The sequence below is a fragment of the Neovison vison genome, chromosome 4, assembly GCF_020171115.1.
Source record: "Neovison vison isolate M4711 chromosome 4, ASM_NN_V1, whole genome shotgun sequence".
Lineage (NCBI taxonomy): Eukaryota > Metazoa > Chordata > Mammalia > Carnivora > Mustelidae > Neogale > Neogale vison.
Window position 1 is genome coordinate 77,983,857 of NC_058094.1, and position 144,179 is coordinate 78,128,035.

Below are 144,179 nucleotides of genomic sequence, written 5' to 3' on the forward strand. Positions count from 1 at the left end.
AAATACCATATGATCTTATTTATATGTGAACATAAGAAACAAAGAAGCAATCAAAAACAAAAATCAAATCCACAGATACTGAGAATAGATTGGTGGTTGCCAGAGGCAGGAGTAGGGAGTGGGCAAAATGGATGAAGTAGTCAAAAGGTACAAACTTCCAGCTATGAAATAAACAAGTCCTGTGGATGCCATGAGCAGCATGTGACTAAGTTAACAAAACTCTATTGTATATTTGAAAGTTGCTAAGAGAGTAGAACTTGCAAGGTCACATCACAAGAAAAAAAATTCTTAACTATGTATGATGATGGATTTTTTTTTAAAGATTTTTTTTTTTATTTGACAGAGATTATAAGTAGGCAGAGAGGCAGGCAGAGAGAGAGGGGGGAAGAAGCAGGCTCCCTGCTGAGCAGAGAGCCCAACTCGGGACTCGATCCCAGGACCCTGAGATCATGACCTGAGCCGAAGGCAGTGGCTCAACCCACTGAGCCACCCAAGCACCCTGATGATGGACGTTAATAAGACTGGCTGTGATCAGTTTGAGATATTTACATGTACTGAATAATTATCTCATACACCTGAAACTAATATAATGTTATAGGTTAATTATATGTCAGTAAAAAAAGAAAATACTTCTGGAATAAAACCGACAAATTCAATTAAACCTTACACTTCATCTGTAGAAGGACTTCTAAAATTTTGCCTTCATAAGTCACATGGTTTGTTTTTACATATGGAAAGTTACATATCAAGTCACAAACATCCCATGTGAGGAAATAATTAGTGAAAAATTCTGTTAGAATAAATGGATTTTCATATTTATAGAGGTGACAAAAGAAATAGCATCTGAAGAATACAGTGGTTTAAAATGGAGAAGCTAAAAAATAATAAAAATAAAATAAATAAAATAAAAAATAAATAAAAATAAAATGGAGCAGCTAGGAACACCTAGGTGGCTCAGTCAGTTAAGCGGGGTCCCTGTTCAGTGAGGAGACTCCTTCTCCCTTGCCCTCTCCTTTTGCAGCTCCCCCTGCTTGTGCTCTCTTAAACAAACAAACAAACAAACAGATAAATAAAATTTAAAAATGGAAACACTGTTCACTCTGCTGAGCAAGAAAGGTGCTCTCTGACCCTTCTTCCTCCCCTGAAACCCTAACCTGCTCTTCTTTCCAAACACTGGTCCCTCACCACCACCCACCTGATCTGTCTCAATAGCCACACATACAAACATACATGCTTCTCCTCTGTGGCAAGTGAGGTCTCAGCTAGGATTCAACTAAGATAGAGGGGGCAGTCTCTCCAGTAGATTATTTTCATCCACTGCTAAGATGTACCACTAAGGAGGAAAGGAGAACCCTGTCCAAAGCCAGGAGCTGGTGCCAGAGAAAAATTATTTTTAAGTATAGCACGTAATTTTTTGCTAAGTTTCTCAACTGCCCAGCTTCCTCAAACACCTGGATTGCAGTGAAAAGCGAGATTGCTATAAAAAGCTGAAGAGAAATCTCTGTAGGACATTGAGAACAAAGGGAAGCCTTGTTTCCTAAATCAGATAACCATTGGGAGTGAGGAGTTCTCCCCACTTGAGGATACAGCTGCCTTAGTGGCAAGCAAGTCCTGCCCATGTTGGCGCCTCTGACTGGCAGCAGCAGCCTTGTCTGTTGCTCAGCACCTGTGCCAAGTTCTGCAGCATCTGCTTACTCACCTGGCGGCACCAGAGGCAGGAAGAATTTGAAAGCACTGCAGGTTGTAGAACAGTTGATGAGGAGGACAAAAACATATCTATTATTTTGTTATTGTTGTTTTCATCCCATTTTTTTTTCCTGGGCTGGTATATTCTAGGGAACTATGGATTATAAAACTTCAGACGCCATCCCTTCTATTTCTTTCTCCATGTCACTGCTCAAGACTTCTTGAGCTGTCATTTGGACTATTGCAGTAGCGTCCCAACTGGTCTGCCTGCCTCCCCCATTTCTAACCCACCAAATGCACCTTCACCAGATTGTCTTCCTGACAAATCAGTGTCGCCATGTCACCACATGATCAGATTGAGTACAAACAGCTCCCTGTCTCCCTGGTAATTTGGTTGCAGCCCATCTCTCCACCTTGAGCTCTGAATAAACAGCCTCTTTGCCAGTATCCTACCCCTAAGTCTCTGCCTCTTCCTCATCTGGGTGCATTATGATCCTGCCACTTCTTCAAGATTTGTCTCAAAGAGCACCTTCTCCGTGGAGCTCTTCCCGACTCCCAGCATTGCTCTGTTCTCACCCGCTTGCGTCCCCACAGCACATTGTTCACACCTCTCCTCTGTCAGTGAGGATTTACAGAGCATCCCCTCTGTGCCAGGCAAGATTACATAGGGATGACCTCGAGGAGGTTGTGTCTAGAAAAGGAGACAGACACTGCAACAGACGTTATATATAATGATCTGGTAACTGATGCATCAGAACTGAAACACACTTTTTTTCTTTTTTAAAGATTTTATTTGTTTGTTTGTCAGAGAGAAAGAGAGAGAGAGAGAGAGAGCAGCTTGGCAAGGAGCCTGAGGCAGGACTCAATTGCAGGACCCCAGGATCACAACCTGAGCTGAAGGCAGATGCCCAACTGACTGAGCCACCCAGGCACCCCTGAAACAAACTTTTATCAACACCTGATAATACTTTCAGATAAATGGTAAATTTAGTCTGGTACTGAGTTATCTGTATATCTCCCACACCTCCCATCACCAATTGATTGCACTTTGCCTAAGAAGGTATCTTACTCTGTCTAGATCCAAAGAAGTAATTCATACACTCCTGGCATACAGACACTTTTTTTTTTCATCCAAATGAATTTCAGTTTGAAAGTAGAAGCAGAAAGTCTTGTTCATCTCCAGTCCACATCCTTCTGTCATCCTCAGTGGATCAGGCCTGGGACACCTACATTCACCTTACTCTCCCAGCACGAGAAACAATAGAGTTTGACCATTTACAGGGGTACTGAGTAGCCACAACCCCCAACTACATCCCTGCCTAAATTTGAAAAGCCATTATCAAAATCTTCCCTGGAAACTATTTTCCCCAGTCTCCAATATCTTCAAGGTCCTTGAAATAGGAACAAGAAGCAAAACATTAAACATGGCAAACAAGAAACAAAACTAAATAATTACATCAGAGACAAAACATAACCTATTTAAATTCTAGTGCTGGCATTGAGTAAAATAAGAGGATTATAAAAAAAGAATTAAAATAGTTAAGGTCATGGGAGCAAAAAATTTTGGTAGCTAGGGATGGGAGGATGGAGAAATAGAGAATTGCTAATCAATGGATATAAAAGTTCAGTTACACAAGGTAAGTAAATTCTAGATATCTGTTGTACAACATTGTGTCTATCAGTAACAACACTGTGTTGTGTACTTTAAAATATGTTAAGAAGGTTGATCTCATGTTAAGTGCTTTCACTATAATTTAAAGAAATTACCAAGTGCTACATTATGAAATTAATGAATGAAAGGGAAAGTGTGAAACAAAGGCAGATTCTGATAATTAAATTCTGGCAGAATGAAAGAAAGTCAAAGTATGGCTGATAATCTCACAGCAGCATTCAAATTATACACTCATGTACACATTCACACAGTGTACAGTTGAAAAGGGTACTGGACTCCATGTCAGAAGATGTGGATTCCAATTCCTGTTTGTCCCTCTTTCTTGATCTTGAGCAAGTAATCTGACCTCTGGGACTTAGATACCCTTCTGTATAAAGGTTTAGACTAAAATGAGCTTAGAAGTCCCCTTCAGCTTTGAAATTCTAGAATTCTTGGATTATATTGAAAAGAAATCATTTTCCCATGATTCTACATGGATGTGATGCTAATTTCCAGCTATGGCTATAAACCATAACTAGTAGAAATGATGTTACACTTCACAATCACTAGAGGACTTTCTGTTTAACTTTTTTTTTTTTTAAGATTTTATTTATTTATTTGACAGAGAGAAATCACAAGTAGATGGAGAGGCAGGCAGAGAGAGAGAGGGAAGCAGGCTCCCTGCTGAGCAGAGAGCCCGATGCGGGACTCGATCCCAGGACCCTGAGATCATGACCTGAGCCGAAGGCAGCGGCTTAACCACTGAGCCACCCAGGCGCCCCCTGTTTAACTTTTTTAGAAGATTTTATTTATTTATTTGACAGAGAGATCATAAGTAGGCAGAGAGGCAGGTGGGGGACGGGGAGCAGGCTCCCCACCAAGCAGAGAGCCAGACTTGGGGACTCAATCCCAGGACCCTGGGATCATGACCTGAACCCAAGGTAGAGGCTTAACCCACTGAGCCACCCAGGAACCCCTTTCTGTTGTTTTAATTCAGACTAGGGATCTGAGAATATTGGCATGACAAGTTTAGAGAAGTATGAGGATTTTTACTTTAAAGTGGCTACAGCAAAAACTCTAGTAACATTCCATAACACAAAGTTTTTTGTTCGAAAGGAGTGCTACAAAATAGTAACTGCTAACTCATTTTTCATTTTTAAATAAATGCACGCAGCACTGCAAATCCAAGGAAATATGCAAAACTATAAACGTAATAAGGAGTCAGTGTGAAGAGAAAAAGGGATTATTATAAACTGATCTCCTGCCCTCTATTGTCTTTTATGATATGACTGTGGCTGTAGGTAAGGTTACCCATATATCATAGTTTGTCTGGGACAGTCCTGGTTTATGTTTTTGTTCTTATGTAATTCAGGGTATTTCTCCCTTTTACTCTTGAAAAAGTCCCAGTTTGGATGCTAAGTTGTAAGGTCACCGTATTGTTAGTAGATTCATTTCTGCTTTGCTTAATTCCTGAAACCACTTCAAAGATATTCTTCATCTGGTTCTCAAATGTTTCTTCAGATGGGCCTTATGAAAACTGATTGCAGCCAGAAGAGTTGGTTTTCCCCTTTCCCTTTCATTTCCTCACTGCAGCATTATGAAGAGCCACATTTGTCACAGTGATTTAAATTGCTGATGTTAGAATGATTTCTCTCTGACATATAAAGAGCTCAGAAGTCATTGCTCCTTGTCTTATGACAAGAAAAAGCTGGGCAAACTAAAAATCAAAGAATTTTCTTGTACCCGTCAGAGAACTGAGGTCACAGGGCAAACCACCTCCCCTAAATCTGGAAAGTCATTAACAGCCAGAAAGATACCTGGAGCAGGAGCTGCCAGATGCCAATCTGGTCAGAATATTAAATAATAATTTTGGCAAATTTACTGGAGGCTGAGAATAGACTAGCAAGGCAGTGAAAAAACTCCTGGGGCTACAGTCATGGAGTGGGGCCCACACACTCACAGGCCTCCCCTCCAAGGACCCCACCAGGTTCTCACAAACAGGATTCTAAAAAGCTCCCCAAGTGAATTATTAGGAGTGGAAAAACAGTTGCCACAACGAAACCCTCTAGAGTCTTCTCCTTGACAAAAGACTGACCTCCAAGGGAAGGACTGAAAAGAATTCTGAAACCTTATCTTCACTGAAGAAGGAAACAAGCCACTCCCACCTACTGCAGCCTTCCCGTCTCACCTAAGGAAAAACAGGCACAAAAACCCATAGTCAACAGGGCAGAGGATTTCATGGAAAGTACCTAGAGATGCTGAAGTCAAGAAAAGAACAGGGGGCAAAGAAGGGGGAGAGCTCTGCTTGGGAGAAAGGAAAGAAACACTACTGAGTTGCTCCTGAGATGAGACAACTAAAACATGGAGACTTAATTACAAAATTAGAGAATGCCCTCTCCCCCACAGCCTTTTATGATGTTAACAGCAATAGTAACTGTAGTCATAATGGATAGGAGCTTCAGGACACAGCAGGTCAAAAGAAACCCCCAAAAGCAAGAAGGGAGAAAAAGACAAACCCACGACCAGAATGTGAAGCCTCTAGTGTTTATAGTTGAAACAAACACCAAACCCAGTCCACATCCTAGCCAGAGTAAGATAGATTTTTACCAAAATAGCCTTTACCCCAGATAAAACAAATTTCAAAAAAAAATTTTGAGGGTGTGCCAAAAGACAAGAAAAACAGGTATAGAGACAAAGCAAGTATCAGAAGCAGACTCATATAGGACCAATTTTCATAAGGGTAAATAAAAATAATTATGATGAATATGTGAAATGCTCAATAGAAAAAGTAGATAACATGTATGAATGGATGGGTAATGTAAACAGAGAGATGGAAACTCTAACGAAAAATCAAAAGGAGGTGCCAAAAGTCAAAACCACAGAAACATAAATAAAGAAGGTCTTTGATGGGCTCATAAGTGGACTAGATACAGCTGAGGGAAGAATCAGTGACATTGCAGGTAGGTCAATGAATAGTTCTTGAGCTGAAATTCAAAGAGAAAAAAAAAAAAAGAATGAAAAAATCGGGCAGAACATCCAAGAACCATGGGGAAATTATAAAAGGTGTAAATAACATGCATAATTGGAATATCAGAGATAAAATTAAAGAGTGGAGTAGAAGAGATATTTGAGGGAATGTCTGACAATTTTCCAAAATTATTGACAGACACCAAACCACAAATCCAATAATTTCAGGAGACACCATGTCAGTTAAATACCAAGAAATCTACAGAGAGACATTATCATATTCAAACTGCAGAAAACGAAAAACAAAGAGAAAACTGGAAGACATCATAGTAAGGATAAATGTTTTGTCTCTGGAAGAATAAACATAAGAATGACAGCTGAGGGACACCTGTGTGGCTCAGTCAGTTAAGCATCTGCTGTGGCTCAGGTCATGATCCCAAGGTCCTAGGATTGGGCCCCACTTCAGGCTCCCTGCTCAGCAGGGAGTCTGCTTCTCCCTTTCCCTCTGCAGCTTCCCCTGCTTGTGCTCTCTCTCTCTCTCTGTCCAATAAATAAATAGAATCTTTTAAAAAATTAAAGAAAAAAAAAGAATGACAACTGACTTCTCCTCAGAAACCATGCAAGCAAGAAGAGAGTGGAGCAGAATCTTTAAAGTGCTGAAGATTGAATTCTATATCCTGAATATGCCAGAATTCTATATCTAGTAAAATTAGTTTTCAAAAATGAAGGAGAAATAACGACTTTTGAAGATGAAGAAAAACTGAGGGAACTCACTGCCAACAGGCCTATCCTGTAAAGTTTTCAGGCAGAAGGAAAATGATCTAAGTCAGAAACTCAGATCTACAAAAGAAAGGAAGAATATTAGAAAAGGTATAAGGGGGCGCCTGGGTGGCTCAGGGGATTAAAGCCTCTGCCTTCGGCTTGGGTCATGATCCAGGGTCCTGGGATCGAGCCCTGCATCAGGCTCTCTGCTCAGCGGGAAGCCTGCTTCCTCCTCTCTTTCTGCCTGTGTCTGCCTACTTGTGATCTCTGTCTGTCAAATAAATAAATAAAATATAAAGAAAAAGTAAAGAAAAGGTATAAGTAAAGGTAAATAAATCTTTACTTTTTCTTATTTTTAACTGGTCTAAAAAGGAACTGTTTAAAGGAGTTAAAACAACAAGGTATTGGTTGTTTATAACATATAGATAAATAAGATGAATGCTGGTGATGTCATAGGGATGGAGAAAGGACTTGGAATATTCTAATATAAGGTAACCACATTACATGAGTCGATAGAGTATAATATGAGGGTGGACTTAGAGTAATTGTGGGGTATGTTGCAAAGTCTAGAACAACCACTAAAATGTGTTTAAAAGAGGTATAAATGATATAAGAGATAAAATGGGATCAAATAAAATGTTCAATTAAAACCAGAAAAGGTAAAAAGTGAAAGGGAGAAAAAAAGTAAAAATGCAGCAAATAGAAAATGTTTACAAAGATGGAAGATTTTTATCCAGCCAAGTATTGACAATCAATTTAAATGGGACTGGCCTAAACATACCAGTTAAAAACCAGAGATTGTCAGATTGGATTAAAAAATAAAAAGATCCAACTCAGTTTAAAAATTAGGACTCGGTATATTAACCACGTCTCTAGCTTCAGTAAACTCTGTGTTTTAACATCTGTTCTACATATATATGTTGACATGTCTTTTTCTAGGCAACCCAGTAATACACCTTAGTTCCTTTCCTTGACTTCCTGCCTCCCACATTGCCCTCTCCCCAGTGGAGTGTGCTTTTCTTTCTTTTATTTTTTTTTAAGATTTTTTTTATTTATTTGAGAGAAACACACACACACACACAGAGAGAGAGAGAGAGCACACACACAAGCAGGAGAAAGGGGGAAGCAGACTCGAGTCTGATGTGGGGCTTAGTGCCAGAATCTTGGGATCATGACCTGAGCCAAAGGCAGATGCTTAACCAACTGAGTGACCCAGGCATCCCTGGAGTGTGCTTTTCAAATACAAGCTAATCAATCCAGAGTCTATACTCCCAACCACACTGAGTAATTATCCTCTGGCTCGAACTACCAGAGCTGGGTGCTCCTATGCCTGGGAGCCCACTGGAATTACACAAACTAGCCAACCCTAAGCCTGCTTGTCTTTCCTTTTCCATCCTGAAGAAATCACAATAAAGACTCTTGCCAACAATTGCCCTCTCTCTCTGCCTCTTGACTGACCCTGGTGCTTCCCCGTGTGGCCCTCTGTGGCATGGTGTGTCTTCACCTCTTAGGAACTCTGAATAATAAACTTTTTAACGACAATCATCTCCTGATTACTGACCTTACTATATCTCAGGTTTTCTATCAATGCATTATACCTGAAACAATCAGATACATAAAAAGTAAAAAGATGGAGAAAGGTATATCATGCTAACACTAATTTTGAAAAAGCTGGAATTCCTATAGGAATTTTAGACAAATTGTAGTTACCTTGTGATACAATGACGTTTTCCTAAGCCATTGCACAAGTACCACAACATGGCAAGATTTCTGTAATCCCTTGTTATTAAAACATACACACACACATACACACACACACAAACAAAAAAACCCAAACTTTGTCATTTAAGGTGTCTGTCACCAGCATAAGGCATTAGGTTGAAAAGATAATGTGACTCTATTTTGCATTTGGATCTGACATATGTGCCACACACAGAAGTGTTAAGGGTAAGTGAAGACAGAGACGTTTTGTGGACTTGCTCAGAGACTAATGGGCTCTGGAGGACTAATGATGAGAAAGAACAACGGCTGGAGAAAGGTGGGCACCCAACAAATGGATGGCCTGCTGGGCTGGATGGGAACAAACTTACTTTCATGTGGAAATAGCTGGTAAAAGCAATCCCCACCTCACGACTTCCACAAACAATGATACAGATATAGAAACAGGATGGGGATCAGCACCATCATTTCTGTACTGTTTTATTGTCCTGAAATGCTATTTAACATCAGGCAGGAATCTGAGCCAGGTTAAGAGGATGTCAAAGAAGAAATATTCTCTTCTGGTGGAAGCTACATATAGAGGAAAGTTTTATGACTTAGAAGCCAGGAGTTCCGAATCCTTTATAGAAGATCTGTATCTTTGTGTGCCTGGGTGGCTCAGTCACTAGGCATCTGCCTTTAGCTCAGGTCATGGTCCCAGGGTGCTGGGATCAAGCCCCGAATCAGGCTCCCTGCTCAGCAGGAAGTCTGCTTCTCCCTCTCCCACTCTCCCTGCTTGTATTCCCTTACTTACTCTCTCTCTCTCTCTCTCTCTCTCTCTTTCTGTCAAATAAAATATAAAATCTTCAAAAAAACTATAGAAGGTCTGTATCCTCTGGACCGGTCCACAAATAACCATGCCATTTGTGATACATTCCAGTGAGAATAAGAAACTAAACATTTTATATAATGTGTTGTCAAAAAGAAGATTATGTATGTTATGTACAAGGACACCAGCTGTTGCAATTAATTATTATTCCCATGAAAAATGAGTATTAACCAATGTCTTGACTCCTTACTCCTTTCCCCTTGCATGTGAAGACCCTCAGCCTTCTCAGATCTCTCTTTTCTTGACTTGTTTGGCTTTCTCTGCCTCTCTCTTTGAGTGACAATGACTAGCTCGGCTACTCTTCGACACTGTTTCTATTTTTTTTTTCTACAATTACCCTGAGAAAAGCTCAACCTTCCTTGAATTGGATCTAAAAATTCTATCATTCATCAGTGGATCCTACTGAATTAATTTGCCCAACACATAGAGGAGCATCAGCACATACTTGCCCTGATAATCTGTAAACTTTACACATGTATAAACACGTAGCATTTTTCATGCTCTTCTTACTCTTTTGTTACTTTTCTTTAAAAGATCCCTTTTCTTTTCATTCCCATGTCAGCTTCTCCCTTCTCAAAAAAGACTGGAAAAAAGTTTATAATTTGTTCTTTCCTTTTCATGAGAACATGGATCTAAAGCACTTAACATGGTGCCTGACACTGAATGGATAGACAAGAAACACCGACTTTCATGTCCTTCCCTAGGAAAGATTCAAACAAACACCCTCTTGCTTTCTGGCTTTCTTTATTGATGCCTTTTTGGAAGAAGATGCGTCTGTAGGAGTCTGGATGATCTGATTTTATCAAGGGAAACTTCTCTCTCCCTTTTTTTTAGGCCTTCATGTAGTTCCTTACCTCCAGCCCCCAGGTTGAACCCGTCTCAGCCCAGGGATGTTTTGTTCTTTTCTGAGGACCCAACCAGTGGTGCTGAGTATAGGGCCTGCGCTGGCTGAGTCTGAAGAAATACTCTTGTTCAGATGACATCACTTTTCTCCTCTCCCCCAGTATCCCTTCACAGACTTAGCCCTAAGGAAGAATTTTCCTTCCACTCTTTTGGTCCAGGACAAGTCTTTGAAAAAGTGTATTATTTGAAGGAAATTCAAGCTGACATGGGATTTGGGGGAAAACAAACAAATAAACCCAATTTATGTAGTGGGATTTTATTCTTTCCCCTACCACACACACACACCACAATCTCAACCTTATCATGGCTTTCAGTGTTTCTTCCCACCAGTGGGAAATACTTGTGTCAGGACTCTCCCTCCTCATGCTTGGTTGGAAAGGGAGACCTTTAAAAGGCATGATGAAGAAATGTCCAAGTTATGCTATGATAGTCCTAGAAACTCTTCTAGTTGCTTCCTTCTGACAAATATGCAAGACCCCCGTCTACTTTCTGGTGCACAGTAAGGGTCCATTACTGACCTTGCAAGATGGTCAGCTGTCAACCTGACCAGAAGGCTTTTGCAGCCACATAGTTGGAGTTGCCAGAAACCCAGTGACTACTGAGGGCAAAAGGGAACCAGGGAAGGACAGTTAGCCCACAAGGTAATTCATCTTCTGAAAGCAAAGCAAAAAGTCTTTATGCCACATGATTCCATTTATATGAGATGGTAGAAAGGGTGAACCTATGGTGACAGAAGGTACATTGACAGTTGACTGGTACAGTGGTAGGCGCTGAGGTGCAAAGGAACATGAGGGAACTTTCTGAGATGATAGACATGTTCTACATATTGGTTGTGGTTGTAGTTAGATGACATGTCAAAGCTCATTGAAGTGTACCTTTGAAATTACACTGCAATAAGAAGCTAATAAAAAAAATATTGTAAGATACCCTCATTTAAAATGGGTGAGAAGGCCAAAGGTACAAGCTAAACTAGTCCCCTCCATTCCTTTCTTCCCCGTATCTCCCAGGGGACCTCCTCCATTGGAGATTTATGGTCTGGATGTCCTGATTATTGTCTTGTAGAGAAGGGGCCCCACCAAGTGGTACAGATTACCTTACTTATTTTCTCTTTCTCATTCTCCTTGAGGCTCCAAGGGTACTGTGGTGGATGATGGCAGTACATTGTGATAATGAAATAAATCTGGAGTCATGTTCAAAACTCTTCCCCTCCTAACTGGACCTTCTTGAGAACCCAGGATAATCATGCCTAAATCCCCAGCTTCTATTTCTTCATTTCCATCTCAACAGAGGTGCTATAGCATTCCTTCTTTGCCATTATGCTGGGACTGAAGAATATGGCGTTTCCTCTGATACTGCCTGATCCTTTGTAGAAAGTGGTACCATTAGACCAGCCCTCAGGACCCTCTTCAGCCTCTAATGCCCAGCTCTTTTCTTTAAGAATGTCTTTTCAGTTCCTCAGGAAGTTCCAGAACTCACAGCATAATATATTTCTATATGGTTTTATTAATCCCAGGGACTCAGGATTAGGCTGAAATTTATAAGAGAAATTTTAAATCATTGCACAATTTAATTGAAACTTTGAAGAGATTCCCGAGGGACATTTATTTTAACTTTTACTTGAAAATTTAATGAAATAACCCCTTGGTCATTAATCTGCCTGGGTAGTTTGTGGGAAATGTGTTCACACCTGCAGTGACATATACTCCAGACTTCACTCAATTATAAATCCCTGTGACCTTTCACTGAAAGTCATTAAAATACTTTAAATCCACTCAAGCCCAAGGAATATCTTTCTAATTACAGTTATGTATACAATTTTGTGAAGTAGGTGAACAATTCTGAAGTCGATATCCAACAAACATTAAAATGGAGAAGAGGTGCATTAAAACTGAAATCCTATTTCCTTCAACCAACAAGGAAATGCATTTGTTGCCTATAACTTTTCTTTTTAAACAAATTTATAACCATTATGAAAAGACATTTCTCTAAGAAAATCCTACCAAATCCAGCATCTTTTTTGATATTGCGGGTGGGCATGGTTATTCACCGAAACCTCACTCCCTCAGAAGAAACTGAAGGGAGAGCAGGATCCCATTGGGGCTTCTATTTGTTGAGTCAGGCTCTGGATGTAGAGGACCAGGTGCCACTATGGCTAGACTTTGTGACTTCTTATCTCATAACGTGTGTTTCTCTCTGAAAAACTCTTAAAGTGGAAGGGGCTTTTATTCATCTTTGAAGAGAGCAAGAAAGCGAGAACTGAAGAGAATCCTGTTTTGGAGACAAAAATCCCAATAGATAGGGCCAGCGGTTGTCACCATTGAGAGGAAAGCATCCTTGGGACCCTCAGCAAAGAAGAAAGGAGTGTATGGGAGCTGGCTTGCCTCTAAGGTAACAGAAATAGAAAGTGACCCCCACGCCATGGCCTGAGGGCTCCTGGTTGTCCCATGGGGGAGTGGGGGAAGTCTTATGTCACTTGGTGGTAGCCCCACACAATACTTGGAATATGCCTATCGAATGCCCAGCATTTCTTTCCTTTTTTTTTTTTTTGTAAGATTTTATTTATTTGGCAGAGACAGAGAGAGATCACAGGTAGGCAGAGAGGAAGGCGGTGGGAAGTAGGCTCCCTGCTGAGCAGAGAGCCCGATTCGGGGCTCGATCCCAGGACCCTGAGATCATGACCTGAGCTGAAGGCAGAGGCTTAACCCACTGAGCCACCCAGGTGCCCTGAATGCGAGCATTTCTAAATTGCAAGTATTCTTAATATTATTTTTGAGATATGAAAAATAAAATCTGTGTCAGACACTGTGGTAAACATCTTCATGCATATCGACTCATTGATTCCTAAACATAGCCTCGTGAAGCAGATGGTGTTACCCTCAGTTTACAGACGGTGTTTGACTAATGAAGTCCAGTAGGAACAACTGTCATTTTGCCTTCCATTGACAGCAGAGGGAGAGTCCACAGAGACTGCAGGTCACTGCAGCTGAGCCCCCTTCCACTAGGGGCTTGTTCCCATGACTCATCCTGATGGGACAGCTCTCCTGGCTCTTTGTGGGTGCTCATCTGCTGTCTAGGGGATGAATTCTGTCTTCCTCAGCCAAGGACATATTAATGTTCATGAGAACATATCAGCACGGAAGAAAGCTATTGCTTCCCAGCACCACTAGATTCCACCCCCTCCTCATAAGTTTCTGGCTAGTGATTAGTTTTTGTTTTCAATTTTTGTTGGAGTTAGTGGTGGCATATCACTTCTCCTCACGGTGCTTTGTCTCTGGTAAAACTGTCTCTCCTTGGAGGCTAGTTGCCTGTTCTCCTCTCCAAGTACCAATACATTGTGCTAAGAGATCTGAAGATAAAGCTCTGAATCTGTGAAAACTATCACAGTACAGAACATTTATGATACAGACTTGTAAAGAAACGTACCATGTCCCAAGCTTTTTAGACTGATAATAATAATTCCATTCTTTGTCATGTCCTCGATTTTGAGAGGAAAAAAAGCAACATTTGCAGAATCATAAAACCTTCCTGCCGTAAAATAAAAATCTGTCTGTCTTTGGTCATCGTAAAATGCAGGCTTTTCTTCTTCCAGAGCACAGAGGGTCATGTAAGTGATCTCTTGAAACACAGGCTAGTTTCTGTCTATGCTGAACATTTGCTCTAGTTGGTCCTTGCTCTGTTTCAGCTCATGAAGGAAAGCAACGTGATAATTATCCTAGTAAGCTCATGTTGTGAAAGGGAAATATTTTTGTATCTGACATAATTGTGCCCAGTATATGTTGGCAGGAGGAAGACCCTAGCCAATTGTCCTGAGGACCTCTCCAACCTTGTGCCTGACCTCTCTATTGTAGGTCATCTACTTCTTGTGCACATCTTTTACAGAAGTTTCCTTATTGCTTAGAGCCTCTGTTTAGAGCCTTGAGGGCAAAGGCTTATGAACTGCTGCTTCTTATTCCTGAAGATTCCTAGCACAGATGAGAGCCGCTGTCGGATGACTGTTGACTCTGTCCCAAACTCTTATTTTCTGTTCCAGTGTCATCGTTTCCTTAGATGATTTCTGTTTGTTTTTATCACCAGAAAAAGTACTTGGTTTTTTCTTGCTGTACCGGGGCAAACCAATTCTGTTTTATCTCCTAAGCGACACTATTGGTAAGAGGCGACCTGGGAACAACAAAGCGTGGCTGAGCCAGGACTGCTGGACGATGGAAAGGCACCTGGCTTATGCCTCTTTGCAGCCATGATTCCAGGTTAAAGCTGCACAGGGTAGGTGTAGTGGTGAATGTGGGGAGGGAGTAACTTGCTCCAGGGAAGAAGGGGTAACCATTTCTGGTTACCACAATGTTTATTGTCAGAGTCAATTTTTTCCAAATTCTTGTGCTGTGGTTTATTACCACATAGTTTTCTTGAGGCTAACACTTGTAGGAGAAAATACTCTACACCTCTCTGTTTTATGTCTTACATTTCAGACATTTTCTATTTTCTAGCTGTTGCTGTTTTGTTTTATAGCTGGGCAGTTTGGTATTTCCAGAGCAAAGGCATCAACCAATAAAATGGGGCAAATCCTCTGTAGGCACATCGTAACTCAGATATCATCATTGAAGTTGGGTAATAATTTGCTTGTTTTCAGGAAAACTTTGAAGGCCCAAACCCAAGAGAAGTTCTTATGTGAAAAAGCAAACCAAAGCACTAGAAAAAAATTCTCACCTAGCTAAGTTGTTATCAGTGCTTTATGCTCTCTACTAACTATGAAGTCTGAAAAACAAAACCCAGAACCAATCTTACCTGAGAGGTGACTTCTTCTTACAAGGACACACTTCTTAATTCAAGGGATGTTGGAGATAATTGCTTTTGGGGCCTATCTTAATATATTTCCATGGCTAGAAGAGAATAAGAAGCGTCATTCAAATTAATAACTTGAGTGGGATTTTGCCCCCCACCTATCCTATATGCCAAGCACAGAGGAAATTAGGGGTGGAAAGTAAATTTTTGCCATTTATATAATAGACAAACTACCTCTTAGGTTATTTGCAATTAGAAGGTGCCAGTTATTTCAGCTGTGTTCCTTTCTTTTTGTGACACATTTTGAAAAATCATTCAGGCTCAAAAACAATATATACTAACTAATCATTTGAGTCATTTCACTGTAGACATTTAAGACCTTAATTGATCCCATTTTTCCTTTTTTATTGCTTATTCTTAATTAAGACATAAACTTATGAAAAACAGTCTCGTTAAAGCAGGCTATATTTTAGGACTTATTAAGCAAGGGGACTTGATGTAAGGGTTGGATTAAAGTTAACACAATAGAAATTTGTCACAGCTTTGCAGTTTTTAGAACTAACAGCTGGAAAGGAGATCTGTTGTTTTATAAGGCATAAGTCATTTTATAACTTTGAAACAGTGACTACATTATTGGACACTTTCATTAGTTTGTACTTCTGATAAAATCTCTTTCATACACATTATTTTTGGACTGTCTGGAAATAGCTTGTACACATTTTATAAACCGAAAGATTCAAGGCTGAAGTTGTAAATGTAACCAGGTTATTTCAGTTGAATTACTCAGGTCATTTGAGCTTATGAGCACTCTCTGAGGGTGTGTGTGGGGTAGAAATATATTTCCAGTTCATTGTTCCTTTCAGCTTTGAAATAAGACTTAAGGTTAATGTATAGCCTCCCACAGAGAAAGGACCAGAACGACGATTGGTTCATTTATATAACTAAACACTAGATGGCGCTGTCCTCCGAAGGAATTAACTGGAATAGTAATTTTTTTTAAAGTCTACACTATTAGGGGTTGGTTTGTTATTTTGTTTTCCAGAAGTCAGATAAAAATATTCCCTTTCCTTTTTGTTCTTAATGAAGCTTTAACTATATGAATAAGTATCTACACTTGAAAAAAAATGGACTTCTTGAGCAATGGAACTCTAAGTAAGGTGTCAGGTATAGGTAAATGACAGCATGGTAACTCTTACAGCTTCACGGCACCAACAACACACTCAAGGAACTTACTTATCTTTCTGTTGCTGTTATTAACAAACTTTTTAAAAAAATTAAAAATTTTGTTTACTTGAGAGAGAGCATGAGCGGGGTGAGGGGCAGAGGGAAAAGCAGAATCTCCTCTGAGTGGGGAACCAGATGTGGAGCTCTATCTCAGGACCCTTGAATCACGACCTGAGACCAAGGCAGAGGCACAACTGACTGAGCCACCCAGACAACCCACAAATTTCATTTGTAGAACAGTTTTAGATTTACAGAAAAATTTCGTAGTTAGTACAACAATGGGTTCCCATATTCCTTGCATCTAGTTTCCCCTACTATGGTACATTAGTTACAACTAATGAATTGATACTGACACATTATTATTAAGCTGAGTCCTCACTTTATTCAGATTTCCTTCGTTTTTACGTAATGTCCTTTTTCTTCTCCAGGATCCCATTCAGGATACCATGTTAGATTTAGACCTCATGTCTCCGTAGGCTCCTTGGCTGTGACAGTTTATCCGGCTGTCTTCATTTTTGATGACCATGAAATTGTTACTGGTTGGGTATCTTATAAGATGTCCCTGCATTGGAATGTGCCCGGTGTTTCCTAAAGATTAGTTTGGGGTGATATGTGGGAGAGGAAGACCACAGATGTTAACTGCCATTTTATCCTATGAAGGATACATACTATCAAAGAGACTAATCACTGTTGCTAATGTTGACTTTATCACCTGGCTGAGGCAGTCTTTGTCAGGTTTCTTCACTCTCAAATTACCTTTTCCCTCTCCTTCTATACTGTCCTCCTTGGAAGGAAGTTGTTTTGTACAGTGGCCATTTAAAGAGTGAGGTGCGATGCCTCACCTCTTTGAAGGTGAAATATTTACATAAATTATTTGGAATTCTTCTGCATGGAAAATTATTCTCTTTTCCACTTACTTGTTGAATTGTTTATTTATCCCAGTGTAGACTCATGAAGTTTTACTTTACCTTCTGGTTTATAATCCAATATTTCTTGATTTATTTGGTTACTCAAATTGTTCCAGCTTCGATCCCTAGGAGCTCTTTCAGTTGGCTCCTGTGTCCCTTTAACATGTCCCCATTCCTGTGGGTTTTGTTTTGTTTTGTTTTTAAGCAATCTGTTTGCTTTTTAATAGATTTTGTTTGGTCTACAAATAGTATTTAGCTCCATTATTCTTTGAGCATTTCTCTCTCCATTATTAAAATGATAGATGATAATGAAAATTGAGAGGTAAAAGAAAAATCAAAGCACAATTCAATCTTTATTACTTAAGTGTGTTCTCCTGAAGAGCCTTCTTTTCCTTCTTTCTTACTTTACATAACTTTCACCATTTCTTTTATTAAAAATAGGTCTAATCGTTCTTTGTAAATAATTCATCCTTAGGTTATTTCTAGTTGACCATACATTATGAATATTTTCCTGTCTTATTAATATATATCACTTAAAGTGTTCTACATAGATCAATTAATCATTCCTTTTAATTGATTAAAATTGGCCCATAAATATCCTCAGTGTATTGCATAATTCTGGATACATAGCAGGTCTTTAATACATGGGGACTGAATAAATTAGCTCTTTAGAGAGTTTCGATACTTTTGAACTATAAATAGTGCTGAAAGGAGTGTGTTTGAGTCTGCGAGTTACTTAAGTACTTTTACATATTTAAGATTTCTCCAAGTGGAGCTTAGTCCAATCATAGCATCAATATTTTTGAAGCTCTTAATTCATGATTAGATTTTGCAAATTGGGCAAATTGCATAAGGCTAATCATTGAAAGAAAGGGAAAAATATTGTCAAGACTATCCCAATAAACAAGGGGTCACTGGTTGAGAATCTCAACATAATGGGCTGACTAATGAGACAGAAGACTTAGCATGTCTATGATGTCTAATTCAGAGTCCGAGAGCTGCCATTTTCTACACATATTCTCATTGCTATGCTGAAACTCAGGGAAGTTGTGTAATCAGGTTTTTTTTTTTTCCAACTTTCAACAGAAGGCAGTAGGAGAGGAATCCATATCCTGGGCAGCACTGGCCACATAACCCTCTCAGCACCCTCGTAAGTGGGCAGACCACTGAGAATTTGTATTTCTCCTTAAGGTCTCTGCTTAGACACTACGGTGCTACCCACAGTGTTCATTAAGAAGTTAACACAGTAGCCTGAAAACCCCAGAAAATACCAGAAGCCACACTCTTACATTTGATCCATTAAAAGAATGAAACGAGATTTCCTTCTGTCCTTTTAAAAAAGTTTTACAATTATTATTTTTATTCCCACAGGACAGAGTTCAGTCCTTGTTTTGCATCACTGGGTACACGGGAGTTTCTTTGTGGGGTTGCACGTTCAGTTTTTTCTTTTTAAGACCTTTTTTATTTATTTGAGAGAGAGAGACAGAGAGACTAGGGAGGAGCAGAGGGAGAGGGACAAGCTGACTCTCCACTGAGCGCAGAGCCCAATGTAGGGCTTGATTCCAGAAGCCTGAGATCATGACCTGAGCTGAAAACCAGAGTCGGACACTTCACTGACTGAGTCACCCTGATGCCCCTGCACACTCAGATTTTAAACCTCATGCCTATTGTTGAATGTTGGTTTGGGGATATGTGTCTGGTGCGGATTTCGCCATTTTCAAATTCTGCTCTGTGAGGAGCCTGAGGTGCTCTCACATCTTCCTTTGCCGCGAGTTCAGTCTTCTGGACAGAGAACGTTATTTTCTAATCCACAGCACGCCTCCCAGAGGCTTGCGTATGGGGGAATTCTCTCCTTAAAGGGACTCTTTGTTACATTATTCATAAAGACGGAAAGTCTTTCTTTCTTTTTTTAAGATTTTATTTATCCATTTGACAGAGATCACAAGTAGGCAGAGAGGCAGGCAGAGAGAGAGGAGGAAGCAGGCTCCCCGCTGAGCAAAGAGCCCAATGTAGGGCTCGTACTGAGGACCCTGGGATCATGACCTGAGCCTAAGGCAGAGGCTTTAACCCACTGAGCCACCCAGACAACCCAAGTCTTTCTTTTTTATCTGACTCTTTGGAGTTGGAAGTTTTAAGCTGATTCTTAAGTTTTTCATTCTCTTCTTTTCTTCATCTCCTCCCACAGCCTGAGCAGCTCTCTGCAATATGGTTTGGCTATTTTTAAAGCTGTTGACAGATGGGAAGCTGCTGTTGAGAGAGATAAGTGATAACAGAATCACTCTGGGGTGTGTGTGTGTGTGTGTGTGCGCGCGCGTGTGTGTGTGCAATGGGGGTGAGGTGTGTGTCTAGGTGTTCTTTAATATGAACTACACTCTAGCTAGTCCAGCACCTAGCATGGCCCGTGATCGATAATATTAGTGGTTGGAATACATGGGTGAACAGCTGGTATCTTATCGTTACACATTTCCCATAGTTGAGATCAACTCCTCTTTCTTATCCGCAAGTTCTGGTTTCTTTAGGGATAAACGTCATTTAAAATGACATTGACAACAAAATACCACAACCGTTGAAGATTCTGGCAAGTAATAATAGGAAAGCATTCTGTCTCTGAAATAATTTTATGTTTAAAAAAATCAAAGCTTGGCACACGTACATGTCCCTTGGAATAAAGATGCGGTGGAAGATGATCGCCACTGATGATGATTACCGCCTGTGCGCGCATGCGTGTGCCTGCCCCGGACTGCGGCTGCAATCTCACTGCCCAACACGTTTTCCCATCCTAAGAATCAGATTACTCTGGCCTGCTGCTGCTCCAGAGCTCTCCATCCAGTGCAATTCCCCCTCTGGTGCAGCCTTCAGAAGCTTGGGGTGGGGGGGTTGAGAGGAGGGAGTTGGTCCAAAGGACAGGTTCAACAAGGCCATTGCTCTATGTGCCCGGTGGGGCGCTCCTTTGCAGCCCTGACAAGTCACTGAAGCACGGCAGCTTTTCACTGCTGATGCTCCAATTCTCGCCTCTCCTTTTACTCTCTAGCTCCCACTGTCCTTTTAAGCACCACCCAGCCACCATTTGGAAACCACACCCTGCACCTCATGTCTCAGTAAACTCAGCTTCCAGCACGAAGTCTGTTTCTGCACAAGGCAGCCTTCCCCACCTCCCAGCCCGGCTCATCTGCTGCAGACCGGGAGGCACTTCCAAATAGTTTTCTTCCCTGAATACTTAACCACCCTGCGCACGGCACTGAGCACAGGAGGCTTGAGCAAACTAAGGCTGGGGAGGTTCAAAGGGTCTTAGGGTGGGGCAAGCCAAGGCATGGGCCAGGGAGTGGGGCCCCTGTCTGGAGCCCTGAGGCTGCAAGAAGGGGCCGGAAGCAGTGTGTGGGCTTTGATGCGTTCTATAAGGGAACAGGGACATCATAACTGCTCTCCGCCCTTGATGCAGCTTGATGTCATCTGGTTACCTCTTTACTTCATATTCTCCACGAACAGACTAAGTGTTGCAGTTGAATTGTGTCCCCCTCAAAGTACATTGACTATAAACTCCAGTAACTCAAAACCGGAGTGTTATTGGAGAGAAGGTCTTTACCGAAGAAATTAAGGTATGATGAGCTCATGAGGTGGGCCCTATTCCAATATAACTAGTATCTTTATAAGAAAAGGAGATTAGGTCACAGACACATGCAGAGGAAAGACTGCTTAAGGACACAGGCAGAAGGCGGGCATCTGCAAGCCAAGGAGAGGGGCTTCAGAAGGAACCAGGCCTACCAACGCCTTGATCTTGGATGTTTAGCCTCCAGAATGGTGAGCCATAAATTTCTGTTGCTCAAGCCCCCAGTTGGTGATGCTTTGTGATGGCAGCTCTCTCAGACTCATGCATACAGCTTTAACAACAGTCCTCGGTTGCTTTGCATTCTTTAGACCAGAAGCATCCCTTGAGCTGGAGCAGGAGCTCTGTCCTGGAGGTGGAGCAGAGCACAGCAGCCAGACTCCGAGGGGCAGGTGGCTCAGAGCACTGCGGGGCCTTCTCCCGGGTGAGCCAGGATGCATGGCGGCTCTGTAGGGCAGGACATCCTCTTGGCCCTCTCCTCCTTTGCACTCACCTCAGCTCTTCTGAACCCTGCTTACTGTCTTCACCGCTCACCTGCATCAGCCAGGACATTGCACTGCTGCCTCTTCAGCTGGATTAACCAAGCCATGAGCTGGGGCCCCACCACATGCCCAGCCACTTCGCCCTCTGTCTCCGTCCCTGTTATCTCATGGGGAACATCCTTTCGCTCTAACTGTTTGCAATCCTTTCTCCCCCACCACTTTCCAGAGGCAGCTGGAGTTTAAAAGGGCTCTTCTGGGCACTCAGGATGGGGTACCAGTGGGGCACGAGTCTTGCACTCAGGGAGCTTCTGCTCCTATTGAGACAAAAGGTCTACCTACTCTGCCCTGTTTTTTTTTTTTTTTTTTAAATCTTCCTCCTTTTTTTTTTTAAGATATATTTATTTATTTGAGAGAGAGAACGAGAGTGTGAGTATGTGTGAGTTGGGGGAGGGGCAGGGAGAAGAATCTCAAGCAGATTCTGCACTGAATGAGGAGCCCGACACGGGGCTCGATCTCACATCCCTGAGCAGAAACCCAGAGTTGACACTCAACCAACTGAGCCCCCCACCCCAACTATCTTTTCAATGGCAATTGTCTCCTCATCTGTTGGCCTCACTACACTGGAGTACACTAAGTAAAAAACCTACATTTTGCAACACACTGCTGCTGGGTTTCTGGACTCTGGACGACATACCAGGTTAGCTCTCCTACTTGCTGCCTGCAGACACTTCTTTGTCTGGGTTGTTGGCCTAGCTCTCCTCTCCCTGACTGCAGATTCTCCCTATTTGTGTTTTCCGCAGTTTTCCCTTTTATCAGCCACTCTTACAACTTCACAAGACTGATACATTAATTTTCTAGGGTTGTGGTAACAAGGTGCCACAGACTGGGTTTCGACAAGAGAAATGTATCACCTCCCAGTGCTGGAGGTCAGAATTCTGAGATTAAGGTGTTGGCAGGTGGGTTCCTTCAGACAGTGTGAGGGGAGGAGCTGTTCCAGGCCTCTCTCCTGGGCTTCTGGATGGTCTTCTCCCCCAGGCTGCTGACATAATCCTCCCTCTATGTGTGATCTATTTCTTCCCGGGATGTTCTTTTTATAAGGATGACTATTCTATTGATTTAGGGACCTACCAATAAAGCCCTCTTGGCTTGACTAACTACGTCTGTAACAACCCTATTTTTGAATCAGGTCGGGTTTGAGGTACTGGAAGTTAGGACTTCGACATACCAGTTTGGAAGGACACAATTCGACCCGTAACGGTTACCACCTCTAAAATCCAACTCCTTACTTGAGGTGATCAAGGTTATAATTTGAATACTGAAATCAGATCTCACAGGTGAGGGAGGTTGTTAAAAAACAAGAGACACATGAACAGATCTCTGAACCCCATTCCACATCAGAAACCCAGTCTCGGGGTGCCAGGCAAGGCTCTCAGAGGGTCTGCATCTGCATTATCTTCCAAAGCACACCAGTCATAGCCAGCGAGCTTTATTCCCCACCACTGGGACAGCCATACCAGCCTCCTCGTTGGTTTCCCATCCACCCGTCCCCCACTGGATTTCATGCTCTGCTTTTCTGACATTGCATTTTATTTAACATCTTTTTTTTAAAAAAAAAGTATTATTTATTTGAGAGAGAGAGCAGAGCAAGCAAGAGAGAACAGGAGTGCAGGGGAGGGGTAGAGGGAGAGGGACAAGCAGACTCCCTGCAGAGCAGGGAGCCTGATGAAGACGTGGGACTCGATCCCAGGACTCAGGGATCATGACCTGAGCTAAAGGCAGACACTTAACCGACTGAGCCACCCAGGCGCCCCTTTATTTAACGTCTTGATCACCAACCATCTTGATTTCATATTGTATTTTCACAAACATATCAGCCTGACTCGGTGCCTCATTCATAAAGAAATGTTACATCATTTATTCCCCATAACAACCCTACACAATAAACAGAGCTGGGCTAGGAAGCCAGGCAATGTGGCTCCGCAGTCTCTGGGCCAGCGGCTCCGTGCTGCTCTGCCTCCCATGAGGCTCCCCCAGATGTGTAGGGCAGCCACAAGCATGCTCAAATAAAAGCCATACCCCTCACCTGGGATTCGGTATGTTCTCCACATTGTGGCCTCGTCCTGATTCATCAGGTTCCCCAGCAGCTGAGAACCTGCATTTCCAGTGGGACTCAAAGAGTGGTCCAGACCCAGGTAGAACAGCTGCTGTTCTTGGGTCCCTCCCCGGACCTACGTAGACCCCAGAATCAGAAACCCAGGGTGGAGGGCAGTGATCTGTTATGGGGAACCTTCCAGGTGACTCTGATGCAATCTCAAGTTTGAGTATCAGCTCCCTACAGTTACCAGTCTGGGGGGCTCTGTCCTTCGCTGCTTCCCACGCTGCTGTAGCCTTGCTGCACCCTCTTTCTGAAACTTCTCGCTGCAGACTCCTTTCCACCTGCTAACACCCTGCAGCACTCCCCACAAATCCCCTCTCGGAGGCTTCTTTTCTTTACCTCCATGCGTATTCCTGTAACCAGCTTTGCCATCTCTCCTCAGAATGATCCTCTTCCTATTCTGAACCTATTTTTCCCCCCTTATGATGGTTTTCTTGCACTCCCTGTATTATCCCTGTACTTGCCCCCTTAAAGCAGTCAATCTGAGACTAACAGTCTGTGTCCTTTGCACGTCTACTACCTTCTCTGTCCTCGGGGAAGTGTTCAGTAAAGCGCTGTATTGAATGGCTACTATTAACCCACAGAACACCTTATTTAAAGTGAAGTATGTTGACAAAAAAGAGATGAGGAGTGATGAGCCCCTTTCAAAATGTCTTACAAAGTAGGATTCAAAATATAATTCTTGGACAGAGCAAATGTTTTAAAATGATTCCATTTCTCTCTCCCATCAAAACATCTGTGCTGTGGCTTCCCCTCCCCCGACTGCCCACAGACTTCCACACTTGACATGCTCCCAGTTCTTTCACGCATACCCCTTCGCCCACATCAAAGTGACTTTTCCAGAGCAGTGAGGATCTGAGAATTTGCCATCAGGCGTTCAGAATATGTAATGCTTCCACATGGTCTCAGTTGTGTGTGATGAAGAAAGAACATCTTTCTTCTTTGGTTGTTGTTTGGAGCCCTTTTTGAGCTCCTAACAGAACTCCCTCCTGCACTCCTTAACTAGTTTAGCCACCACACCACCTTTGGTAACTCTTGTGGTCAACTAAAACCACTAGGTATTTTTCCTCACTGGAACTGCTAAGTGTCAGACCTCCCTGAGGTGAATTGGAGCAGAGATTATTTTCATGACTGTGTTGTTTCAAAGAGACTCAAAACTATGCTGCATCTTGGAACACGGCTGCATGAAATGGGCTCTGAGGACCCACAGTCCCAAAGTCCTCCATCCAAATGGGACACACCACTGATACTCAAAGGTCCTGTGGTCTTACACATTCTTCAAGATCTCAGAGTACAGGACTATCCCCTACCTATAATTCCAAAGCCTAAAAAACTCTGAAAACCAAATTGGTTCTTTTTTTTTTTGTTTTATTTTCTTAAGAAATCATTTGATGGCAGAACTTGACCTGAAGCTATTTACAGGCTATATTCTTCCCACCTAGTGTGAGTTCAGGCATTTTTCTGCAGAAATGTTTTATTTGACTAATAAATATTTGAAGGTTTACTGCCAAATATTTAATCTGTTTATTGCAGTAAACTTTTTAAAAAAGATTTTATTTATTTGAGAGAGAGAGCATGAGAGAGAGAGAGAGAGATATCTTGAGCGGGGGGTGGGTGGGTAGAGAGAGAAGCAGACTCCCCACCGAGCAGGGAGCCCAATGTGGTACTCAACCCCAGGACTCCTGGTTCATGATCTGTGCTAAGGCAGATGCTTAACTGACTGAGCCACCTAGGTGTCCCATTGCATTAACCTTTTAAATAAAAAACAAGATCAAATCTGAAATCAGAAACACATCTTACCTTAAGGGTAGCGGATGAGAGATTAAGGACTTTTGTCCAAGCCCTACGTAAGTGTGAAAAAAAACAATTTGGGTATTGTTTTTCTGTTTTGTGACATGGTATCTACTTTGAGTGCTGTAAATAAAGCCACCTTTGATTGGAGAAGTCTTGTGTTAACATTGAACACTGCCAATCCCGATTATTTCTGACTAATCTTTCCAATGACCCAGCGACGGAGGCCACCAAGAGTGCCCCTATTATTTCCACATGTAAGTGAAATCGCCAAGATCACGTCAAGGCCATCTTGGGAACCTGGTGACGCTTCTGGCACTCACTTCCACCTGAAGTATTTAGATTCATAAAAACACAGGAAATTAAATTGGAAGGCTTTCCTCTTATACATGTGTCACATTAGAACTTTCCGGAATAAAATTTTCACCCGTTTAATACAACTTCATGTTATAAAATGAAGCATAAATGGTATCAAAGTCTTTTTATTCTAAAGTGTAGTTCAGGGGGCCTGGCTGGTTCAGATGGTACAGCATGCAATCTTGATCTCAGGGTCATGAGATTGAGCTCCACACTGGGCACAGAGATTACTTAAAAAAAAGAAAAGAAAAGAAAAGAAAAGAGGAAAAAAGATATAGTCTCTATTCATTGTCTTTTTATTTTTTATTTTTAAATTATTTGACAGAGTGAGAGAGAGGGAGAGAGAGAGTGCAGGAGCACACAAGCGGGGCAAAGAGAGAGGGAGAAGCAGACTCACCACTGAGCAGGGAGCCCAAGGTGGGGCTTGATCCCAGGACTCTGGGGTCATGACCTGAGCTGAAAGGAGATGCTGAACCGATTGAGCCACCCAGGGGGCCCTATACATTGTCTTTTTTAAAATGTGTGAGTGGGGGCGCCTGGGTGGCTCAGTGGGTTAAGCCGCTACCTTCGGCTCAGGTCATGATCTCAGGGTCCTGGGATCGAGTCCGGCATCGGGCTCTCTGCTCAGCAGGGAGCCTGCTTCCCTCTCTCTCTCTCTCTCTGCCTGCCTCTCCATCTACTTGTGATTTCTGTCAAAATAAATAAATAAATAAATAAATAAATAAATAAAACGTGTGAGTGGTGAGTTGAATTCTTGCTTGACTTTTTTTCCAAAATTAAAATTATATCTGATTTTTCAGCCATGAAATAGTCGTAGCACTGTTCATACCTTCAAGGGTTGTGATGTGCATTACAGTTTCAGGTTTTTTTAAGGTTTTTTTTTTTGTTTGTTTGTTTCTTGATTTGACAGAGAGAGAGAGATCACAAGTAGGCAGAGAGGCAGGCAGAGAGGGAGGGGGAAGCAGGCTCCCTGCTGAGCAGAGAGCCCGATGAGGGCCTCAACTCCAGGACCCTGAGATCATGACCTGAGCGGAAGGCAGACGCTTAACCCACTGAGCCACCTGGCGCCCCTACAGGTTGTTTATATTATAAAGTGCGGAAGTGCAAAAGAGCACTGAGCAAACGGTGGGTGTATAGTTGGCTTTATGTATTTATAACCACCAGTTCCATCAGGAAAAATGGCAAGGCTCTTCCCTTAACCTAGTAACTTCAGGTAGTCAAAATGTAGTTAATAGAGAACTGGAACCTCCATTCAACCAGGCAGAAGTAGAAAACAAAGACACGGAGAGGAGAGGTGGGTGAGGTGATCCCCTCTGAGTGTCTTTGGACATGGAGGGACTCATGCAGGGTTGCCGTTCTGATGGTGAAGGCTGCCTGAGCTCGACGAGGGGAGGAGCATCTGCTTGACTTCCATCCAGAGTACCAGATGCTGGTGTTTCAGGGCTGACTGCTTTTCCAGAGGCTACTTCTCCAAGAGGCAGTTCCAGCAAAGGGAAAGATAAAAGGAGAGCCATCATCACAGGCAACACTGGAAAAGAGTTTATACTTAGATTTCAGTGCCCTTAATCTGTCCCACTGTGTAAGTAAATAAATACGGTCCCTTCTTCTATTGACCTCTTTTACGTCTTGGGGACAGGAATTGAGGTTTCTGCAGTATAGTATCTTCCAGAGGAGAAGGCCTGGACTTTCCCGGCGTCATTCTGACAGAACCCAGTGAGGTCTGCATAGAGGGGCTGTGGAGTGTCCCTCCTACTGAGGACACCTTGTCAAGCCTATGAGTTTTACCTCAGATTTAGTGAGCTTCATGGTTCTAAGAAAGGAAAAAGGCAACTTTTCTCCTTTTCCTTCCTCCTGGATTCTTCCACCTTCCAGTGGCAACCAAACCATCTGAGGAAAGAGAGGACTGGCCTTCCCTTGAGCAGTTAACTTTGCAATGTTGGGTCAAAGCGAGGGAGTGACTCTCAAGCCTGGGCACACAGTATATCCATGGGAAAACTTTTCGAGTAGTGACACAAACACCTCACAGCAGAACCACAAAGGCAGGGTCTGAGATGGTAGAGGAGCAGTCATTCTACCTTTCAACTCCCCCATAACAATCAGGGATGTGACGATATCAAGCATTCTGTACTCCACCGGAGACCCTATTGTGACACAAACACCTACCCAGCCTCTCATTCTGCCCACCAGTCATGAGGATGCTGGAATCCTCCTGATGAGGAAAGAGACTGAGCTTGCTGTTCCTTGGGTATGACGTGGCTGGAGCACATCCTGGGAGTGACGAGGCCCAAGGTCATGGAGGAAAGGCTCATAGACTTGAGAGGAAAAGCTGAATTAAAATGGCAAAAGAAAGCAGAATTGAGAGGAGAAAAACAAGGTGAAGATAAACTTACTAATTTTCTAGAGACTTCTTTTTGCCTTAGGGATTCTTTACACTCTCTCTCCACATAACATGCTGGGTCATATGCGTGATTCTGAAATGAAATGTGAGCAGGTGGGTGTGTGCAGAAGACTGACCATTGTCAATCAAGTTAGCAGCTGTGCAGACATCATATGGTGATAATATTCCATCTTTGTGAGCATGGCATTTGTGAATCAAGAACTTCAGAATATTTTAAGGAAGGGCATTTTAAAAAATGCACAGGAAAATATGTGAAAATTTAGGGAATAGTAGAATATTTTATCCCTTCCTCTAGGTACCCACAGCTAGGCAACACACATAAAATGAAATCCTAATGACGCCTGCTAAGCCTATTTGAAAACAAATCCTATTTGGCTCTATTAAGGGATATTCAGGCTATCAACTCCTGGTTTTCACTTTTTTTCTTTTCTTTTCTTTTTTTTTTTTTTTTTGATCAAAGGATGGAGGCAGAACTTATACAAGTTCTTTAAACAGTGTAACTATATGGAATCCCCTCCCATTTCCCCCCAAATGATACTCATTTTTATGATGATGATAACTGAAAATGTTAAACACAAGGAAAAAGCTCAAGATGTTATTGGGCCAGGTGTATTAAAATAAAATCAAAAAATAGAAATATTAGGCATATACATAAGAGCATAAGTGAAACATGAGGTGACATAGCATTTTCTATTCAAAACTTACAGTAGAAAACTTTAGTAAACAGAACCTCTCGTATCCTGTGTTACGGGGGCTCTTTCCAGCCTCATTAGTCACTTATTCTGCTTTCATATCTTTGTATAAATAATCTCACACATGCCTTACACAATTTAGAAAAGATTGCTGAATCACAAAAATAGACCCAAAGATCGCATTTTTACTTTTCTCAGGTACAACTAAAATTAACATTTCATCATTAAAATAACATTCAAATCATTGGAAGCAATAAAGAAAATTCTTACATTTTTAAGGACCCAAGAGGCCCTGAAGAGATTAGAATCTTATTACTCTCCCAAAGTAAACTGTCAAGAAAGTGTCTATATAAGAAATTGTGGAATTGAAAAGGTGGACTGTTAAAGATATTCCTTCTTAGGGTAGAGCCATTCCCGAGGCCCTGGTCCCTGTCCTGAGAGATCTGGGCCAGCCCTGGCGGTCGGCAGGGTCCACGCTGGGACACACAGCAGCTCTGCATGCTCACAAGGGACATTTCTACAGGGACAGACCAGAAAGAGCATTGTGGCTGTTCTGCTTCATGTGTGGGGGTCCTGAGCAGTCTCCACGGAAGGAAAATGTTTAACAGTCTCAGATTTCAGGGGAAGGGGATCTCACCGAAATCTCGGAGAGACCATTATAAGGTTCGGACTTCTCCTGCAAAATGTAACAGATTGGATTAGTAATTTTTTTTTAACAGATAAGCCAAAGCACAGAGAAAATGCAAAGATGGGTCTTGATTTGCATCTGGTTATTTTACTTTTATAAATGAGTTTAAGTCTGTTACTATTTGAGATTCACTGCAATGGCCTCTGAACCTTGGAGTCACACATTGAGCTGTAAACAAGAGGCCAGAGTGGGTGCATTTTGGACAGAACAAGTGTTTTCTTCTCAGAAGGCTGTCTGCAGATGTTGGTCGAGAAAAGCAAGATTGCCAGCTGGGACGGGGCCAAGTGGCAATCAGTGGGCATCAGCCAATGAGAACGAGAATACTTTTCTTCCATGTGGAGAGTGTCCTTCCTGAGTAACCTAGCCTCACTTTCAGGAAGCAGGGACGGTGGATGGTCCTAGTGCGTGAGATCCTAGCGCAACCAGGGATTGTCCCGTTTTCTTTTTGTAGGAGGCAGCCGTCCCAATGAATGGCCTTGAGTCTTCCTGTGCTTTAAGGCTGCTGCTGATACTGCCCTTCTGTGGCGGTGTAGAAATCATCCAGGACGCTCTGCAAGTAATCGAATGTCGGCCTCTCTTCTGCCTTTTCCTTCCAGCACATTTTCATGATGTCATAGAGCTCGTCTGGGCAGTTCTCCATGCGGGGCATCCTGTAGCCCTGGGACAGGGCGGTCATCACATCGGCATTAGTTCTCCCTAAAGCAAAAGAAATGTACCATTGAGAAATCTGACCCAGGGTCAGAGCGCTGCAGTGGGCTTTCTGATCCTCACATTCCGAATTCTTTTTTTTTTTTTTTAATTTTACTTATTTGAGAGAGAGAGGGAGAGCGAGCACAGAAGGAGAAGCAGACTCCCTGATGAGGGACTCAATCTCAGGACCTTGAGATCAGGGCCAAAGCTGACAGCAGATGCTTAACCAACTAAGCCACCCAGACACCCCATCTGGCATCCATTCTTGAAGCAAGCTTTAGAGGTAGTTATGGGCTGAATTGTGCCCCGCACCCCATAAATTCATATGTCGGAGTCCTCGGAACCGTGAACTCCTCAGTCCTCAGCCTTGGAGCATGACTGCCTGTAGAGATAGGGTTTTTAAAGAGGTAATCAAGTTAAAATGAGGCCTTGAGGGTGGACCCTAACCCAATCTGACGGATGTCCATAGAAGAAGAGATTAGGACACAGAGACCTGGGATGTGTGGGCATTGTGTGGGCACCAAGGAAATGCCCGTGTGAAGACACAGACAGAAGGTGGCCATCTATAGGCCAACAAGGAGCCTCAGGAAAAGCCAAACTTGCCAACACCTTGTTGCAGATGTCTGGCCTCCAAAACTGTGAGAAAATTAATTTGAACTTTTCAGTCTGTGGTATTTTGTTATGATAGCCCTCACAAATGGATAGGGAGGCTAAGGAGACATCTGTGAGCAACTAAATAATGTAAATTTTAGTATGAAGGGAATCAAGACAGTATTGTTTGTCTGAGTGAGAACAAGCCAAATGGGAAGTAGAAGACAGAGCAAGTTCGTAATAACAGAGGCACAATGGACTTCACGGACTCTTAAATGAACTACTCAAACCCAATCCTAATCCTCAGTCTCAATTCCTTTTGTAGTATTGTTTCCAGCTTCTACCTGCAATACATATACCAAAAAATCATCTACACATACGTTATCTCATACCAATATATATATTTTTTAAATCAGCTTCTCCCTGTAAGTTTACTAGAAGAAGTCAAAATCTTTAAATCAGCTAGTCCAATGGATTATGTCCCAATCATTAAATTGTCCCCTACAAAGTCTTCAATACAGGCCAGAGTCAGAGCTCACACTGATTTTGGATATGCATGTTCTCAACACCCAGTGAGGGAAGTGGGGTGTTCATTATTCTTACTGAGCTCTACCAGAGGACTGGTCATGAAGGGCAGCTTTTAATATGGCCAAATGACTCAGGGTAGTTCAGAAGCTGAAATGTCCACCTTTGATATCAAGAACAGGTTTAAGGGAAAAAAAGATCATTTTCCTCCATGATTAAAATGGGACAGAGGAATATGCTCATTTAGTGGTTCAGCAGGACCTATCCACATCTGCATGTTTTGTATGTTTTGTGGATACCTCGTTCTGTAGGGAAAAAGGTATTACATGCAGCGTATTTTCAGGCAGAATATGTCTGATGCCTGGCACATGGAGAATTCCATTTATCGCAATCAATTTCCTTTCCACAGCCATAGATTTTTACCACTGGTGGTCACTGGGACGATTCTAAAAGAGAGCTATTTTACTAGATTTGAAACAGAGTCTTCTTTTGAATTTATCCTCTAATCTGTGTTTCTCAAATTGTGGGTCACTACCCATTTGAGATCAACAAATTGATTTTTTAGGCAGCTACCAGTATTCTTAAAAATAAAACAAAATGAAATAGCAAAGAGCAGAATGCACTGAACATAGTGAGAGTTAGTGAGATTTTGTGAAACTTTTATTCTATTTGTGGAGTGGGTTTCTGTTTATTTCTTAACCATGGGGCATGATCAGTGACCTTTGAACTCCTCTGCCCTTAACTAAGCTCTCTTTTTCTAAGAACAGTGACTGAAGGCCCTGACTAGATTTAAACCCTTGAAAGAAGACCTGATTACTTCTGTCTTGGAAGAGTCCTTCTTTTTTGAAATGGAAAGTTCCAAGCAAACTTGATAAATGCGGAGATCTCTTGAAAGTTGTTTACATGGTGAATTAATTTTGCTGAAGTCTTCTGAACCACAATCTTTAGATATTTGTGTAACTGGAATATTCTAATGAAAAGACTTCAATTTATTCTCATTGCTTGAAGCCAAGAGACTGATTTGCAGCCCTTTCTTCATTTGGGGTTCCAGTCTCCAGAAAGTATCTGGTTTCAGCATAGCTCTGGCTCTTGCCACGAACCCTGCTCACTTGGATAAATGTCAAGTGAAATCCCTCTATATGCTTTTACATGGGCACTGGGTGAAGCTCTAGGATCCTGGGAGAAGGACTAACATTCAAGATGACAGAAAACGGCAGCTTGATGGCCAACTTCTGGAATATCTCTTTCACTTTCCACCTGGAGAACCCCCAGCTGAGATGATTTTTCTAGCCCCACCCAGGCCTTGTCCTACTGCAGATTTCTCCTTCCTCATTCTCATATGTTTTCCCAAGTCTGCAGGACTCTCCATGGTGCAGATCAAGGCCAGGTGTGCTCCATCCTGTCTGGGGGAATCTGACTTGGTAAGAGGACTAGAAGGAAAGAAATCTGAATGCCTGAGTAAATAAGGCTATTAAGTGACAAGTCTTATGGAAGAAAGAAAGAGAAGGGGAGGGAGACCTCAACCAAACCCTAAGATTAAACCTGATACTTGGTCATTGCTCTGTTGCTAGATTAAAGAAAGCCAACACCCACTGGCCGATAATCGGAAAAGCAAGCAGTTTCATATTCCAGCCCCCATTCTCTCCACAAGCATTTCCTGAGCGCTTACCCTGGGACACAGGCTAACACTAAGTTCTGACAGATACAAAGACTATTAAGACTGAGCGAAGTCCACAAATGGCTCACAGGCCAATGGGGGAGATACCCCAGAAAAGGGAGGTGGGTGGGGAGCAGGAAGTGAAATCTGGAGTGGGTAGGAATTAGCAGAGACTAGAAGTTGGTGATGGAGCACAGGGAGGAGAAAAGTGCAGTATGGCAGAGAAGAGAAAAGAAATAGAGAGTGAGCAACCCTCCTCTGGATGGGAATCCAGCAGCTCCAGAAACAAAGTCTTTAGAGACAAGGGGGCTGCCATGAGACATAGTCTCCCACCCGGTAGTACTTCCAAAAAGGCGAGTTTTTCAATGTTGTTTTGAGCACTGTCTGTGATCAAAGTAAGCATTTACAGAAGATTGAGTTCTCTGATTCCAATTTACACGTGTTACTAAGATGCTGAACATGTGTGGGAAGAAACAGCCAGAGAAGACATGAAGCTTCAGAAAATTTTGTCACTTTCAAGCTTCCTTTTTCTCTGTAAGAGCAAAGCAAAACAAACCCCCAACCACAAAGATCCCCTCTATTTTCCTCAGAAAATTCATATATGGACATTATCATAGCTTGCTTTTAAGCTAGTGAGGTAAGGATCTTTGGCCTCCCCTCCTTTCCCCCCTTTAATTCATCCTAAAACAACAAGAACAAAAACCAAAAACTTAAACTCCCATCTTTGGTGTCATGCAGAGGTAGAAGCAGGTTGAGCCAAGAAGAGGAACATGAAACTGAAGTGCCATCAAGAGAGGAACCCCAGCAACAGGCAGGATGCTTCACCCCACCCTGGGAAGGGTCCCCATGAAGCCACACCATGGAGTGAAGGGAGAGGTTGGTGGCTGCAGACAGACTGTACCCAGAACCCACCTGGCAGGTGCCCCAGGTTAATGCTGGGGAACCTGCAGGAGAAGAACCACCCCCCCCAACTCAGGAATGCCAGTGGAGGTGGAGTCAAGTGGGGGATGGAAAAAAGTCAAGTGTGGGATGGAGAAAGGCAGAACATGGAAAAAATGAGGCCCTTCTAACACATCCCACAACCTGAATGAACCTTGAAGACACCACCTTCAGGGACAGAAATCAGACACAAAAGGACAAATACTGTATGATTCCACTCAGAGGAACTGCCTAGAGTTGTCAAATTCACAGACACAAAAAATAAAATAGAAGTTACCAGGGGCTGGAGGGTAGAGGAATGGCGAGTAATTAATTTATGGCTCTAGTTTAAGGTTGTGATGATGAGAAAGTTGGGGAACCTAGGGGTGAGAATGGTTGTGTGCCAATGTGAGTATGTTTACTGCTACTGAACGATACACCTGAATGATGGTACATTTTACTCTGTGTATATTTTACAATAAAAAAAATACAATGACAACAACTAAAGACACTGATGCCCCCTCCCTAGTGCACCTCCAGAATGCTGACAGCCAGGCTCATCCCCCAAAGGCAGGACCTGGAAGACGCTGACCCAGGAGGGTGCTAACAAGGATGCCAGGGACCACCACAGACCCTCATTCCTATAAAACATCTCATCAAAGGAAGGGTGAGGAGATAAGCCTTCGAGCAGAACTGAGGGCAGAGTGAGAGAAACAGAAGAGCAGACAGGAGACTCAGAGCGGCTTCCACCTTCCAGCATGGAACTCAGAGAACAGAAAATGGAGACGAGGATATTTTCAAACTTCCCAGAATTCATGGCTACAGGTTTCCAAATAGAAGGGACAAAACAAGTACCCAGCCTAACATAACAACAACCAGTGAAAGTTCAGTCATAAAGAGAGATGCTGAGTTCTTCCACAGAAGAAACAGGATCTGAGACATAGGACAGGATTCAGAAGCCATCTGCTTTGGCCCAGCTGCACAAGAAGCCAGATCCAGGGCAGGAATTTGTTTAAAATTCTAGGCGAAAGGTTGGTGTACTAGTATTCACAACATAAGCAAAATTGATAATGATACCTACTTAGCAATTTAATTCTATCTAGGTCGTGAGTCTCTCAAGAAAAAGTCCTATTTGGGCGAAGTCCCAAGTATGAATTAGAAGTAGAATACTAACTTTGATGCCTCAAATTTTCATGAAGACCAACTCCGAAGTCAAGTACAGCAGCAACCATGATGAACTGTCTTTACTTATTCTGTTCTCACTTACCAATGAGAACAAGAGAAGCCTTAAGAATAGGATTCCTCAGGGCGCCTGGGTGGCTCAGTGGGTTAAGCCGCTGCCTTCGGCTCAGGTCATGATCTCAGGGTCCTGGGATCGAGTCCTGCATCGGGCTCTCTGCTCAGCAGGGAGCCTGCTTCCCTCTCTCTCTCTCTCTGCCTGCCTCTCCATCTACTTGTGATTTCTCTCTGTCAAATAAATAAATAAAATCTTAAAAAAAAAAAAAGAATAGGATTCCTCATAGTTTTGAGCCTGGGTGGGGGGGAAACTAAAGATTTTAAAACTCAACAGAAAATTACTGAAATGGACTAACAGTAGTTGAAAACAAAGGGTTTGGGGCATTTGCCAAAATTATGATTGATAGGTACAGGCCTCTTTCTTAAAAAATGTGTTACGAAAAAGACTTCTCCTGAATTACATTTGGTGTGCACAGAAGCTCAGGATATTAGATGTACCTGTCTGACTAATCTCTTTCAACACAGAGGACTGCAAATGGGAAATGACATTCCTACCCTCTACTGTCCCATATTTAGTATTTGACTACTAGGATTTTGACAGGTAACTTTTACTGACAAAATTGTGTACTTTACTCTCTTATTCCCAGAAGTTTGCTCTCCATTGGAGGTATCAGTTTTGGCAACCAGCCAACATTTGGTATACCTCTAATTGTGCCTCCATGGATATTTCTAGAATATTTCTGTTCAATTTGCCATAAAGTGATAATAATGGTTCCAATGGGGGCAAGGGGCGGAGGGGTGACTAGATATGAGGAATAAAAGGCACACCACTTCCACCATACATTTCTTTGTATCTCTTGAATTAGAACCATGGGATCATACTCTTAATGATACGTAAAATCGGAAAATTTTTTACTTAAGAGATAACAGTATAATGTTTTAAATTCTGAGCAACAAATATTAAAACAAATAACTAAAATTCCTGAAAGTAAATGCCTTTGAGGAGCATGAAGCCAGGGAGGCAATTTTTCATCAAAAGTCATTTCGTACTATCTGATTTTTTGGAAGCATGTATATTATTACTTAAAGATGAACTGAAATATTCAATAAAGATGTATCTTTTTAAAAATTAGAAAAAAATTAAAACTGGAAACTTCAGAAGCTTATCAAAAAGAAAATTAATAAAACCTATCATTTTATTGCCCAAGGATAGTAACATCTTGGTATATTTCACCTTTTAGTCTTTTATTTCCTTTAAAAAAGGAATGTTCACTTTATATTTGCTTTCCTTATTTCCTCTTTGTTTTGTCCCCTCTCTTATTTCCATTATTTTGCAAAGCTAGGCGTATGGTTTCTAAACCACTTAAAAAAAAAAAACCCAGGGGCGCCTGGGTGGCTCAGTGGGTTAAAGCCTCTGCCTTCGGCTCAGGTCATGATCCCAGGGTCCTGGGATCGAGCCCCGCATCGGGCTCTCTGCTCAGCAGGGAGCCTGCTTCCTCCTCTCTCTCTGCCTGCCTCTCTGCCTACTTGTGATCTCTGTCTGTCAAATAAATAAATAAAATCTTTAAAAAAAAAAAAAACCCAAACTTAACAAATCCAGCACTCTTCTGGGTAAAGAAAATATGCCCAGATAACTCAGTTATCAGTGAGGTCTCTCCCACTTGCGGCTTTCTAACTGATGGGCATAGCCTGTGTTGGCATCATTCACCAAATTCTGTGGTACCTGTGAATCGAATCCTTTGATATTTATGTAAGTAGGATTGTTCAGTTCTGTTTGCATCTCCTCATGCTAGAGGCTCTTCTCATGACTAGAATACATCACCAATCTAGAGCTCCCGATGGTATCTTAAAGGACAAGCTACCAGGGTAGCTAGTAGATTGTATTACTTATTATGTTATTTTAGTCACCATACAGTACATCATTAGTTTTTTTTTTTAAAGATTTTATTTATTTATTTGACAGAGAGAGATATCACGAGTAGGCAGAGAGGCAGGCAGACAGAGAGAGGGGGAAGCAGGTTTCCCGCTGAGCAGAGAGCCTGATATGGGGCTCAAGCCCAGGACCCTGAGATCATGACCTGAGCCGAAGGCAGCGGCTTAACCCACTGAGCCACCCAGGTGTCTCCATCATTAGTTTTTGATGTAGTGTACCATGATTCATTGTTTACTTATAAGGCCCAGTGTTCCACGCAATACGTGCCCTTCTTAATACCCATCACTAGGCTCACTCACCCCCCCACCCTCCAAAACCCTCAGTTTGTTTCTCAGAGTCCATCGTCTCTCATGCTTCATCTCCCCCTCCGATCTCCCTCCCTTCACTTTTCCCTTCCTTCTCCTAATTGTCCTCCATGTTATTCCTTATGTTCCACAAGGAAGTGAAACCATATGATAACTGACTTTCTCTGCTTGATTTATTTCACTCAGCATAATCTCCTCCAGTCCCGTCCATGTTGATGCAAAAGTTGGGTAGTCATCCTTTCTGATGCCTGAATAATCTTCCATTGTATATATGGACCACATCTTCTTTACCCATTTTATTTTATTTTATTTTTTACCATTTTTCTACTGCTTTTTTCCTTTTTTAAACAATTTTTTTTTACCCTAAACATTTTAAAATCCTGGACATTGAGCACAGTGGATGAGAATAAGGTTTTTGGGAGGCACAAGGGCCTGGGGTTCAGAAGCAGCTCTGCCAGGAGCTAGTGGTTTTCAGTTCTGGGCAACAGTCTCCTTCTCTGAGCCTCATGGGTATCATTTGTGTGTCATTCTGGAGCATGTCAGAAATATCACAGATCATTTGATGAAGTTAAATGCTTATCTGATCCAATATCGGATTATATATGTAATCTGAACAGACAATCATTGTAGACAGATATAGGTCATAGACATAGATGCATAATATCAGGCATCAGGACTGATCAAGAAATATTTTCCCTATTTTATAGATAGAGATTATAGATATAGATATATAATGTCAGATTCATCAGGACTGATCAAGAAAGTATTTCTTTTTCCTGGTTTTCCCTATTTTCCAGTAATGTTTCCATTCATTTCAGCATCCAGAGCAGAGTGGCAGTCAGATTATGAAGTGTTGGCACAGGGGGATTTCAAGGCACAGTTGACCAGCTGTGTAGGTGCCACCCAAAGGCTCTCCCCTCCCTGCTGGCCCCTGGTCCTCGACTTCCCTATGGCTCCTCCCCAAACAGCACTGAGGGTGATCAGGGGCATGAAGGCCACACTGAGGCTCTGTCCACAAGGTTTTGTCACCCATAGCATGGTATCCGTCTAGATGTTAAATGGCTTAACCACGTCATTCATTCATCAAGCAAATTCTCATCGAGACCCAAACCACGGGGCCTCGGGATCCCATACAGTGGCTGTTTCCCCTACGGGATGCTCAGCCCCCCAGACTGCCCTGTGGTTCTCTCCTCAAACCTGCTGCTGCCAGGATCACAGCAGAAAACCAGCAACCGCCCCCCTCCTCCTCGCTAATCTTTAACCCACTCGATAGGGCGCTGTGCCATCTCACAGCCTGTCGCCTGACTGTTATCAGTCTCCTCCTACTCTTTAGGATATCAGCTCTCAAAGGCAGCAGCTGGGACTGCTGCATCGGGACCCCTTTCAGGTGCCCGGCAACCTCAGATAATTTTCGAAAGAGAGAATGAGTTGGCCATTAAAGATTTAATTTTAAATTCATCATGTCCATCAATTTAGTAAAAAGCCTAACATTGACGAGAAGACTTTGGGAGAAATCCTCCTTGCAAATTGAGGTACAGATCCCAGTGAAAGGGAGGGCTGGTGCAATCTGGCTCCAAGGGCTTTCTGTGTTCACAATCTAGAGACACTGAATGGACGTCCTCTCATTTGTTAAGTAACAGACGGGAAAAACCTTCCACTGATTAACAGAGATGGTTATTTCCCAAAGAGGCAGAGACTCCAAAGTACTTTATATAAAACTCAGTTTCAAAACTAATCCAAAAGCACTGGGAATCCTCATCTCTGTGTCTGTTTCCTCCCTTATCAGGTGCCCTGCTTTGGAGAAGCACCCGTGTCTAACCTTGAAATCCCGCCTCGTATATGCAACACCTATGATGGTGCCAGGCACCTTCTGGGCACTACGAGGTGCCTTCTGGGCATTCGTTAGGGGAGGAAAAAGAAGATGCACTCAATCAAATAAGAAGGCAGAGAAATGTCTAAGCATTTTTAGAACACCTTCCGCTCAAGATGGTCTTTTGGAACAAAGGGCTTATTACTCTTAGCTTTTGGATATGGGTTTATGTCTTTAAGCTTCCTGCCACTTTCCTTTTTTTCTCCTGCAGACCTCTTGAATGGAAATAGGTAAGAAAACAGTACCTGGGTAGGGAATTTTCCCATAGGTGACGATTTCATACAGGAGAATTCCGAAGGACCACACATCAGACTTAATCGTGAAACATCCAAAGTTGATGGCTTCTGGAGCTGTCCACTTAATGGGGAATTTGGCACCTAAGGGAGAAGACATGTCTTACTTGGGCCTCTGAGCTGAACCAAAAAAGTCATGGGCATACTTTCTTTCTTTTGGGGAAAATTTTAACTATTTCTTTTGAATAGGTAGTGCACACACATAGCACAGAACAGAGATGGCACAAAAATGCCATACTGAAAATAGCTGCCTCCCTCCCCTGCTTCCCTTTTGGGCATTCCCCCTATGAGAAGCAAAGTTTCTTGTGTATCTTCCCAGAGACATCATAACGAGCCCACTTTAAACAAAAGAATATGGCACAGAATGTAAAGGCATTTGTTCTTAGCTTGTGTATTTGTCCCTCAACAGCAGCTCCTAAAGCATGTATCTTCAGTGTTCAAATGTTCTCCAATGAGCCCTACTATGTTTATATGGAATATAAATTATCTCTTGATGCGCACATTCCTTCGGACATCTCTATAAGCCCATACCAATAGGAAATTTAGATACTACTTCACAGGTTAAGGTATCTCCTGCTTTCACTTGCTGAGCCCAAACAGTACTACTTTTAGGAATTGGGTAGCATCATGATCTGCAGAGAGAGAGAGAGAGTAACGACACCAAGATTCACACGGGAAGCTGGGCCTAAGGGACAAACCTGGCTCAGGGGTAACTTGCAGGGACACCTCGAGGAAGGGACTCAGGCACAGAATGCCATCCCTATATGCTGGAAAGGTTAGGCTTCCACCAACCATTATTAAAGATTTTAAACACACTTGCCTTTATTAGGTCTTTGCTTTAGAATTTTTTGTGGTGTTAGACCCAAACTGGAAATCTGAACAAGATCAATAAGGACAGCAGACAGCCTCCTGGACCTGCTAGGTACGGCACGTAGGGTACTCACTGTTGCACGATCTGGGGATTGACCCGGTATGCTGGGCGGCAGCAAGGGGGCAGGGTGGGGGGATGGGACAGGGTGGCTCCAGGGTGGCCCTAGCTGGCGGGGGTGTGTGTGTCACACAACTTGGTGTGAACCTAGCAGGCCACTTACTGCTGTCTCTGGGGGTTCTCGGCACCTTCATCTATAAAACGTGGAGACAGAACTTCCCTAAGGTTGGTGCCAGAGTTAAGTGGGTTTACCTGCATGCGTGGCATGCCTCAGGCTTCCTGCTCAGCAGAGAGCCTGCTTCTCCCTCTTCCTCTGTCTGCGCTCACTCTGCCTACTTGTGTTCTCTCTCTCTCTGTCAAGTAAATAAATAAAATCTTCAGAAAAAAAAGAATAGTTAAGTTATTTTTGTGAGGCACCAGGCTTCTCTAATTCAACAGAGCCAGTGGACTATGTTCCAGCTGGTGAACTTTGAGGTTACATCTCCTGGGTTTGGTTCTTGGCTCTTCCTCTTACCATCGGACCTTAGAAGCCGCTGAATCTCTCTGTGGCCTATCCTATAAGGTGGGAATGGTAATAATAATAGCAACAACAATAGGGCTTATTACATAGGGTTATTGTAAACATAAATGAGATAACATATGAAAACCACTTAGAGGGGCGCCTGGGTGGCTCAGTCAGTTAAGCATCTGACTCCTGATTTTGGCTCAAGGCATGGTTTCAGGGTCTTGGGATCGAGCCCCACGTTGGGTTCCACAATTAGTGGGCAGCCTGCTTGAGATTCTCTCTCTCCTTTTCCCTCTCCCTCTGCCCCTCTCTGCTTTGTGCTCTCTCCCTCTGTCTAAAATAAATAAATCTTTAAAATTAAAAAGAGAGAAAGAAAAGCACTTAGAATAGTGACCGCCGTACTGCAACTACTCACTACATTTTAGCTATTATTTTTCACTCCCCCTCCTCAAACTGTTTTCCTTCATCTGCCTTTTTGCTGAGAACAAGTTGTCACCCACCTAAGGGAATGCAATCTTGAGGCAGGAGGAGAACCGCCTGAAACATCATGGGCACAAGAGATGCTAAACAAATCAAAATGAGGTTCTCAAGCTGCCATCTTATTTCTTTATATTTTAGCCACTTATTTGTCAGAGACCAAGACAGAGGTCACAGGCAGAGGGAGCAGCAGGGGGAGAAGTGGACTCCCTGCTCAGCCCAACGTGGGACTCAATCTCAGGACCCTGGGATCATGACCTGAGCCGAAGGCAGACACCCAACCTACTGAGCCACCCAGGCGCCCTCTCCGTGTGTTTTAATATATGTGGAATATGGAACATGGTTAAATAAAGGAGTGCATTACATTTACTTCTCTGTATGTGATAATTTCTGAGTTTTAATTTGCAGTGAAAAGGCCAGAATACAGAATACAGAATTATTGTTGCAAATGTCTTCTCTACAGTTAGGAACAGTGTACTTCATTGTTTGGGTAAAAAGCTTGAACATACAATATAAACAAAGAATTCTGAACTTGCCAAGCCTCTTTTTGCTTTCCCTTGCTTGAGTGAAATACAAAGGACAACATCTGTAAACTTTACAAACAGTATGTGGAGTTAATCGGGAAAGTAATTTCTAAGAACAGATATAAGAACAAACCCACAAACAGCAACTATGGTCCATTGTGAACATTTTGCCAAATGAGTTCTTTTTAAGGATGACTACTCTAATTGCTTTGTAAAAAACAAATCGTAACAGACAAAAACAAAACTAAGTAACAAAACATGTAAAGACGGTAAAGACGGTGAGGACACCATACCTTCCCTTGCTGTGTACTCATTATCTTCGATCACTCGAGCAAGGCCAAAATCTGCAATTTTGCACATGAGTGACTCAGAGACCAGAACATTAGCTGCTCGTAGGTCTCGGTGAATGTAGTTCTTCCTCTCGATGTATGCCATTCCCTCTGCAATCTGAAACCAGAAAGAGGCTCTCATTTTCAGTTTAGGGTCGGCTATCACAGAGGACCATCAAGGAAAACCAAAATGTGTACGAGTTCCTGAAACCCTTCATGGATTGTTCATCCCAAGTTTTAAGCACAGTAGGTACATGGCAATTAATATTTTGAGTCCTTTTTAAAATAGCTGCCCCCACCCCAAATCTCCAATATAGGGGTCACATCTCCATGTGATTTTTAACACAGCTGCATGCCTTGACATTTTCTAACTGAGGGGGTCTTTTTAAGACCCTACTATATTCTTGCACGGAGATACACAGGTATCATGATCTCAGGGTTTCAAATGAGAAAACAGAGCTGGAGAAGGCGACATGCTAATATGATTAAGTGATTGGGGTGTCAAGAACAGGATGTCCTTGGTCAGCAGCATCCTTGCGGGCCGGTTAATCAACAGCAGCCCGCAGAACGGTTCTCTGAGTTCTCCCCGTTCCACATTCCAGAAGGAGCAGATTCACCCTGACCGCAGAGCAGGACAGCAGGAAAGCATCCAAGATTTAAATAGAACCATTTTAACGTAGGGGAGGTGAAACTCCTCCTTCATTGCATGCTAGAAAATTGGGTTTTTAAGGAAATCAAAAAGCGATGTTTAGGGAGCATATTACCCAATTATAAAGATAAAGATCTGTAAGGAAGGAAGGAAAGAACAATGTCCCCGGCTCTGGTGAGCAGTGACAAGGCAGCTCTAATTAGGATTCTGTCACAGAGGAATGAGTGTATTCATCTGGATTCTACCTCGAATTCCGGCAGTCTCAGCTTGGAGGACCTGATTTCCCCCACTGGTGCCCTCCGTTCACACCCCCTTTCAGTGAGGCCCTGCTGCTTTGCTTCCTAGGGAGCTCAGCTTTCTGGCTGTGCTTCTCCTGGACCCTCACCTCCCCTTGGCCAATCCCTACATTTACCTTCCGCCCACAAGGCCTTCCCTGAACTCCACTTGGCTGATTACTCTTCGCTCTCTGCTCACCCTCAATGGTGGATTCGTAGGAAAACCATCCGCCCCTACTGATCAGAGCCCTGTCTGTATTTTCCTGCGGTTCCACGGGCTTACCGCTGTCATGCCTGCCTCCGGGGCAGAGACCGCCCCTTGGACCTTGTCAGTCTTCACGTGTACCTATCGGAACCCTCAACCCTGTCACCAGACTGCTTCTCAGAAAGTTCTTCAGGAAATGCGCTGGGTTTTCAGTGCCACCAGAGTACTATGTTGCCAGCACACTGGCTGCAGGAATTGGGCAGATGGGATTTTCACGGCCGCAAAAGTCTGGCGTGTAATAATCAGCACACACAAGGGCAGTCTCTCAGTGTCCCTTCAGCCCGGCAGCTGGCATCTGACCGACCCCGAGGAACAGCGTTTTTAACCGAGGAAATCGTATATCAGGAAGAACAACAGAGGTCAGATCTTTTGTTTCTGCAGAATGACAATTTAATAACGTGCAGCGTTTCCAAGCAAAAGTAGCATGCGTGGCCCCAGAACAGTGCTGGTCAAGTGCAGAAGACCCAGGCTGTGTGACCCCGACCAGTGACGCTGGAGTCACCCTGCCCTTACCCTGGGCCACGGCATCCCTCGGCGAGAATACTTTAATCCTCTGTGCGAGTCCAACCAGGTCACTCTCTGCTTAAAACTAGCTTCAGGATAAGTCTGAACTTTTTTTTTTTTTTTAAACGATTTTACTTAATTATTTGTAGAGAGAGAGAGTGAGCACAAGCAGGGGAAGCTGGAGAGGGAGAAGCAGAGCAGGGAGCCCCACCTGGGGCTTGGTCCCAGGACCCTGGGATCACAACCTGAGTTAGAGAGGAGAAGGGAGTTGGGGGAAGTTGGAAGGGGAGGTGAACCATGAGAGACTATGGACTCTGAAAAACAATCTGAGGGGTCTGAAGTGGCGGGGGGGGGTGGTGGGAGGTTGGGGTACAAGGTGGTGGGTATTATAGAGGGCACGGATTGCAAGGAGCACTGGGTGTGGTGCAAAAATAATGAATACTGTTATGCCGGAAAAAAAAAAAAGGCAGACGCTTAATTGACTGAGCCACCAGGGGCCCAGCGTCGGAACTCCTTACCACTGCTCTGCAGCCCTGTGCGACCCGGCCCCTGCTCAGCCCTCCCGCCTTCTTCCCGGTGGACCAGCTCCTGTCCTGTATCCTGTAACCTGGTTCCACAGCTGCCTCTGCTTGGAACATTCAGTCTTGGCCCTTGGGCTCGGCCAACTCATTCTGTAGGCCTCAGTGGAGATGTCACTTCTTCCAGGGAGCCTTCCTGGACAGCCCTCCGCTAACCTGCCTGGTCCCAGGGCCCCCGCTCCTCCTGTTTACCTGCAGGAATGTAAATCCCTCAGAGCAGGTGTAATGCGTGCACATTCCTGTCCTTGGGCCCTTAGGTCACATATATAGCTATGTTCACATAGCTATATATAGACAGGGGCAGAAACCCCAAAGAGCCAAAGCTGGCTGCCATCTCAGGCGGGGCCTGCACCTGCATTTGGCTGTAGCTGTTAGGGACCTGTGCTGGGCCCTTCTCTAGGGATGCAGAATGACCCACACAGACGCGTGCTGGTGGCACGGACAGAGCCTCCAGGACACGGCACCAACGATCCACGTCTCACTTATTCTTGCTGGTGGATTTTAATGACCTACCTATTATATCTGTCATTCTCCTCAGAACTCTGAAGAGGCTGAAAGGAAATTTCTTTTTCAGAGTCACACCACAGGTTATTGCAGTGGTTTGAAGTCAGCCGAATTTCCCTTCTGTGCATTTAGCAGTTAAGTCTCAATCCTATGCTTTTTTTTTTTTTAAAGATTTTATTTATTTATTTGACAGACAGAGATCACAAGTAGGCAGAGAGGCAGGCAGAGAGAGAAGAAGGGAAGCAGGCTCCCTGCTGAGCAGAGAGCCTGATGCGGGACTGATCCCAGGACCCTGAGATCATGACCTGAGCCGAAGGCAGAGGCCTTAACCCTCTGAGCCACCCAGGCGCCCCCCTATGCTAGTATTTCTTAACTTTGGCTCACCTAGGCCTCACTCTCACTCAATTAAACCTGAACTATGGGAGTGGGGCCTCCCCAGGTGATTTCAACAGACAACCCAGGTGCAGAACGGCTCTAGACCCTTGTGATACGAAGTATGGCCTTCGGGCCAGGAGCAGCCTTAACATCCAGTGGGAGCTTGGCAGAAGTGTGGCATTTTCAACTTGGTCCCAGATGTGTTCATTCAGAATCCGAATTTTAACAAGATTCCTAGGTGATGTGCCTGCACATTAAGAAGTACCACACTAGATCATACGCTTTTAAACTTAAGCTATTTTATGATTCAAAGTTCTACATGGTGGGGGCGCCTGGGTGGTTCAGTTGGTTAAATATCTGCCTTTGGCTCAGGTCATGATCCCCGGGTTCTGGCATCAAACCCTGCATCAGACTCCGTGCTCAGTGGGGAGCCTGCTTCTCCCTCTCCCCTGCTCATGTTCTTTTTCGCTCTCTCTTTTAAGATCTAAAAGAAAAAAAATTCTACTTACAGTGGAAGGAGCTCTTGGTCTCAACACGTTACCTACAACCTCATAATGCCTGCGAAGGGATGCTCACACAACTCAGCTTAAGCCACAGAATGAGCAGGGTGAGCACAGATGGCAGTAAGGAGCCTGGGCTAGGAGCAAGCAGGCTAAGGTTTGGGGCCTGATGACAGAGGTGCCCTGCCTGAAGACCTAGTCCATCAACAGCTCAACATGTGTGTGCTGAGCCTCTGTGTCTCCTATCACCCAGGGAGAGACTCCTCCAATCTACGCCTTAGGGACAGGGGACCGTGGCCTCGCTCTCTCTGTATCATGCTTCTGGGGCTGGGCCATTACCTCAAGGACTTGGGAATGATTTGATCTTTTTTTTTTTTTTTAAAGATTTTATTTATTTACTCGACAGAGAGAGAGATCACAAGTAGGCAGAGAGGCAGGCAGAGAGAGAGAGAGAGGAGGAAGCAGGCTCCCCGCTGAGCAGAGAGCCCGATGCGGGACTCGATCCCAGGACCCTGAGATCATGACCTGAGCCGAAGGCAGCGGCTTAACCCACTGAGCCACCCAGGCGCCCGGGAATGATTTGATCTTTATGTTTTGAATCATATGAAGAGATCGTCTTCATCCTGGACCACAGCGGCCTCACACGGCCAGGCCCGGTGAGGTACAAACTCGAGAAGACCTCAACTCTTGTAAACTCCCTGCTGAGGCTACCAAAAGAATGAAACAAGTCTCTCATGATCATGTGCTCATTCCTAACTCTGTAGGAGAGAGTCTGCATGTGATGCTACTGGAAAGTTGGAATAAAAAGTGCCCCCCCCCCCAGCCCATTACCCAAGACGAGAACACTCGTATAAGAAGACAACGTTAGTGATGTTTTCCGACTCTGGGTTTAAAGCTGATTTACGTTTAGGTGTGCTTTGCATTTCTCAGGTCCTTCAGCTCACAGACATGGCGAATATACATTTCCTAGTTCCTCTTTTTGCCCCTTCAGTGGAATATATGATGAGGACATTTCTCCTGTGTGTGTGTGTGTGTGTGTGTGTGTGTGTGTGTGTTGTGTTCTGCCATCCTGGGAGGGCCGAGAGGAATTATTAAGATAGTGTCCCTGAGCCAGTAACCCCACATGGACTCTGGTGAACTTTTAGGCATCCCACTACCTGGTGCAAGTTCTAGGCACAGGGGCCATATTAAAAATGCTACTCCCCAAGATAAGGACAGTCTTCTTGTCAGGGGCTCCAGGAGCAGACTTCCAGGCTCATGCACTGCAAGTTTTTCAGAGGCTGTTTGGATGCTGTGTTAGAAGAAAAGGAATTGCTCATCTGGTCCCAGCAGATGTACTCTCCACGGCCCACAACAAGGTTGAGGGCGCCATGTCCTCTGGGGGTGGGGAGTGACTCAGCTGTCTTGCTGGTGGGGTAGCTGGATCAGGGGTGGATTTCAGACCCTCCTCAGCCTCTCAGAGGGCCCCTACCGGCACACTCCACACGGTAGTGTTGTTAGCATGTGTCTATTTCCTGATATATTTGTATCTACAGATGCTATTTTACACATACGCAAATACGTAGATGCATACGGCCAGATTTCAGAATGCCAACATTCTGTAAAGCACTGAGGCCTCTGCGTCCTCTGCTTATCACGTTCGACGACACAAACATGCATACACCCATCACGCCTGTGTGCACGCTGACGATGCCCATAGTGGGGACGGAACACAAAATCTAGAGTTCTATTTATTTTGCAAATACATTTCTTTCCCCAGAGTACAAGGTCAGAAATCAGACCAAAGTTTTCAGACGCATGTGAGCTGAACTAACAAATATGAATTCCTTCTCCCGCATGAATGTTCAGATGGAAGGTCTGCGTTCCTCTTCCTAAAATGAGGAGTAAACATGGCGGGCAGCTCAGCAGACCCACTTCACACATCTCTGCCTGGGCTGCTCTGAGGAAGGCAACAGGGCTCCCGCTCTCTGAGTGACGCATACCTTCCCTCGTCAAATACGTTGACTGAGAAGTGAGTTGCCAGTGGTCAATTGGGGACCTCAGTTCTGCTTGGGGCAGGAAATACCTAAGGACTCCAGCTTCTGGATAAATGCCCAATGGGCTTATTTTATGGGGAATACAACTCTAGAGGGGAAAAAAAAATCTCAGTTATGTTTTTGCATACCAAAGCGGAGCTCAAATAATTCTCCTCGCAAGTGACCTTCCTTGCTAGCAATGACCACAGAGGTCACTCATCTCTTCCTGCTTTTCTCAGAGGACCAATCCGAAGTGTGTCAAACCAGCATCTCACACAGTGCACACGATCCCGTTTCCAGCAGGCTCTCTCCCATTCAGATGCTCGGGCTCCGAGCCTTCAGTGGCCTGTCCCAAGCCTGTGCTCTGTGGATGGGCTGCTTGGCACCCACACTGGGTTGCTTTCCCCAGAGAATCTGAGTGATGACTTGGACAAATAACAAAATGTTTGTGTGGACTGCCTTGCTCTGGTGTTCTTATGATTCATCCTAATTACTATCACTTTTCTGAGAAATTGGCAAATAACAAGCTATCTTGCTGAGTGAGTTATTTATTATTTTAATGAGAAGAAGCCCACATTTGAGTCAGAGACGGAGGGAATAAAGGAATGAAAGGAACCTAATTGAGGGACTCAATGTGATCTCTCAAGCAAAGCTAAAATCTGCCCCAGGAAATTCCAGCCTAAATGAGAATCTGGAACTGAAAATACAACCTGTCTTAGAATTGGCTGGTTGGAAAACATTTGTCATCTCGACAAGCAATGAGAGAAATTAAACAAGAAAAGCGCCAAAAGGCAGGAAAGAGTAAAAATCTGGTTTAATTGCTTCACCTGTTCTAAGTAGGTATCAATAACTTTATTCTTTAGATATGTATTACCTTCCTACACTTGGGAAAAATAGAATTCAAATACTTAATCCCTTTCAAAAGTCCTAGGAAGCATGTGAAATAATGATAATGATAATATTAGTAAGCTGGAACGGAACCAATGAAAAGAAATTGGGTAAAACCTACAGTCTATGTAAAGGACCCTTTGTATCAGGGAGCCCCCTGGGGTCAGTCTGACCTAAAGACCATTTAATGACCACAGTAAAATAGAATGTAAAGACAATAGGGAACTTTCGAAAAAAAAAAAAAAAAAAAAAAAAGCCTAAGGAAGAACACATCTCCTCTGTACTACAAATACGACAGCATTTGTTTTGTAGCCCTTGATAGTTTTTGTAGAAACACTTTTCTATTTATATTCATTGATCTTTCCGTACTGGAGTCCGACGCTCTTCAATCTGTAATTTGGTAGAGGAAGGGATGGGACAGAGAGCCCATTCCTTGCTGTGTTTGGGGTGAAAATTCCTTAGAACTGTTTTAGCTTTATTTGGTTATTATGTTTTTCTTTACTCTTCTCTTTCAAGTGAAACTGCTAAGAAGCAGTGAAGTATATCACTTTAATGGGGGTGGTGACAGTGATGATTATAGCTAGCACCCTAACTCTGCCCAGGCACATGGCCAGGCATGTATAATCCCTAAAACAAGCCTATGAGGCAGGCAATATTCACAGATAAGGAAGCTGAGTCTTGGAGAAGGCTTTTTTTTTTTTTTTCCTGGATAAACTTGGATTTGAATCCAAGTTTGGCTGGTCTCACCATCTGTGTTCTTAACCATTCATCCAAACTGGCTTCTTTCTTTACAAAGAGGTACAAACAGTGGAATGGTCACAGGAAGGTACAAGGAGGGAAAAGAGAAAGTAAGAAACAGGATAATTTATAGAGTGGCCAAGTTAAAGTTTGCAGTCTGTCAGACTACCTTCAAAGCTCAGAGATGAGGGCAGTTTCCTATATGCAAACGTAGGGCTGGTGAGGTTCCTGTGACTGGTCAACATTTAATTCATGCAACGGTATGCAAGGATGTCTCAGGGGGACACCGACAGTATCAATGAATATCATATTCAAATCAGTTAAGTTTCCATGAAGGAAACTTCTTTTGCTTCTTTAGCAAAAAAGGAAAACACGTTTTTCAACTAATACCCATAGATGTTCTCTTATGGAAACTTGGAGTACTTCACACCAATGAGGATGGCTATTACAAAGACAAACAAACAAGCAAAAAACAAACAAAAAAGCAGAAAATAAGTGTTGGTGAGTATGTGGAAAAACTGGAGCCCTTGTGTAGTGCTGGTGGGAATGTAAAATGGTACAGCCATACGGAAAACAGAATGGGTATTCTTAAGAAAAATTACCATACAAACATGGAATTACCCAGTGATCCATCAATTCCACTTCTGGGTATATCCCCCCCCACCACCACCAAAATTAAAAGCATGTGTTTGTATAATATGTAACAGATATTTGTACACCTCTGTTCATAGTAACATTTTTCACAAAAGCCAAAAGGTGGAAACAGCCTAAGTGTCCACTGATGAAAGAATGGATAACCAAAATGTGATCTATATTATTTAGCTTTAAAAAGGAATATAATATTATTTAGCCTTAAAAAGAAATGGAACTTTGACACGTGCATGGATGAAAATTAAGGACATTATATTAAAGGAAATAAGCCAGTCACAAAATGGCAAATACTGTACGATCCACTCATAGTACATACTTCGAGCAATCAAATTCATAGAGACAGAAGAGAATCGTTGTCAAAGGGCAGTAGGAGGGAGAATGGGAAGGTGTTTAGTGGGTATAGAGTTTTATTTTTGCCAGATGAAGAGAATTCTGGAGATGGACGATGGTAATGATTGCACAACAGCATGAATGTACTTATTGCCATTGAACTGGGCCCCTAAAAGTGATGGAAATGGTGAACTTTATGTTCTGTATATTTTAGCCCCCCTCTGCTCTCAAACACACACACATAAAACTGTCCTGGAAGCCTCCCACTGTAGGAAAGCAGGATGAGCAGCCAGCAAAGACTCTTTGCCTTTGGCAGCTCATGGCGGCACACCAGATGGGCGCAAGCGTACACCGGGTGGGGCCAGACCAAAGTGCGAAGCAGCTGCAGCTCCTCCCATGTCACTTCTTCCCCCTTGGCAGTTCCTCAGTCCAGCCTCAGCTTAACCTGGCTACGATGAGAATGCGTAACTAGGGACTGGCAGGAAGCAGAGGGTTACCGATGATGCCACAGGAGAGTGGGACAGTTGGGATGAGGGTTCTGAAGCTTTAGAATGACTCAGGTTGGGTTTATATAAAACGGGGGTGAGTTTCTTCTTGAAGCCTCAAGCTTTCCACTCTGTAAAACGGTGCTAATAATAGTAGCAACCTGATAAAGCCCAGGTGAGAATGACAAGGAGTATGGAAAAATGCTCGATGAGAGATTATTACTCTCATGACTACTCCTGCTGCTAATCTTAATCTCAGAAAGACCCAAATCCAGATTTGGCTCATAATGGTGAACTGACAAACAGCAGAGCTGATCTTGATCTTGGAGAGCCACGGGGCCAGTGGCGGGAAGCTGCCAACACGGTACGCCAGGGCAGCCCTGAGCACGCCAGCTGGCGGTCCTCCGCCGGCCAGCTCTCTCTGGCTGAGAGGCTGCCACCAACCTTGGCAGAAGCTGACTTCCGGACTCTGCGTGACCAGCTAGCTCCCTTCTACCAAATGCCTGAGAAGGTAAAGGGATGATCTGCCAAAGATCACAACCTGCCCTGGCTGTTGCGAAAGAGACTCACCACTTCTGTACAATGGATAAATGGCACTCAGGGATTGGAAATAGCCTTTGCTTCTTGTCCCCTCTGCTGCATTAATTTTGCTGTTACTACGACAATCTAAGTGAACTATTCCTGGATCTGTGGCTAATGAACCACGCTACTACTCATCACCTTGGAAAGAGAAGGAACCACATAGTTCACGACTTCTCCCATTGAGGGAGGAAAAGAAAGAGAGAGAAAAAAAATTGCTCTGCTCTCATTTCTGAGCTTGAATGTGGATAGCCTCTGAGGTGGAATGTGAACCAACCCAGATATTTCCCCCCAAAAAACTCAAACTGAGAAACAATTCACTCCACTCACATGCCAAATTTTGCCCAGTGAAAACAAGTTGGGAATAGTAAGAGACTTACAAACATTCATGTTCTGATCTGGTTATCTGGCTACTGGGGGCAGGGGAAGGACGGGGGAAATAAAATAAGTAAAAGTTTGTCCACAGAAACAGTTTGTACTGTTATTTGTACTAGTGAGCACTGGAGACTCTTCTTATGTTATCTGTAAGGGACTGTTAAAGAAACTGCAATACAATCGCAGGAGTAGAGTAGTGTACTATAAAGATACAGACGTATTAGTGAAGGATTTTTCATAACATGAAAAATTATAATATTCAGTCCAATACATATAAAACAGCACATACAGAACAAATCGAATGTGTAATTAGAAATACTTAAAATGGATGGTGATGAGCTAACTGAAAAAATGAGCAAAAGTTTAAAGAAAAGAGTTTCCAGAAAAATGAACTGCAAAGAATAAATATAGAAAAAGCTGTCTGACCTCATCTATGTTAAATAAACACAAGTTGTAATAAAGACTGCTAAATCTGACTTATCAGACTGGATCGGAGAATGCTAACAAAACTCAGTTTGGGGAAGGGGATGAAGCTAAAGATACCCTCATGTTTTTGGAAAGACGTTCAGAGATAACTATTAAAGCTGAAAATGTATACACACTTTTGGCAGATCTACAACCTATAACTTATCATCCAAGCACACTTGCACAAGTATACAAACATGCAGAGAAAGCTCTTCCCCATATACATTTTCCTACTGTAAAAACAAAAACAAGAAAGCCCCAGAAAATAACACAAATGTCCATCAATAAGGCAACAGTTAAATAAATCATAGGACATCTAAAGAGGAACAGAAATAAATGGCTTTAAAAGAATGAGAGGGATCGTTCTACACTGATATTAAAAAAAAAAAATAGGGATGCCTGGGTGGCTCAGTGGGTTAAGCCACTGCCTTCGGCTCAGGTCATGATCCCAGGATTCTGGGATCAAGTCCCACATCAGGCTCCTTGCTCGGCAGGGAGCCTGCTTCTCCCCTGCCTCTGCCTACCTCTCTGTCTGCCTGTGCTCATTCACTCTCTCTCCCTCTGTCTCTGACAAATAAATAAATAAAATCTTAAAAAAAAATAGTTCAGATATGTTACAGAACTGCAGCATGGTACCTATGGTGGATTTCCATGGGGGAGGAATGGCCATAATCAATGCTGGTACCTGGAAAGATGCATTTGAGTTGTTAAAATTAGGACCAAGGAATTGGGGTATAAGGTTTTTAGTTTCTAAGCTATAGTATAATTCGACTTTTCTTTTTTAACCCACTATTGATATGATATTTAAGAAGTCATTGAACAAATAAAACAAAACTGAAATATAGCATAAGAACACACAAAAATGCTTTCAAGAGAATAATAAGATCTGAACTCTATTTTTTCATTTTTTTTCAATAATTCTATCATAAGTATGAATTGACTTAAAAAAAAAGATTTTATTTATTTATTTGAGAGAGGGGAAAAGTGAGAGAGATCACAGGGAGAGAGGGGAGAAGTGACTAACCACTGAGCAGAGAGCTCGATGTGGAGCTTGATCCCAGGACCCTGAGATCATGACCTGAGCAGGAGGCAGACAGATGCTTAACCTGCTGAGCCACTCAAGCACCCCTGCATTGACTTCTAAAAGGAAAAAAAAAAAAAAAAAACCTATGTAAAAAGAAAAAAAAAAAATGAGATCTGATATAGATCACATTTTCTCAGAATATCCCAGAGCATAAATACTTGTTTTGTGCTATAGGAACCTTGAAAGACCTCCAGGGTTATTCACTAAGTACATATTCATTTATATGATCATGTCATACATACAGATGCCACAAGTTGACAAGAGAGCAGCTAGGGGTGTAACTGAGTGTCTAGTCACTAGCTTCATATGACACTCTTAGTATGTTAAAAGACTGAAGATCACTGTCGTTCTGAGGCAGCGTCTTCCATTAGACAATCTTGAGGACCATCTTCCATTTACTTGCACCCTGTCCAGGCTGCCCGCTGGGAGCCTCATCCTGTTCCTCATCCTGTTCCTGTGCCATGGGCAACTGAACATAGTTCCTAATCTCGTGGAGCTGAGTTCCCAGAGGGGCCGAAAGACATACCCTATGCCCGACAGCCAAGACATACCCCATGCCCGACAGCCAAGAAAAAATATCGTCACAGGTGCCTTATTTCAACTCCAACAAAATACTTAAGAGAACTTGTGTTTCACTGGGTGGAAAGAACTCCCAGGCAAAGCCTGAGTTCTAGCTCTGAAATTAATCCCTGACTTATTTTTCCTGTGACCCATTTAAAGAAGTCCACCATGAGATCTGATAAATTCCAATATACCTGAGACAGATTTGCCATAATCTTTGTATTTCAACCCTCTTGAAATAAGTTTCTAAAATGACATGCATTTATGAACGGAGCCTGTGAAGGCTGGCTCTCGTGTCATCTTCCCTTTCCTGAGGGTATGGGAGCAGGAGGGGAAGCCAGAATGGCTGAATCTGGGGGAAAAGCACCGTCAAGTATTTTGTTTTCCAGGTAGAATTCCTCTGTGCCTAATGACTGGAGGGAAGAGTCACTTGTCTTCATGATCTCAAAGGAAGGAGAGAAATTCAATCCTCCCTACTGGCTACAGGAAAAGCAGCAGTACATTTTACCCTTGAACAGCACAGGTTCTAATTGCATGGGATCATATGTGAATTTCTGTGGATAAATACAGGGAAGTACTACAAATGTATCCTGAGTATGATTTTCTTTTTTTCTTCTTTTTAAAAAAGATTTATTTATTTAAGAGAGTGAGCACACAGAGGGAGAGGGAGTGGGGAAACAGGCCTCCCCCTTGAGCAGGGAGCCAGATGTGGGACTCTATCCCAGGACCCTGGGATCATGACTTGAGCTGAAGGGAGATGCTTAACTGACTGAGACACCCAGCTGCCTCCTCCTTATGATTTTCTTAATAACATTTTTTTTTCTCTTTAGCTTACTTTATCATAATACAGTATGTAATATGTATAACATAACAAAATATGTGTTAATCAACTTCATGTTATCAGTAAGGCTTTGATCTATTAGTTACATCTAGTGAGAGTCACAAGTTATACACAGATTTTCAGGGACCTGGGGGGTCGTCAGTGGCCATAATGTCTATGTTGTCCAAGGGTCAACTTTTCAAGATGTATGACCTCAAAAAACGATCACTCACTTAGTTCAGCAAATTTTCAAGGGCAACGCTTTCTAGACATATCCAAGCCCCCAAGACATCTACAGCTTGTCCTGGGCGCTGCTTCTTAATTACTGATCTCGAAGAGAAGGATCCAGAAACCTACAGATTTTAAACAAGGGCCCAAGGGAGTCTTCCAATAAGGCAAGTCCAAGAAGGCCTGTCACACAGATTTCCACACAAATAAAAGAATAAAACATTTATTAAATGATGGAACTTCTGAAACAGACAATGGCAAGACTACCACTGCAGGCAGATAGCCACTGTGGGGTCTTCGGCCCATTTTCCAGTGAGGCAAAGAGCAACTGGAGGCTGAGAAAAGGAGGATGTTGATCTGACTTAGGTTTTGAGGGCAGTGCTCTGGCTGCTGCATCACACGGGGGCTCTGGAGGAAGCAAGAGCTGAAGCACAAGACCAATCAGGCAGCGCCTCAGTAATTTGTTTCGAGAGCGAGCGTGGGACTTGGGTCAGAGTGACAGCGGTGGAGGAGTTAGGAATATGAATCTGTGGTGAAGGTAGAATCACCCAATTTGCAGGAGGACTGGATGTGCAACATAGGAGAAGAGGGTCAACAATGACTTCAAGTATGAGCCCTAGAAGGATGAAGTTACCTCCACAGAAGGGAAGAAAGCTCTGGATGGGAAGGTTCTGGAGGGGGAAAGACAGGTGCTCAGCTCAGGCTGTGCTGAGTTGGACATGCCTGATACACACCCATGTGGAGATGCTGAGTAAGCGCTCAGCTTGGGGAGCAGATTGAGCAAGACAGGAGCACTTCAGAGAGCTCAGAGTATAGCCAACTGTGTTGGGTCAGATAGAGTCCCCCCTCAAATTCATGACCACCTGGGCCCTCGGAACACGATTTACTTGGCAATAGAGTTTTTGTGGATTCAGTTAGTTAAGGATCTCACCATGGAGTCCCACCCTGGGTTTAGAGCAGGTCCTAAATCCAATGACTGGTGTCCAAGACCGGTGTCTACAAGGTAATGGCAGAGGGGGATTTGAGACACGGATGCAGAGGACCAGGCCTGTGAGGAAAGAGACAGACTGAAGCAATGTTGCAACAAGCCAGGGAGCGCAAGGAACCAGGAGGTGGACAGGCAAGGAAGGGTTCTCCCCTAGAACCTTCAGAGTGAGTGGAGTCGGACCGACCTCTTTATTTACAACTTCTGGTGCTCAGAACTGTGAGAGAATAAATTTCTGATGTTTTAGGCCGCCCGGTGGGGGGACTTAGTTATGGAGGCTCCAGGAAAGTAACACCACACTTTCAGTGAGATCACTTGGAAGGTCAATGTGGAGGGAAAAAAAGGTCCTAGGGCTGAGCTCTGGGACCCTCCCATGTTTAAATGTTGGGAGATGAAGAAGAAATGGCTAGGGGGAATGGCATCCCAGAAGCCAAATGAAGAGAGCATGTCTGGGAGGGAAGGACAAGCTGCACCAACCACTGCCAATGGGCCACCAGAGAAGAGGCAGAGTAATGCCCTTGAACTCAGTCTGGTGGGATTACCTACGACTTGCCAGGACCTGTTTGGTTGAACGGTGCTGAGTTCAAGAGTAGAGTGAAGGAAAAGAATTGGGGGAAATAAGGATGACCTTCCAGGGCTTTTGATCCTACAAAAAGGGAGGAGAAAAACGGAAGTGGAGCTAGCTGGGGAAAGAGATGGAGGAAAGGGAGAACTTCTTTCAATTCCCTGAGAATGGCACAGAAATGAGGTGGAAATGCTAATGCAGAATTTCTAGAACAATGTCTTGAAATGGCAAGAAGGGATGGGACCTGGTGCCTGATGCAGGGCGCTATCACACCAGGAAGGAGGAGTTGGGGGCGGCTTTCTGCTGCTGGTGAAAAAGACAGCAAGGAAATCCACTGAGGGAGGCAAGGGGTTGGAGGTAAGGCTTGGGGGTGGAGGAGAAGGTGAAGGTGAGAAACAGTTGTCTAGAAGCCCGAGGAGGCACCTCCATCACTGGCCTTGAATTACACATGTGAAAAGCCAGCATGTCACATCAGCACTGGTGACAGCTGTGACTCACGGGGCCAAAACAGGTAAAGAGTTGGACTTACAGCACATATGACAAAGGGAGAGGCCTAAGTGGGTCTACAGAAGTCAGCTCAGGACAGAAGAGAAACACGAGGTAAAATAGAGATGTGGGAAGAGTTGGAGGCTCTGACGGGCCAAGAGTGCTGGGAAGCAATTGCTGGAGGTGGAGTCCCGGGGGCGGGCAGGGCGGGGAGCGAGACAGACGGGGGCTGGTGGACCAGCTGGGACTTGAGGGGTGCAGCTTTTGGTCGTCGGCATGGAGTGGGCTGCATGGGACAGTGGAGGAGAGAGCACAGAGTCCTGGAGGAGAAAAGTCAAGAGACAGAGAGGCCTGAGTCTGAAGGCCTAGGTTCCTACAAACAATGGCAGGGTCTCCAGGGGCTAGAGCGAGAAAGTGCTAACGCATGGCAGTGACAAGTGTCCAGGGGTCCGAGGACAGCTACAATGAAGAGGGAGGGTGGACCTCAGAGCTGGGGTCCTGGCAGTGGGTGGGGGTGGTGAGGGCAGGGAGATAGAAGATCTAGATCTTCCACAGGGAGAAGGTATGAAAATGATTTTCATTAGCAAATGTGCAGTCGGTTCTGTAACATAAAGCCTCGCCTAGACAATTATGTTCTGGACACGGGAGGGAGATGTGGATAGAATGCTTAACAGGAGCTAGAAACCCTGACGTTGGAAGAAGATTCAGCCAGCTCCACTGCCACTGAATTCCAGCATACTCACCTCTGCCAGCTGCTGCAGGCACAGACACAGGGCTCTCCCCAGCCCCAGGGAAAGGCCACCAAGGACCCAAAAGGCACCTTGGGAGGAAAGCCTTACTCGGTGCTCCCCCTCCCCAAGTTAAATGCATCTGCCTCTGCCTACTGGCTTCAGTGTTCAACGTTTTGCTGATACTTTCTCATTCCTCCTGGCATTCTTCTCTATTCCACCGACAAGGAGAAACAAAGCAGCTCTTTTGTCTTTGCATCAAGGCCCAGATATTTGTATTCTACTTCCTTTTTCTTTTCTCACTTCTATTTAGGCCAACAAGGTAAGTCTTGGGCAGGAAAGTAAACATACTTGGAGGAAGAGGAAGAATAAATGTATCAGGAAAATATTTTACGTTGAAATACACCTGCATCGTGACCCAGAGCTTATAAAGCAGAGAATAAAGAGTTTATTGTCTTCAACTGATTAGAGGCAGTCCCCACTTGGGTCGATATAGTCATTCAACATGTATTACTGAGCACCTACTACTTAGTTGCACCAAGTGCTGCGGATACAAAAGGTAAACATGAACTTATCAAAACATTCAAATTGCTGTTAAGTGTTTGAAAAAAGGAACAAGAGGCCAAGATGGAGAAGAATGGAGTGAGCAGGGCTTGGGATGGAACTCTTTTAGGAGAGATGGCTGGGGAAGGTGTCCTTGAACAGGAGGTGGGGGGAGGCAGGAGCAGAAGGGGCAGCTTCTGGGAGGGGGCCTAGGAGAGGCAATAAGATAGGACAGAGCATGGTGGGTGCCCGGTGGGAGTAAGGCAAGATGCTAGGGAGCTGAGCTCATAGGCCATCAGGGCATTTTACAAATGGGATGGGAATCCATGGAAGGTGCGAAGCAGGGGTGCAAAATCATCGTACTGGTGAGACCCCTCAAATGGTCCACTGCATAGGGACAGAGAAGAAACGGGCGGGGAGAGAAGGCAATGGGGAGTCAGTGTTCAATGGGTGGGGATTTCCAGTAAAGTTCTGGGGATGGATACTGGGAGCAGGTTCCTAACAGTGTGGAAGCATTTCATGCCACTGAACTGTACACTTAAAAATGGTTAAAGTGGTAAAATCTTATGTTATGTGTATCTGACCACAAAACAAAATGCACACATATGTTTATCTAACTGGCCTTGCCTCCTCTGTGCAGCTTGGGAGGAAGAAGCCAGAAAGACCTTGAGAAGAGGTTGCCAGGTAAAATACAAAGGGAACACTGCTCCTGAAACATTGTTCCTTGCTGACCGGAAAGTCACATGTCCCCAGGAGCCCTGTATTTCTACTCACTCAGTCCAGCAACACAGTTAACAGGCAACCACCATTGTTCAGCAGAGACTTGATGGTGAGTGTGGGGGAGGGAGATACATTTCAGAAGAAGGAATGAGAGGGTTTGTTTACCAGCTGTCTATCAGGGCAGGGGGTGGAAAGAAGAGAGGCTCAGGAGTTGCCCCCAGAGTAAGGGAGGAAGAAGCCTGGCTGGGAGGCCCCTGCAGGCCCGCACCCTGGGGACTGCAACCTCGCAGCTGCTTGAGGGCAGGAGCTCTGGGGTCTGCAGGAGGGGGACAGCAAGGGGTTTCCTAGAAAGGGGTGTCCTCCTGAGGCGAGGGTGAGACCACACAGTGGCACCTGCGGCTCAGCTGCCCTCCAGAGGCCCCTTGCTTGCTGCGGCATCCCAGCCCCTCTGTTCCTGGGGCAGAAACTCAGTCCTGCTTCTGAGCTGCACCAGGGGGATCAGAAGTGCAGTTTCCTGGGTGGGAGACAGCGAATCAGGCCTCTGGTTTTGCTGGCCAGAGGCTGTGAAGCCACCACAATGAAACCGGGGAAATGCATTCCAGCTGCCAAACTGACCGTAGAATAAACTCTGAAGACACCAAACCATTCGTAAGTTGGGGAGGAGGGATGACTTTTGATGACACAATTTAAAACAATTTTTATATTTTACGAAACCCCATGAGCAATGTTAACAGTCTTAAGGTCCACATTCCAAGGATAGGGGAAGAAGGTTTTTTTGTTTTGTTTTGTTTTTTTGGTACAGTACCCTACCAAAGCATTTTTTTTAATAAAAAGATCAATCATTTAAAAATCTCTCTTTAAGTAATTTTATTTCCTCTTTTTTACCTTCATAGAAAAAAAAATCAGTAGGAACTTACATTTGAAAATAAGGACTGTCCAACTGCATTGAAGTAATGACAGAAATTGGCTGTTTCTAGAGTGTGGCTGGAGAACGGTGGGGGAGGATGGAGAGAGAAGGGAGGGAGAGTGACGAGCCAATCAAGCTGTGAGAGGAAGCTGCAGAGACAAAGAAAAGGATGCAAAGAACTGGGAGCTATGGAGGAGAGGCAGGAATAGAGAGGGATGATGAGGCCAGGAGCCTGGCTTCCACCTAAACTGTTTCACAGGGTGCAACCAAGTTCCAAGTTCTCCAAGGACTTCCTCTTTGCAAAATCCAATGGAAGTTCCCCCCCTCCCCCCTTACAGGGCTGTCTCCCAGGACGATGCTCCTGCTGTCCCTGGCTGGGCTCTGCTGTCTCCCTGGGGCTCTGCTCCCTTCACCCATTCTCCCTGGAAGTCATCAAATCCCCATTGAAAGGATGGTCTCCAGCTCCTGTCCACCCTCCAGCTCCCGGCTACAGCAAGCGCCTTGAGGACATGTGTGTAGTGGCTATGGAGGCACAAATAGATCTTTCTAGAGTCAGTCAGAAAACAGTTAACTGTGCCTCCTATGTAACTCAAGAGAGGACAGTATTTCCAGTCTCTCTCAGCTCTGTGCTCCCTCTCCCATTCTTACCACACACCCTGTTTGCACACCCTCGCGCCCCTTTTCTGTGTCCTTGTGCATCAAATTACCTCAAAGACGCCTCCCTGCATCCAATCCAGGCTAGCAGGGCCAACCCTGGCTTTTAGGGTCACCTCCTCCAGGAAGCCTACCTCTACCTGTGACCTTATCCCCTGGGTTCCATTCTGCTGCATGTGCTCTGAAAGCAGCCTGCGGCGCCCATCCCAGAAAGCCCGGACCTATTCCTTGTGCAGTGACCTGCCAGGCTGCTCTCTCTACATGCTCACGGGCGAAAAAGGGGGAGGTGTCCCAAGAGGGTGAGGGGAGCGTGCGGAAAGCAAGCCAAGGGCTTCCGACAAAGATCAACTGGAATTCACACGCTGCGGCTCCTTTCAAAGTGCTCCCATCTCCTTTTTTAAATTGTGAGCAGCTGGTCATAAACTCTGCCCTCTTCTAAGCTACTTCAATTTAATTCTGGCCTTGCAGGCTTCTGCAATGAGTCCCTAAAGAGGAAATTATTCTGTGACTTTCAGTAGCACTGACCAGAAATTGCCACTCCTGGACAAAATATTTGAGCTAAGAGGAAGATCTGGCATGCAGACCAGAAGGACCATTTACATTAGCTTAATGCTTGTCACTGCTGCTAGAAAGTCTTCCAATCAAAATTGAAGCAAGAGGGGCACCTGGGTGGCTCAGTGGGTTAAAGCCTCTGCCTTTGGTTCAGGTCATGATCCCAGGGTCCTGGGAAGCCCCACATCGGGCTTTCTGCTCAGCAGGGAGCCTGCTTCCCCCTCTCTCTCTCTGCCTGCCTCTCTGCCTACTTGTGATATCTGTCCGTCAAATAAATAAATAAAATCTTTTAAAAAAAACTGAAACAAGAGTAATGTTGTCTGCCTTCCTTGCTATTTTGAATAACCAGTCATATAGTTCCTCCATTTAAAGCCACCAAACATCCCCACCCCCACCTAGCAAAGTGGGGAAAAAAGAGAGTTCTCGTTTTATACTATTTTTAAATGACAGTTTCCCATTCTTTCAACTTTTTCAGAAGGAAACTGCATACGGTCCAGTTTTGCAATTCTCACAGGACCTCTGGTTTCATTTGCCCACTTTGCAAGTTTTCTTTTTTTTTCCCCCCCAAAGATTCTTATTTATTTATTTGATACACACACACACACAGAGAGAGAGAGAGAGAGAGAGAGAGCGTGTGCACAAATAGGAGCAGCAGGCAGAGGGAGAACAGACTTCCCCTGAGCAGGGAATCTGATTCAGGGCTCATCCCAGGACTGGGATCATGACCTGAGATGAAGGCAGACACTTAAGTGACTAAGCCACCCTGGTGTCCCTTTGCAAGTTTTCATAGTCAAAGTTTAAGTCTCAGACATAAAACTCACAATGAAAAGCATATACAGAGCATTTGCAGGCCCTCGAGTACTACATCCCTGTGATACATTCATCGTCCTTTATATACAGCCATGTCAAAAACTTACATCAGTGTCATCTGAACACACCCCAAAAATCGTTCATTTCACTTTGGGTGATGATTCACACAGAGAGTCTCCGTAGATTTTCTTAGTCGTGGAATTTTAGAGTTGGAGCATCAGGTTGTGGGAGACCTCACCTGTGCCTCTCATTTTAGAGATGAGGGCCGGGCCTATGGAATGACTGCCCCCAGGCAGCAGCAAGTTCCCTCAATGCGGTGTCACGCAGGAGAATCCCAGGATAACAAAGGAAGACCAAATACAGAGTGGAAAGGACATCTGCACGCCCCGATGCCGGGCGAACCAAGTCTGTGACCTGAGGCTTTCCCTTGCCCCTGGATCTGATTCATTATCTCCACATAATTTTTCCTCCAGTTTAAGTAAAGTAAATGGGATGACACTATCAATGAGGGGTTGATTAATAAAGGTTTGGGAAATAAAGTAGTTGCTTCCTTATATTTCATGGTAGGGGGGAGAGGGGTTGAAGGGTAGCCATGCGCTGCAGAATGAGCACATGGCTACCCTTGCGCTCAAGGAACCTATCTTTTAGGTTCTTTATGAAGAGGGAAAATGAGCAGACACATTACCTGATGGTACTGGCAAATGCTCTACAAACTTCTGCGGCAAATTCCCTCCAGACACTCATTTACCACCAACAGACGGGTGGGTCCCAAACCAGAGTTACTGCAAGGGATTCCAGTCTATGTCTTGTTTTCTCAGTCAGCAGACATTATAATGAGCAGGTACTTAAGAAGCTCTGGTGGCGAGTGGCCTTCCTTCTCAAAAAGGTTGAGATTTACACGCACAGAGATTTCCAACCTTCCTCAGTTTACCAAATTCCAACTTAAAATGTGTGTTAAATGTAATGTAGGAGGAAATATAGTTGAGCATAATTACTATGTGAAAGAAAGATCTATGTTTGGCAATAGAGATTTTTGGGAGGTGGGGGAGGAGCTAGATATCCTTAATTCTGACAAGCAAAACCCATCAAGGGGTAAAAATACGTTATCAGCACGGTGTCAGGTACAAAATGATCCTAGGAGCAACTCCAACCTTGGAATACAAGTGTGAAACAGTGCAGAGGAAAGAACAAGTTATCTGAAGTCAGAAGACCCAGGACTGAGTGCAGCAATTCCAGCCACTAGCTCTGTAAACTTAGAGAAACCCAAGGTCACCTCCTCATTTGTAAAATGTAGTAAATAAAGACGTAAATGCTTTCAAAGTAGTCAGGTTCAAATTAGATAATGGACTGAGAAGTGCTTTATCAACTGGAAGGAGTTAAAGAAAGGGTACTTGTTATCACGATTGTAATAAACAGCGACTTTTCTGTTTCTACTGCAGTTTTACTCACACACAATTGTCCATTGCATTTCTGGTAACTCTTGCCCTTCAGTGATGTTGCCACCGAAGAGCAAGAAAACGTTTTGGTTCACTTGGCAGGAATTACAAGATGATTTCTCTGACCATCCATCTTGCAACTGTGAATTTCCCTCTTCTGTCCCCTCAGTTGTACAAGTCTATGATTCCACTTCCACTTCCCTTGAAGGGAATTCCCACAGATTTCAACCCCTGGCCTTTACAAGTTCATTTTTCTTCTCCTGTAGGAGGCAAAGGCTAGGAGGGAATGAGGCCGTGTCTCTGCTCTCAAAGTATCAGACTTCCTCCACAAAGGGGTGATTTTCCAATTTTAGCACAAAGAGCACAATATCACTTCATCTCACACCAGAGGGAAAGGACTGGTAAAACTACTTTAGTTGGGATTTCTTCATCTCCACTAAATGCCCAGGAAGGTGAGTGAGCTGAGAGACAGGGTGCATAGAATGAATTACACTTGGGCTCAGAAGAGCTTTTTAGGACTCATCCTGAGACAGGAAGTGATGAAATCAGCTCTCACATGAACTGAGAGGCTGTCATGTGCACTCACCCACTTCCTGTCTCGACTGGTGTAAGAGAAGGTTGGTGAGGGGAAAGCAGAGCTTGGGGAAGTAGGTTGTGGGGAGAGGGAAGAAGAAGCTGATGAGAGGCTGTGGGAAAAGTCCCAGTGCTGTCCCTTACCCCTGTTCCCTCATCCTTCTGGGGCTGAGATAAGTAAGCTGGTTTCTTTCTCCTCTCCACCCCTTATGGTGAAAAGGAGCTAAGTTGAATTATATCCTCTTGTGCTACTGAAAATACTAACAGAAGAAAGTACAAACTATAGCCTGCTTGTTTTTTAGTTTAGAGTTCAAGTGTGAACGTTTATGAATCTTCTGCTTTACCCTAAGTCCACTCCGAAGAGTCAAGCGGAAGAAGGTATAGAAAGGCCAGATGATTCCAGTAGGCAGGCTCCAGGTTTCCTCTATCTCCCTGGGCCAACGTTATTAATATTTATTATTCTCATCTCATCCATTAGGGAGAAGTGATAGAGTTAACGGAGAGATAATTTCAGAGGAGTGTTGGTAGTACTGTCCCAAAGGGAACAGACAGTATCACAGTAGAAATGTGTACCACGTATAGTCAACAGGAAGCCGATGTGTAAGGTACATGATTTCAGGCCTGTAGGCCCTACTCATTCTTGCCAAGATTCAGGCCCTCTTCTCGTGGTATCAATATCATAACAAGAAAAGCCACAAACAAACAAAGCAGATGGTAAGCAAAGATGGGGCAACATGGGGTCTCAGGAGGTCCACCTTGAGGGAAGGATTGGGGAAGAGTCTGGGTGAGATTTGCACCGTGAACAAAGATGGACTCAAAAGGAAATTCTATTTGGTTGCAAAAAAAAATTTTGAATTTTGTGAAGAACCACGTGCTTAGTGACATCCTGGGTGATGCTGACTGCTGACCCTCCCACTGTCACTTCACCCCCCCCCATGCCCTTTGGATGTCCCACCAGTTCTACCCAGTGGCCACTGCTGGGAAAGAGACCCTGGCAGGGAAACAAGAGCTTATCCAGCAGGAGCTGGATTTGGAACACTGGTTTGGTGGCGGCCTTGATTATCCCAGGCCCCTCCCATCACTGCCAGAGGTGTGTGCTCAGCCCCACCACAACTGACAGAGGAGTCAACTGAAGCCACCTGGAACCTACAATTTGAAAGTCATGGTCAATGCCAGGCTCTGGGATAATCTTCCCGGCAAACTACAAAGTTTTAGAAAGAAACTTTTTTCCCCAACTCATTTGTAAGTTAGACACAGTTACCTTTTTTAGCACGGTAGTAAAGTAGAAAGTTAAAGAATAGATACAGAGGCCCCAAGTTGGACCTTAAAAACTTGGACTATGTCAAGATAAGGCTTTATGAGGTAAGCCACGCAAAATCAAATAAAAAATACCCATGTGACAAATTAAAGTCCTTCTCCAGGTATGGTACACACCCTGATGGGCATAATTTCCATATAACCGTACACCCTATACAACCCTATAGAATTGCGGGCACACACAGATCCGACCCTCCGCCACACTTGAGCTAGGACCACTCAGGCCTCCAGGCCACATGGCCCACTTTTCCATATTCCTATCAGCCCCCTTCCCTTTCTGAGAAGTGGATACAACCAACCTTCACTACATTCCTCAACTGTCTCATCCATGCGGGATACCTAACTTGCCGCCCCAATTGAGGGCCTTCTTGATCAATGTCAAGTGTGACAATTTCTGCTTTCTCCACTTCTGACCCCCTATCTACACAGGATCTAGAGCTGCATCCATCCAAGTAATCATCCTCTTACTATAGAGCAGTGGTTTTCAAACTATGATCTTGGAACCTTTGGAGTCTACAGATCTTCTCAGGGGCCAGTGTAGAGAGTCTGAGTAAAGTCAGGGCTGCTGGACTCTTTCCCTTCCCCCAGTTCTACCATAGCCATCTTGCTTCATTCCACATTAGAGGTTGGGGTTCCAGACCACCTTTGAATTTCTTACTCAGATAAGGAACCTCTGAAAGCTTGCCAGGTTTGGGTAGATGACCTGGGGGCTGAGCTGGGGGACTTCATCACACACCTTTACCAGAATGATAAAGGTGGGGACTGTCATCCCCAAGACTCCCTCAGCTTCCACCAAGAGGCTCTGAAGCGTTAGTGTGCATGCTGCTCTGTGATCAGATTAGACCCCCAACAACATCTCCTAAAAACAGGAATCACCATTCCAATATTTGATGTGTGAATCAACGGACTTCCTAAGTGGTTATGGCTATCGAGTCAGAGCCACGAGCCATGACACATGCCAGTTTTCGGACATTGATCCCCAACTCAGCCCACGATACGCTACTGTAGAACATGGGTTCTGATCCTCTCTTTCTTGAAGTACTTTACCGCGTACTAATTCTTTCCTTTGAGCTCATCTTCCCAAGAAGGCCTTATCAATTTCCCAACTTAGAGAGGGTCTGAGGGAAGAAATGGGAGTAAGAAATGAAGATCATAAAGGCAACCCTTTCCTGGAACTTCTGGAAATCTCTTGGGCCACTTCAGGCTTTATGGCACATGGCCTTCCCAACATGACCTGCCCATGGCCAGTATCGAGAAACAAAACAAGCAAATTACTGAAAATGACTAACAGATACAATTAGACTATTAATATTCAGTAGCTGGCATCATTCAAATGCACATTTCCTTGACACACCAGGTAAATTGCTGGGTTTCTGGGTAACTTCCCTCTGCCCTTAAATGCGCTCCAGGAAATGTGTGGTTCCAAATGAAACAAACTTGCAACTTCTAGGCTAGGACTACAAATATTATAAATGAATATTTCTTAGAACCCAAAAGACATATCCAGCAAGAAGAATAAGGAAAAGAATATAGTTCCTCTGTTTTCAAGAATATTAAGGACTTAAAAGCACCTGTACCTTAGGTTAGTAACTTACTACTGCGTGCGCATCACTTAGAATGTTCTGTGCTCAGACCGCTTGGGACCGCATCTCCAGAAAGCAGCAACAAGTGACCTCTTCCCTCGCACTGTCTCTCTAGCTGGTGCAGGTGTGAACATAAGAGGCTGCCTTGTTTTAGGGAAGGTGACACCCAAGCCAGAGCCGGACACACGCACACACACGTGCCTTCAGTGTGAAACACCCATCATTCTCTCCAAGGAAGTGCACTTTGCAAGGCCTTTTTCTGGGAACCACTACTAGGAAACAGCCAGCACAAATGCCTTCTCCCTGGAACATCGTGACTTGGAAGCACGGAGTCTCCGCGAACTTACATGCACCCTGGATTTTTAATACTTCACCTGGGCAGAGAAGTCAATTAGCTTGGGAAGCAGCACCTTGCCCCCTTCGTCACTCTTCAGGAAATCCAGCAAACTGCCTGTTGGTAGAAGAGTGACCAGTGAGTGTAGTTCAAACACACAAGACCAAAAGTTGAACAAAAGTCAGAGGATCATGACTATTAGTGAGGGAGCGCACACAATGATTGCCTTTGCGATTCTGTATGGCCATAGTGCCTTTTCCGGAAGTTGGTCAAATCCAGGCCCTTCTAACCTGTTACCTTCGACCTGATGTGAAATGTAGCGTGTGGGCCAGGTAAGAAAGGGTGATGGGGCTGGGGGGACAGTGTTTCTCTAGCTCTGTATTTCAGGGCACTTTGCACCTGCCACCACAATCCACCTAGAGCAGCTGTCTGATCTTCAGAGCTGCCCAGAGAGAGAAACCAGCAGGTCCTCCCAAGGGGCCTGCCTGGAGCGGCACTGGGTGAGGCTCTCTCCTATCGGTGTCCAGCCAAAGCACAGAAGCCAGCGACTGCAGCAGGGGGTCAATGAGTAGCTGGTGAACATACTGTACTTTGTACCTAAAAGAAAGTGTGTCGATAAACCCTCCTACTTCCTACGGCTTCATCGCTAAAACAAGCCCTGCTTTTTCTCCTAGAACTTAAAGTGTCAACCTTGGACAAGCTGCTTACCCATAATGCCTTCGTGCCTGTAAAGAGGGCATGTCCTACCAGCTATTGTCAGAGGTCTTGTGGGGACAGATCTAAAAAGCACGTGCCATGGTGCCTGGCGAGTGGTTAAGTACTCAGTAAATGTTCTGCTACTTCATTCTCAACACAGAACAATGGCACTTAGCTCTGAGACTGCTAAGAAGATTATGGGAGATCACTCAAGGAACACATCAAGAACACTCTGGTATACAGTAAGTACTCAGTAGAGGCTAAGTGATGTTATGAGGAGAAATTCATATTTACATTTATGATTCAAATACTTCCAGCCGCTTAATTCAACTAGTACTTACTGAACCACAAAGTTCAGTTTCTAGGTTATGGCAACCTAAGCCACAGGGGTAGTTTTTTTGTTTGTTTTTAAACAACTTCCTTTTTTTTTGGAAGGACTCTCAGTGACTGATACTCTGAAATATTTACATATATTAAATAAGAAAATGTTATATTCATCTTTCTAATCTACTCAGCGGAGACATCACAGTATGATCTCCATGATGCAGGATTCTTAATTTGGTACTACTGTTGTTGTTGTTGTTTCCCTTTCTTCCTTCATTCCTTCTAAAGAATTTTAAAGAACCATTTGGTAGTTTGGTAGTATGTCTACCTGATCCGGAGGAAGAAGGGTAGTAACTCACACCCTGTTATCTGAAGGTAATATCAGCCAGAGAAAACATGGTTGCTGGACACCTCTTGGTTAGTGATTCTGATTACAGAGGAATATAACCTCCAACAGTTTCAAAAATGTTCCCATCTTAAAGTGACACCCTGAACACATAGATAATATTAGAGAGGAAAATGAATGCATTTTAGGATCCTGAGAACTCCCACTTTAAAGACATAACAAAAATATTCTTATTTGAGATACATATTTTTTGGACAAATATTTATTAGGGGGCTTCTACATTTTGCGTGCGATTCTTATGGCTAATATGACTAAGAAGACAAACGCAGAGAATATAGAAAGATCTTGTATTATTTCTATAATATAGATAACACTTAACAATATTTCTGGTGAGGTGGTTTATGAAAATGGTTTGTTTCCCCATGGGTTCTGATTTTTCACTAGTGGGCATGCTGTTTTGGAATTAAAATTATTGGAATATTCTGTGAACATTTAAACTTTTTACTTTGGGACACCGGAGTGGCTAGGTCCGTTAAGCATCTGCTTTTGGCTCCGGTCAGGATCCCAAGGTCCTGGGATTGAGGCCCACATGGGGCTCTCTGCTTAGTGGGGAGTCTGCTTCTTCCTCTACTCTTCCCCTCACCCCCTGTTCGTGATCTCTCTCTCTCTCTCAAATAAATAAAGAAAAAAATAAAGGAAAAATTTAAAGAAAAAAAATAAAGAAAAATAAACGTTTTACTTTTGGAGCCTGAAGCCTTTCAAAAGCCCTGGGTTAGGGGGATGCGCTCACCCTTGGCCATGTACTCGGTGATGATGTAGATAGGCTCTTCTCTGGTAACCACGGCATAGAGCCTCACGAGCTTGTCGTGCTGAAGGGTTTTCATGAGGTTGGCTTCCTCCAGGAATGCTTGCACAGACATAGTGCCTGGTTTCAGGGTTTTCACAGCCACTTTGGTACTATTGTTATAGTAACCTAGCAAGACAGCAGAAGAGAGGGCATGTTTGATCCAACTGAAAACCAAAAAGTTCACGCAGGGTTAAAAGATAGAGAAAAAAAAACTGACACAAAACTCTAGACAGTGTTAACATGAGGGGAAGCCAAGTCAAGGGTGTATGAGAATTCTCTGTACCATCTTTATAAAAAAATCTAAAATTATTGCAAAATCAACAAGGTTTCATAAAGCATTATTTTGGAAAAATAAAACCCCACAAGCTTCTGTATGCAATCCATCATGGGGACAAAGATTTTCCTCTAATGAATAAAATATTCTTTATCCAAGAACAACAACAATAAAAAAATTGCATAGCACGGCTCTCTTACATACACACACTCACAGGTCTGGAAGAAAACACTAAAATATGCCAAGTGCCAGCCATCTCCAATGGCACAATTACAGTGACTTCATTTGTGTTCATGATACTTTTAACTACCAAATTTTCTACATTGAATATGTATTATTTTTGTAATCAGGGAAAAAAAGGTTTGCATTTTAAGAAATTGTATATACTAACTTTGAAGTATAATATACTAGAGTTAAATAAGTGCTTCCTCAAGCTTCCCAAGAGAACTGGACTTGGGTGACTCTCCATGAGCAAAGGCTTCTGTATCAAAATGTCTAGGACCTACCACTTGCCACCCTCTCCCATGCCCAGAAGCAGAGAGTCCTGCAGTAAAGAAACCTGTCAGGCCTGGCTAACCTCAGCGCTTTCCACACCTTCTTGACCACAGGACACACTGTCATGTACCTTTTCACACCCTGCGAAATGCACTTTGGGAAATACTAACTCCTTCATATAGTTTCCCCAAGGTCCCTTTTTCTGGAACCCGCCCCCAATGGTGTGCTTAATTCTGAACCTCATTTTCTCCTGGGGCCCCCTCTTCTCAGTGGTTTGACAAAGCAGAAATAGAGATAATCACATTCCCCTTTCCTTTCCTCTCTTTCTGTACTTGTCTTAGAAGTGCAAGAAAAAGGTGAGGGGGGAGTGGCAGCAGGTTCCCTGCAGGTTGTTCCACCCCTATTACAGTTTTTGTTTTGTTTAACTTGTGCTACGAAATGGTGATGTCTAGGGTCTAGTGACTGGTCTCTTTGTTAGATCATATAACTATCTGTGTCTGTACAGAACACACAATGACTGACTGGAAGCATGCTCAATAAAACATCAACAGTGATGAGATCTCTGGGTGGCAGAAATTGGGAGTGACTTTTACTTTCTTTTGTTCTGTTCCATTTTGATTCATTTTGTGAATGAGTATGTATCTTTCTTTACAAAGGGAATTTTTTTAAAGGAAATTATGTCTCTATTTCCACACTTCCAAATGTGTCAGAAAAAGTATTAGTTTACAGCTAACAGTTGACCATACTTACTTTTCTTCTGATCATTGATACTTATTACTCTGTTAAAATTTTTCCCTTGATATTTTACTTTGATTTGTATTTAATAGTCGCTTATAGTGTTGTACAGGAAAATGAAAAAATGTAATATGCGAAGTAAAGTAAGTATTAGAATTATGGATAGGCCAGTAATAGAAGGCTGACAAAATAGAAAACTGTACTAGGTTATTTTCAAAAGCCACAACCTATAAAAAATAATGGAATCATGAATCTATTAAATTGATTTTCCATTTAAATGCATAATTACACACAATATGATCTTTCTTACAGATCTTAAGTGTAAATTTAGAGTAAATGCCACCAATAAAAGTCCTTTAACATTGCATTTGAACCTAGAAAAGTCATTATCTCAAAACTACAGTAAGATTCACCTCACACTTGTCAGAATGGCTAAAATAAAAAAGAAAAAACATCAAGCATTGGCCAGGATGTGGGGAAAAGGGAACCCTATTGCACAGTTGGTGGGAATGCAAACTGGTGTAGTCACTGTGGAAAATGTTATGGGGGTTCCTCAAAAAAAAAAAAATAAATATGAAACTACCCCATGATCCAGGAATCGCACTATTGGGTATCTACCCCTAAAATATAAAAACACTAATTCAAAGGGAAACATGCACCCCTATGTCCATTGTAGCATTATTTAAACAGCCAAACAATGGAAGCAGCCCAAGTGTTCATTGATAGATTAATAGATAAAGAAGATAGGAGATATCTTCTTTATACACACACACACACACACACACACACACACAATGGAATACTATACAGTCATAAAAAAAGAATGCAATCTTGCCATCTGCAACAACATGGATGCAGCTAGAGGGTATAATGCTAACTGAAATAAGTCAGAGAGAGACAAATAGCATATGATTTCACTCATATGTGGAATTAAGGAAACAAAACAAACAAGCAAAGAAAAAAAAAAAAGAGAGAGAGAGAGACAAACCAAGAAATAGACTCTTAACTGTTGAGAACAAACTGGGGGTTACCAGAGGGGGGAGGGATGGTGGGAAGGGTGAAATAGGTGATGGGGATTAAGAGCACACTCATCATAAAAAAATTAAAAATTAAAGAAAATTAAAATAAAAAAGATTCATTATAAATTTGTGTAAAGCTTTATACACAGGTATTCAGTTACAGGAATAAATATAATAAATAAATTTAGGAAGTAAGAGGATACAAAGTTAATAAACAGAAATCTGTTGTATCTCTATATACTATTAGTGAAGTAGCAGGAAGAGTAGTTAAGGAAACAATCCCACTTAATAACTGTACCAAAGAGAATAAAATATCTAGGAATAAATTTAACCAAGGAGGTAAAAGACCTATACTCTGAATACTATAAAACACTGATGAAAAAAATTAAAGATGATATAAACCAACAGAAAGATACACTGTGCTCACGGATTAGAAGAATTAATATTGTTAAAATGAACTTACTAAAAAAAAAAATGAACTTACTATGCAAAGCAACCCACAGATTCAATGTAATCTCAATCAAAATGCCAATAACATTTTTTATAGAAGTAGAACAAATAACCTGAAAATTTGTATGGAACCACAAAAGACCCTGAAGAGCCAAAGCAATCCTGAGAAAAAACAAAGCTGGAGGCATCACAATCCCAGGTTTCAAGGTATAGCATGAAGTTATAATAATCAAAGCAGTATGGTACTGGCACAAAAACAGACATACACATCAACAGAAGAGAATAGAGAGCCCAGAAATAAACTCATACTTGTATGGTCAATTAATCTATGACAAAGAAGGCAAGAATATATACAATGGAGAAAAGATAGTTTTTATAATAAATGGAGTTAAGAGAATTGGACAGCTACAGACAAAACAATGAAACTGGAATACTTTCTTATACCATACACAAAAATAAACTCAAAATGGATTAAAGACTTAGATATAAGACCTAAAACTATAAAACTCCTAAAAGAAAATATAGCCAGTAAACACTTGGACATCAGCCTTCACAACATATTTATAAATATGTCTCCTCAGGAAAGGAAAACAAAAGCAAAACTAATCTACTGGGACTACATCAAAATAAACAGTTCTTGCATGGCAAAGGAAACCATCAACAAAATGAAAAGACAACTACTCAATGGGAGAAGATATTTGCAAGTGATATATCCAATAAGGGGTTAATATTCAAATATATAAGAAACTTCTGTAGCTCAACAGCAGAAAAACTAAATAATCTGATTAAAAATGGGTAGGGGACCTGAACAGACATTTTTTCAAAGACTTACAGACATTTGAAAAGATGCTCAACATAACTAATTAACAGGAAAATGCAAATCAAAACTACAGTGAGATCTCACTTCACATTCTGACACCTGTCAGAATGGCTAGTATCAAAAAGACAAGAAACAGTAAGTGTTGGTGAGGATGTGGAGAAAAAGGAACCCTCATGCCCTGTCGGTAGGGATGTAAATTTCTGCAGCCACTGTGGAAAACAGCATGGAGGTTTCTCAAAAAATTAAAAATAGAAATACCATATGATCCAGCAACTCCACTTTTGGGTATTTACCCAGAGAAAATGAAACACGAATTGTAAAAGACAAATGCATGCCTATGTTTCTTACAGAATTATTTACAATAGCCAAGATATGGAAGTAACCTAAGTGTCCATCAGTAGATGAATAGATTAGGAAGTGGTAGACACATGTACACACACACACACACACGTACACACACATAGGAATTTACTCAGCCATAAAAGAGATGAGATCTTGCCATCAGCGACAGCATAAATGGACCTAGAGAGCATTATGCTAAGTGAAATATGTCAGACAAAGAAAGACAAATACTATATGATTTCACTTAGATGTGGAATCTAAAAAAAAACAAAACAAATGAACAAACAAACAACAACAACAAAAAATAGGCTCAACAGAGAACAAACTGATGGTTGCCAGAGGGGAAGGGGGTGTGAGGAAGGACAAAATAAGTGTAGAGAATAAAGAGGTACAACGTTCAGTTATAAAATATGGAAGTCCACAGAGATGAAAAGGAGAGCACAGGGAATATTGTCAATAATATTGTAATTACATTACGTGGTGACAGATGGTGACTGCACTTACCAGGATGAGCAGTGAGTAATACACAGAATGGTCAAATCACTATTTTGTGCATCTAAAAGCAATATAACATTGTGTGCCAACTATCCTCCAATAATAAATACAAGAAATAAATTACATAAAATGCAAAAAAAAGAAAAAAGTTTATACATGGATCCTCAGTTACATGATTGTACCAGTGGCAAAACAGCAAGAAAATACATTCTTTGACACATGTAAATGACAAAGGACTAGTGTCCAGAATATATAAAGAATTCCTATAAATCAGTAAGAAAAATTGGAAAATAGGCAAAGGCTTGCACAGTCATTTTAAAAAGAAGTCCACTGGGTGATGGACCTTACGTAGGGCAAGTGATGTAATGGACACTGGGTGTTATATAAGACTGATGAATCATGAACTCTACCTCTGCAACTAACAACACTATGTGTTAATTAATTGAATTTAAATTAAAAAAAAAAGTCCCAATGGCTAAGAAACACGTAAAAAGAACTCAATCTTATTAGTAATCAGAGACATACAAACAAAGCCATAGGAAGACAGACCACCACCCAGATATCAACCACTGACAATGTGAGTGCTGGTGAGCACACAACCCTAGCGGGGAAACTCGGACAGCTCCCCAAGGCTGCCTTCATCTGTGCTCTTTTCTGAACATCAGTGAAATTCAGCTGGTAAGCTATCTTTACCAACATTCCCAGGGGCCCATGACGGATGTTGACAGAGCTGCCTTCTTTCAAGTGCAATTACCTTGAGTAACCACACACACACACATACACACACACACACACACACACCCCCAAAGGCTGTGCTGACCTGCGGCCCACGTCCTTCTAGATACAATTCTGTTGATCAGGAAATGGCACACTGAGATCTCTTGAACATTTTGCTGGGACAAGCACTTTGGAAACAGAGTTGGCAGTATTTAGGACAGCTGAAGATTCATACCTCCATGATCCAGCAAAAGAATTCCTGGCCACCCTAGAGAAAACCATGTACCCTCGCGCCCGTATGAAAATGTTCTTGGCAGAATTGTTCATAGAGGCTTAAAACTGGGAACATGTCCAGTTCCATCAATAAACAGTGAAATCAATGGATAAGCCATCCTACCATGTATGTACAGATATAACACAGCCCTATAGAGCAATGAAGGTAAATGAACTCTAGCGACATCCCCAAAACATGATGAACCTCATAAGGATAATGCTGAACACAAGAGGCATGACTAATACAGGAGTCCATTTGGTAGGATTCATTCACATAAAGTTTAAAAACAGGCAAAACTAAACTACATTGTTCGAGGATGCACACTCCCACATACAAAAGGAGCAGAAGTGTAAAGAAAAGGAAATTACCACGAAAGTCAGAATGGCAGCTGCCTTTGGGGGACGGCGAGGTTGGGGTTGGGAAGGGGTTGGGAAGGGGTAAGTGGGGTCTTTTGGGTGCTGGCAAGTTTCCAGCATGTTATCTCAGTCAGTATCTACTGCACCAGTTTTCCTTTTGTGATTATTTGTGATATTGAGTATTTGTGTTGTTATATACTTTCCAGTCTGCTTGTTATATTACATAGCAATAAAAGCGAAAGAAACAAAACTGTTCTCTCTCTCTCTCTCATCAAACAATGGAATTCACCGAGACTTTTGCATCATATAAAATTATGGGTAAAGGATGAAGGAAAAAATGCGTTCCAAGGGTAGGGGAAAAGTTACCAGGAAAGCACTGCTGCTAAAGATATTAAAAGTGCTGATAAGGAGTTTGAGATGAACAGTGACTAAAACAGCTGTGTCGAGCGGAGCTCAAGAATGGCAACAGCTCCCCTTTACTGGTGTCTTGGGGCTGTGGGATTTAAACAACAGGGCAGGTTTCCAACTTGCACTAAAGGTATGATTTTTATCTGGAGCTACGGATTGAGTCGTACTTTACAAAGATATTCTCCAGTAGGGTGTAGGTTCAATTAACCTAATCATGGAGATTTGGGCTGGCATTACAGACTGCAATTTTTTTTTTCAAATCATTTGTAAGTAAAGAATATCTTGAAGAGTGCCACTTTGGCACAGTTGAAGAAAGTTGGGGTGACAATTTGAGAAAGCTCTCAAATTTTCGGGGGTGACTAATTTGCTAAAGAGCACCTAAGTACCACAAAATGGAAGCTGGTTTTTAAAAAAGATGCACAGGGTTGATTTTGCAAGTTGGCTGGTGATTAATTTCAACGTAGTTGTTCAAATGACAATATATTAAGCAAAATTCAATTGAAAACAAGTTCCTTTTTTTCTATAAAGTCTCTTCATAGACCAAGTGGTAACAGGAAACATCATCCTTGGCTTCACTGACCAGTCAGTTCCCTTGGAATCCAATAATCCACAGGGGGGAAAACGTGTCACCAAGCCAGATGTCAAGAGGATCACACGAATGAGAGGAAACAGCTTGAGGGAGAAACTCCTTTCTTTTATCCCCACCCCTCCTCCCCCAGAACAGGTCACTTCCTAGTATTTTTCACTGCATTTCAGACCAAAAAAATCTGGACCATAAATGTGACTGGTGGTCTATGAACCTCAAGCTTCACAAAAACATTAATTTACTTGGTTAACAGGAATATCATTTTTAATTTGTTCTTCTTTTTCTATCATTGAGAAAAACTGTCCTGCCCATCTCTTGAGAAATAAAAACAAAATTCAGGCAGTTCTAAATGACAGACTTTGCTATTACAGCAGCCCTCACACAGCTGGATTGAGACACACAGACACGCCTAGAAGAGGGGCATCTTTGACCTCTGATGCATAATATAATGTCACCAATCATTATTCTTTTGGTTTTATTTCCGGTATTCTTCTGCTAAATGCACTCAACATATTGACGTTATTTCAAGAGCTAAGGAAGAGCTCCCTGACAGCCAAATTCCCAAAACTGTATCTACAAAAGAGCCCAGATCAAAATTTCTATTTTGTTCTTTTCTTTCTTTTCCTTTCTTCCTTCTTTCCTTCCTTCCTGCCCCACCCTGTTACTACCTCCTCTTCCTTCCTTTCTTTAATACAAGACTAGAAAGAGAAAAGCACAATTAAAAAATAATCATCAATGTCAGTGTCCTGGCTATGATATCATACTGCAGTTTTGCAAGATGTTAGTACTGGGGAAACTGGATAAAGATTACAAGGGATCTTTCTGTATCATATATATATATAAATAACATATATATGAAAGCTTTGTTGAAATATAATCCATATACCATACCATTGGCCCGTTTAAATTATATAATTCATTGGTTCCCATATATTCAGAGTTGTGAGCCCAAGAGCACAATTATTGAAACATCTGCATCACCCCCAAAAGAAACCCCATATCCACTGACAGTCATACCCCCATCCTTCCAGTCTCTCACTTGAGGCAACCACTCATTTCCTTTGTCTTTACAGATTTGCCTATTCACAACATTTCACATACATGGAATCACACAATATGTGGTCCTTTCTGTCTGTCTGGCCTCTGTCATTCAACATAGTGTTTTCAAGGGTTAGCCACATTGTAGCATGTGTCAGTACTTTATTTCTTTTTATTGCTGAATAATATTCCATGGTATGGATACATCACATTTTGTCTATCCATTCAACTGATGGACATGTGGGTTGTTTACATTTTTTTTTTTAAAGATTTTATTTACTTGACAGACAGAGATCACAAGTAGGCAGAGAGGCAGGCAGGGGGCTGGGGTGGGGAACAGGAACCCTGCTGAGCAGGGACCCCACCCCAATGTAGGGCTCGATCCCAGGGATCAGGACCTAAGCCAAAGGCAGAGGCTTAACCCACTGAGCCACCCAGACACCGCTTTTTACACTCCTTAATGATTATGAATAATAATATTCTCATAATAATATTCTCACAAATATTCATGTAAAAGTGTTTGAATGGACCTGTTTTAATTTCTGTATCATTTCTTACAATTGCATATAAATCTATAATATCTCAAAATAAAAAGTTTAATTAAAAAACCCCAAGAAACAGGGGTGCCTGTGTTGCTCAGTCAGTTAAATGTCTGACTCTTGGTTTCAGCTCAGGTTAAGATCTCTTTCGTTGTGTGATTGAGCCCTACACTGGGCTCCACACTCAGCAGGGAGTCTGCTTGAAGATTCTCTCTCACTACCCCTCCCCACACTTGTGCACACATACATGCATGTGTGAGCTCGCTCTCTCTCTCAAATAAATAAATAAATCTTTAAAAAAAAACAAGAAACTTTGTTGAGTGAGGAAATCCTGGGTAATCTTTCCTATTTCAATCTTTGCACTAATGTTACCATACTTTCTTTCTAAAAAATATCAGTATTTAATAATGACAATAGTTCTCTGAATGCTGTCAACTAAGCACTTACCTGAATCACCTCATTTGATCCTCACATGATACCTACAAAAGCTAGGTTGTACTATAAGCTTTTAGATGAGCTTCTGCTACCTTTGTCTTGTAAAACATTATTAGCAAATCAAACAACCCGACTGAAACCTGAGCAAAGGACTTGAAAAGATATTTCACCAAAGAAGATACATAAATGGCCAGTAAACACATGAAAAGATAAACACATATGCTCAACATAACTAATCACTAGGGAAATGCAAATCAAAACCACAGTAAGATACAACTAACACCCATTAGGATGGCTACCTTAGAAAAGCAAAAGAGAGAGAGAGAAGTAAAGGGTAAGTGCTGGTGAAGGTGTGGAGAGATCAGAATCCTTGTGCACTGTTGGTAGGAATGTAAAGTGTAGCCACCATGGAAAACAGTATGGCAGTTCCTCAAAAAAATTAAATACAGAATTTCCCTGTGATCCAGCGATCCCACTCCTGGGTGTATACCCCAAAGAATTGGGAGCAGGGTCTCAAAGAGACATTTGTGCATGCATAGCAGCATTATTCACAATAGCCAAAATGGTGGAATCAACCCAGTGTCTACCAGTGGATGAACGGATCAACAAAACATGGTATATACATACAATGGAATGTAAGTCAGCTTTAGAAGGGAAAGAAATTCTGTCACAGGCTACAACATGGATGAACGTGGAGGACGTGCTAAGTGAAAGAAGCCAGTCACACGAAATACATGCTTTATGATTCTGCTTATTTGAGGTACTGAGGCTGGTCATATTTATAAAAACAGAAAGTAGAATGGTGGTTGACAGGGTCTGTGAAGAGCATTAAGGGGAATTGTTGTTTAAAGAGTAAAGAAGCTCAATTTTGCAAGACAAAAAGAGCTTTGGAAATTGGCTGTCTAATGGGAATGTCCGTAACAGTACTGAAATTGTACACTTAAAAATGACTGAGATGGAAATTTTTATATTATATGCATTTTACCCACCCCCACACACAATTATTAGTAATCTATTCAAATGATGAATTTTCACCAGATATTTACCTCTTTCAAACAGTTTAAATCCAAATAACACTCTGGAGAGAACAATTATGTATTTTCCAACGCCACATTTCTACTCTCCTCTAAAGCTCAGTTTCTCCCTCCACCTGGGCACATGCTAAATAATGTTCTCTAAAATCAGAGTGAAGATTTAGCAGGTGGCCAGTGGAAGTGCAGGAACAGGAAAAGGTGAGAAACGGGCAGGAGGATGTTGTATATCTGGAATTGGACATCGAGGTTTTTCCTAATCTCAGAAGGACCAATGAGCTTGATCTGCAGGTGATGCTTGGGCCACTCAGGACAGAAATGTACTGTGAGCCGGTGACTCAGGCTTGTGCCCTCCCTCACCCCCCGTGCTATGCTAGCTCACCCCCTCGTCAGTTTCTCTGGCTGAGCTGGGCTGGCAAATGGCACCTGTGACCACCACCATGGCAAAGGTGGCAAAGAGATTACCAAAGAGATTTCTTGAGCTAGTAGTGCTCAAGGAAATTTTAAGAAGGGGCACCTGGGTGGCTCACTGGGTTAAGCATCTGTCTTCGGCTCAGGTCATGATCCCAGGGTCCCCGGGACTGAGTCCCGAGTCTGGGGTGGGGGTGAAAGTGGCGGGGGGTGGGTGGGTGGGTGGTCCTTGCTCAGCAGGGAGTCTGCTTCTCCCTCTGCCTGCCACTCGCTCTGCTTGTGCTCTCTCTCTCTGAGAAATAAATAAAGAATAAGATCTTTAATATTTAAAAAAGAAGAAAATTTTAAGAAAACACAAAAGGACTAGCATAGTCTCTTCCCCTCAAAGCAGTAAGTTCCCAGACTAGCGGTTCTTCTCCTTATCTCTCCAGTGCAAAAAGCATGTAGTTTGATGCCTTTATCCTAGCTTCACAGCTGAACATGAGGAGGCTGGAACAAAACTCCAAACCATCATTTCATATGCAGGGTTACTGTTTTATAGCAGATGAATACACCCCCTTAAGCTGCCTCTACTTTTCTCTTCAGGACAGGTATGCAATTCCTTTGCTGGCAAATATTCACAGGAAGGTCTAACTGGGTTATTCATAGTTTGAACTCATGACTGAAATTGGGGAAAATCCACTGAAATATAGCTTCCAGTGACTATGGTCAAATATAATAAAATAAAGAAAATAAAACTAGAGTGCACAGAACCATACTGTATAAGAAACACAACAGCTATATAAATCTCATTCTCTTTTCAGCAACTGAGAAGGTGGCTGCTTACCCATTTTACTGATGAGGAAAGTGATGAGGTCAAATTAATTTGTGTAAATAGCTTATTAGCAAGCAAGAAAATCCAGGTCTCCGGGATGCCAAAGCAACTGGCTTCTTCACTGCCTTGAATGACTTTGGGCGAGACACTTGTCTGAATCTAGAGTCCTTGCTCTAGATTACAAATGATTACAATAATTCCTATCTCACAGTGTTACTGTGGTGACTATGAGGGATAATCGATGAGTATGGACCTAGAAGGGGGCCAGTGAACACTGTACAGCTTCCTCTTCTCCTTCTGTCCTTCTCCCTCGTCCCCCACTTCATCACCTCCACCCACTCAAAGACATGGTAAATACAGGGAGGAAAGAGCACTCCAATGGCCGGAGGGAGAAGGCAGGTATCTGGTTCCCTCAGTGAGCCAGTGGGCGAGAGAAGACATGTTTGGGGGGAGAATGAAGAAACACAGGGGCAGCTTCTCCTTAGAGAAGTGATAGCTTCTAAGAAGAAAGAGAACTCAACATGAGCAGATAATGCTGAAACCATGTGATGAAAGTTCTTTTGGAGCAGAGGATATTTATATGATCTTAAATGATCTCCCCACAGACTATTAATTAATCATGAAAAGGAACTGAAAAGGAACTAAAAAGTAATATATACAATGGAGAAATCTGGCAGACCTCCTTAAAACCAAACAGACCATGAGCAATAATGGGACCAACTAATATTTCGTGCCTCCTGGTAGATGCCCTGAGGACAGAGCATCGCTAACTACTCAGATACTATTCATACACAAAGGCATCGCCTGAGCCAAACCATGGAGAAATCCAAACAAGGAACATTCTACAGAGCAACTGACCCATGTTCTGTAAAATGTCAGTATCATAAAGGATGAAGAAGGACTAAGGGACTGTTCCAGATTAGAGGATAGTGAAGACATGTCAACTCGATGCAAATACATGATCCTAGGAGCTCAAGGGAATTACTGGGACAACTAAAGAAATTCTAGACTCTGTACTGGTAATAGTATGTATCCATGTTAGATTGCTAAACGTGGACAATGCATCATCTAAGATAACGGTCCTGCTCTTAGGAGACACATATTTCAGTATTTAGGGGTGAAAAGTCATCACATCTGAAACTCACTCTCAAGTGCTTCAACAACAACAAGAAAAATAAAATACGTGTGTGTATGTGTGTGTATGTAGAAGAGAGAAAAAGCAAACAGAGAAAACTACTAACTGGTGGATTCAGGTGAAGGGTCTGCAATGTTCATTATACAATTCCAACCCCTCCCCTGTGGATTTGCAAGAAAAAAAAACATTAAGAAATAAATACAAATACCTCAGAGGAATAAAGAAGGTGGCTTTTTTTTTTAAATGAGCAGATAACAGCTTGATGATCCCTCAAAAATTTAATGATAGAATTACTGTCTGATTCAGCAATTTCACTTCTACAAGAACATACACACCCAAGAGAAATAAAATCATTTGTCTACACAACTTGTACATGAATATTTGCAGCAGCAGCACTATTCACAATAGCCGAAAAGGTAGAAACAACCCAAATATCCAATGGCAGATAAAAAAATAAAGTGTGGTGTAGCCATACGGTAGGACATTATTCAGCCATAAAAAAAGGATGAAACTCTGACATATGCTACAACATGGATGAGCCTCGAGGATATTCTGTTAAGTGATATAAGCGAGTCACAAGGGCAAATGAACTATGATTCCACTTACATGAGGGACCTAGACGAGTCAAGTTCATTGAGAGAGAAAGTAGAATGGTGGCTGCCAAGGTCTGGGGGGACCGGGGGAGGGAAAATGGGGAATAACTGCTTCACGGGTACAGTGCTTCCTTTTGGGGAGATGAACGTATTCTGGAACTAGATGGAGGTGGTGGTTACACAACAATGTGAATGTAGTAAATGTCACTGAATCGTTTACTTTAAAATTACTGATTTTATGTGACACAAATGTTATCTCAATTTAAAAACCAAAGGGCAGGCAGGTAAAGGGGAGGTCTGATTCTATGACCTGGGCCACAGAGTGTGAATGAGAAGCGGCCGCGTCCGGAGAGCACACTCACACCGACGAATGTGCTGACTGGGATGGAAATGGCGTGCCTGACGGGGGCTACTGACTGGTTCTGGAATATGCCAAGCAAAATTAAGACTGTCCAATTGTGTAATAATCATTTACCTGGATTCCTTAACAAGTTCACAAATGACAGTGCGGCGAGAGCTCATTCTCCTCTGGTTCAGTATCTGCCGTATTTAAAAGATGCTTCAGCTAAAGCAACAGCAACAGGACAAAGGAGGCAATACAGCAATCCCAGAGGCAAACATGTTAGAGGAGAAACCTCTCCCTCGACAGAGCCCTGGATGCAGGTGCCTGCATGGTCACAGCAGGCTGAATCTCTAGCTTCTGCTCGGCTGGGACTGCACAGGGTTAAAAGCTGCTACCCCTTCATCTCTCTGGAAATCACAGCTGCTTTTCACTCAAAGCTGGCATGGAAAAGGTGATCCAGTAAGATGTGTGCGACCCCACAGGTTATCCTTCACAAGAGCAACGGCGTTTTCAGTTAGAACCTCGAGGAGAGCATGACTTTTTTTAAAGGGGTTTTAAAAATTCTATCACAAAAGAAAAAGAAAATTCACATTCACTACAAAAACTTTAGAAAAGGCACGGGGGGATACATCCCCTGGAGAAGTCACTGCTCTAATTTCGTCATTACCTCCCGTCAGCCCGAGAAGGCAGGACTTAATGTAAAGAATGATTCATTAACGGCAGCACCTGGAGCATCTTTAGAAGCTTTCTTGGTTAGAAAGTGCAATAAATTGGAGCTTCCTCTTATGCCCACTAGTAAGGACAATCCTCACCCCGAATATCATTTTCCCTGAGATGGAAACCAATTTCTTGCCCTTAAAATATGTGTACCGAGAATCTGGTGATGAGAGAATCATGAACAAGTAGACAGAACATCAGGATAAAAACCCACTGTCCTCTTCCTTATAAACGTTCATTCTATGGCGGGGGGTAGGCAGGGAGGAGAAGTGAAGCAGGAGACAGAGAGAAAGAGATATGAACATCCAGTTATAAAACAATTAAGTTCCGAGGATGAAAAGCACAGCACGGAAGACAGAGTCAACAACACTGTAATAATGTCATATGTGACTCATATGGTGACAGGTGGCTACTACACTTCTCGGGGTGAGCAAAGCACAGCATACAGAATTGTCAAATCACTGTTATACATCTGAAACGAATATAACATTGTGTGTCAACTATAACTCACTAAAAATTTTAAAAAGTTGTTTTTTAGAAAATTTTTTTAAAAGAGGAGCGTTACAAGGAAGAGAGTCCGATCAAACCATTCTGCAGCCCTTGGTGCCATGTGGGCAGAACAAAACAGAAGAAGTGATGCTTCGGACATGGTTTAATGTTTGGCTGAGAACATGGATGGACATTAGCTTGAGCCCTTAGTTCCCTGGTTGCCTCCGCCAGAGCCGACACTCACCCATCCAGACTTCCCCGAACTGCCCAGCACCGAGCCTTTTCACCAACTTGATGGAATCCCGTGGGATCTCCCAGGCATCTTTGTCCCATGGCTTTTGTGGTTTGGGGCTAATGCATGCCTTTTCCAATCTTCTGCATAAGCCATCCGACTGCTCTAATGTGAAAGAGGGGGAAAAAAAAGTTACAAAATGTCCTACTTTGTAATTTACCAGTATGTATGAAGAAATTTTGGCTACTAGTGGGATCATATCCAGCTCAATGTAGTCTGTGAACCTAAAATTCTATGGGGGTATCTTTTGTATAATCGTGATTTTGGAAATTCTTACCTGAAAGACAATTCTGAACATACTTGATTTTATCCATTAGTACTGTTTGCAAACCTACAATGTGTATGCCTTCGGAGTGGGTGGCAGAAGTAAACAGTACCAGCAGCTACCCACCACAACCGACTTCAATCACACAGGGAATGAACCTAAAGGCCACCCATGGGTTTGGCTTCACAGGGCAAACTGAGAAGCGCTGGAGACAGAGGACCATGGACTTGTCACCTCTAAATATTTTCCTGTCATTGTTATTTCTGTTTTCTTTTACCCAGACTATAGATTACTTTTACACACATATACACACACACACATATATATAAAGACACAGATCTGCAAATCTGCATTCTGATTCCAAATATTTAAAGATGTGTTGTAAAAATATGCACTACATGAAAAGAATATTTATTTTTCTCTTCTCAGTCTTGGAACATTAACTGTCAAACAGCACGGACTGGGTGGGAAGAACTGGAATAATTATTCACTAAGATCCATTCTGACTTCACATGCATATGTAATTATGAATTAATTTAGAATCAATTACAGAATATGATCCTCCAACTTCATCCAAAAGAAATGTAAGGTAGAAGAATTTTAATATAAAAAAGTGTTTGAACCCTGCATTTCATAATAAATCTGTTTTGTCTTGTCCGACCTTTAGTTTTTACTTACTTTGGTAATGTTTAATCATGTCACTGATACAAGGGAAAGTGATTCGTGGAGAAATGTAATACCCTCCATTGTCCAGACTTCTAATTTTGTAGTGCTTAATAACATCACCATGCACAGGGTCATAATCTCTGACAGAAAGAGAGTAGCTTCCTGTGGGGGAAAGCACAAGGAAAGATTATGCTTATATTTTACAAGTAAGATCTGCCTTATAAACACCATGGTACACAATTTGCAATAAAATATGCAAAATGTATATTAAGTATGTATGTAGTGCATAATTTAAGTCCTATAAGAAGTCTATTTGACAAATGAAGCTACCATTTTGTTGCTATGAAGCTTACCAACACACCGTTTTCCTTCTTTGTGCTAGGTTTTTTTTTTATTATTTCACTGAATTGAAAAGTCATTTTGATTTTCTTTCTCTTAAAATTTCAAGATTTACTCTCAATCATAATGTAAGAAGCTCCGCAACAAACTTAAAGCATGGTGAGAAATGGCCATAATTATGTCTGCTATGGTACTTTTCATAGCAAAACTATTGAGTTTATTTGTTATCAAGCCATTAAAGCTTTCACTACCAGAATATAATGTATCTTTTTCTTAAAAAAAGATACATTATGCTAGTTTCTAAGAATGAATTTCTAAATAGTCATTTAGAGGGGGACTTAAACCACTTCTTACCTTTTAAGGTTTCGCTTTCTCTGATAAGAAAAGCTCCAGGACCGTTCCCTGGTGCCAGCAGCTGCCTTTCTGCATCCTTCCTGGTTATGTCCTTGAAAAACCACCTGAGAAGACATTGTTACATTTCATGGATGTTATGCTCCAGGGAAGGAAAAAGGTATGAATGCATAAGAAAGCCCAGGCAGCAAGCAAAACCATCCAAGATGGCAACGGGTAAGGACTCACTCTTCTGTTTCCAGGGTGTTGACTTTGGCGACATAGTTGCTGGGGATGAACCCTTCTCTCTTTGTTGAAAGGGATTTAGCTTTCCACCATTCTCCGTGCCTGGAAGAGAAACAGACATCAAAAAGCGTTTGTATCCAGGGGCACCTGGCTGGCTCTGTTGGTAAAGCATGGGACGTTTGTCCTTGGGCTTGTGGGTAGATTACTTTTTTCTTTTAAGTTTTTAAAGAAATAAGTGTGTGTGTCCGATGAGTCAAGAACTGCAACAGCAATTGTCTGAAAGTGTCTGTTTTGGGGGGTAAGGGAATATGGGAAGATCCCTGGAACCCCAGAATCCAGAAGAAAAATTCACTCCTTTTGCTGAAATAAAACTATGTTTAGAGACTAAGGCAAAGGGAAACAGCTTCACAACTGAGTCCCTGTGCTCAGCGCTGCACACACAAGAGTAGGTAAAAATGGTTCCTATCTTGCAGAAGCAACATGTTTGTAATTTCCCTCAGGATCTCTAAGAAATGCTGTGGGATCCTTATAGAAATGGGATGCAAGGGAACAACGAAGCATAGCTCTCATATTATAAACTCCTTTATTGAAACATCTAATATCAATAGAGAGATGCTGTGAAGAAAAGAAATGGAAAACCAAAAATAATCCCAAGCAGTTAGGCTCATTCCCACGTTCTTGTCCTCAACATGGAGCCGAGGAGGAGGCTGGGGCTGAGGCAGGAGGCAGGAATGGAAGGGTCCCCATGAGCCTCAACTATGATGTTCAAATTCCCACACACAGTCGGGCTTCTCGTTTGCAAGACGTGAAGGACAGCCACACGGACACAGAGCTGCTGCCTACTGTACGTCTATGCCGTGTTCACATACATGCACACACACCACATTCTCACATCAACCCCATGCCACGGCCGCTGCTGCTCCCATTTCCGAAGTGAAAAAATGAAGGCACAGAGCTGAACTGGCTTATCAAGGTCACACAGCTATCAAGAGGCAGGGCCAGGATTAGGCCAGAGTTCACACTCACCAGTAAGCATCAACTCCTCTTAACCACTTATTACCTTGTACTTACTAAGGAGTCTCCCTCTTCCAACCCTGGCGGGTGGGGCCAGGGTGACAATGAATGCAAGATTAGGGGGAAATACTTGGGAAATCCTTGTTCTCATTTCCAAGTCCCTGTGGTCTGAGCCACAGGTCTGTGAGTCAGTAAGGCAGGGGGAAGGGTGGACCAAGGACATGACGATGTCTAAGTGTCTTGCAGAAGGACTACAACTGCTGAGTAGAGGCTTTTCCAAAATGACAGCTGCTTCAGCACAGTGCCCTTAAAAATCAAACTAAGTCAGACCCATAAACCCAGTCTGAATTTGAGCAATATAACTAGCTAAACATGGCATTAAAATAACACGCAATTTCCCACAGACACAAACTTCTTAAGTTGGCACAGATGGATAAGGAAAGAAACCAGTGTCTTTATTCAAAGGGAACACTGAAGAATTTAAGAGAAGATTCCTGTGGCCCCAATCCTTGCACTCCCAAAGTGCTGCTAGCGGCAAGGAGGCTTCGAGGCTGCTTGTTGCTGCTATGCTGCTGGGAGCAGAAGGAAGGGGCCAGGACTCAGGAGCCTGAGTAAAGGGCCAGCAGGCACAGGGTGTGTGGGCATACTTACTCCTCCAGGACCTTCATCTTCTCTCCTTTCTTGAAAGACAAGTCGTCTGGATGGATGCCATCATAGGGGTACAAGGCTATCACGATGTCTCCTTGCTCCTCCGGATCTGTAAGGAAGGACGAAAGGGCAGACCTTCAAGAATCCATCAATGGAAACGTTTTAACAAGTCTTTACCTGGCACAAAAGATGGATGATGATGTGTTTCCTGCCTAGTGGGGCTCACAGCCCACATGGTCTACAGTAAACAATGTATTAACCACACTGGATACAGTTTAATGTTATCCCCAGGCCTAGAGACCTACAACTATAATTAATTCCCGCCCTGTATTTCAGAAATGATATAGCCATGTTCAGAGCAGCATTATTTTCAAGAGCTGAAAGTTAAAGTCCAAATGTTCAGTGACAAATGAGGATAAGCAAAATACCGTGTGTCCACACAACAGGACTAATTCAACATGGATGAACCCTGAAGACATTATGAGGAGTGAAATACACCAGACACGAAAGGACAAACACTTTATGATGCCACTTATTTGAGGTACCTGAAGTGCCCAAACGCATTGAGACAGAAAGTGGAATGGTGGCTGGCAGGGGCTGAGGGGAGGAAGGGGACGGGGAGTTCGTGTTAAACTTGGACAGAGTTTCAGCTCAGGGAGATGAAGAAGTTGGAGATGGATGGGGAGATGGATGGGGGTGTTGGCTGTCCAGTAACGGGAATGTACTTAACTACTCAACTGGACCCGTAAAAATAGTTACAATGATAAATTTTATATTCCATGTATTTTTTGGCAATGAAAGTATAAATAAAAACACCCAGGCTGACTCCCTTATCGCATCTGTAATAGTAAAGAAAGGAAAACTACCATGTTGCTATGGAAACATACCTTTAGTCTGAAACCTCTGTCCTGGTAAAAGCTGAGATTCTGGAACCTAGAAGAGGATATTGGTTAGGAAAAGGATTTTGACGTTTAGCTTTTCTTACTCACAGTCATGTGGTGTGCTATGTCATTTTTCTCACAGTAGCAAATGAGGTTTAGAATGGCTAATTGAGGAAGCTGGAAAGAAGAGAAGAACAGAGAAAACCTTTTGCGGAGCTGCGTCCCATCCTGCACAGCTCAGCGGAAGGGCTCTCCCTTCTAAAAAGCAGTCATTTGTCGGTGGTAGCAGGAAGTGAACAAGTGAAGGCTGGAGTCTCAGCATGGAAACCCAGAGCAAAAGATGGAAATGGCTTGAGGCCCTGCTGGCTTGGTAGGACTTTGACCAGAACTGCTGATCTCCGTGTTTCCCAGACTTGTTCAGAAAATGAGTCAGGGCTCTGTCACTAGACACTGAGAATAGGTCCTAACGGATCCAGGTTTCCTAAGGCTGACCCTGCTCCTGTCACGGGACAGATGGCATCCCGTTACTTCAGCTTTGAGGTAGATTAGCAGGAAGGGTTTGTGGGACAAAAGGCCACCTCAATGACCTTTCAAATCAAATTCCTTTTTCTCTCAGTGACCATGGGGAGGATGATAAGACCTTGTGGGCCCTTTTTCAGGAAAGTACTGTCCAAGGCCTATATCCACAAATCATGCAACTTTTTTGCCTTTGATTCAGTGGCTCAAAGGAATGGACCAAGCCAGTTTGCACTGAAATTAAAATTTTTTTTTAATTTAAATTTCGGGTGAAAGCCCAAAAAATCTCCAATTATGAGGCTGGGCCAGTGGGGGAAGGAACATTACTCTGTGTCCTGCTATCTGAAAATCGGGAGTCCGTGTTATCCTTAAATACTTAAAGAAGTCCTACACTGATTTTTTAATCACAGGGATTTGCATAATTAGGATTGCATGATCAATTATAAGTGATTTAGAGGAAATAATCAGAAGATGAGAAACTAATTAATTCACTTTGAAAGCAGCAAGCTGATTGTCAAATATCAAAGAGTCCTTAATTTACAAATGTTTTAATAGACCTTCTAGAAGACCAACACACATACAGGCCAACTCATCTGCCATTTAACTCTTCCCTTAAAATGTCTTTTCCTCAGGGCGTTGCTGAACTTCATCAATCCCACCTCACCAGCTCATCACAGTTCCGCTGTCGCGGAGCCAGGGCGTCCAATTTTGGCACATCTGGCCACACCTGGGACTGTTATCTATGGCCATGGGATATGGCAACCCTCCGGGCGCAGGAAACAAGGGCAGCCAGAGAAGGCACAGACTAACAGAGAGAATCCAGGAGGGATTGCCATATTGCAAACCTGTTTACTACTTTACCTTCCAACCCCATGTTTAACCTCCCTTACTCTGAGGAGGAGGAAAAATGGCACGTTTATATGATTTGCCTTTGTTTTTCTGAATCAAGGCATCTTCATTGATCATTTCAAAAAGAGAACTTGGGTTCTAAGCAAGTAAAATACCTAGCACATGATATCAGGAAAAGCCAGATTCTTTTCATGAGAGCTCTTCAAGTCTATAATGAGGAAACTACCTATGACTCCAGTTCTTTCAATCGTTTTCTTTTCTATTAAGCATTTTTATGTAATATAGTCCTATACTTATACTGGTTAATAATGTTATTAAAGACTATATTTATATGTATATCACTAAATTATTAAAGCAATAGTCTTATACCTTTTGGGTTTTTTTCTATATAACATTAATTTATCTATCTAGAAACATCATGTACAATAATTAACAGCAATAATATATTCACTTTTCATCTCCACTGTTTGAGAATGCCAACAGTAACTTCTCAATTTCAGCAATGGCATGAGACTTTGACATACATCAAACCTACAGGATACTATGAAAATTCTTAATAAAGGCATTGGGACTATATATGTGTGTGTGTGTGTGTGTGTGTGTGTGTGTGTGTGTGTGTATACATATATATATATATATAAATGTATATATGATGATGGGAAGGATAAAAGATCGGAAGTAAAATGCATTTAAGGTAGCAACTATCCAAAGCTCTGGTCCTCTTCTCCATGAAATTAGATAGAGTATTAGGTCTTCCTTGGCCAAGCAGTGCCCAACTGAATCGAAGAGCACATCACTCATATGAAATTTCTGGTACAGATATTTGTCCAAGGTTAGGGGGCAGAATTAGCTGTGTACTTTTTTCATCACTTGATTCTCTATAACAAGTCATGACAACTTCAGAATCTACTGTTTGGAATTAACTGAAGAATGACAAGATATGGGATAAAATATGATATACTACAAGGGGCATATCAGCATTTATTTTAGCTTCCGACTCCAATCCAAAATTTCCTTTGCCTCCAGACCACTGCGCTCATCTCACTACCTATCCTAAGTCACAGAAGTTCAGATAGACAGATCAATTTATCTTTATATATATATATATATATATATATATATATATATATAAACTGGGTCTTTGCACCAGTGACATGAAAGACTATTTTCTTTACACATGAGAAGGTGATCAAAGGCCATTAATTGTACAAGTGGTCTGGTAAAATCTCTAAAATGTTTACAAACTCTTTAAAGGATTAAGTTATAAAGCAAATCAAAAATTATTTGAGGCCCAAGTAATGGATGTGATTTTTTTGCATGCACATGTTACAGATTTGGTGTTTAAATTAAGCAGCCATGCGTTGATCCTGCTGTGGGAATTCTCCCCTGAGACTATCTACTTACTGGCCTTTGCTGTTTATTGGACGTTGGATCTCTCACATAAATAGTTCGGTCAGTATTACGTACTGGTTGAGTCTTCAAATCTATTCCATCGTCATTCAGATTGTCTTTCCTTTTTGATTTTATACATCCCATATTTCCTGTGGGAATATAAAGGCAATGACACTGTTTTACCATTTTAGAAATGGCTTCAAGCAACCAAAATATCTCCATTCATGAAGAATAAAAATAACACATTTTTATTTTTTATTATAGATAGCTTAACAAACTCAAATGTGAATACAGTTCACATACCCATTTGCTCATTCATTCATTCATTCATTCAACAACTATTAATTGAGCACCAATCTTAGGTCAGATGACATCATTCATGCCCTAAAGATGCTCCTATTCTCGTGACAGAAATTCGAGAATTTAAATTATAGTACAATCAATGACAGAGGATGCACAGGACCTAGAAAAGAGTACCTAACTCAGGCAAGTGGAAAAAGAGGTAGTGACAGCAAACATCCCCAAGAAAATCTCTAGAAGTCACAATGGGAGGGATGTCAGTCACAGTCACCTGGCAGAGGCAGTAAAGGGATTCCAGGAAGAAGGAACTTCATATGCAAAATACTGATCCAGAGATAAGAAGACCATTCAGGGAACTAGTTCAACACTGGCCTATGGGGAACTGGTTCATCTCACTCCCTTGGGGAACAGGTTCAAACTGATCCCTTCTGGGAACTAGGTCTATGATGGGAAACCCTGGAGGCCAGGAGCAGGTAGGGAAGACCAGAAGCTGGGATGGAAACAGAAACACAACTTGGGTGCCATGCTGGGGAGCTGTGTTTCTTACTTTGTCATTTCACGAGGACACAATGGACAGGATCACGTGAGGGGGCTGAGACGTCAAGGGCAAGCATGATTAAGAGCTAGATGGTGCAGAACCTGCCTCCAAATGAATGTGGCTTGGGGCCTTGGAAAATGGTAGTGGCCCTCCACCAAGACTAGAAATAAATGAGGAGATGCCGATGTGGGGGAGACGATGCTTAGAGGAACATCAGCCGATCAGCTCCCATGGGCTTCCCAGTAAGGTATGTGACTGTGGAAACCAGGAGAGATGGTGGAGCTGGAGGCACAAATGAAGGCCTCAGCACACTGTGACGGTGCCTAATAACTCAGAGGAAGAACCGTGACAGCCGGGGCTGGCGCCTGACCAGGGCAAAACAACATTAACCGTGCTTCCCAACGCTAAACTCCTTTGTTTCTCTGGTTAATACTAGGATGTAGAGAGCACTGCACCAAGCACTCTGGGGACTAAAGAGATGAATTTAAAAACTAAAATGAGAGGTTATGAATCTTGCCTTACAGCGTCGTCTCATGGTTAAATTTATACACTAAAAACAAAAAATCTGTTTGAGCTCTGTTAAAACATCTCGCAAGGCAGTGGTTCTAAAAGCTGAAGGAACACCAGGATCACCAAACTCAACAGAACAGATTTCCTGGATGCATTCCAGTTAATTCCTTGGGGCCCAATCATGTGCCCTCCCCCTGGGAGGGGCGTAATCTGTGGAATTCCGAAGCACTGCCACTGGGGGACCACTGCTTAGAACTTCAGAGGAGGGAGAGAGGACTCGGAGTTTGGGGAGGCGGTGGTGGGAATCAGGAAATAACTCCCGGAGAAGGAATTGTTTTAGGAAACCTCAAGATTTCCAAACTGTCAAACTGTCAACCACAGGCCACAGCCGGATTCTGCACCTTGTCCTCCTGGATTCCAGTGGGCCTGCAGCCTTCAACTTGTTTATCATCTCATCACGGAGATACGCTGCCTCTAAAGGACAGTCACACCTCTTTCCGAAACTAGTAAGCTGCAGTTCCCAAAATAAAGGGGAAGCAAGTGCTTCTTTGATTCAAAACAGCCTTTTTTCTTTTCTTTTTTTTTTTTTAAATAAGTTTCTGCAATGGAGAAGGGCTTTAAGTTGATCTGTAAATAAGCGAGATGGGTTTTAGAGCTGATCTGTAACTTAACAAACAAGCTCTTTTTCACTAGTCTCAACCCCCACCCACTTCCCAAAAAGCTGTTTCACTGATCATTCAGTAAGATGGTGCTGTTCAAGAAGGGAAAATGGAACTGGCTGCTGAGCACACAGCTGGCTCCAAGAGGAAGCCCTGGAGGGTCCACCTGACCGCCACTGCCCTTAGCTCTTCACAGTACCCTGCCTCCCCCTCACACGGATGCACCCCCACTCTGGGGACTCACTCTCTTGTCGCCTGGCCAGCTGCCCCACTGCAGAGCACACTCCGTATCTCTCTTTGTCTCCATTTCTCTCTCTGTCTCCGTCTCTTCCTGACTCTCTCTCTCTTTCCCTCTCAGTGTGTCTCTGTCTCTGCATCTCTGTCCCTCTCTCCCACCCTCATCTAGATAACAATGTGATTTGCCCAGACTAGTCTTCACTAAGGATCCTACTGAAAAGACCACCCCTCTGCCCATGCCGCAGGCTTTTCACTCTTCTTTTTCTAATTGTGACCGACATCCCATAACATTTTGGCTAATTCCCGGTCAGTCCCTACCAGAATTGAGGCAGACGGGGACCCCCAGCCTGTTTCTTCCGGGCAGTATTCCCAGCAACTGCATAGCGCCTGCGGAGAGCAGGTGCTCAGGGGACATGCGGGGCAGGAATGAATGGATGGACCCGCTCTGGCCGTTGCCCTCAGCCTTCCCACATGCTTATCCTGAGCCCCCCTTGCAAAACGCGGACAAGAAAAAGGAAAGGTGGTGAAACCCACCTCAGTTGTTTTAAAAGGACAGAAACCTCTAGAACTAACTTCTAGTTTATAGGAAACACAGAGGTCAGAGGAACAAAATCATCAGACAAGTCCATAGTCTGTAACTAGTCTGATACTTTGAAAAGGGGGTTGGGGGGCTAGGGCAGAACTATTCAAAATTAATAGATTAAAGAAACACAATGGGCAAACATTGAATGAATCCTGGATGGGGGGGGCGGGTAGAGGAGGACACAGATTGGGATAATTGGGGACATCTGAATATATTTGAACATGGTGTTAGGGAATTGCTGGGTTTCATAGGTGATATGATGATAGCACTGTGGTTGTGCAAAAGAATGTCCGTATTTTAGGAGATGCCTCCAGTTGTGTGCAGGGATGGAGTCTCATGGTGTCTGCAAGTTACAACAGTTTGGCCAAAGATGAAAAAGACAAGGGAGTGGGGAGACAAAAGTGGCATGACATTAAAAAACTCAGTGAATCAAAAAAAAAAAAAAAATCAGTGAATCTAGGTGAGGATGTTCTTTCATCTCCCCCCACCCCGCCACCGGGGCTTTGTTATTTTCAAAATAAAATGTTGAAGTGGGGGGAAATAAAGAAATATTATACTACTTTTTTTCCATAAAATTGTTCAAAATGTTAGAAACCCCTGCTCTGTGTGTGTGTGTGTATGTGTGTGTGCACGTGCGCGGGTACACAGGGACATAGGGGATGAGGTAAGAAAAGTACTCTGAGGGCCGTTATTTCTAGATCATGCCAAGGAGTTCAGACTTGATTTCAGTAGGAAGCCATGGAGAGTTTGTTACCCAGGGAAATGATACAATGAGATCACGCCTTCCCAGAGAGAACTCTGTAAGAGCAAGAGGGGAGAAGAGAGCTGGATGGGGACATCTACCACCCAGACCTCTGAGAGCATGAGACACAGAGACAGTGGTGACTGTCCAAGGGCAGGGTCCCTGGGAAGGAGATAAAGGATAGAAATAGAAAGCAGGTAGGTGTGTGAGGGGTGGCCATAGTCCGTGGACTATCATTTCTTTATGCTTATTTCATATTTCCCCTTCCCCACCACCATGGATCTCTGAGAACGAATGCATGGGCCACATATGGAAATAATTACAACACTGCTCCACGTGGAGAACTCCACACGGAGAAACCATCCTTGGTCGCTCAGGCTGAGCCACCCTCTGCTGACTGCCCACCCAGCAGGGAGCGCTGGGTTGGGGCCCTACGGTTGTTCACAATACAGCAAGAAAGCTCAAAGAGCTCCATGCTGTGACACGGGGATGAACTCAGACCAGGTTTACCAATGCCTTCTACTCTGGGAAGGTACCAGAAAGAAAATGCACCCCCAACAAAAAAACAAGGAAATGGTTATACCTTTGCAAATGATATGAGCTACAATGTACAATGACTCGCCACTTAGTATTTTTGAATTAGACATTAATCATTTTCTAAGCACTTCATTTATGGCGTGAAGAAACCCTCTGACTCAGGTATTACTAACCCCACTCTACAGAGGAGTACACTGAGGCCTACGGAGATCATATGACCAGTTCCCAAGCCATAGCACTGGGGAATGCCAGACTCACACACAGCTTTAGCTCAAAGTCCATGCCCCACCCTCCATTTTGCCACATGATGGCTACTTTGAAACTTGTGCTTTATCTGTGTACCAACGCTCCTCAATGAAGGGGTTATTTCTGTGGCTTGCTTCTTTCTCAGAAGGACTTGAAATGCTTTCACCAAAAAAGGACAATAATGAGTTTTTAAAAAATGAAAACAGAAAAAACTGAGCCCAGGAAAAGAAGGGAATGGAAATGGGGTAACATGGCGGGCACGAGATTTGCTAGAACAGGTTTCCTGTCAGGAACAGCTCGAGTGCAGGGTGGGTGACGGTGCTTTCAGGAAGGGAAGAGGAAGGGGACCCGAGCTCATCAGAGGAGGGTGAGGCCCTGGCACAAATGCTTAAGGTTTCTTATGACGGGCTTTACGTCAAGTCCTTCAGATGTAAATATCTTCAAGTCCTATGGCAATATCTTCAATTTTTTTTAGCAGTAAATGAAGGCACATTTCCTATGTGGAGATCTTCATTTAATAATGATAATAACAGAGGGGTTGACATGCAAATACAGTCCTGGGATATTCATTTCATGAGCTCCACTACACCGACTGGAGAGACACAAACAGCTGGGCAACCATTCGCTCACAAAGGAACTTCCACCCACACATCCAGGAAATGAAAGGCGGGTAATTTTTCTTTCCCAAAAATGTCTGTTGGTCACTGGAACAAATATCCACTGGGTGGCTTATCCTCACAGAAGGGCCTTAGAATACCAAAATCCTCAATTTAAAAAAAAAAAAAAACAAAAAGATTTTGGAGAAAAGACTAAGTATGAGTCTTCATTCATCACCCCCGCTGCCTGTGGTCAGATCCAATAATGCCTTACAATTACCCACGTGCTCAAAAAAGAAGGTACAGTCCACTCAGAATTCTACTTCCGGGGATCGATTTGATCTTTTTTTTCCCCTCCAGCTTTATGGAGCTAAAACTGACACATGACTTTGTGTAAGTTTAAGGTACATGACATAGTGATTTCATAAACTGTGTATTGTGAAGTGCTGGCCACAGTCAAGTTAGCTAACACATTCATCACTTCATGTGATTGTCAGGTTTAGCTTTTTTTTTTTTTTTACGGTAAGGAGTTTTAAAAAGGTTTTGTTCTTGAGATACACTTGAATAGGGCACAAGGATGTTCACATGAATGTTATTCGTATTACACAGAGAGACAATCTAGACATCCATAAATAGGGGAGAGTTCATTAGATTGGGTCAAACTGATATATTCTATTGAGACCAGGGTGAATTAAAAAGAGATTTGTATAATTTGGGCATTCTTGACCATTAATCATTATTGATTGGAAAAATGCACATATACATAGTTACACACACATATCCATCCACATGAAAGCAATCCACATATCCACAGAAAAAGAAAGGATTCACACCACCCTGACGGTTATGTTCTAAAGTCCACTTATAAGCCACAAGATCCTATACAGAAGTTTTCTCTTAAAAACTGCTAAGGAAGACACTACAATTTATTACGTATTTTGGAGTAAGGACTATAGACCTCAAATCCTGGGTCCATCAATCATTAACTGTATGATCTTTGGCAAATTGCCAAACCTCTCCCTCTCTCAATATCCTTCTGAACAATGGAGATGACTTTGGCTTGTTGCATTGTTATGATGATTAAATGAATTAAATTAGCTGATATTTGCAAAGTGCTTAAAAGGATGCTTTAAACAGCACACAGTAAGAACTATATACATGTTTGTTAAACACATAAATAAACGAGGTCTAAGTACTAGTTTTCCCTCCAACATTGCAAGAGAAACACTCCCATTGTTGAGGAGCACATCTCCCATTCCACCCTCAGGGGGGCACCCAGGCCACTTGGACCATCTAAAGGGAGGTTTTCTTCCACCTCCCCCCCCAACCCCCCACCCTTCCTCCTTACTTCTGGGCGGGCACTTGCTACTCTGTTGTATACTTTGGTATTGCAGAATGACCTGAATGTAAATGTATACATTACTCTGTAACTGAAATGGGGGGTGGGAAGCTGTGCAGTGAGAGAGGTTCCTGAGTTCGTATATTACATACATTTTGGGTAATACTTTGTTTGTCATAGATTTCCTAAGCTTGAAAAGTATTATATCCCACCATATGCCACCTCCCCCTATGAAAGCTGAATCCGTGTGTTGACACACAATCATTCCACACACATGACATACAATGATTCCACACAATCATAGATCTTAAAATTTAAAAACAAAGTTACTAGAATTTAACCTCTCAGAACCTCAATTTCTAGCCTTTACAAAATGCTACAAAGAAACTGTGTTGGTATCATATTTGGTTCTTCTTATGACTTGTAAATTTTCTCTCTTTATTCCAGCAGCCACCAAAAAGAAACTAGAAACTTTTGGGGGGCATTGAATTTCACCACCACTTCCCAAACTGACGGCTTCAATTTGCATTGAGTTTTCCGGCAACAAGCCAATTACTCATCCAAAGACTCACTGGGAGCTCTGAAATCTTTCTCTTGTTAGCGACTTTTTGCCTGACCTTGCAATATCAAGTGGTCATTCTGAAGTTACTGGAAATATCTATGCTGGTAGGGAAAAAAGAGAAGAACATGTAATTACTTACTTTGTCCCTGGCATTGCCCAGATGAAGAAAGTAAGCCCTGATGTGAACCTGTGCCAGGCTATCAAAGGTTTTAGGTAAAAGTGAAACTTGATTCATTGGCGGCTTCTTCTTCTTCTTCTTCTTCTTCTTCTTTTTAAGATTTTATTTATTTATTTGCCAGAGAGCGCACAAGCAGGAGGAGCAGCAGGCAGAGGGAAAAGCAGACTCCCTGATGAGCAAGGAGCCCTATGCATGCTCCATCCCAGGACCCTGGGATCATGACCTGAGCTGAAGGCGCAGGCTTAACCAACTGAGCCACCCAAGCATTCCCAAAGCTGCATTTCTTTACCTGCCCAAAGCTCTGCAACCTCTCCATGGAGTGAGTTTTATCTTGGAATTAGGGAGCTTAGAAAAACAGGAGCAAGGGAAAGGAAGTCCCTAGGACTTAGAGATGGGTGGTAACAATCCCAAACAAAAGTGATCTTGAGCTTCCAAAGTAGGCTGAGTTTGGTTCAAGGTCCTTCAGAGGAATGTTATCCCTAAAACAATGTCCACATCTCACGCTTGCATTCCAAGACCAGCTAGTTAACTTAAGAGCCTTACTTTGCCTGCCCAAGTAGAAGCCTTATCGACACCCTTTGATTGTTTTCCTTCTTTCTTTACTTTCAAGAAGGAGACCTCAGAGAAGCAAAGTCTAGTACAGAAGAGCTGCAATGTTTCTTCAAATAACCTATCAGAGAGGAAAGGGGTCTGAGAAGCCTCAGAAGCAGCCTCAGGACAGCAGAGAAAGAGAAAACTCCAGAACTAAACTCCACAATCAATTCCACTGGTTCCTGCCTTAAGTGACTTTCTTTTCTTTTGCCCAATTTCCTAAAAAAAAATTTTTTTGAAAAAGATAAAACTGAAAAGGGTATAGCCAGGCTCTCTACTTAGACAACTAAGATTTTTCTCCTATGTATGTCATGGTTATCATTTTCAAATGTTCTCCGTCTTCTTCTTCTGTGAAATCTCCCAGAAAGCCATTGTTGACATGGTTAGTAAGCTGATAACCCAGGTCCACCTGGGTCCAGACCCTGGCTTTGACCAGCCTCTAACATGATGTCCCTAAGGTTTAAATACCATATGTAACAGGAACAGTATCTTGGGGCAATTAAGTCAATGTCATTTTGGTATCTGGTAATCCTAGCTCCGGGTGTTCCTCTGGGTTCCATATTAAGAGCAAATCCTTGACAACTCAGATCCCGGGGCTCCTCTATGATGCAGATATCATCTCTAGTCTGAGAGGAAGGTTGGGTGCCCCCTAGAAGGGAGGGAGGTGTACTTTACAAGTACTTCTTGAGTTAGAAAATGTGACCAAGAGGAGCCTGAAGGAGCATTAGAAAGAGCATGAATGGGACAGAATGTGTGTCCAAGGGTGCCACCCCCAACAACATTGACTAGGAAGTGCCAATTGGGAAAGTGAGGGTGGGGTGGCAAGTGGCTTGAAGAACATTTATTTACTAGTTTTAGGTCCACACAGCTAGACCCAGCCTGCAGGAGGCTATAGATAAATCTCAAAGAGTTGCTGTCTCCCTCTTTGCGTCCCACCTCACATGGAGTGAAGCAAGCCGAGCGGCCGTCTCCAGGCTCCCCTCACTCAGCCTGTTCAAGGTATACGGGGCCTCTGGAACTTTTCAAGTGTCCCGATGTGATCCGTTGGCTTTGGGGGCACAGTTAGGGTAACACTCCCCACAATCAGCAGTGCCCAGTTATATGTCAGCAGACATACAAAGAATATGGAGAGAATCTGTGGCTTTTTCTCTGCAAACAGCACAACACAAACCTTTTATCTACTTAGGGACCATCTCAGAGGGGAGCAGACGACACGTGAAGGACAAAGCTCCTAGGTTAAAGAAGCAGTGGCATGATGGAAAAAAGATGAAACGGGAAAAAATTCAAACCCTGTTGGCAAACGTGAAGCTGTTTTCCCACCTGCCGCTATTCAGAGGGATGAAGAGAGATAGTTAAAGAATGTGAAAGCTTTTTTCACCTTTGTTTTTGCACAGCTGAACTGTAGTGTGTACATTCTGCAAGCACACTCCACACGGGATGCGGAGGATTGTGGAATTAGAGAGTGGGGATGGTGTTACAACCGTGTGAGTATACTAAAACCCACTGAACTGTACACGTGGAAAGCATGAATTTATTAATTTTTAATAAAAAATTAATTCAAAAATACGCTCCCCCCCCCCAAGAGAGATGTAGTGCAGTAGGCTGGCTTCCTCCTCATTACACTTTGTTTTTGTGATCTGATCTGATCAGATGAATCTGATACATTTTAATTTACCTTGTGTTTGCCAATGTCTTCACCTGGTTTGAAAGCATCTTTTTTTTCTCTATTATACGCTGTAGGACATATGCATAGCAGCAGGAAGACCTAGGTACTATGCACTTAGCTGTACCAGGAATGTGTAGCCTAACTAATGCTAAGCCGATACTGAGATATTCTGCAATAATGATGCATAAAAATAGCAAACTGACTGCATTTATCAGCACCCTAATAGGCCAGTACAGTTTTAGTCACGGATTTTATTACAGTGAGTCTGAAAAAGACATTTAAAAGGTAGGTGAGGGTTCAAATACCTGACGGTTTGGAATCTAGAGCACAGAAGTTGAAGGGTAATTTGACTCCTGCTTGGAAGAAGGCCGTGGATAATGACAGATGCAGCAAATTAGGAATTGGGAAGCAGGGCTTCTAGGTCCAGCACGACAGTCCTATAATTATGGACAAAACCATTTTCTTTTCCCAGCTCTAATTTCCTCACCATAAAATGAAATGGTTGAGCTTGACATGAGAGAGTAAATGACACTACCTTTAATTTGACAATACATATTAAAGTCCTTTAACATGTATGCACTTCTAGCAACACATTGTTTCTACAGAAATAACTGGTCAGTTACACAAAGCTCTGTAGCAAAGGGTATTTTTTGTGGGACTGCTTAAGTTTACAACTGTATATTAGTTGAAGTGGTTTAATAGCTTAAGGATATAACAATTCTTATCAAATGTAATTGTTTTAAAAGCTTTTTAAAGTTTCTATGAAGCCTTTTTAAAAATATTTATTTATTTATTTGACAGAGAGAGAGAGAGATCACAAGTAGCAGAGAGGCATGCAGAGGGAACGGGGGAATCAGGCTCCCTGCTGAGCAGAGAGCCAGATGTGGCTTGATCCCAGAACCGTGAGACCATGACCTGAGCCCAAGGCAGAGGCTTAACCCACTGAGCCACCCAGGTGTTCCATCTCTGATGCCTTTTAAGAATTTTTTTTTTTTTTTTTTTAAGGAGGAGAGGGGCAGAGGAAGAAGGAAAGAGAATGTTCAGCAGGCTTCATGCCCAGCGCAGACCCTGACTCGGGGCTCAATCTCACAACCCTGAGATCATGACCTGAGCTGAAATCAAAAGTTGGATGCTTAACCGACTGAGCCACCCAGGCACCTCAAAATGTTCTATTTTTAAAAACAAGACTGTTGAATCTTCTTAGGACTATATTAACATTCGTTGATAGCAATAAGTAGCTTAATTATTAAAAATAACTCTAAGATAACTGGATAAACTAGATCATTTACTGGCTACTTGATGATAAGGAATTATTATCACTTTTATGTTTAATATATTGGTATTAAATTTATATTTAAAAAGAGCTTTTTCTTTTAGAGATTAAAATGAAAATATTTATAGACATAGTTTTTCAAATTTTAACAAGTAGCTTAAGTGTCTTCTGAGATATGGTTGTTTCTTTAGTTTCCTAGTTCATTCCTTACTTTACTCATCCTTACATTTTTAGGATTTTAAACTAATTTCTAAAAATTCATCAACCCTGGTGATATGTTTTTGTTACATCTGAGGTGCAAATCTCCTGCTTCTGTCCAGAAATTCCTCTACAGATCCTCACTTTTCCTTCCGCATCTCAAGACAGTGTTATCCTTCTGTGTCAAACGGTTTTGCAAACAGTTTCTGGGTCAACACATCCTAATTGCTTTTTAGAAACTATAGCATTAGCATGTCATATGTGGTGGGAATGTTTTGGTCACTTGTCATTTCTTTTGAATGCTTCTAAATTTAAATTTAAGCTTAAATTAAAATTTTATTCTTTTAAGCACAGAAACAACAAGGTTGATATGCCATTTGAAAACTAGCAAGAGAAACATTAAAAAGTGAATATGCTTTTTTTAAAAATGGACATAATATTCGATAAGTTAAAAAAACCAAGGCTTCAGATAAATTGGAAAATCTGATTAAATATATCAGACTGGCCTTTAGGCAACTGAATTTTGGAAAACTGACCTAGAAGATGATACATTAACACAAAAGAATACTATGTAGTTATTAAAATAATGTGTGTGTGTACATAGGCAGAGAGAGAGAGAGAAAGACAAAAAGATATTCACAGTACGGTATACTTGAGTGGTGGGTGGTGCAGTTGGTTAAGAGCCTGACTCTGACTCAGGTCATTCTAGCCTTGCCTCGGATTCTGAGCTCAGCTTGGAGTCTGCTTAACACTCTCTCTCTCCCTGGGGCCTCTGGGTGGCTCAGTGGGTTAAAGCCTCTGCCTTTAGCTCAGGTCATGATCCCAAGCTCCTGGGATTAAGTCCCGCACTGGGCTTTTTGCTTGCCAGGGTACCTGCTGCCCCCTCTCTCTCTGCCTGCCTCTCTGCCTATTTGTGATCTCTGTCTGTCAAATAAATAAAAATCTTAAAAAAAAAAAAAAAGACTCTTTCTGCCTCTCCCTCTCCTCTGTGCGTGCTCTCTCTCTCTCTCTCTCTCTCTCAAATAAATGAATCTTTAAAAAAAAGATATTCACATATATACAGCATGACAGCATTTTTGTTGGGGGAAATTGAGCAGAAAAAAGTCTAGGAAGAAATACCCTAAAATATCACAATGTTCCCAATGATAGGACAGCAAGCATTTTTGGTTTCGCCTTTCCAAGTTTTAAACTTTACACACACACACACACAAATGTGATTTTCTGAATATATATACATATATAAGAGTTTGAAGGACCTTAGGTCATGTATTCAGTTACCCTTATTCAAAAATTTTTAAAGCTGTTTCTGTTTTATATAAATTATATATATATAATTATATATATACACACAATGTATTTTTATTATACATATATGTGTATTTTTATATTTTTATTATACATCTATAATATGTAATATATGTACATATATAAACTTGTGCCAAAATGGAAAACATTTTTTAGAAATTTAAAACAAAATACACATAGGTCAATGGAACAGAGCAGAGAGCCCAGAAATAAACCCATGCTTATAAGGTCAATTTATCTATGATAAAGAAGGCAAGAAAATACAATGAAGAAAATACAGTCTCTTCAACAAATGCTGCTGGGAAAACTGGACAACTATGTGCAGAAGAATAAAATTGGACCCCTTTCTTACATCATGCACAAAAACAAACTAAAAATGAATTAGAGACCTAAATATAAGACTTGAAACCTCACAAAACTTCTCTGAGAAAACATAGACAATAAACTCTTGGACATCAGAATTAGCATTATTTTTCTGTCTTTCCAAGGAAGTGAAACAAAAGCAAAAATAAATAATTGGGACTACACAAAGCTAAAAAGTTTTGGTACAGTGAAAGAAATCATCAACAGAATGAAAAGGCAACCTACTGAATGGGAGAAGTATTTGTAAATGATATATCCAGTGAGGGTTTAATATCCAAAATATATAAAGAATTCCTACAACTCAACACCAAAAAAATAAACAATTTGATTTAAAAATGGGCAGGGGACTAGACATTTTTCCAAAGAAGACACCCAGATGGCTAACAACAGACACATGAAAAGATGCTCAACATCACTCATGATATCAGGGGAATAGAAATCAGAACCCGAACGAGATATCACCTTATACCATTCAGAATGGCTAAAATAAAACATGCAAGAAATAACAAGTGTTGGTGAGGATGTTGAGAAAAAGGAATGCTTGTGTACTATTGGTAGAATGTAAATTTGTGGAGCCACTGTGGAAAACAGTATGGAAATTCCTCAAATAATTTAAAATAGAAATACCATATGATCCAACAATTCCTCTTCTGGATATTTACCCAAAGAAAATGAAAACACTAATTCAAAAAGATACATGCACCCCTCTGTTTTTACTGCTTCATTATTTACAACAGCCAAGATATGAAAGCAACTGAAATGTCCATCAGTGGATAAATGGATAAAGAAGTGGTGTGTACACACACACACACACACACACACACAGGAATATTACCCAGCCATAAAAAAGAATGAGACCTTGCTATTCGCAACAGCATAGATGGACCTAGAAGGTATTATGTTAAGTGAAGTAAGTCAGACAGAAAGACGAATACCATATGATTTCACTTACATCTGGATTCTAAAATATAAAACAAATGAACAAACAGATACAGACTCATAAATTCAGAAAACTGGTGGTTAGCAGAGGAGGGGGGGGTTAGGGGATAGGCAAAATAAGTGAAGAAGGTTAAAAGGTACAAAATTCGAATTATAATTTGCACAAGCCACAAGGATGAAAAGTACAGCATAGGAAATAAACAACTGAACAAACAAGAGAATCTGAACCCATGGCCTAAGATCTTTCAAACTCTGAAAATTTGGAGAGGTTGCAGCTGGAGTCACAGTCTTTGCTAAGAATTCAAACAGAAATAAACTGTCAATCATGAAGATTTTTACTAGACATAAAGAAAACTGCTCAACGTCCAGGAGATGCACTTAAGTGGGCCCTGAAGAGACAGCAAGGGCCCTTTCAGGTGTCTCAAGAGGTGACAGCCACTCAGGCCCCCATGTGAACAGAAGAAGCAATTCTCTTTGACTTCTAGCAAAGTTGGGAGGTCTCCGAGAAAGGAGCTGGAGGCCATGCAAAGGTCTTGTGGCTGGAATGAGGTGAGGTGCAGAAAAGGAAGCTGATAAGGCTGTAGGGAAGCAAGCAAGGGGCTGAGTGGTCAGAAATGCCTGGGTCCTGATCCTCTTATGACCAGTGCGTGGCGGATGGCAAATACACCAGAGACTGGTGACATTCCCCTGGATCAATGTGCAGTAAGAAGTCTCACTTACACGGCTCATCCCGATTTGCATAACTCTTAGTTGAGCAATTTCACACAAAGGAAGGCAACGGGGATTGCTGAAACAATGGGGTTTTTGGTTTTGTTTCTCTTAACAATAAAAGGGAACACACTGAAAACAAGATGAGCTAATGGAAACTTATGTATCATAGAAACTTATGTATCAAACGTGTCATTTAAAGGACCAGAAGAGGAAATGAGAAGCAGAGTCTGAATTATGTATGTACAACCAACTAAGAAGCAGTATAAACATCGACTTTGTATCTAGCATCAGATTTCTGTGGTCAAGAATTCTGCCACATATACTCAAAATTATATAAAATTACGTATTTATATTCCAGTTTCAGACTTAAGGCAGCTTTATGTAGGCTACTATGCAGGCTATGTAGGCATTATGTAGGCATAATGCAGGCTACTGTGAAATCAGAAAAAAGTGAAACTAAGCCCAAGACATCTGAAGGCAGCTGAATGCTACAGCACACCATTAAAAGTAAAAAAGTAAAAATGAGCCATTAAGTTTTGGTACAACTGTATATCTACAAAAATGTAGGTTTTCTAGAGGTTAATGCAAAGAAAACATGCCACAGATATAAATAAATCAGGTACTCTTCAGTAGAATTTCTCAACCTCGGCACGACTGACATTTTGAGCCCAGAAAATTATTTGTCGTGGGGTCTGTCCTGTACACTGTAGGGCAGTTCTCCACATCCTTGGCCTCTACCCAAGAAGCTAGTAACACCCTTCTTCCCCGCCTCCTCACAACCGGCGAGAACCAAAAATGTCTCCAGACATTGCCAAATGTCCCCCAATGAAAGCTACATGGACAGGAAATCAGATGTTTTAATTACTGGCAATGACCTTAAGTATATTTTCTGTTATAGATTGAGGTAGAACAAAATGCTTTGTTAGTCAACAGTGCAAGACAGGTTTAACAACCCATTATAAAACTTCAAGGGCATCCCCAGAAATCTTGTGCAGTTCACGTCTGTCACCCGGCCTATACACACAGACAAAGACATACACACACAGATGTGGAGTTTGTTGGAAGTGACCCAGAAACTTTTTACAAGAAAATCACTGGCCTGATTCTGTACTTCAATGGAAACTAGTCTCATGAGATAAAGCTAGAACAATAAGAATGACCTATTCTACCTACCCCCCTCTTATTAAAATGTATTTTATTTTCACTGAAGTTAACACAAAACTTCCTTTAAAAGTTTACTGTGAACAGGGCGCCTGGGTGGCTCACTGGGTTAAGCCACTGCCTTCGGCTCAGGTCATGATCTCAGGGTCCTGGGATCGAGTCCCGCATCGGGCTCTCTGCTCAGCAGAGAGCCTGCTTCCATCTCTCTCTCTCCCTCTGCCTGCCTCTCCATCTACTTGTGATCTCTCTCTATCAAATAAATAAATAAAATTAAAAAAAAAAAAAAGTTTACTGTGAACAGAATAGAGAGTCCAGATCTAGACCTACAGATAAATGGTCAACTGATCTTTAACAGAGGGGCACATACAATTCAATGGAGAAATGAATCTTTTCAGAAAATGGTGTTGAACAACTGGACATCTGCATGAAAAAGAAATTAACCTACACCCAGATCTTAAATCTTTTACAAAAATTAGCTCAACATGAATAACAGAACTAAATGTAAAATGCGAAAGCATCAGACTCCTTAGACGGTAACACAGGAGAAAACCTAGATGACCTTGGGTTTGGTGATGACTTTTAGATACAACACCCAAAGCGCAATCCATGAAAAAAAAAATGGTAAGTTGGATTTCTTTAAATTTAAAACTTCTGCTCTGTAAAAGACACTGGAGAAAATAAAAAGGCAAACTACAGACTGGGAGGAAATCTTTGCAAAATGCAAACAAAGAACTGGTAGCCAAAAGTTACAAAAACTCTTAAAACTCAACAATAAGAAAACAAAAATCCAATTTAAAAATGTGCAAATGATCTGAATAGACAGGACTGAAGCAGATATAGTCAATAAGCATCTGAAAAGATGCTAAACACCACACATCATGAAGGAATTGCAAATTAAAACAATAATGATATGTACCAACACACACCTATTCAAATGGCAAAAATCCAAAACACTGACAACAACAAATGCTGTTGAAGATGTGAAGTAACAGGAACTCTCACTCACAGCTGGGGGAATGTAAAATGGTACGACCATTTACAAAACTAAAAATTTTCTCTTAACATATGATTCAGTAATTGTATTTCTTTGCATTTACCCAAATGAATTGAAAACTTAAGTTCACACAAGAAATTGCACATGGATGTTTATAGCAATTTTATTCACAACTGCCAAGCAGGTGTGATGCAAAGAGAAACGATGGTACGTCCATGCAGAAAATATTACTCATAAATTAAAAGAAATGGACCATCAAACTACAAAAAGACATGGAGAAATGGTAAATGCATATTGATACATGAAAGAAGCCAATCTGAAAAGGCTACATATTGCATGATTGCAGCTATATGACATTCTGAAAAAGGCAAAACAGCACTGTTTACTAGAAACGGGAAGATCAGTGCTTACCCAGAGTTAAGAGGGAGGAAGGAATAACTAGGTGGAGCACAGGGGATTTTTAGGGCAGTGAACTATGCCATACAGTGCTGTAATGATGGATACATGTCATTAGGTATTGGTCAAAACCCACAGAATACACAACACAGAGAACGAACCGAATGAAAACTAGACTTTCATTAATAACAATGTATCAATATTGGCTCATTATTTGTAATAAACATACCTCGCAAATGCAAGATGTTCATAATTTGGGGAAGCTGGGGAGTGGTGAGTGATATATGGGAAAGTCTCTGTACTTTCCATTCCATAAACCACTCTGTAAGTCTAAAACTGTCTGAAAAAAGTAATCTATTAATTTGTTAAGTATATTGTAACAGAACAGGTACCATTTTGAGTCAGTATTTCAGAAAACAGATCCTGAATTTTGAAAAGATGATTGCCTTCAAATTTGGAAGTCTAGTTGAGAAAATGTGCACATATCCATATACTATGCTCCTTCCTAACACCCCAAACTTTTCCTCAATTACCAAGGGCAGGCTGTTACCTGCTTAATAAGTATGGTGTAAAATGTAATAGAATTTCTTTAAATCTTCTCAGCTGAATTCCTAAACACCTACATTAACTTGGGAAAATAACTGGTAAAAGATGGGAACTCTGATAATGTTTAATAAAAAGCCGCGAATCCTAACAACATGCCTATGGCCAGTGATGATAAATGAAAGGTGAAACTGAGTTAGGCTTATAAAAATGGCAGGGCAAAGTACATATGATAATGTATGTACATATGTTATGAGTTTACCCATATACATTTGCGCAGCGAACAGGATTTTATCAGCAATTAGTAATCCTGAAGAATCACTGTCAAATGATAGTTCAGTTAAGTCAAAAAAGTAAAAATGGGCCAGGTAGCAGGTACATAAATGATGTGGTCCATTTAAGGGACTATTACAGAGCCACTGAAATTGAGGACAAGAAAGTGGTTGGATCTATCCAGTAAAACTTGATCGGGGATGTTAGGAAGGTGGGGTAGAAGTCTGCTGTTTTTTGTTAAAGCTTTTTAGCCGTTTTGGTTTTCAAATTATGTGCAAGTATTACCTTGATAGTGATTTCAGAATTTTTTTAGGATAGCTAAAGAATTATGTACCTAAACTAAAAAAAAAAAAAAAATGTTTATAATGTAACTTTTTAAAAAGGCAAGACTGGTGTTATATACATTACGATTTCATATATAGAAAAAAGTTTGAAAAGAATATTAAAATCAAATTAAAATAGAACTAAAAACACTTTAACACTTCTATGGTTGGTCAGTTTTTAATCTTCTCTTTCTGCATTGACAGAATGTCTACAAAAAGCTAGTGTTGTGCTGCCTGAGTGGCGCAGTCAGTTAAGCATCAACTTTTGATTTCTGCTGAGGTCATGATCTCAGGGTTGTGGGATCGAGCCCCTCATAGGGCTCCACGCTCAATGGGGAGTCTGCTTACTATTTTCTCTCTCCCTCTGCCCCTCTTCCACGCCCACTCATGTGTGCTCTCTCTCTAAAATAAATTAATAAACATCTTAATAAAAAAAAAAAAAAACTACTGTGGGGACACCTGGGTGGCTCAGTAGGTTAAGCATCTACCCTCTGCCGCAGGTCATGATCCCAGGGTCCTGGGATGGAGTTCCGCATCCGGCTCCTTGCTCAGCAGGGAGTGTGCTTCTCCCTCTGTCTGCCACTCCCCTGGCTTGTGCTTGATCTCTCTCTCTGACAAATAAAAAAAATCTTTAAAAAAAAAAAACACTACAGAGTTCTACTTTTATAAAAATAAAGCTGTAAAATTAAAAATCAAACATGGTGAGCCATTCATTTGTACTAGTTACCTCTACCCAGAGTGACCTCTGGGGCTTTCTCATTACCTGGGAGACAAGCAACACCCATATGATGTTCTGTCCTGCTGCAATGCCTTGATGTCAGCCTGCCTCAGTTTCCTCAGATAGGAATGGACTGGTAATGGTATTCATCCCCATGGCATTGTGGTGGACCCTCAATGTTTTCAAGAGAGCTAAAGGTACTGGAAGCCCATCTTCCCTATGGTCTGGCACCCATGTGAGCCTGTGGTCAATAAAGTATGATGGTTCAAAGCCAGGCTTTTATGAATCATGGTTAAAATAATTGATTCAAAGCCATGATTCTAAGCCAGAAAACCAGAGGTCACAAGGTCATGATTTTATTTACAAAAGATGTGAGGAAGAAGAACTGGAAACCATTCCTTGGACTAAACTTGAAGACAAAGCAATGACTTATCAAGTGTGATGTAAGATACCAGGAATGGACTTGAGAGAGTGACTTGAAGCTCACGCCTGGAGTCTGCAAGTGAAAAAGAGGAGATGAGGCCATGGCTGAGTCTAAAGTTACTTTCTTGGGCACTGGGGTGGCTCAGTTGGTTAAGCGACTGCCTTCGGCTCAGGTCATGATCCTGGAGTCCCAGGATGGAGTCCCACATCGGGATCCCTGCTCGGCGGGGAGTCTGCTTCTCCCACTGACCTCTCCTCTCATGCTCTCTCTCTCATTCTGTCTCTCTCTCTCTCTCAAATAAATAAACAAAATCTTAAAAACAATAAAGTTACTTTTTTAAAAAATGGGTATGGCCAAGAAGTGTCATAAGGGTGGGGAAAAGATAAAGAGATGCTAGAGAACAGGTCTGTACCACAGTTCCCAAACTGGGTGCCAAAGCACCCAGGGTGCATTAGCAAACTCAAGGGGTGCCTGGGGATACTTCAAATTTTCAAGGGAAACATAATGACATCTGTTGGACACCAGGAGAGCTAATAGCTCAAGGTAGTTCACTTTCAACACTAGATTGTACTGTATTCCTTTCAACAACTTTGTATCTGTGTGAAACAGGGTTTTCTGTGGTTACTGTGATAAAAAGGAAGTATCACATGGAACAGAAATATGAAGATAAACATGGAACAGAAAATAAGGGTGGTGGTGTCCAAATATATTTCCAAAACTTGAGAGACTGCACGACATAGGTATATACATCTAAAATGAGCATACACTTGTGTTTAAGAATAACATAAAAATAATATTTTTTGCTTTCAGTGTGTGTACTATTTTTTCAAATGGTACTAAGTTGTTACAACAAATATGTATTAAGTTCTTTAGACCCAACAACCCAACAAATGGAACTCTGGGGTGTTTCTTCTGCTCTAGGATGGACATGTAAAAATTACCATCAGTCAGGGTCAGGAATCTTTAAAATGTGAGCAGCAGCAGATGGCAGGTTAATTCAGACTAGGTGGGTGTCGTCGGGCTGAGCAGCGAGGCAGAAAGACAGCTGAGGGTGGGGCGGCTGGCCAGGCACCCCAGGGAGGAGAGGCCAGGTCTCCTGGCACCGGAACCCACCACCTTAACTTCATCTAGCCTACCCCGTTATAAGGAGAAGCCACTGACTCTTAGTTTGAATACACCAGAGGATGCCCCAATTAATCTCATAAATTTTCAAATCGTGGAAACAGCACGACAGATATTCTGTTGAATTTCCATTTTCCTTAATGAAATCTCCTTTTTCTATGCATCCTACTCACCCAGGCTCAGAACCTCTGTCATCTTTGTGACCTCCATGTCACACTTTATGCAGCAGAAACAACTCCCCACCAAGCCCTGACCCTTCTGCAATATACATTGTGCTTGGTTTCAAAGCTTAGGAAAAGGCGTGGATCAGAAAAACCGTGTATTGCGGTGGTTTTTCCTACATGAGTTTTCTTTCTCTACAAAAACCTACATGATGTTAATTACTAACATCATAGCATTTTAGGGAAAACTCGTCTTGATCATTGCAGTCGCCTCCTGACTAGTCCCTACAGCAGTCCTTCCCCTACTGCCCGCTCATCTTTGCAAATGACGTCATCTTTGAGTCCCTCTCTAGTCAACGTTCCTCAGACCACCTTCTAACAGTTCACCATTTCAATGAGTTAGTACCTATCTGCAGTTTTACAATGGCGATGTCCTATCAGTCATCCCCACCCTGCCCACTTCCCCATTTCCGTTTCTCTGCAGCATCATTACAAGAATTCAGATTACAAGATCTATTTTATCATCTGTCTGTCTCTCCTCTTGGGAGAGCAGGGATTTTTATTAATTCTGGACACTGGCATATTGCCAGAACAGAGAACAGGGCTGGGCACTTGGAAGTATTCTATAAATGTTCATTTGTTGAATAGAGCACCCCACAGAACAAACACTCAACAAATGTTACATGTGGGTTTACAGTTACTGGTGGTACACCATCGCCTCGAATACTGCCATCAGCCCCACTGCCAACACCTTAAGATAAATCTCAAATATTTAACTTGCCACGCGGCCCCCCACAGCCTGGCAATGGTCCACCTTGCCAGCACTTGTGTTACTCCCGACAGAAGGCTCCTGATGGACACAGGTATGTATTGGCCCCTGAAGGACACAGGTATGCATTGGCCCCTGAAGGACACAGGTATGCATTGGCATGGCAGCCTGAGCCTGCCTTGATTGGCATCTTGGCTCTTACCCATATGCGCAAATCCTGTGTACCCTCCAAACCCTAACTCACACCCCATCTTGCCTGATCCCCTCAGAACACATCCTTCTCTTCCTCTGACTGCTTCTCTCTATAATCAGTTTGGAACTTAGGCGCAAGCCCCAAGACATCTCTTATAACTATTTGATATTGTTACCTAACTCTTCAATTGCCAGTCTGTGACTGTGTGTAGAGCCCTCCTTGCTAGACTAGAAACTCCTTGAGGGCAGAAACTCCATATTCTGTCTTTCTGTAGACACCTTGCTTCCACCACCCAAACTCACACAGAACCACTACCCAGTTACTGAATCATCAATAAAACACCATTTTCTGAATGAAAGCTGAACTTAGAAATCCCAATCAGAAGCAGTGATCTAAGTAAGACTAATTACCGGTACTTTTTTAGTTTTTAACAGGTGATCAGTAAATGTTAGTCCCCCAAACCGTTCCAGTTTCAGACCTATCTAGACCGTGAAAACAACCAAAAAGCTCTCATTAACTGGGAGTCTGTGACCATTCAAAGAATTTGGACTGTAAATGTCTCCATTAAAAAAAGAATTTTTCTGAAGTGAAGTAGCAAAGGGCTTTGGGATGAGGAAACCTGGGTCCAATCTGTTTCCTCTATTTATTAATAGCCATATAAACATCAGCAAGTTACTCAATTTTTTTTTTAAAGATTTTACTTATTTATTTGATGGACAGATCACAAGTAGGCAGAGAGGCAGGCAGAGAGAGAGGAGGAAGCAGGCTCCCTGCTGAGCAGAGAGCCCAATGCGGGGCTTGATCCCAGGACCCTGGGATCATGACCTGGGCTGAAGGCAGAGGCTTTAACCCACTGAGCCTCCCAGGAGCCCCAAGTTACTCAATTTTAAAATTCATTTTCACTTTATTCATCTATAAAATGTAAATAATATTCCTCCTTCAAGGGTTGCTGTGAGGATTAAACGAAATAGCATCTGTTGAATGCTCCTCCCAAAACAAGTAAACAATGTGTTACTTCCCGTTTTCCCTCCCTGTCCCCTAAAACAAGGAGGGCCAGATTATAGTGACATTATCATACTTAAGCAAAGAACACCTCCTGCAACCTTTGGCACAAACAAAATTGTTAAATAAAAATTGCTAAGGAGTCTTCCTGAGTGTGGATTCCACTCACAACTAAAGCCACTCCAACTTCCACAGTACCCCAGATAACTTCTAATGAACCCCCTCATCTCCACCTCAATTCTTACCCTCCGTGTGCTTTACTGAAATCTAAGTGGCCCCGACTGCAGACCTTTCCCCAGCTCACACGGGGCTCCCCCCAATTAACCTGCTAAACCGCTTTACTGGACTTAACAGCACACACTGACATATTTGGCAGGAAAATGAGTCCTGTGTTTGCGGATATTTCTTTTTCACTTGGCCTTGGCTCTTCTTGGATTTTGTCACCAAGCAAGTAAGAATGAAGAATTCGATTTTTCGGCCTCAAGATGTGTTAGACGAAAGGGCAGAAGAGGCAGGGGAGCAAAGAGGGGGCACTCAGCAGTCACTCACGTCCTTCATTCCCCCAGCAGCACGCAGAGTTAGAAGGGTGCCTCTCACCAGTTTCTTTGCCTTGAGAACCGCGTTCCAAACCCACCTCTCAGCCAAAGTGTATTCAGTTACTTATCCAAGCTGGCACGCTCTCTCTCCTCACTCCCGTTGCCTCTTGGATGCCTCCCCAACCAGCATCATGCTGAGCAGGAAAGGGACTCATGACAGGCAGATTAGGGTTTTCAAGCAGCCCCAGGAGGAGGAAGTTACTTGTTCCCACGGGCCTGGGTTTTTCTTTTTGTGGGTGTGTTTTCTCTTTCTGAAACCAGGAAGCTAAATTTGCCTAATGGTTAAACCCAAAAGGATTACAGATTCTTTCTTCAAGAACCCTCAGAAGCCTGTTGTCCATTCCTGGGTGTTAAAAGCAGTCCATTTCCAAATCACCCAGTCAGAGGGGAGGCTGGCTGTCTAGGCTCTCCAGTGAAGTCTCTTCTATTCTGTTACTTTTATGACAAGGACTATATCAACAGACCATTCATATTTATGTTTCCCATTCTTCTCACCAAACACTACACAACATCTCAATTTCCTAAAAAAGACAAAATTCAAAATTTCATCCCGCCCACCCCACCCCGACGACTTATTTCTCTTCTTTGAACTAAACTACTTTTAGGTTCAGGCTCTCCCTCACTCACATTCTTCACATTTCCGTTAATGAGCCTTGAACGCCCAGCATGTTCTGCTTTTCTTGCAATAACTGAGATCCTCTTTCTTGCCCAGCATTTTTACTAAAGATGTGTTCTCCCTTGACAACGTATCCCAACACTCAGCCGCCGTCCTGTCAGAGATGGGTCATGGTTGGCTGTTTGAACCTTGAAACGGGTGGAGGATCCTCACCACCGCCCCTGTGTGGTCCCAGAGGGGAACACAGGACAGAGGCCCTCAGGATCTCCGCGGTCTCAGCGTAATGGTCGCCTTTGTCCAAGAACTGTGGGTACAGGCTGAGCTTGGATCCCAAGCTACTGGTCGACCTTGGGACGTTCTTCAACCCCTCAGTCTCCGTTCAGTCATTTGGAAAATGAGAATATTGCCACTGTAGTAAGGCCACTGTGAAGGACCACCTAGCAGGCACTCAGGAGGAGAGGGCTCTTGTCAATTTCATTCCAGTATGGTTATATACAAGTACCTCCCTCACTATTCCTTAATGATCCTTAATTCTTTTAAGCATATTTTCAGCAGCAGTGGTTAGGGCAACAAAGACAGGTTAGAGCACTCTGTCTTTGGTCTAGAAATGCATTAAGGCCATGATTCTTAATAACCTTGTCTGCGCCTTAGAACACAATGTGGGGGCTTTAAAAAATAAGTGCCCAGATCAGGTATGTCAGAATCTTTGGGGCTTAGGCCTGGGCATCAGTATCTGAAAATCTCCAAAGGCAGACATGTAAATGGAAGACTGGTAGGTGATGGTACATACAGTGAAGAAAAGACAGGGTCACAGGAGAGGGAGAGTTGGGAGGGTTGGTCAGCAAGGCCCATGTGAGCAGACCATGCTCAAGGTGAGGCCAGCCTTGTGAAGTCTTACATCTGGATCAGAGGCAGAGGAGTGGCCAGGGAGCAGGGCTGAGGCAGCAGCAGCAGGAGATCCATGAGCTGGACTGTCCAGAGGCCACCCAGTTTCCTTCCCACTGCAGCTCTGTTTGCTCAGCGTTTCCTTCGGTTCGGGGCAATTCTGGACAATGTCTCTCAGCTTCCTTCCAATAATTCCCCATTTCTGCTTAAGCCAGCCAAAGGAGGTCTCCATGGAAACCCAACAAACTTCTACTAAGACAACAGGTTATTCAGTTTAAGTCACTCTTTTTTATGTAACCATCTCTGACAAACATGGAACTTCAAGATATTTGGGAGGAATTTCCTTAAAGTCTCGATCACGGAGCATCTCAAATATATTCCTTAACTGTTTCTGGACCTACACCATCTCCTCATTGGTAAAATACATGGGTCAAACAAAATAGCCATCTCTTCCAGCTCGAGGTTTACCCATCCATGAATCTGGTATCTTTTTTATTTGTTGAACATATTAGAAGAGAGACACTGGAGGCATAAATATTGTAAGACATGGCCATCTCCTCGGAGTCCAGTACATCTTCATATTAATGGAGGGTAATTACCCAGTGCGTGCATATTTAGGAAAGTCTTTTCCTTTCCTTCTGTCTTTAGTTCACATCATCAGCCCATTAACACCAGCTTCTCCTTTCTCATTCCCGCAACTTCGCATGTTTGGCAAAATGTTATTATTAGTGTCTCCGGCATATCAAACGTTTAAAAGGGCAGTTTCAAAATAACAACTCTCCCTGACTTTAACCATCACCCCAGGTTAAATTGTTATTTTTTAATTTTCTCTGATAATTTGTAAGTCTTCTCTCTGATATAACACACACACATGCCTGCACACACACCGCCTGAGGCCGCATTTAATCATTCTGCACAGTCTCCAGAAGGGTCACTATACCCACATTCCTAGGATAGAGCCAGAGAGAGGTCAGTCTGTGCTCTTCTCTCAGGGGTGGGGCATTGGGAAATTCAGCACATGATGAGGGATTTATATCTTCCTTCACATCTGGTGCTCAGGAATCATCATCAAAGACAGGATACCCATCCAGAACAATTGTTCCAGGGTAAGAGTCTACATCATTGCCCTGTGATGTAAATACAGGTCTCCACTGCTCTGTGATCTACATTTTGCCTACATCCTTCCACACTGGTCTTGTGTTTGGAAATCAGGTCTTATGTTTGGAAATCTTATGTTTGGAAATCAAATTCACCCAAAGAAATCTGACGAAGTCTAGAAGAAATAGATTTAGCTTTAGAAGCACTATTTTTAAATGAAGTAGGACTGTTTAATAGTATACATTGGAAACATAGCCCCATCAGCTGCAATTTATTGAAATTAAAAGCACATTAATGTTCAACACACCCAATATTTCTCTCCAACATTTTCCCTTTCTGTCCTCAAAAACCAAAATAAAATATTTATTTAAAACCAGTACTTCTTTAACCAATGATCGACTCAATAAAATCTTCTCTCAAGACTTAGCTAACAAATGGGACTATCACAGAAATAATTTCCATAAAATAGAATTACCAAATTGATTTGCTCAAAGTGTAATGTTTTCCTGAACCTAAAATACTGTCGGTTTTTACATAATTATATTATGTACTGTTAAAGAAAACAAAATAGGGGGCACCTGAGTCGCTCAATTTGGTAAGCATCTGACTTTTCATTTTGGCTCAGGTCATGATGTCAGGGTTGTAGGATCGAGCCCCGTGTGAGGCTCCACACTTCCTGTAGATTCCGCTTGAGATTCTCTCTCTCCCTCGCCCTCTGCCCCTCCCCCTGCTTGTGTGGTCTCTCTCTCTCTCTCTCTCTCCAAATAAATAAAATCTTAAAAAAAAAAAACAGAATGGCTACCCTTCAAATTATTAAGATGGCTTTAATTTCAGAGGTATTAAAATGTAAAAATATGCTTGCCTTAGAGCTTGTGAGATATAGTAAGTAACTGCTTACTGAATATCCACTTATTTTAGAAATCATAATCCACATTCTGCTTTACCCTTACCTTTTTCTGGTACTGCTGCTTCACATTCTTTTTAAGTACAAAGAATTTAATTATTATTAAAGAAATTTTAATAAACTTAAGCAAGAAGGTCTCTTTTTCCCATTTAAGGGTGAAATGAGTAGTATTTCAAAAGCCTGCTGCCTGGTTCATGCAGGGTAATGGTATTATCATCATCTCTAATCCATGAGGAACTTGTTTTCCCATGTAAACATTGCTGCTGACCACACCTGAGAAAAGTTAACATCTACGTAATGCTTGCTAGGTACCTGGTACTGCGTCAAGCACTTTACCGGGATTGTTTCACTCAAACCTTAGAACAATCCTGCGGATACTATTATTCATCCCATTTAACAGATGAGAAAGTTGCAGCTCAGAGAGGTAAAGAGACTTTTTCAAGGTGACCGAAACAGTAAGCAATGGAGGCAGAGTTGAGACGTGAGCTGTTAGGTAAGCACCATCTGCTCTCCGGGGTGTACTGCAAAAAAAAAACTCCAAGAGTCCTCACTTCAGACTACAGAAGTGAGGGCCACTGGGTGCTACCATCCACCCCAGGATGGCTGCACACTGTGAATGTGGTGTGCCTTGGCCTCTGGGTGCTGCCAGGTAAAGGGTGTTTTAGGGGCTGGAGGGAGCTGTTGGAGCAGAGACCCAGGGCCCCAGGCCTGTGACTGGCAGAAGTCTGCAGGAGAAAGAAGGAGAAATTAGAGAAAACACCCGTGAAGTTGAGAGCAGAAATGGGAAGACACCATCACCCATTTGAGAAATGTTACCAGGCGCCACTTGATGCTTTATAGAGGAAAACAGAATCAAAATTCTTGAGCTAAAGAAGACCTCTGAAAGGTCAGCCGAGACCAACAAGCTCATGACCTCCTGGGAATGGGCAAAAAATGCAAATACTCTGGCCCAACTGGGACCTTTGGAATCAGACTCTCTGGGTGGAGCCGCAATCTGGGTTGGGAAGCCCGGGTGGCTCAGTCATTCATCTGCCTTCGGCTCGGCTCATGATCCCAGGGCCCAGAGATCGAGCCCCTCATTGAGCCCCATATCAGGCTCCCTGCTCAGTGGGGAGCATGCTTCTCCCTCTCCCACTCCCCTTGCTTGTGCTCCCTCTCTTGCTCTCTGTCAAATAAATAAATGAAATCTAAAAAAAAAAAAAGGCCTGAGGACATCTGGAATCACAGAGGTTAGAACGTTCACAGAAGATCCAGCAAAGAGCGTAAGAGTTATAGCACCCAATTCTAGAATGCCGGAGACTACACAGCCCCAACACAGCGTGACAGAAATTAAATAAGACAGAGACAGAAGGACAGCTAATAGATAGTGCTTTAAGACAGGGTATGGCCTCAGCCATCAACCTGCGGTTAGCCTAAGTATCATAAAGTATAATTTTTTCATCTAATTAACAAACCCATTAGTACTCTCCCACTCTAATTGGACTTTATTAAATTATCCTAATTCAAAGCAGGTGAAACCTCAGGCATACAAGCAGATGGCGGAGAGCCCATGTTAAGTTTAACTGGCCCAGATCCCACTGGAAACAAATCCATTAGCATTGTTCACCTTTTCTGCATTTGTTTGTAACTTGGCTTCACTGTTACAAACAAAATGAGCAGGGATGGGGGAGCTCACAGAATAGCAACTTCCTGGATCCTTCTTATTTTACCAAGTAGGTCAGTCTACCGGATTTTGTTCTGAAACAGTGTATCCTTGTGTCTGGAACGGGAGACCGAGGATGACGGGAAGGAAGTACAAGGAACACAACTGCCATGATGCCACCAAAAGTCCTGGCAACCTCAGGGAAAGGTCCCAGAGCTCAGGCTACTCCTGGGAGTGCATGCAGATAGCTGGAAGGGCAGCGGTCTCCCCAGGGCCCGCTGGGGACAGGTGATGGGGCCTGATCCGCCCATGCAGTCAGTCCCTCCCTTAACTCCAAGGGAACGGAGCACATTTACATCAGGAAATCAGAACATTCCCGCCTTTGCTTTTTCACTCTCATCTTAAGAAAACACTTGTACCCAAAAGTTTGGGGTCATCTCAGCATACTTCACGTTAAATACATAAAACGCTCATGGAGGCAGCAGGGTGGCCTGTGAGCCCACACACAGGGTTCCCCCAATCCCGTTAGAATGAGTGCCTGAATCCGGCTGGCTTACTTCAGGACCCCCCCTTTGACCTCACAGAACTGTACTAAAAACTCTCCGACCCGGCTTTCCTTCCTCCTGCATTCCCGTTCCTGTTCTCCCCAGTGTCCCCTACACACACGCACACGCACACGCTCCGTCACCACCACCTTCCATTCCCCACACTACACGCTCCTGGGCTGCCCCAAGCATCTTTCCAAAAACAACTACAATTCTTTCCCTCCCCTCTGCCTCCTTGTTCCGCAGAGCCTGGCAAGAAGCTCCTTCCACAGTGACCTAGCTTCCTGGTTTTAGAGGCCACTTTTCCCCTTCCCAGCCATCCTACACACCAGCCACCTCCAGTACCCTGCAGCCTTTGTCCCCCTCCATGCCTGGGCATCTGCCCCTCCCTGCAATACCACCCTCTACAAGCAACCTCCGTCTCAAGCACACGTCCTGCGGGAAACACTGACCCTCAACCTTTATGCCCAAGGGCACCTCCGTACTTCCCTCTCCCTGGCCATCTCAGGCCCAGCCCTCACTTCACTGTTCAGTCCACCAGAGTGTCCTCAGTGCCCAAGATGCTGTCAAGTCCATGAGAAGACATGGATAAACTTGGCTGAACCCTGTAACTAATGAAATCATTTGAGTCCAATTATTTCTCCCCCAGCCTCTCCAAAGTCTTCTCCACTCATACCTCTACCCTAGCTGGAATCCAACTGTGACAACTGTAATCCCCTCATGCAAGCCAGTGCATTCCAGACTTGCCTGTTCACAGGAATGACCGGCACATTGGTGAGAAAGATTCTTGGGCCCTGCACTCGACAGACCATGGAAGTAGCATCCGTATGGGAGTTGAGGGCATAGGTAGCAAACAATACAGGTAATTCTTACAGTGATTTGACTTAGGTGATACTGAGTCCCCTACAAAACGTGAGATTCTTTGGAAAGAGAATGACATAGTAAACTCCATTAGCTCTTGGTACTTTAAAGTGAATTTTTGGTAAAATTCCTACCTAAAAGATTTAAATAGAAGAGGTAGAGGGGAAAAAAAGAGAGACAGAGAGAGAAAAAAATGGGTAGGGAATAAAGAAAAAGTCATGAAATACATCCAATTTTGATTTATAACATTCTCTGGGGGTGTCTGGGTGGCTCAGTCGGTTAAGTCTCTGCTTTCAGCTCATGTCGTGATCCTGGGGTCCTGGGATGGGACCAGGCTTTGGACTCCCTTGCTCAGCAGGGAGTCTGCTTGAGACTCCCACTCTGCTCAAGTAAATTAAAAAAAAAAAAAATCTTTAAAAAAAAAAATTCTCTGGATACGAAGCCATCTTACATCCAAATCCTCTCTAATCAAAATGCTTATATGCTAAAGTGCTATTATACTATAAAGAAAAAAGTCAAGGGATGCCTGGGTGGCTCAGTGGATTAGGCCTCTGCCTTCCACTCAGGTCATGGTCCCAGGTCCTGGGATCGAGCCCCGCACAGAAAAAAATAATAATTGTAATAATAAAGTCAAGGTGAATGAACTTTTTACAATGGCCACCTTAAAGGAAATTATAATATTTATAGTCCATTTTTTCAAAAGATATTTTTTATCAGGAAATTCAATTTTGCAGCTGTGCTTATAAACTCTTGCTTTTTACTCCAAATGAAAGAATTTCTTATTTGAGCTACAGTTTCAGAAAGCACTTAAGTGCAACCATGGTCGGGTCTAGTTGTAATGCTGGATTTTGTAAATGTTGTAACTCAGACACTTTGAGCCTGGTTTATCTTCTCTTTCACCACCCACATAACCTCTTTGTTGCAAAAATCATTTTCCTTCATTAAGCCTATCAAGATATCCATAAAGGTACATGACAAAAGAGGCACACAGAAATCTGTTACACAATGAAACAGAAATATACTTTAGGCTCCTATGAAGTGCACTGACTTTTCCCATTTGGGGGTTCATTTACAAAGTGGCTTGTACCCTTCACGCTATTCTCTGAATAGAAATAGGTGGGGAGAGGGAAGAGAAAATGCTGGAGGAGATGAGGATGGACGGGGAACAAATCACAATGACATTCAGCTCACTCAGAATCAGGCTTCCGTGTCTCCACTTCCTGTTTGCTATACCCTTAAATAAGACATGTCCTCATCACACACACACAAGACCACTCCCACCATCTCCATCTCAGTGAAGGGCACCCTCAGCTCTTGAGGATGAAAACCAAGTCACCCTGATTCTTCTTTTTCTCAGTCCCCAAATCCAACTCAGCGGCAAGGTTTTGTCATCGACAAGCATAAACTGTCCCCAGTCTGACCCTCCTCAGCTCCAAGGACACGGGTGCCCCAACCACCAGATAAAACACAAGACACCCAGTGACATCGGAATTTCACAGATACGCTAATTTATTTTTGCACGGGACACACTTACACTAAAAAATGATTCATCATTTACCTGATAAATAAATTGAATCTGGCATCCAGTATTTTTCTTTGCTCAATCACCCAGCCTTGTCTGCCCCTGTATTCCCCACATAGCCAAATCTTTACATATTAAAACCCTCCCACAGCCTTCTTCAGAATTTAGTATAAAAACTAAGTTCTTTACCAAAGTCTTGAAGGTCTGTGATCAGAGAAGGTGGAAGTACTTGGAGAGGGCCCTCTGCTTGCCTCTCCAAAGTCTCCCACCCCCTGGCTTCAGCCATAGGAGATGTCCTTCCTCCCTACAGACACTCAAGTTCATCCCCACCTCAGGACCTTTGCACTTGCCATCCCCTCTGTCTAAAATCCTCTTCCTCTCCTTGTCTTCCACATCATGCAGATCACAACTCAAAAGAGATCCTCCCCCCACCAACCTAGCTAAACTAGTGCCCTTCTCAACATGCTCTCTGTCACATTACCCAGTCTTACTTTCCTCAGAGCCCCTTCATCCAGCCTGAAAGCATTTATTAGCATACTGTCTTTCCATCCTATTGGCAATGTAGGCATCATTAGAGCAGAACCCTATGTCTTTTGTTCACTGTCTCCAAATCACCTAGAACTGAACCTGGCATTTAACAATCTCTCTTTATGTATTTGCTGAAGAATAAATAAATGAGTTGAATAAACGAGATGAAATAAATGAGGTGAATAAATAAATGAAACAAATTTCCTTAAATTCCAAATGGTCTTCACTTTCACATGTTCAATGTCTATGGTAAAATGGTGGCATCCCTGAATGACCTTTCCTGCACCAAATGCAGACTTTCTCCTAACAGCCAGCAAATACGCCTTTCCAATGATTGCACGGTGGTGCTGCCCACCGGTCCAAGTTCAGAGTCATCAGGAGCAGTGTCTTACTCAGTACATGATGAGAGTGGAGGGTTTCATTATATTTTAAATCTGTAATTCAAAAAATTTAGGAGCAAGCCAAAAGACCCAAGTGTTGATATGAATGCTATAAAAAGCAGAGATGCCATAAGCCTAATTCAAAGGTAACAAGATAAAAATCACAAGATAGGTTGAAAACAAGGACCCTTTGAGCCCTAAGCAAATCACTTTTTTAAAATCTAAGCTGATAGCCTTCTTGTGAAGAAAATGCATAAAATTGGAGATCAAGGATAAAATGCTCAATCTATATTGAAAATTATATCCAAATGGGAATGCACAATTAGAAATGGTACAAATTGTTCAGCTGTCTGGGGATGGAAGCCCTTATCACGTTTAACCCTATTTTTGGCTTTTAGGCTCAGAAGAGGGAGAAGGGGCTGCCAGTAGACCATCTGTGGCACAGCCCAAAAACACCATAGCCGTGGCCTTAAACAGCAGCATATGGTTACCCTCCGCGAGTTTATGCTCCTCCTTATTCCTGGGAAATCGTGGAGTTTCTAAAGAAGAAAAACCTTAAGTTTTAGTTTCAACTCTTCTGAGCTGTTAGGAGGATAAAATATTTTCAGTGGTCGCTCAGGCTCTTTTGTGTTGTTTAGATAGATGATTTGGAGGCAGGACAGGAAACCACAGGGCACAGGAGAAAGGGAAGTTCCTAAGTCATGGTGTTGGGTGTGGGAGTCCAGAAGCAGACTCCAGCAAGAAGGAAGAAAAGAGATAAAACACACATGTTAAACAGAATCAAGCAGTTCCAGGAAGTCCTACTAAATATTCCCCATTTCAAAATTGTAAATTCTCACAGTTTCTTTAACCATTTTACAGAGGGAGTTGTGAAAAATACAGGCTCATATTTTCTTTAAGACGAGCGTGGAGAGGGCACCTGTGTGGCTCAGTCGGTTGGTTAAGCGTCTGCCGTTGGCTCGGGTCAGGATCTCAGGCGCTGGGATCAAGGTCCTGCGTTGGGCTCCCTGCTCAGCTGGGAGCCCGTTTCTCCCTCTCCCTCTGCCTGCCACTCCACCTGCTTGTGCTCTCTCTCTCTCTGCCTGTCAAATAAGTAAATAAAATCTTAAAAAGAAGAAGAGCATGGAAGTGTACCAAGCCAAAATCTGACATTGGGACCATTTGGCGTTCAGCACACTTTCACGAAAACCTTACTTACATGGATGCCGGGGGAAAGAGGATGAGCAAGACACTCTCCACCCTCGGGAATTCAGGGACCGGCAGGAGAAACAGGCAAATCAATGCTAATGCTGGTCAAATATGACAGATATCACAGCAGACATACGTTCGACATGCTTCGGGGCCACAGGCAAAAGTCGCGTCAGGGTTGGCTTCACCCAAGCACCAGGTTAATACCTCAGTTAGAGCTTAACTGGACCTAACTACATGACGTTATCTTTAGTTTGCTTTTCTTATTGAAGCAAAATGTATTCATATCATGTTCTGGAGATGAACGGTGGTGATGATGGCTGCCCAAGAGTATGAATGTACTTAATGCCACAGCACACTTAAAAATGGTTATGATGCTAAATGTTGCGTTATGTATATTCTACCACAATTGTAAAAAAAAAATCAAGAAAAATAAATTCTGATGATCCACCCAAACAAGTATGTATATCTAATGAAATGCACAGTTCTTCAATGCTATCTGAGATTGATATCGGTGTATGTCCACATCCACCTACCCAGCTTCCAAAACAAGATACAACATTCCTGTCACCTCAGACAGTCCCCTCTGTCCTTTCCCAAGTCACACTCTCCCTGGGAGCACTTCTCTTGAACTTCACGCAAATGAAATCATCCAGGATGTGCATTTCTTTTCCTTAACATGTTTGTGAGCCTCACCCAGTTCTTACATGTGTCAGTATCTCTTTTTTTTGGTCTCGTCGTACTCCATGTTAGGAGTCTGCGATCCAAATGTATTGAACCACTCTTCTGATGATGGGTATTCAAGACATTTCTAGGGTTTTTGGTTTTTTTAGACATATTATGAAAAAGGGTGCTATATACATCTTTGCACATGTCATTTTGCGGACGTATGTTTTCATTCCTCCTGCATAAACACCTAGGCGAGGAGATGCTGGATTGTGAGGCAGATGGATGTTGAATTTTATATGACGCTGCCAAAGGGTGTCTGGCAGGAGCTGTCCCATTTTTTATTCTTGTGTCCCTACATCCTTGCTAGCATTTTGGTATGATCTTTGTTTTTTGTTTTTTTTTTTAATGGACACTGATGCCTCACTAAACCACCATGAATGCTGCAGAAAGAGGAAAGTAACCCCTCTTGGACAGGGTTACTGGTTTCCCAGAGGGCTGTTCCTTCTCTCTCAGGCAGGAGGTTTCTTACCACAGCTCAGCTGGAGATTAAATAGGATTTATTTCATTCCTTACTTTTTCAACAAAGCGCTTTCATATAATCTTTCAGAATGAATCCTGAGGGGCGCCTGGGTGGCTCAGTTGGTAGGGTGTCTGCCTTCAGCTCAGGTCATGATCCTGGGGTCCTGGGACTGAGTCCCACATGAGGCTTCCTGCTCATCACAGAGTCTGTTTCTCCCTCTACCCCTCCCCCGGTCATGGTCTCTCTCTCTCTCTCTCTCTCTCTCTCGAATAAATAAATAAAATCTTAAAACAAAAACAAAAACGAATCTTGATAATGAATTCTAACATCTGACAAAAGGGTAGCTCTGAGATGGGGTAATGTGCCCTGGGTTCACAGGGCAGACCTTGCCATCCCATGCCTCTGACTAAACAGGTTCCCTATTTCTGAGCCCATCAGTCAACCTGTTGCATGTTGAAAGAGAAGAAAAAAAAAAAAAAATCCTACTGAATGATGATTTCTGATGGAACTACGCTGTTGTAGTTTCCTACACATACTCCCTTCTCACTCATGAGTCACTTTGACATAAGTCAAGACCAGTGGTGGGACGCCTGGGTGGCTCAGTTGGTTAAGCAGCTGCCTTCGGCTCAGGTCATGATCCCAGCGTCCTGGGATCGAGTCCCACATCGGGCTCCTTGCTCGGCAGGGAGCCTGCTTCTCCCTCTGCCTCTGCCTGCCTCTCTGTCTGCCTGTGCTCGCTCTCTCTCCCTCTCTCTCTGACAAATAAATAAATAAAATCTTTTAAAAAAAAAAAAAAAAAAACCAGTGGACAACCTTCAGGACTGCTGGAGCCATGTCCTGGGGAAAAGGGAGTGAGCCCCTTGCACATGGGAGACACTCCATGCCTGAATGTGAGGTCCCTGAGTGACGGAAGTTCTGTGGACCCCATACACCTTAAAACACAGCCAAGACAAAGCTGTTTTGGTGAATGAGACTGTCCCAGCAGGTGGTATGTCCCTGTACAATTCCAGATGCTTCTAAGTGTGTGGGGGAGATAATGGAACAAGCACTCTGAACCCCGGAAACTGTCCACCCTCCTAACTCGTGCCCACTGCAGTTACTTTCTGCGAAAGGGGAACTCCTAGCTAGGCAGCTTCCCTGGGCATGTCTCCACCCTGCAGGACATAAGCCATTCGTCTGGAAAATGACCAGGTATTAACAGTTGCACCCCAATTCATCTGAATGTTTTCTTACAATAGCCCAAAAATTCCATGATGGCTAGATCTAGTGAAATGGTTCTCAACCTTGATATGTAAGCAGAATCTTGAGGAGAACTCTCAAAAGGACTGAACCTGGATTTCCCACTATTCCCATCTAATTGAAGGTCCAGCTTGGCATGGGAAGGTTTAAATGCCTTCCCACTGATTCCCATGAGCAGCCAGGATTGAGAACTAACTACAAAACCCCCACACTACAACCTCACCTGCTTTTTTTTAAAAAAGCTTATTTATTTGACAGAGAGAGAGAGAGATCACAGGTAGGCAGAGAAAGAAGGGGAAGCAGGCTCCCTGCTGAGCAGAGAGCCCCAGGCAGGGCTTGATCCCAGGACCCTGAGATCATGACTTGAGCCGAAGGCAGAGGCTTAACCGACTGAGCCACCCAGGCACCCCCCTCACCTGCTTTTGAAAAGAAAGGCACCATCCAGTTTTGTGAGGAACTTTAGCAAATCCTGAACTCCATGCCAGGACTGAAATCACAGCAATGGGAATGCCATGGATGCCATGGATGATTGAATTTCAGTTGCCCTGCCGATTAACTACAACAATAACGATCCCAAATGGCATTACAATTCCCTGCCCTTATTCAGGAATGGGGATTAGGATTTATCTACCGCCAGTCTGACCCCATACCGGAACGCAAAACAGAAAACAGTGCTCAGGAAAGAAAGTAAAGCTCTAATTGATCTACAGAGTCCATAATTGTGATGTATTTGCTGGTATGCTGGAGAGTTGTCTTTCTAATCATATTTTTGCTGCTGTGAACTTTATCTCTGTTCTTATAAACCTGACAGCCAACAGTAAGCTTACACTATAGCCATTAAAAAAAAAATGGTAGAATTTACAAAGGATTAGCTTTGGGGTACATTTTAGGAAAAACAGAATTCTTATACTTATCTCAGATTTATCTATTATAAAACTATTGCTATCATTTTCCTTTATGTCAAGAGTCATTCAACCTTGTTGTTTATAATCAGTCAGAGAACAAATGCTTTTATGACTGATAAAACAAAGCCACTTCATGTTTGAGACCTCAAAATCTGCATAAAGGATAAAACACTCTACATTCTACATAAGCAAACAATGGGCTAATCATAAATAGGTAGAAATCACTTTTAAACGGGAGGGTCTCAATAAACCCCAATGTCCTTACATTAAAACTATCAACACAGAAATAAAAAGAAGCTTCCACAGAAATAATTTCTCCCCTAACCTTAAAAATAAAATGTAGAACAGTAGAAAATTTCCAACCTGTTCATTTCCTGAAGCACTGGCTGTCAAAACCAGAAGTAATCCAGTGCATCACTGTTCTCTTATTAAAGTATACTTCATCTTTTTCAACTTTGTCCCACAAGTCTTGCGCGCAGAAGCCTTACCATTTTCACTCTTCGTCACGAGGGCACTTAGTTCTTTCGACGGCTTGAAAGAAATATCTCAAAGTAGGGCTCTACTTTTCTCTTTGCTCCAATGTGAAGACACCTTCCCATTCATATCAATACAAGACACTTTTTAAATGACAATATGTAATCAGTGACTCATCTGGCTTTTCTAACCCCAGATTCCCCGCTATGTCTGTCCTGGAATGAATTCGTCATTGCCCTGGGGAAGTATATTAACCCAAATCACAGTCCTCATGCCTGTTTTGGCTTTGGCTGTTCTCATCTGTTGTCTTGGTTGAGTCAGGAACCCAGATAAGGACTCAGCACGAGCTATTAGGCTGGGAGCTCCCTCCTTGCTGCCTCCAACTCAGGTTCAGGATGGCGCAGTGGTTTTATGGCCCAAAGGTTCCCGAAGGTTCTCGAAGGTCCAGCAGGGATTCTGAACCATTAGTCGATGAAGTTTATTTAAATGTACGCCCTGTGTTTCTTCTGTATTGGCATGAAAAATGTTGGCGCAAGACCTTCACCCCACAGAAAACAAGCATAACACGGCACCTTTACTCAACATCAAGCCTGGAGCTGCTATATTTAGAGACTGTTAGTCCAGGGAAATCACCAGAAGTGTTTCCGATTAGCCACAGGGTGTACCGAGAAAGAATCCTGCAAGAGTTCAAGAATGAGCACAAGGGCTGGCCTTGAGAGTTAAGAGCTCTGCTTCTGTTAAAGTCAATGTCAAAGCACTTCTACTTAGACCGACTTCTTCAAGACAAATCTGGGGTTTACTCAAAGAACCAGCTGACACCCCAACAGTGAAAGAAAGCAAAGAGAGTCTAATATGTTTTCCTTTTTTAAAGGAAAAGGAAGTCTTATCCATTTTTTTAAAAATTCTTTTCAGAGAGCCACCATTCAGAAATGGAAAAAGCTATGTAAGGGGCAGTCCACCATGATGTGCCCAAGTGATGAGCAAATGTACTGGCCCTATAGTTCACACAGCCTCCCAGGGAATAAAGCAGCTTGGCTCAGGCATCTAGACCCATGGCATAAATGCCACAAAGAAAAGCGAAGGGGAACGAGCTGGAGATGGCCGTACAACTCCCCTGTCTGAAGTTCTCTATTATCCCACCCATTGCCACTAGTAATCTATTAACTACAGTCTTAACCTTCCTAACTGTGAGGATTTGCAGCAGCATTTCAAGGTATAGAGTTAGCAAGTAAGTGTGTGATACTGAAGAGTTACTGCTTAACGGCAAGAAAAATGCAAGCTACGGAAGTAATTAGCAAAAGAAAAATGTGAGCTAAGTACTGAAGAAAAGCCTTAATCCAATCATGGTTCAACAAATTATTTGCTTTGCTTTGGTGGAAGAGGAAAATTATTCCTTCCCAGCAAGGGGTGGCAACTCTAATAGGTCTGACTGAGTCGCCAGCTGAAGTTAATGTGGATAAATTCGACCGGCTTAATCTTGGTGGAGCTTTTTTTTTTCTTAATTTTTTATTCATGTATTTGACAGAGATCACAAGTAGGCAGAGGGGCAGGCAGAGAGAAGGGGAAGCAGGCCCCCTGCTGAGCAGAGAGCCCGATGCAGGGGCTTGATCCCAGGACCCTGAGATCATGACCTGAGCTGAAGGCAGAGGCTTAACCCACTGAGCCACCCAGGTGCCCCTTGATGGAGCTTTAAACTTCTAACGTGATGTTCATATAAAGTTTCAGTGCAATTCCAACACAATTTTTGCTCTTTGTCGTTTCAAGCGGTGGCCATAGTAAAAGCCACTCCAGACTGGCAGAACTGGGGGAGGGGGCTGTCTCTTTCTCTGGCTGGTTTCTAGTGTCCAGGCTTCTGTCTTCTGCAAGATCAAATAGTTAGACATTAGATTCAGTCGCAACGCTGAGCTTGACAGCCAGACTTTCTGGGTTCAAGTTCCAGCTCCAGCCGGCAGAGCCATGTGACGCTGTGGTTAATTAATCTTTATTTGTCTGCAAAAACGGGAAGATAACTGTACCGATTTCAAAAGGTTTGTTGTGAGGATTAAAAGAAGAAGAACTTAGGGGCGCCTGGGTGGCTCAGTGGGTTAAGCCGCTGCCTTCGGCTCAGGTCATGATCTCAGGATCCTGGGATCGAGTCCTGCATCAGGCTCTCTGCTTGGCAGGGAACCTGCTTCCTCCTCTCTCTCTCTCTGCCTGCCTCTCTGCCTACTTGTGATCTCTCTCTGTCAAATAAATAAATAAAATCTTTAAAAAAAAAAAAAAAGAACTTAGCAAATGTTAATGACGCATCGTGTGTGCTCAAAAAATGTCTGCCGTGTCATTTTTATTATTAATCTCTCAGGAGCAATCATGTTCCTCTATTTTCATTTAAGTAAATGTATAAAGTCCACTTGATAAGCTAAAGTGAACATTACCTTCTACATGTTATAGTCACGATTTAAAAAAAAATAATAACCTTTCAGGCATGGCGGGGTGGCTCAGTGAAGCATCTGCCTTTGGCTCAAACAACGATCCCAGGGCTGTCAGCTCCCTGCTCAGCAGGGAGTCTGCTTCTCCCTCTCTCTCTGAACTAAATAAATAAAATCTTTAAAAAATAAATAAATGAAAATAAACTTTCAAAGTTAAATACAGGTATCTCATTTTATTACACTTCGCTCTTTCCAACAACATTTACTGATTCCATGCCCCTGTGTCACACTTTGGTAATTCTCACAATATTTTAAACTTTTTCATTATGATTATACCTGTTAGGGCAATCTGTGAGCAGTGATTATAACTCACTGAAAGCTCAGATGATGGTTTGCATTTTTTAACAATAAGTATTCTTTCACTAAGGTATACAATAAGTATTCTTTCACTAAGGTATGTACATTCTTTTTAGACATATGCTATTGCACACCTAAAAGACCACAGTATAGTGTGAACAGAACTTTTCTATGCACTGGGAAACCAAAAAATTCATTTGACTCTCTTGATTGCAATTTGCACCTTACTGAGGTGGTTGGGAACTGAACTTGGTGTATCTCCGAGGTATGCCTGCGAAACATACCAACTTGGGAGTCCAGCTGGATCAGGTTCCATTTACTTACGAGCTTAGCTAAAGGAGCTAACAAAGATAATTTGTTATCTCTGAGCCTTGGTTTCCTTATCAATAACAAGAATATCAATAACACACCTTGTAAGGAATCAGTCACCTAAAAGAGGACACACTGTCAATAAAATTGCTATTTCCATTATATTTTCTGTGAAAGGCAAATATTGTTTGATACAAAAGTAAAACAAGTCATAACTGTGCTGGCATAATTATAAACTCTTGGAATTAAGAACCCTTCTGCACCAAAACTAATCATTTCCAGCTCCTTTTCCTCCCTGATTCTGATAGGTCAGTCTTTTGTCTAAAAAAAATGACTGTAAATTGGATCCTGTGTCTCATCATTAGCTCTTGTTCAGTAAGACAGTCTGGATTTGAAGACCTAAAGGCCAGAAAGTTCCTTTTGCTCCCTAAAGACACTAAGCACTGCATGGAAAACTTTAAGTCATCCTGGTATGGGTTTCTCCTTTGTCCATCGTTCATCCAAACATTCTTTCCCTTTTGGCAACACACTGTGCTTCTAAGCCTCAACAAACATTTCAAAACACAGTGTTGGCTCAAGTCCAAGCATGCATCTAAGTTCAGACTGCCACGGCCTTTGCAAAATCTTTTCAGTAATTTACATAGAGTTGCAAGGAATAAGCTCTCTGAAGACTCTGATGGCCAAAAATGATTACTTTACCAAAAGAAAAGCGATATTAAATATTGTTACAACTCTATTATGTTTTGAGTATATCCACATAAATGATCACAGCTAAACTTCCAAAGACCATCTATAATTAATCGTCACAGAACAGATGGCCACATGGAGATGACCAGAAGTCAAGTGCCTTGCCCAAGATTATACCTCCCACAGTGAGAATTTATACCTGCAAATGTAGAGCCAGGTCATGTGACCAGGTCCTCTGTCCACTGTCCCTACATGACATTACCTCTCACTAAGAAGCACTGGCTCAAATGATCACATTTCACTTGATGCTTCTGAGAGTCTGTGAGAAGCAACCGTCACGGCCATTCTCCAGGCGGGGGAGCTGGGGCTTCCAGATACCACCTCCCCACAAAGTAAACCTGGTAGTTAAAAGCATCGTCATCGCCCTCGGGCTGCAGGGAGGGCTGGACAGCAGAATGCGGCAGGGCAAAATGCCCAGTTTACCCTCAGAATTTAAAGCTCAGCTTTCCAGGATTCCCTCCCAAATGATTTATGTTCCAGTGTTAATAACACTGTCCTTTACAATCTTAGAGTCTTCTCTTGGAGAGGAACTTCATTTATTTTAGGTTGAAGATCTAAAAGGGAAAAAACTACTTTGAGTATCCTTCTTGATAAAAGACAGAATAAAGGTTCTCACCCAGCTAACAATATTGAGCTTTATAGAAACTGCATTATGAATTACACAGAAATTCTGCAATGTTAAATTAATAAAACTGTAAACAGTTCAGTCTGGGAAACATCAAACGCCATGCACAAAATATCATTAAAAACAGTTGCCTGGAATCTATATGAAAAGAAAGTGGATGAGTGGTGGCTGCCCAGGGCAAGGGAAGTTCAAGGGGATTGGGGTAAATGGACAGTGACTGTTCACGGGTACAGTATTTCTCTAAGGTGTTATCAAAATATTCTTCAATTGACTGTGGTAATGGTAACTCACTTCTGTGAATGAATTAAAACTCCCTGAATTGCATACCTTAAATGGGTAAATTATATGGTATGTGAATTATATCTCAATAAGGCCATACTGTAAAAAAGGTCACAGACATTAGGATTCTATTTCTATTACATTCTGAAAAAGACAAAACAGTGACAGAGAGCAGATCAACAGTTGTCAGATGCCGGGGGCTGATAGAACATTCTGCAACCTTATTAAGATGGTGGTTGAATGAATCTATATACATTTATTTAAAATCACAGAACTGTACAGCAAAATTTTAAAAGTCAACTTAAAAAAAAAAACACAAAAAAACCTTAGTTGTTTCTTTTTTTTAAGATTTTATTTATTTATTTGACAGAGAGAAGTCACAAATAGATGGAGAGGCAGGCAGAGAGAGAGAGAGGGAAGCTAGCTCCCTGCTGAGCAGAGCCCCATGCGGGACTCCATCCCAGGACCCTGAGATCACAACCTGAGCCGAAGGCAGTGGCCTAACCCACTGAGCCACCCAGGCACCCAAAACTTAATTGTCTCTTAAAAGCAAATCTACTTTCATTTAAATTTGTTACTCTTAAAAAAATGTTTATTGATCTTAAAAGTTATTCTGATGGCTTAGAGTGCTGTATCTCTCTACCAAAGGGATTTTTTAAATATTTTGGAGCACATATTAAATAGTACACTTTTTATTACATGGGGAGAAAGCCAAAGTAGTAAGGTGGGGTGGGGGGATTACCAGCCCTCCTACTGTTAGAACTGGAGGATCCCATGCAGTTAAGACCCTCCTGAATGCCACAGGTGAACTCAGAGGTCTGCTTAGCATCAGAGAAGCTTGTTCCTGATCTCAAAGTGTTTCTAATTCAGCAAGATGTCAAGCATCATGTAATCTATTATTAGAAGGAGAAAAAGTATCTTTTAAGATACAATAGAGAAGACCATTTTTCTTAGCCTAAAATCTGGATTTTTATTTATATGGCATGATAGGAGTCATATGAATCAAGGCCAATGTACTAACACTTGTCCCTCATCTCCTTGTCGGGAGGGTCAAGGTTGCTCCAAGGTCAATGAAAAGGTTTGCATGGAGGGAGAGCCTGCATGGAACCCCCTCTCCAGCCAGGGCACAGGGCTCCCTGGAACTACTCACACCATTGATTTCACTGGGGTCCTGCAACCAGGGCATTTAAATCGAGATGAGGGAGCCTAAGGATGAACCCTGACCAAATTTGGCAAGGTTTTCATTCCCTCTGTTTCTTTACCCATAAAACTAGCTCTTTATTTTTTTTTTAACTGCTTTACTTCCCATGCTTAAGGACAGCCTAATAATAAAGGAAATGTTTTCCCTTTGCCTTTTGCCTGAAAAGAAGGAAGGAAGGAAGGAAGGAAGGAAGGAAGAAAGAAAGAAAGAGGGAGGGAGGTAGGGAGGGAGGGCGGGAGGGAGGAAGGAAGGAAGAAAGAAAGAAAAGGCCAGGGGTAGTGAAGTTGAGCCCCAAACAACAGCCACAAGTGTGTGGAGAGTTAGATTTAGCCCAGGCCTTTCAGGTCTATTACCCCATTTCATCTCTGCCACAATGGGCTGGAGTAGGAGACAAAAGTATCATTACTGACTTGGGAATGGAAAAGGGCTTCAGCTCCGGCCTTGAGCCAAGGGCAGGACATCCGTGGATTAGAACCCAAGTCCTGATTCCTGAATCTATGAAACCATGACATCACCCTGTTCCTCAGACACTCCAAAGTCCATGCCATGGCCACCCCATTCCTCGCAAGTGACCATACTTCCACTGGTGCACACCCCTAGTTCTTCAGTTGGGTAAGTAAGGAATACCACTAAGTTGCTTCTCCACCTTTTTTGTCCTCAAATGAAGAACACACGTCTCACCCGAAAATGGTCCTGCCGTGGTCAGACTCCTGCGCCTAGCCCTGCCCTCCCTCCGTTTCCAGGCTCAGTCTGTCTTCAAATCTTCTGTAGTGCCGGCAGCTGCCAAGAGATGTACATGGTGAGAGCACTAAGAGGCTATGCTCAGACGCTGTGGCCAAAGGCTGTGGGCTGCAGGCAGTCAATCCTTGGGCTCCTCCTGCCCTCCCGGCATGTGGTTCCCCCGGACCTTGACCCAGACCACAGCCTGTGACCTTCTCACAGGAAGACCTCACTTCAGTACTGCACGTGTTCTTCCTTTTTCACATGAGCTAGAAACTTGTACTCCTAGCTCTCGTTTTTAAAATATTTGTACTTCTTGAGTCTATATGGCACGATTCTGCCACTTAGAGCAAAACGGATGTGACCATGGGTCATAGGCTTACGTATCCATGACTGCTGAATGTCCAAGAACTGTTTTCTGAATGATGAATAAACGAAGCATTCCTTCATGGGTTAATATATTCCACAGGTCAAATCTTGGCTCTCTCTCCCCTCCAACAAAAATAAATGTCAAAACTACGTGAGCCAGAACAGTCAGTAGGAGTCCTATTTTCCTGAGGAATAGCATCATGGAATTCCCAAAACTACTAGTTCTTTCCAATGTCTGTGCACAGGTGGGCTTTGTGGCATACAGCAGGATGTTTGATTACGAGAGTCACTGGAAACTACGTTTATCACACCCACATTTACATCTTTGCATTTATAAATTCTCTTAGCTGGGCAGAGATGGGCAGAAAAGCAAGCTGTACGTGGCTAGGGCCGCCTCATTTTACTAACTAATGGTTGAAGAAAAAGGTCTTTAAATGAGGCTCTGATCAAACTCCCCTGTGAGAATTTTTGCAGCTGAATAGCCAGGGTCTGAAACAGGACAAGGACTTGCTCTCTGACTGAACTACAGTCATTCCACGCACGGGGGAGAGAGGCCAGTGCCTGCCAAACCCACAGCTTGAAAATCTGTTGATCTGCCAAACCAAATGGCTTTGTACCGCTTTTCAGTTGCTTACACCTTATTGTTAAAAAGCCCACACTGGAAACTAAATTAAAACTAGGAGCGGGACGAGAGATGCCTTTGAGGGAAGCGAGTATTCTTTGCGGGTACCACAGGGAGACGCTGGGCTGGGCACCGATCTGCTTTTTGAGCTGGGGTGTGGGTTTGGTTACACAAGGGTTGGCTTTAAGCTGCTTTGCTACATGTACGTTAATCTCCAATTAAAAGAAAAAGACCACTCCTGCCTGGGGAAAGCTTTTTAAAAAGCTCCCCTTTGAACCTAGGAGAAAAAATTCCATCAGTAATAGTCCTCCCTATCGGTATCCATGAGTACGTGGCCAGAAAAAAAACAGCATGATCAAATCAGAAAGCACCTTTTAAAGCCATTTAGTCCAACCTGTTCTAAAAGGTCCTGCAGGGGACCCAGTGAGGGTCCTGGATGGCTCAGTGGGGTAAGGGTCTACCTCCCAGAGTTTCAGGATCAAGCCCTGTGTTGGGCTCCCCGCTCCGCAGAGAGTCTGCTTCTCCCTCAGACCCTCTCCCCTCTTCTGCCCTCTCTCTCTCAAATAAATAAATAAAAGATATTTAAAAATTTTTTTTCGTTTTTTAAATTGTGATAAAATACACACATTGACATCTTAACAGTTCTTAAGTGTTCAATTCAGCCGCATTAAGCTCATTCCTCTCGTGTTACTGTCATCACCATCCACTTCCAGAACACTTTTCATCTTGCAAAACTAAAACGCTAAAGCTGTTAAACAGGTACTCCTGTGTCCTCCTCCCCCAGCCCCTGATAACCTCCATTCTACTTTCTTTTTTTTTTTTTAAGATTTTATTATTTATTTGACAGAGAGAGATCACAAGTAGACAGAGAGGCAGGCAGAGAGAGAGAGAGAGAGAGAGGGAAACAGGCTCCCCGCTGAGCAGAGAGCCCCATGTGGGACTCGATCCCAGGACCCTGAGATCATGACCTGAGCTGAAGGCAGCGGCTTAACCCACTGAGCCACCCAGGCGCCCCCACCATTCTACGTTCTGTCTCTATGAATCTGACTTCTCCAGGAGGACCTCAGGTGAGCGAAATCATACAATACAGTTGGTCCCTGACCTATGCTTTTTATTTTTTACTCTACAATGGTGCAAAAATGATATGCATTCAGTAGAAACTGCACCTGGAATCGTGAACTGGGATAATTTCACAGGCTAGCAACAAGCAGTACAGTATTCAATACATTACATGAGATATTCAACACCTTATTATGAAAGAAACTTTCATTAGATGATATCGGCCAATGTTAAGTGTTCTGAGTACATTTCAGGCAGGCGAGGCTCAGCTCTGAAGTTCAGCAGGTTAGTGCATATGAAATGCATGGGTTTATTTGGATGTAACTCCAACTTAAGTCAGAGAAATCTGTCTTTGTCCTTTTGTGACTGGCTCTTACCCTCTCTTACCCTCCTATTCTATTCTCGCAAGGTTCATCCACCATTTAGCACATCTCAGAATGTTCTTTCTAAGGCTGAATAATATTCCAGTGTATGTACATCCCACATTTTGTTTGTCCACACATCTGCTGATGGACACTTGGGTTGCTTCCACCCCTCAGCTCTTGAGAATAATGCTGCTATGAACACAGGAGTACAAATAATCCTTTGAGACCCTGCTTTCAATTTTGGGGGTGTATATACCAAAATAGAATTGCTGGATCATATGGTAATTCTATGTTTAATTTTTTGAGGAACTGCTGCCATGTTTTCCACATTGGCTACACCAACCCACATTCCCACATTGCACAAGAGTTCCACTTTTTCGACATCCTCACCGACACTTGCTATCTTCTGATTTCTGTTTTTGTTGTTCTGATAGCAGCTATGTAATTTCTTTTGATACTAATGATTTCACAGCAACCACTGACTCTGCGCTTCACGTGTAACTAGTTCTGAATCCATTGCATCTTGGAATCCTCACAACCGGGGGCGGGGGGGTGGTGGTGCCTGGGGCTAGCAAGGCCAGCAGCTTGTCAGCAGTCCCACAGCTAGGAAGGGACAGAACTGGAATTTGAGTCCAAAGGTGATAATTCCACATCCTGTGTTCTATCCACCTCATGTGCTGCCTTCTTTCTTCCCAAAGGTATTGGTTTCTGGGCACTGATTAAGATGCCCAGGGACCTCCTGACCAAGGTTCCTGTCCTGCCTTATGGCATATTAATTTGTCAGCCTTGTGATTGGTGAACCAGCCAGAGAGAAAAGAGTACAATAAACTCTTAAGGATAGGAATCTCACACATCCAATGTTTGTTTTCCCCAGAGCACCCACTAAAATGTTCAACACACAATACTCAATAAATAGACATTTGAAAAATAAGTTGTAGTTACGAAAACCCAGTAATTACTAATAATCCCATGCCAGTCTGTGTGACTAGAGAAAAAAAGAATACAGAGTGGACAACCACATAGGTGCACATTACAAATTAGTAATCAAGATAACTTACAGTATTTTTCTTCCAATTTCTTGACTCTCGAATGAGGTTTATTTTGTTTCTTTATTCCCCATTTATCTCTTCCCCCCTTCCACTCCTTTTCTATTTATATCTTGGGACCATCTGTGGAACATTACTTTGCTTTACTGATTTTGTCCATACCAAAGTACACCCATTTATGAAACAACCAGAGGAGGAGCCTCTGACCAGTTAGGGCCACCCTATCAATGGCGATGGAGAAAACTTCCGCTGAGCCTTCCACAGAGAAGACGGATCCTGAAACAATCTGGGTTCTGTCAGCAAGAGAGGCCGAGTGACGGCGCTGCGTGGACAGGCAATCGGTAACGTCCTTCCATATCCCCAAGTGAGAGCCACAGCTTCAAATGTATCAAACAGTGCTAGAAGGCAGAACTAGAAGCAGAAGGCAGAAATTATGGAGATGAAAAATTATAGCATGATAGAGAGAGCTTTCTAATACCCACAGCTGTCCACAAACGAAATGGGCCACTTTGAGCACCTTATCCTGGTCCTGGTGCTTCTCATTATGTGGCTTCCACCACCTGCATTAGGGATAAACCTGGGAAGAAACGAACATTTGAGACCTTAGGTTCAAGGGAAAGTGACTACCTGCTAAGGGTTATCTTAAGACACACCACCAGAATCTCCTCCTTCTACAAGATTCTATGATTCAACTATCAAATACCAAGGCAGAGAGGTGGCGTCAAGAGCCCAAGGGTTGACACGTGACACCGGATGGGTCATGTCATTTGTTTAATTGTATAGTCCTATCTTTGCTGAAAACTTATAACCATAGCAACAAAGTAACATTTGAGGGTCATTCACTAAAGTGTTCAGAAATTTTTTTTCTACTAGACTTTAGAAAGATTAGCCACATGTAAACAAATTTAAGGAAAATTACAATTCTCATTTAGTGGTTATATTAATTCATTTGGTAATATATTCATAATAATTCATTTAAAACTTTAAAAAATAACTGAACTCCATAAAGTAAAAGATACACAGGCAGCTAGGAGATTTAACTTGTTAGAGTTTCTTTTTTATATACATTTTAATCTATTAAGTTTGGAACAATTCAAAAAGCCAATGTGGCCCATTATCCAGAGAGACAACAACCAGGCTTTTGTTTAGAAAGACAAAAACCAACTCTTAACAGTGCTCATTTGATTATACTGATGACCATGAACTCCGTATTAAAATTTCATTTGAAGCCCGGGACTGTGTCTATAATACTATATGTCTGTCACTCTCTCATGAAGCCTTTCATTATTTAAGGATGCAGTCCCTTTTATTCTGTACCTACTGTGTACCAGAAACAGCATTAGGAGATTAGAACTCTGCCAATCACCACCACAGACTTGGGTATTATAAATGGTGAGCTTAAGTAACTTACCTAAAGTCATAAGCAGGGGAACTAAGACAGGCACTCAGATCTGTTTAACTTGGAAGCCCATTTTCTTTTTACCATTTTATATTATTTCCCATCAAATTAATCATCCTTCAAAGGCACTGAATACAACAGATGATCAGTCTGACATATCTGATTATGCAAGGTAGTTGCTGGCATCTTTGCCATTTGATCAAATACTGCCATTCCTAGTTATGGTAATTCTTCTGAAAAACTAATTTATATATCATGAACATGATCCCAATACCAAGCTGCTGCTTTACAACATATTCTCCTTTTAAATATCACAGAAACTTAGACCTTAAATTAACTGCTTACTTCTTCAACAGTGCTACCATTACCAAGAGTATGTTGGGTAAGATGACCATTTAGGACAGGGATCAAATACCTACGTGTTTGTGACTACAAGCTTACGCCTTCCAATGTCATGTAAAACAACAATAAATGTTACTTTTCAACCCCAAATTAATCTCTGTGGAAGCGCCTGTTAGCTCCTGGGCAAATCATCCACCTAATTTAGAGCAGTCAACAAGTGCTTATTATCTCTTCATCATTTGGCAGCACCATATGCAGCCAAGAGTCTAGGCAGTAAGTTGATTGTGATGGAAACAAAACTGGCTTCTCACCAAAAGGCTCCAATAAGTCTCCCTTTTACACAATAAAATCCAACATTTCGTATTCTGGGCAATGATTTTCCACACCAACCGCCACCTTACTAGAACAAGTTCTTGGGTCTTGGAATGATTCCTGCACAAGTTACTCAAGAAATAAGTTCCAAACTAAATACAACTAAACATAAGAAGTGGACATTCCCTTAAGAAAATGTTGTATCTGGGGCACCTGGGTGGCTCAGTGGGTTAGGCGTCTGCCATCAGCTCAGGCGGTGATCTGGAGACGGAGCCCCACCTCTCCCTCTCCCTCTGCCCCATTATGCGCACACACTTTCTTTGTTCCAGATAAATAAATAAATAAAATCTTTTTAAAAAGTAAGAAAGAAAAAGAAAATGTTATATCTATTTACAACATTCATAATGCATAAATTCCTCCAGGGGCAGGTCTGCTTACAATTGTATCCACACAAGAGCCATAACGGCCACTTTTGCCCCCGTGTTTTCTGATTGCTCTTCCCTTTCCCTTGCACTCACACGGGCTTCGTGTCATCACTCACTATACCGCTATTTTCAAATCATGTAAGTGATTCTCTTTTTAAAAAAATAAAGATGTGGGCACCTGGGTGGTTCACTCAGTTAAGTGGCTGCCTTCAGCTCAGGTCATGGTCCCAGGATGCTGGGGTCTTGGGGCCAAGCCTTGCATGAGGCTCCCTTTTCCCTCTTTCTGTTCTGCTCCCACTCATGTTCTCGCGCGCTCTCTCTCTGTCTGAAATACATACATACATACATAAAATATTTTTAAAAATAAATAAAAATTTTAGAAAATTTTTAAAAATTTGAAAATAAGAAGATGTACAAAGGCAAAAAAATAAAACCCAGCATTCACCGATAACGCAGAAATACTCCCTATTAAAACTTTAGTATAGTTATGATATACATAGCTTACAGATTAGTGTCCCACCAATGCATATTTTATTTCAAAAATAGTATCATAGTTAGCTCCACATATGTGTTAAACCTTTTATTTTTTTTTAATTTGTCAATTTATTTATTTTTATTTTTTAAATTTTAATTCCAGTAGAGCTAACGTACAATGTTATATTAGTTTCTGGTGTACAATATAGTGATTCAACTTTTTAAAAACACTTTTCATTTTAGCAATGTAATTTAATACTATGTTTAAAGATATATTCAAGGTGTTCCATTGTTATGGATGTATCTGAATTTGTATTTGCTTAATAAGCCTCCTAACGGACTGGAGCTTGTGCAATTCTGGGCTCCTCCACGGGTTTATTTATTTACTTTTCTAAGATTTTATTTATTTATTAGAGACAGGTAGAGAGAGAGGGGAAGCAGGCTCCCTGCTGAGCAGAGAGCCCACAGGATGCAGGGCTCCATCCCAGAACCCTGAGATCATGACCTGAGAGGAAGGCAGAGACTTAACCCACTGAGACACCCAGGCGCCCCTCCCCCGTTGGTTTTAAACTCTAATAGACTCTTCCATGCTGCTGGTCTCAAAGGGACTGCTCTGGGTAATACTACCCAATGAGCTAGAAGGAGGCATTCTTTACCAAATTGCGTTTCTTTCTTTCTCTTTTCTTCTTTGCATTCGGGTACAAGATAAAACCTATTTTTTGATGTGGGGTGTGGTCAAAGAAGCATGAAAGTCACTGTTCTATCCCCAAAAATTAGAGGATAGAGCTTAAATAATTTTAAAAATAGAACTGAACCATTATAAATAGATTAAGAAACTATTTTATTGCCTGAACATTAAAAGATTTCAAAACACCCACTAAGATTTTCACAATGGTTTCCATCATATCAAAAGGTACATCTTTCTGATGTTGAAAATCAAGCATGGCCACCATGGGCTTCACCCTCAGAAGGCTCTCCAGCGATGACTACATTCATTCTTTTCCTCCCTCCCCCTCTCTCAGGGGCAAACTGAAAATGAACAGAGTAGAAGGTGGTAGAAAGAACCCTGAGGAAAAAGCCGCGTTTTATGGTATAGAAGGTGGGGCTGCAGGCAAATGACTGGGTCTGGGGCCTTTGAAGCAGGAGGAAGTATCACTTCCTCGCCGGCCCCCTCCCTCGGGCCTCCTGTCAGGCTGCTGGCGACAGTTCTGCTCTCCGTGACACAGCTTCCCCTTGGAAAGCAGAAGTGGTCCTCCCTCTCCAGAGGGTCTCTCTGAGACGAGCTTCTCTGTTCCCCTCACCCCCGTGGGGGTTAACATTTACAGGAAGAGCAGAGGCACCCTGAAGGCCCAAAAGCCAAAAAGACGTCATTGCATCAGTTGGAGGCAGATCACCTCACCAGTGCTGAAAAGTGGGCCCAAGGACGTCGTGACAGCTCCCCACCAGATATTGTACCAACAGAGAGAGGAAGGAGGGCTGGAGTGACATGTGGGCAAAGACCTTTCAATCAGCATGGCTTGGGATCAAGAATGAGTTCAGATGTCCACGGAAGGGTGGGAGTGTGGGCAGACACTGCATTATTTGTCTTGCCTGAGGTGTGAACTGTCAAAAGGAGAGAAGACAGATTTAAAAGACCCTCTGAGCTGCAGGAATAGCTCAGACCTCTGCCCAGTGTTCTACAAGCCAATGGAGGCAGAGCCTAGAACATTAAGAAACACCCTCTCAGGTAGATTCTGTAAAGGTATCCTCCTTATTCATATAATTTTACTGGACATCATTTATGTAAGTCAGCATCACAAGAAATGAACAGTTACAACAACACAAACTAATAATCTCTTCCCATAAATGCTCAGCTCCTCTTCTGTCAATTCGTGGTTTGGGGACCTTGAAAGGAGACAGGCAGAGAGCTGAAGAGAGGGGCCAGAGAAGGGAGACTGGGAATATGTGAAGGTTAACAAAGACAGTCAAATAATAAAACTCTGAAAGAATTCTATATAAATGAAAATGACATCCCCATGGCAAATAGAACTTTCAAGAAATAGTTTTGTGACAGATAAGGAACACTGACAGTACTAAGAGAAAGTGAAGCACAGAACAAGGTTGAGGAAAAAGTCCAGGAATAAAGAACAAAGGCTCTATTCTCTGGCCCTGCAACTTGTCAGCATGGACGTACCTTTTTAACACATCATCCCAAGTCATTATTCGAATTTGCTCTTCTAAATTACAAGACAGCCCTTCCAGCTAACTTAAGCCAAAGATATCCAAAAGAAGGTCCAAGTCTTAAAATGGGGCTGTTCCAAAAATTCTAATTCCTCAACTGGCAGATTCCCATACATTGTCTACACTTGGGCTTCTCCCCTAAATGGGAACTTACTCAAAATAAATTTCAGAAATGATGATAGAGTCAACTCAACATTTCACAATTTAAGTATCAGGAAACTGGACAGCTGTAAGAAATCTTTCAATAGTTCTGACTGGAAAAAAAAAAAAAGGAACTTCCTCTTGTATGTCTTTCTCTTCATCACCAATCTTTAGAGATGGTAGGCAGTGTGTGTCCATTGTAAAAGTGTGGGCTTTGAGGGGCGCCTGGCCCATAGCAGGTGCTCAGTAAAGGAATGCATATTTTAATGAGCATCTTATGGGTCCTGTCTCCCCTACTTTATATTTTCACTGCAAATGATGCTCTCACTGTTCTAACTACCACACAAGGAGGCCTGCATGGTTCAGGGAAGGAACTTCTAGTAGAGGCTGCAGA

General features: G+C 42.6%; 1 protein-coding gene across 3 annotated transcripts; it reads right to left on the reverse strand.

The window, feature by feature from the left end:
• Positions 1-28,844: 28,844 nt before the first annotated feature.
• Positions 28,845-114,574, reverse strand: LYN (LYN proto-oncogene, Src family tyrosine kinase). Of its 3 annotated transcripts, none has more exons than XM_044245576.1 (13): positions 114,428-114,574; positions 91,654-91,790; positions 88,891-88,936; positions 88,007-88,112; positions 86,345-86,443; positions 86,120-86,223; positions 85,439-85,588; positions 84,448-84,600; positions 69,631-69,813; positions 67,515-67,591; positions 42,377-42,530; positions 39,602-39,733; positions 28,845-30,327 (listed from the first exon to the last, which is right to left on the reverse strand). In XM_044245576.1, the coding sequence occupies exons 2-13, from the start codon at positions 91,783-91,785 to the stop codon at positions 30,125-30,127; spliced, it is 1,539 nt and encodes a 512-aa protein (XP_044101511.1). In that variant the 5' UTR covers positions 91,786-91,790; positions 114,428-114,574; the 3' UTR covers positions 28,845-30,124. The 3 variants fall into 3 exon arrangements, with proteins under 3 accessions (XP_044101511.1, XP_044101510.1, XP_044101509.1); XM_044245575.1 differs by having other exon boundaries at positions 114,391-114,574; XM_044245574.1 differs by lacking the exon at positions 114,428-114,574 and having other exon boundaries at positions 91,717-91,790.
• Between the last annotated feature and the right edge of the window lie 29,605 nt (positions 114,575-144,179).

Bases quoted from the DNA above. Each gene is read 5' to 3' on its own strand.
- LYN (XM_044245576.1), bottom strand. From the start codon at position 91,785: ATGGGATGTATAAAATCAAAAAGGAAAGACAATCTGAATGACGATGGA. The intron at 86,224-86,344 runs GTGAGTCCTTAC...ATGTCTTCTCAG, and splicing joins AACACCCTGGAAACAGAAGA to GTGGTTTTTCAAGGACATAA. The intron at 30,328-39,601 runs GTACTGTTTTCT...CTTTTGCTTTAG, and splicing joins TGGGAAAATTCCCTACCCAG to GGAGAACTAATGCCGATGTG.